Source organism: Haemorhous mexicanus, chromosome 3 (genome assembly GCF_027477595.1).
Source record: "Haemorhous mexicanus isolate bHaeMex1 chromosome 3, bHaeMex1.pri, whole genome shotgun sequence".
Classification (NCBI taxonomy): Eukaryota; Metazoa; Chordata; class Aves; order Passeriformes; family Fringillidae; genus Haemorhous; species Haemorhous mexicanus.
Genome location: NC_082343.1, coordinates 42,824,595 through 42,945,281, shown reverse-complemented (window position 1 = coordinate 42,945,281; position 120,687 = coordinate 42,824,595). Strand labels below are relative to the sequence as shown.

The following is a 120,687-nucleotide window of genomic DNA, read 5'->3' as shown; positions in this document are numbered from 1 at the left end:
ACGGCTTGGTACGCCCAAAGCATTATAAAGCGCTTTTCGTCACGAAATTAGAGGAGGCGTCCTTCAGCTGCCCTGAGACTGGGTGTAAGATGTTTGCTGGAGGATAGGTGTGCCTCCGTGCGTCAGTGACAGTTTATTTGGCTGTCGGCATAAACCTGACCTAAGATCACAGAACAGAAAAGCAGTATGACAGAGAGAAAATAAACCCAACACCGTTTTTGAATACACATTGATTTCAACAATTACCTTGACTTGGCTGAGCTGCTTAAAATCATAAGCAAGGGTGAAAGTTTAAAAGTGAAACAAAAATCTACATGGAGTGCCTTGTGTACTGCGAGATTCAAGAGAGCCTGTGTATGTACCCCAAGGGCCCTGTGCTAACTGAGCTAATGGTCTATCTTCAAAGCCCTCTAATTTCATAAACCCGTGTAACTTGTCATAGCATTACTAGCTCAAACAAACTGGCTGCATAAGACTGCCAAATGCAGATTCTGATAAATTTTAGCTTTTTTGAAATCAGTTTTGTTTGTATTATGACTTTTATTCTGTTTAAAACATTAAAATATTATAGTTGCTAGACCTCATTTTTAAAGATCTTCTTATGATTGAGTATTGAGACCACTACAAATATACTGTTGGACACAAAAGCATGATATGATATGATATGATGATATGATATGATATGATATGATATGATATGGAACTGTTATTTCCAGCAGTCTTTCATTTTCCACATAGATGTCAATTTCACTGGAGGTGCTGGCGTGAGTCCAGAGAAGGGCAGTGGAGCTGATGAAGGGTCTGGAATACTTTTCCTATAAAGAGCAGGGAGAGCTGGTGTTGTTTATCCTGGAGAAGAAGAGGCTCAGGGGAGACCTTATCACTCTCTACAACCAGGTGGAGGGAGGCTGTAGCCAGGCTGGGGTCTTTTCTCCAAGCCAAGAAATGGCCAGACTAGAGGTAGTGGCCTCAAGGTTTGCCATGAGAGGTATAGGTTGTACACCAGGAAAAATTCTTCACAGAAAGGGTGATTAGACACAGGAATGGGCTGCCCAGGGAGGTGCTGGAGTCACTGTCCCTTGTATGTGTATATATATAGTATATACTGTATCATGAAAGACTGGATATGGCACTTACTGCCATGGTCTAGTTGACATGGTGCTGTTCGGTCATAGATTGGACTCAGTAATTTCAGAAGTCTTTTCCAAGATAATTGGTTCTGTGATTCTGTATTTGAGAAAAGTGGGTACCCAAGGTGTGGGAATATGTGGAGCCAAGGTCTTTTAGCATTGTGTTGCATAGTAGAAACAGGAGTTTCTATGCAATAATATATTAATAAAAATAAAAAATAATAGTCAGAGGTGTTTCATGGGGGTGTGGTGAGGTATAAAATTCTTTCTGCACATTTACATGTCAGTAATGATCAGTCAAGAAATCAGTCAAAGATCTCTGGCATTTCTTTGGATTGCTGCTAGTTGTTATGGATAGTAGATTGCTGACAGTATCATAGCTACAAACATTGAAAGGTGAAAAAAAAGTCAGGAAAAATTGTAAAAAACAGTACTTAACTGCCTAGAAGCAGTTACAGAGACACAACTTGTTTCAGAACAAGTTCTTTAAGATTCCCAGGCGTTGTTTGCATGTCAGAACAACACCATTTTTGCTGTATTTTCTTTCCCAATGACTAAACTGTCACAACACATTCATCACTGTATTGCTCATGAAAATTGTCACCAGCTTATTAAGAATGAAATTTTCTCTAATATTCCCAGCCACGAGTCACAGTTCAGAAAAACAGTGTCATGTGCAGTGCACTGAGTTGCCTCTGTGCAGCTGGTTCTCAATATAGTGGCTTTATCCAAATTCACATGCACACACTAAAGGGAATTAGGGCTGGTACTTTCTCAGGCAAAACTAGCAAGCACGGGGGACTAAGTTGTCAGTGATAATATATATCAGATGCTTATATAGGGCAAAAATGCTTGTAGTGCTAATTACAGACAGACACAATTAAGACATCCCTATAGAAAGTATCTGTTTTAAAAGAACCTGAGGTTGATATTGACTGATCTGCATCAAAATGGTTTAAGTTGTTGCAGATCAAAAACTTGGTTATAAAATCATAACTCAGATTGAAAGGGACTTCTGGACTCCTCTCATCCACCTTCCTGTTCAAAACAGTTCTAATTAAATTGGGTTCCTCAGGGTAATGTCCATTTGACTTCTGGACAACACCAGATATAGAGATCCACAACCTCTCCTCAGAAACTTGTTCTGATATTCAACCACTGGCATGATATTTTAAAAAATTAAATACTGATTTGGTACGACTCTAATTAGGTTTCCCCAGGATCCAGTTTATCACTGAGTGTCTCTGAGAAAAGTCTGTCTTTCCTGTATCCTCCAATTATGTAGTTGTAGGCAACCATCAAGTCTCAGCTGTCTCTTCTCCAGGCTGAAGAGACCCAGCTCTCTCACCTTCTCTGTGTACATCATTTTCTCCAGCTCCCTGACCATCTTTCTTGCTCTATACTAGAACTGCTTCAGTATGTCAGGATCTTTCTTGTACCAAAATCCCCAAAACTGGACACAGCACTGCAGGCATGGCCTTACAGGTGCCAAATAGAGGGGAAGGATCACTCCCACAACTTGCTGGTTACTCACTAACACAGCCCAGGATGCAGTTAGCTGCCTCTGCTGCAAGGGCACCATGGTGGCTCATACTCATCTTGTCCAGCAGGATGTCTGGATCCTTTCCTGGGGAGCCTCTTCATCCTTCAGCATTTCATCTTGCATGGAGTTACTCTGTGCCAGACATGGGATTCCACTTACTCTTGTTGGACTCCAAGAAATTCTCATCAGCCTGTTTCTGACTGCTCCCTCCAATTTGGCATCATGCATAAACTTGGGGAAAATAGAAGGTTTGTTTTGCTTGGTGCCTCACCACCTGCATTGTAAAAAAATATCCCCCCTCTGTCCAGTCCAAATCAACCCCCTCTTAGTTTAATATTTTTGCCCCTTATCCTGACACTACAGATCTTGGTAAAAAGTTTCTTTCTATCTTATATGCTCACTTTATATATTCACAGGGTACTGTAAGGTGCCCCTAGAGCCTTCTCTTTTCCACTCTGAAAAAGTTCCACCTGAATATGAGGAAGAACGTGCAGGTGACCATCCACTGGAAAAGATTGCCCAGAGAGGTTGTGGAATCTCTCTCAAGATATGAATGTGGGGATATTCAAGAATTGTCTGGATGCAGTCCTGTGCCATGTCCTTTAGAATGACTCTGCTTGAGCAGGGAAATTGACCCAGATGATGCACCGTGGTCTCTTCCATTCTGACTCTGTGATTCCGTGAAGAACGCAAATCTCTCTTCCTGTCTTTACAGGAGATGTTCACCTCTTCCTTAAGGTCCCGCTCCAATGTCTGTGTCGCCCAGGGATCCCCAGCGCTGGGCGCGGTGCTCCAGCTGGCATCCCACGAGGGGGACACTTCTGGACCTTCTGGCCATGCTGCTTTCTGTGCAGCCCACGACATCGCTGTGGAGAGCCAGGAAGCAGCCCCGGGTGGCCGTGGTGAGGGGACAGCGGCTGCCGCCGCCGGCCCGCCGCGCTCTGCGGGCGACCGAGGGCTGTCCCGCCCGGCCTCCCGTCAGCGGCGGCGCTGCCCTGGTTACGGGCCGGGCCGGGCCGGGTGCGCCGGGGTCGGGGCCGGGGCCGGGGTCGGGGCCGGGGCCGGGGCCGGGGCCGGGGCCGGGGCCGGGGCCGGGGCTCTCCGCCTGCCAGCGGGAGTGAGCCCCGACGGGGCCGTGAGCCGTGGGCCCCCGCGGGCAGACGCAGCCGGCGGGGGAAGGAGGCCCCGGCGGTCCGGCTCTGCCGCGGGGCCGTTCACAGCCGCAGGATGGAGCGCTCCGGGGCCGGCTGCTCCTCTGGAGGAAGCCGCCATCCTGCCGTTGTCTGCGAGAAACATTTGTTTAAAGGCAAACTGCCGGAGCCGCTCTTTCAGCTGGCGTGCAGACACCATCACTGCGCTTTCCCTGTGAGTCGCAATGGGTTGTGCGTCTGGAACACAGCCACTGCTCAGGTAAAGCTAGAACCCTTGGTAGGCTGCTACTTTAAGCTAATTTATAAATAAAATATCTGAGGGTAATGTAGAAGTGTCAGGTTTCACTTCAATGCTGGAAGGGTACTAGCATTTTTATGAACTTTTTTACTGTGATAAGAATAAAATAAGCTGTTGTGGTGGGTTGGCCCTGGCTGGCAGCTAAACCATTACCCAGTCTCCCGCTGACTCCTTCCCAGCAGGGTAGGGGAGAGCATAGGATGGGAAAAAGTGAGAAGTCACAGGTAGATTCAAAGGTAGTTTAATGAGTGAAGGGAAGAGAGAGAAAAAAGCTGTACCAAGGCACCCCGTACAACCAGACTAATCCCAGTAGAGGCTTTGAGCAATCTTAGAGTCAATGTCCCAGGCCCTCAACACCTTCTTGCATGCAATAGCCCAGTTCTATTGCTGAGCACATCATCATATAGTGGGGAATATCCCCTTGCCAGTTCAGCAAACGGAAATATTTGTTCCAGCTATGTCCCCTCCCAACCTCTTAAGCATCTTCAGCTCGTTATTGGGATGGGGAAACTGAGAAAAAGTGGGAAAAAAGAGAAGGCCTCAATGCTGTGCAAATAGCATTTGGCAACAGCCAAAACATTGCTGTGTTATCATCACTGTTTTTGTCACAAAATTCAAAGCATTTTGCCATGCAAGCTGCTATGAAAAAAGTTAACTCCACCACAGCCAAACCAATACAGTTGCATTGTAATTTAGGTGATTTTGAAGCTGTAAATAAAAATTAATAATTGTCCCATTTGTAATTTTATATGATTCATAATCTTTGTTTGAAGTTATTAATTTAACTCTTCTTTATCTACATTTGTCAGCCATTATATTTGTCAGGGCATCATTACTCAATTTCTGCACTGTCGTTTGGAAGCAAAATCAATCCACTTCTTGTCTGCTCTGCCTCTCATGAACGTGTGATAGTGTGGAATCTTGATGAATGTACGCAGAAAGTGCAAGAAGGTAGAGTATTGCTTATATAATATATATGTGTCATCTGTATGAACAAAGAAGTGATGCAAAGGCAGCCATTCACCACCAATCACTCAGACCAGTGTCCAGCCACTTTCTGAGCAGCAGCAACCTTGGAAGGCCACCCAACACCTCCTTTTCTCCCACTGCTCCTTCTATAACAAGACTGTTTTATTTCTGAGAAGCACTCCTCAGACACTCAGATTCAGCAGCAGGAACAGCCATAATAATGCTGTGCTTCTCTCTTGCTCTTCTTCGGCAATGCCGAGTTGAACCAGGCCGGCAGCACGGCCCGTCCTGTCATTGTCACAGCCACCGGCGCCGGGAGGCGGCGGCCCCGCGGCGATGCTGAGCTGCGTCCGGAGCTGGCCGAGGTGCTGTGCTGTTCGCCTCGGAGCGAACAGAGAAGCGCTGCAGAGGCAGTGACGCTCTGCCACTGTGGAATAAAATGGACAGAAGAAAAATTAATCATCGCAGTACTGCATAATTAAACATGCAATGCCAAAGTACTTCCTTTTCTGGAATACTTGTGGAACTAGTGTTTTGTATCCGTTTTTGTGTGTGTGCGTGAGAGAGACCAATGCAAGTATCTGATTTGGGAGAAGAGTGCATGAGTGAAAGAGCATTGTGGTGACATAGCGCACAGAAAATAGGAATTTTAGTGTCCTGACCACCATCTTGGTTTGGAGCCTCAACCAATGGCATTGAATTCTAGGGACCAGTGCTAACCTCTCTGAAAGCTTAAATTCATTGTAAAGTAGAAGAATAATGAAAGAAAGAAAAAAACAAAGCAAGATCCCCAGAGTCATGATTCACTGGATTCCCAGTGGCAGTCTGTCCCCTTTTGGTGACAATATTTAAAGTTGCATGGCATTGTCCCACACTATAGAAAGTTTCCTCCTTGTTATCTATATTTAGAGGTTTGCCGATGACTTAATGTGAGGGACTTCTCTTGTACTCTGCTCCAGTTTGAATTTGCAAATCTGTATAATATGAAAATTAATGTTGTGAAGAAAACAACAATATCAGTGCTTTTTATAAATAAAGGTCAGTATTAAATTTTAATCCATGTAAGAGTAACATAGACAATGAAAGGATACTTCAGGAACTGGGAATAAAATGGGACTATGAATTTGGAGGAAATTGGAAGATAGGATAGAAAGTAGCAGAGAGATAAAGAATGTGTGTAATTTTGATACAAAGGCATTCAGCATCCAGATTGTCTGCTGCTTGATTTTTTCATTTTCTCTCCATCTACAGGCTCTTCAGCTGTAGAGACTTTGTCTCCACAGTCTGTCCTCTGCACATTCTTGGCACGTTTTCTCATATTATTTCTTATAAACTGTGTCAAAGTAGTTAAGGAATTCTTCATGTGACCTTGACCTGTTAATCAATTGTAAAAAGACTCCACAGCATCTAATATGAAAGCCTGAAAGGACACCTGTAGTTGTGCTTGTATTCTAGGTAATTTGTTCCCTATGAAATCCTATAATTTAATGATATATCCAAAGTATCCTCACATCATTAAAGGCAGCACTATAAAATAGGGATCAGCAGAAACCAATCTGCTTGAACCAGTGAGATGACCATAATGAAATCATGAAGACAGGATAGAAACATGACCTGTTTTCAGATCCAGTCTTATCTGACTCTGTAATGATATTTAGTGGTGTACTTTCTCTTTCAGCCTCTTCCCACAGAAAAATTAAAAGCAGAAAAGAAAAATCCTCTTTACTTTTTGGCTGAGTGACTGGCACATTCTCCCAGAAGAAGTATTTTTCAAAGCAGTGTTTTGCTGGGCTTCAGTTAGGATTTCTTACCTCCAAAATGGACATGGCACTAGTGGGTTCCATAGGCACATCACCCTACTCCAAAAATCCTTTCCTTTGCAATCTTCAATGGAAGCAAGAAAGCATGATTTGATGGGAATTATTAATACCATAAGGAGTGACAGACATGTCTAGGCAACAGGGCAGATGGAGGAATTCTGATGGTCCATAGTTCTCTGCTTTTTTCCCCAATACCCTGGTGTATGTAAACAGTGTGTTTTTCTGTACATATCCCTGACAGAAACTGGAACAGCTCTGTGGTTAGTAACTGCTATGCAAAGTTTCTAAGAATCTCACTGCACCAGATTTTTATATTTCATTGAGTCTCATTAACAATACAATTGCTGCAGGGTTTACACCTCGAGGAATTGTTATAGGAACTCTTTTGGGAATGGTGCTTCATATAAGATTTAGTCCAGATGATCAACAAGTGGCAGTATGTGCTGGAAATCAGATCTACATGTTAAGTGCAAAGGTGAGATAGCATTCTTTGGAGCCGTGGTACTGGTGTTTCTTTTACTTATTCACTTTCAAATAAAATCATGATACAAAAATGTTAGTAAAATTAAGCAAAAACAATAATTTTGTGGCATAAAAAAGGTAGGAACTGGTACTTGATAATGCATCATATGTCAGATAGAAGGCTATGTTTAAAGAGTTGAAATGAAACAGTATCTCAATAATTTAAAAGTAGAAAATATTCTTAGGTCATCTGAAAGACTGTTCCAGTATCATTCAGTCTGAAGAAGCAAAAGTAATGTATAGTGGCTTTGCCAGCAGGATGGTATACAGAGCTTCAGTTTCAGTAAGAGAAATCTTACTGAGTTATATTTTAAAAACAAATTTGACAATATTTAGCAAGATTGATTAATTATTAAAACACCTAATTGTCAATTTTATGTTGAAGTCCATTCTGTTTTTATTTTTGACTTGATTAATCACAGAATGAAGCTGTACTAGCTGAATTGGATGGACATTTGGCTCCGGTGACTGCCGCTGAGTTTTGCACATGGGAAAAAAGTATGCTCATATCAGTGTCAGAAGACAGAACCTTTAAGGCAAGGAAACTGTAGAAATGAACTTTAAAAAGAATAATTTAGTGAATATGGGAAGTATTCTTATTTATTCCCCTTTAAATATGTTCTGAAGATTAAGTAAAAAATATCTTTGACTTTATGGAGATAAGGACATTGTTCTTCGAATTGCTTGGGAAATTATAACAAAAATTAATTACTTTTTTTTAAAAGAACAATGCAGCTTTTGTATATTCAAAACTTTCCACACTGAAGTATTAACTTCAGTGATTATTATCATCTGGCAAATAGAAGTAAAATATTGTGACCAACTTGGCTGTAACTGAAGTGTTTCAAGTATGTTGAGCTGAAGGAAAACATTTCCCTATGATTCTGCTGATATAAATTTGAATTTTCCTTTTTGGGATTATTGGACTGGGTTACTGTGTGCAATGCACCCCTCCCCTCTTTTGTTTTCTTTTTTGTGTATACCTTTTCATAAATTTAGCTAACATCACTGAGAGATCAACCTAAGAAAAATTGATACTTTGTGTACCCATATCATGTGAGTTTGCCCTTTTTCACCAGACATGATTACCAGTTGGACAAAACCCTTCATAAATGGAAACAGACAGGTGCTGAAAAAAATTCTTTTCTAAGAACATCACTTTCAATGCTTGCATTTCTCTGTTTTCACTATGTGATGGTTGTTAAAAGTTGTGTTTTCAGTAGATACCTATCTTTATTATTTTTAATTTTTTTAATCCAAAGGTGTGGGACTATTCTACCAGCCAGTTAATATATCAGTCAGGAATAATAACAGGTAATTTTTCTATTTTTAAATGTATTTTTCCATAGAAAAAGCCTCCTCTATAAATAATAATTTATGAATATTATAGAAGTTTGGGGCTGATTTAGTGAAAACAATTCTTGTAGACAAGGTAGCAGTAAACATACTATCCTTTAAAGCCAACAGTAAATAGTTTTTCCTTTAAAGTCTGCTTCCCAGTGGATAGTTTTAGTGTGCTTTCATAAACAAGTCTCTAAACCATGCCACAGCAGCTTGGGTGACAGGGTGCATGAAACCACTGCAATAGCAGCATTGATGATGGGCAGTCCAGAGACCTGGAAACAGAAAGCACTCAGCAGCACAAAGGCTGAGGCACACAAAGCTCTGTGCAACCATGACAACTGCAGTAAGGGCTTTTTCCACCTGTCTTTATAAAGAAGATTCAGTTTTGAATTGTGTATTTCAATTAAATATCTGATTTATGCCTACTCTAGAAATGCTTATATCATTCTTTTTTGAGCAGCATTTCCTTTGCTAAGTCTGCTAATTGATGAAGAAAACAAACAGATTATCACAGGATGTGCTGAGGGACAGGTAAGAATTGTTCATTAAACTCAGTCTCTTTGTCAAGAATCAGCTAGTATTGATGCTTCTGTCTATATGAAAGGTTCACAAGCTGCCTAAGTTTTTTGAATTGTTAAAAGACTTATTTTAGTAAGCATAATTCAGTGCTTTTAGTGTAAACCATAAATGGAGAATAAGGCCTCTATTACAACTGAAAGGCCTCTATTATTCCTGAAAACCAGAAAAACTTTTAAGAGCACAATAAATGATTATGTAAGAAGAGCACTCTGAAAGGCTATAAATATATCTGTTTTGAAAGAAAAAAGGTGAAAAATAAGGTTCTCCTATTTTGGCCAAAAAAAGAAATGCACAGCAATTAAATGAAAGAGGCTATGATTTCAGCATGTGAGAATTCTAATAAAAATGTGGTAAATATGAATATCCATTTCATCACTTCTTTAATGGTAAGAATATATTTACGTGATAATTCCCAGATGTTTTTCTTCAGTCTTACTGTTCAGTAATCCTGAAGAAAATTAAAGCTTTAAATGTAGTGGTGTCTAAAATGAGAAAGGTATAAATGAAATTAATGACCCCTATGACCCAGTGAGCAATTACAAGCATGTTAGCTGTGATTTTTAATTGTGGGAAGTAGTCTATAAGGAGCTTTTTTCAAAACACATAAACATGTGGGAATAAGTTGCCCAGCTCAAACTGATCATTGCTGCTTTTGCTAATTTTGAATATATTATCTTTGATTATCTTTAACAGTCTTAGGGATACATTTAATTGGAGTTCTTGTCCAAGGTGAGATGCCATGCACAAAAGTTCACTAATTACGTCTATGGTTTTAAATATTGGATCTTTAGTTTGTATTCATGTAAGCTTTATCTTTAGTGTCAAAAGGTTATTGCAATTGCTTTTTCTTTTTCTTGCAGCTTTGGAGCTTCAGTTTAATCAGTGATCATAATTACCGTTGTGTAGCACATATCGACCTAAAGAAAGAGCAAGAGAAATTCTGTAATAAAGTGTGGAAATCTGGCAAAGAGATAGGTAACACAATGCTCCTAGAATGCTCTTTATGGTATAGTCTAGTTACTGGCTGCTGAGTGTGTTCTTTTTTTACCATGATAATTTATTGTAAGTGGTAGACTTATGAGTCTTAGACTGTGATATGGAATTCTTACTGAAGCTGATATGTATTTGGGTATTGGTGTACCTAGAAGGAATAATGCATGTATGTTTGTAATAAATTCCTGACCAGTGCATTTGTTCATGAAACATTGCATCATGTGCACTATTAAGTATTTCTTTTGATTAATTCATTGTCCTCAGTGAGAACAGAATCAGTGCCTAAAAATTAATCCCTTGTCAAAACAGAGTACTATTTCTCAGTTGCCTTTGAAGTTCCTATGATTCTCTTTTTTTGCTTTTTTTTTTTTTTTTTTTTAAATCTATATCAGTGCCTTCATAATATTATATTTGTCTGGCTGTGATATTTCTAGTGTTGTAACATGGAGTACATAGAAGTCTTTGAAGACTGCCCTGGTAACCCCAGCAGGGTGATTCCCTGGTATCAGACTGGTTTGATCATTCCCTTGCTGTGCCTAGGGATGGCCATGAGTAGGTGACAGCCTTGGTACAATGGGAGGTCACCGTCTCCCTGATGAGGTGCAGACTCCTTTCCCCTCAGCACTGCTGTGGCTTTCCTAGGGAAAGGGAAACCTGGTTTTCCTTACTTGGTCTTCTTCTGGATCAATGACTGTTGAATTCTTATGTCCTTAGTGGTCCAGCTTCCTGAAGTCCTAATAATCCTGAAGTCCTACCCTAATGAGAAAGACTGCTACATTTCTTGTTATTATTTTAAATCTATGGATCTAACTTTCATGTTTGAAAGAGAGTGATGCAATATCTGTATCTAATGCTGAATTTGATGCTGGTAGTTTCTGAGTGTGAATTACACGTGCAGAATGGATTGAAGACTCCTTGGGAACAGGGAACTGAGGTGGATTTTTATCTTGCTTTTGGATTATGTTGTAACTTTAGTCTAAAGACAATTTTTAGGCTAAGTGGAAATGTACTCAGCATATTTAAGGATTGTTGGAATTTGATTTTCTGTGTCATTTCTTGAGATGAAAACACCTAAAATCTGCAAACTCATTTTCAGTTCATTAGTAGGATCTTTGGATTTTGTCTCTAGGTATGTGAAAAAACCTCACTATAATAATTGTGAGGAAAACTGGCTCTTAGGAAATATCCATCTTTTGAAATAGAAGTTTCTTGAGTGTGGTCTTAGTTTTTCACGACTACTACAAATTCTTTCTTGAATCCTGTCTGTTTCCCTTATTTCATAGTATTTTGATAGCTGGTATTGTTGACTTTCTTAGGTGAAGGGCAAAATAATTCCAAGCTTTGCAAAACAGACAACATGAGACCAGAAGGATCAGTGGAAACATCATTGCCTATCCTCTTAATTGAGCATTGTGACTTTTTTGTGTGTTTCCATAATGAAGAAAACATGTAAGTCCTTTAAAATATCACCTAGTATTTGAGTCAAATTTATTTCTCGGAGTTCCTATTGGTTCTTGGATTTTTTTCATGGCAGATTTGTATTTTTTGAAAGATGCAGTAGGAAAATCAAATAACAGTTTTAGTGATCTGCAAGTTTTAGTGTCCTACTCTTAGGATGATAATGTGCACAAGCTGATACAAAGTTAAAACTGGGTTTTATTCTGAAAAATAATTTTATAAAAATGTCATTGAGAATATCCATGTAACATCTATTGATACCAGCTGATCAGGGAAGATGAGCTAAAAAGTAATTAATAAATCAAAATTTTTTTCAGTTTGCTTTCCTAAAGAAATATCTGATGCAGCCACTGTGTGACTGTGTCAGTTTGTCTTCCAAGTTTAAATAATATTTGAACTACATAACCTGCTCCACTCAAACTTCTGCCAGATGTTTCAGAACATGATGTTTTTACTCTTTCCCATGGAATTGGTTAGCCAGGTAGAATAAATTCTTACATTGCATTTCTTTTCTGAAGAGAAGTTTAACCATATTATCAGGCACCTGGAGATCTGTTCAGGACACTACCACAAGATCTGTCTCAAAACACCACCTGTTCGTGTTGTAATTTATGATTGTCACCTGTATAAATTTCTCAGCCACACCATGTTTTAGAAAACTCTTGTACTAACCTTTGCTCTGTGGTTGATTATTCGTATGGAACTGATTAATCTCTGGTTAGATATATAAATAACTTTTGATGAACAAAGAAGAAAAGTATCCAGCAGTACTGGACAATTTTGGTTGTCTTTATGTTAATTTAAGTAATTATTGACAGTTATTTTCATGATCTCTGCATATTTAGAAGTACCACCATTGAGAGAAGGGCAGTAGTGATTTTGAAGATGCACATCTCAGCCATATTTTAATGCAGTGACAGCACTTGAAGATCAGATGATGAATTATTACAGTCTGTCTTATTGCTTGTATAATGCCACTCTCAAAGCATCAACGCTTTGCCTTCATCGCAGTTGTAAGTTTGATTTGAACAGCAGCACGTCTTTAAAGATGACAAGGTTTCTGGCAATAAAGAATCCACCATGTCCCTAGTGAAGGAACTGACTCGTTCAATTTTGCTTCTAATCTGAATTGCTCTCTTTTCATATACAGGATTTTAGTATGTTTTTCACTCTGATAATCCAGTACCCGCCACTCTCATGTTCTCTCCTTGGACAGCAAATTACAGCTCATGAACAAGTTACCTCTGCTCTTCTGGATAAAATAGATTGTACCTTGTAGAAGTCTGTTTTGTGTAACATTTTTAACATTTGCCTTTGGAAATTTCTGAAACTCAGTCTCATTTATTTTTCAATCCCCTTTGGGGACATGGTTGCCTGAAATGGATCCACAGTAATAGATTATTTGAAATAATTTTCTGAATTGAGAAAACATCACTTTCCCATTCCAACCTGTTACTGCTACACAACGTACATCTTAGGTCTATTTGTTCTTTCAGATATCACATTGCAGTTGAAGGTTTTGTTCTGCTTATAAAAACCATGGCCATTAAATTCTTACTAATAATTAAATTCCATTATATTTTGGGTTGAGAGGTTTGTGTTTATAAAAATTCTTTTCTATTTATTTTTTAAAAAGAGTGTGTTGGTTTTAGAAGGTGCTTCAGATTTGTCTGAACAATTGAGCAATCCCTCATATACTGCTTTTCCTGCCTGCAATGAAAAGCAACAATGAAACATTTTTGGAACACTGATGTCCAAAATTAGGCATCTCCCACTTTCCTAAGCTTTTTGACACTGAACAATCTCATTGCAATGGATTTTATTATTTTAAAGTTGGAGTTAGTTAAGCTTCCTGGATATATCACTTTGTAGTGTTCATAATAACTTGATAGTGACACTTTGCAAATTAAATCAGTCTGTTACTGCTGTAATGAAAGTAGTGCAAACCACAAATAAAATTATTCATATCATGTAAAAGTATCACAAACCAGAAATGAAACTGTCTATTCCAGCCTGCTTCTTAACAGATTTGACTGTCTACATTTGGGGCTTTATTTCTTTAATTTTTTTTTTTTTTTTTGGAATAAAGTTACAGCTTCATATTTTTCCATATCCTTACTTCAACCTTTGTGGTCTGATTTTAAATCAAACTAATAAGTCTACTGACTCCTATTTGAAAAAATTATTAAAATGTTGATGCCAATTTTTGTTTACTGTGACATCAAAAAATTTTTGGGTTTTTTTTGAGAATGACAACTGTTATTTTGTTAGGATTTTATCTTACGCTTGATAATATATTTCTTCTGTGAGGCTGTTAACTGAAATTAACAAATCTGTTGGTTTACTCTGTGGTGCTTGCAGAAGCTGGATTTCATTACCCAGCTGCAATAGTGCTGCCACTTAGCACAGGCTGAGACAGACATTACAGACTTGCCTGAGTTTTTTTCCCTTCCGTTTGTGCTGCCTTTTCTCTTTTACTTTAATTATGTAAAAACATACAGTGAATTTCCCTGTGTTTTGGGTGTTCATATAAGAGTGGTTAAAGTTAACTATGAGTGGATTTGTCTCTTGGTTTGAATTTTCTTTTTGTGTATGCAATGCTTTTACAGCATCTCCCAACTCTCACAAACCACAGTAACTTTTTGAAGAAAAGTATTTCCTGTGCAGTTTTGGATGTGCCGAGAAGCACTGACATGAATCAAGGATTGTGTTCTGCTCAAGGATTGTGAAAACTGCTCTCCAGTTTTCAAAACTTCACCAATTTCGCTTGAAACTTTGAGATACAAATTTGGGGAAAAAAAGCTTTAAATTTAGTATGTTTTTTCTATGTGTGCATTATTATTGTTGCACTGGGACTGGGCAATGAGAATTAAAAAACCTGATTTTGTTTGTTTTATGGTAGTAAGAAAAGCTTCTTTATCCTACTCATAGATATTTTTCTCCTTGTTTTAATAGATATTCTTCCCAGAATACTAGCTACTTTTGGATTGGAACCACTACTGGCTTGTTAATAATTAATTTGGCAAACTTTGAGTTAGAAGCTCTTTTATCTTACAGAGGTATGTTTAAAAGATACATGATTACATGGTAATGTGATTGCTTTTGTTACCTGACATAAATAATGTAAGAATTAGGTTGTGAAATAGCAGAATACAATAGAAACCAAATGTTTTTAAAAAAATGTTTTTTTCCTAATAGTTTTTGTATGTTTTCCTGGCCCTGGTGACTTTTCTCAGAAGACACGTTGTTGCTAGATCTGTGTAGTCTCTAGCTGTGAATTTTTATTCAATTTTGCAGTTCTTAAGTGTTAAATACAAGTAATTCTACTCCATTATAATTTGAGGGTAAAATAGAAGTATATACTCTAAAGACAATGGATTTGGGTCATGTCAAATTAGTATGAGTGATTTTTTTGTCTGTGTCTTAGAGATAGGGTTTTTTCTTGTGAAATGCAGGTATTATTTTATAGCACTTTTGATCTTCTTGGTAAAGATTACAGTGACCTCAGCATTTGGATTGCCAGATCATGTGCATTAACAAGGAAGGCAGCTAATGGAAAGGTGAGTATACAGTAAACATTGCTTTAATAAATATTAACAGTTACAGTTATTTTCAATAAATAGTTACACATTTTTCTAACAGATTAGTGCACAGATTTGTGTTATTTAATATGATTTACACAGTAATTTCTTTGAAGATGGTTGATTCTTCATTATGGAATCTGCTATTTTGAAGCTATCACGGGTTATATACAGTCTAAAGTGATTAATAAGGACCAGATGAATTGTTACAGTGTTCAGGGTGTACCTTGAATGTCAAGAATCACCACTGAAGAAGCAGAGGAAATCTTTTAAGGGAAAAAAACATATAAACATTGTTATACCTTGTTTCTCAAAAAAAAAGTTAGGATGTGCTACTTCTGAATCCTTCTAAAGGGTCTGTCAAAATTATTTGGGTTGAGAGAAAATTTCTGTTGAAAGTCACTAAAAGTGATTTTAAGAAAACTGAAGTAATTCTTATCTGTATGCTCCACTTTTGATATTGCAGTTTTCCTACAGATGTAAGCTCAGTCTAGGCTACATATTTAACATAGAAGGCTTCTGCTTTAGAGAAGGATTTTGTTTAAATTCAGCTCTTAGCATGTTCTTATCATGTTGAAGCCAATCTTTCTTCCATGTGTACTTCTTCTCACAACTCTTACTGCAGAATTGTCTCCAGTGTAGGTGGTGTTGGAATTTCCATCACTGTTACATATGTAAGTTTGTTAAAACACATTTAAGCAACATAGGCATATTTTTGAAGGATAGCTTTAAACACTCTAGCACCTAATGCTCTTCATGACTAAACCCATGGATATTTTTGATTAATTTTTATAAATTTAAGAAATTGATTTTATTTTTCATTATAAATGTATTATGTTTTGAACTTAAATTATTAAGTAAATGGAGTGTTAATTTACGGTGATTGCTGCAGGTTTTATGCTTGATTGCCTCGATGTTTGAAGATATGATTGCTGTGTTGGAAGTTAACCTTGCTGCATTGGTGAGAACTCAGCAGAGTGATTTTCTCCCATGTGGAAATGAGAAAAATCTATCAGTTATTGCCAGGTACAGAATTATTAAATGTTTTCTCTCCATGTTGGATGATGGATTTGTTTATCTGGCACTATAGTGTGTCATATGGTTTTCTGCACTACTGCTTGTTGACATGGTTTGATTTTACTTCTTTTCTTATCATGCTTTAGTTGTATTGAGAGGGAGAAATCACAGAATCACAGAATGGTTGAGTTTGGAAGGCACCTCTTCAGGTCTTCTTGTCCAACCACCCCACTCAAGCAGAGCCAGTTGCAGTCATTTGCCCATCACAATGTCCAAACAACTTTAGAATATGTCAATGGGGGGAGTTGCCACAACTTTTCTTGGCAGCCTGTGCCAGTGCTCAGTCACCTTCACAGTAAATAAGTGTTTCCTACTGTTCAGAGAGAACCTCCCGTGTTTCATTTTTTTGTGTATTGCCTCTTGTCCTGCTGCTGGGTTTGAGGCACAGAGCCTGGATCTAGAGTCTGTTTTACAGCCTGTACTGCATGGGCTTGTTCCTCCTCTGCTGCAGGACTTTGCCTTTCACATTGTTGAGCTCCACAAGGTTGCTGTCAGCCCATTTATACAGACAATAAATGTCTCCCTGGATGATAACACAACCTTCTCTTTAAGACACTCCTCTCAGCTTTGAGTCATCAGCAAACATGGTGAGAGTCACTCTGCTCTCTTACCCAGATTATTAATGCAGATGCTGAATGGAACTACTATACCCATGGAATCATATGGAATAGAGTTATAGCTTCTTATTTACTCCACTAGTTCCTGCTTTCCAGCTAGACTTTGATCATCACAGTCTGGGCCTGGTTGTTCATCTGGTTTTCAATCCAGCTCAATGTGTTCTCCTCCAGACCACAGTTCATCAGCTTCTCTGTGAGGTTCTTATGGGAGACAATGTGGAAAGTCTTACTGAAATCAAAGTAGGCAATATCCTCATATGCTCTCCCCTCACCTGCCAAGCCACTCATTTTATCACAGAAGTTTATCAAACTGATCAAGCATGACTTCCCCTTTGTTAATCCCTGCTGGTTATTACTTTCTTGTCCTTTATGTCCCTAGAAATAATTTATGAGAAAATGCTAACATTTTGAAGATGAAAAAACCCCTGAAATATACACTGAAATGCAAATTTCAGTGCTTAAAATAAAATCTTCAGTCAATATTCACAAAACTGGAATCCAGCATGTTAAAAGCAATGGTCTGTGAGTTGAGTCAGGGCCAAGGCTTGTCTGTGCTGCTGGGTATCTGAGATGTTAGCTGATCCACTATGCCAAACTTGTTTTTGTTAAAATCTCATTGCTATTGCACATGTACACACACACATGTAGACAAATAACTAAAAAGGAGTTTTGGCACCTTTTTCTAATCTGACATTTTTGTTCATTGCATTGATCAATTGTTTTTTTTTTAAAGGGGTACTTTATTGGCAAATTCTCCATTGTGTAAAGGTTTAAAGAAGAGCATGAAAGAACCTTCCAGTAAAACACTTGGTAAGTATAAACCAATTCTGAAATTAATTAATAAAGTTATATTTTTAATAACAGTAGCTGACTTCCAGCTGGCCTAATACAATCAGTAAGTTAATTTTTATTTTAAATATATGTTGCATTATATTTTTACTTTAGTAGGAAGAATTTTAGACTTCTGTTAAAATTTCAAATCGGACACATGCAATTGTAGTTAAAGTTATAGTTCTAAGTATTTTTCTTTTTTCAAAAACCATAGTCTGAGAATATTCTGTGAATTTTAAAAGTGTTAGAGTGTCAAAGGTTTACATTTTTGTAAGTAATTCTTTTTCCATAGCATGCAGTAACTTTCTTTATAATTTGTCATTTCTTACTTAACTTTGGTTATGAAATATACCAAACAGATGTTTTGCTATATTTTGTTATTCTAAAAAATCTTCTGCCAATACTGGATGTTTAGGAAGTTAATTTTTGTCTCAGTATTCTGCTGCTTAAAAAAAGGGATCTGATGTCCAGTTTCCATTGATGAACCTGTAACTTTTTTTGGTGAACCACAATAAAGTTCAAAAACTATTAAAATAAGTGTTTTCATCCTTACCATTTGCATGTATTGTGCCTGTTAGAATGTCAGAGGTTCTATCTCTAAGGTTTTATGGTATTTTCAGAATGCATCTGCAGAGTTTTATCTAGAATTCCAGGCTGCCTTGGACAGCCAGCATTGTCAGTTGTGCTGCCTTTGTTGACATCTCATGATCAGATAGAAAAGTGCTGTAATAAAATCCTTTGGTCTGTTAACGTGTGTGGTACTGGGAGCTTCTAAGGAAGGGCCTTTTTTGTCTCTCATTGCTGCTTTAAGAGAAAGGATAGTTAGTGGCATTTGATGGGACTTCTACCCTCAGCATGGGTAAATGTTTCCCAATGCATTTGGTTTTTTTCCTTGGAATATCAACAAAATTTCCCCCATTACAACATTTATTTGTTTAGTTTGTTTCTGCTGATATGAAATACTCAGTTTGGAGGTGAGGGGTGCCCATTGGGCTTCCTAGTACAGCACTGGGCATGCAGGCATTACCCATCACCTGAGCTGTGTAGGAACACAAATACTTATAGGTACCCACCAGTCAGCTGGTTAATGATCTTTAGATCCATTCCTTATTCCAAATATAGGCTGTGAATGCATTACAGCTAATGCATACAAAGTCTGAGCAGAGGCAGTTAGAAAACACATTTTCTAACTGAAATGAATGGTGAAAAAAGTGATTCAGAACAGTATTCTTGCAACTTCAAAGTTTAAAGAAGTTCCTACTTATTTATGTAATTGGAGTTAAGATGTTATACAATATAACAGTTCATATATCTTTCCTTTTCTCAGTAATCATTATTTTAGGGTGATTGGTCATTTATGTGTTTTGTAACATAAGGAAACATCAAGTATTTATATTGTGCAAAACTATCTACTTTCACTGTAAAAATATGTTAAAATTTTTTTAAGGTAAATTAAATTATTTTCCTACAGGAGTGAAGAACACAGTGAAGGATAAACCATTGGTTTTCCATAGTAAAATTAAGTCATCAGGATATACAGCAGCACCACGGTCAGTATAAATATTACTACTTTCCCTGTCTTATTGGTGTGTGATACTTTTTCACATAACTATGTAGTCTCATGATTGTGAAATTAATCACCTGTGAAAAATACTTATGATGATATCTAACAAAAGAATTTTAAAAACATATTGTAAACCAAAATGTTCACAGCTTCTGGTCATTGTCCAACTTCCTTTTGAAATCCATATTTGGCATCCTGATTCTTTCATCTGACTAGACTCTTGCTTTTTCAACTTGCAGAAAGTATTGTCTGAGAACTTTATTTGTATGAATTTTGACCTTCAAAATGTGCTATTCAACAAATAACTCACAGAAATCAATGTTCAAACTCAGACATTAGAATATTTGACATTTATATTGTCATCAAAGTCTACATTCTCTTATCTATTAACGTTACCCACAGACATAAATAGTAAGAAGGCAATAGGATTGCTTTTGTTTGAAAAAAGCTGTTTCTGCCATGCAAGGTTTAATATTTCATATAAGAGTGTATGTTTTGTCTCTCGTAGAATGGCCATGTTTGCTCCAAATACTAACCTGAAAAAAAAAGAGGCATCAAAGTGGAAGACCAGTTGTAAATGGTAGGTCATCTAATATCTCTGTTAAAGGAGGAACAAATTAAAACAAATTAAACAAAAATTTAAAATGCTTCTGTCATTGGAATGACAGAATGCCTCTGTCATTTTAAGTGAGGGTTGCCACTAGAACTAAGGCTTGGTAATTTTGATATAAAATTTATCACTTCAGCAAGTGATTTGGTTTATCAGACTGTGAATTAGACTTGAGTGCTTAATATAAAAGAAAATATGCATGTCTGTTTTCTTGGATTTGTGTTGGTAGGAAGAACAGGTGCTAAATATGGTTGGAAGCTAAGTCCCAACATGTTCTTAAGCTGCAGTTCTAGTTCAAAAAATAACTGAATGTGGCACCGGGAGAAGTGATTTCAGATCATGTCCCTCATTCACCCCTAAAATCTTGTTACCTAAAGTTGATTCAAACTTACTCCAATGGATTTAAACAGAGTATGTGTAATAGTACAAACTGACCAGTAGAATTTTTATCACTGGTCACAAAGAGCAAATGTTTTTCTAAAGCTGGCATTTTCATGTTAATTGGGGAATGAAATGTTAAATGAGCATATTGCACACATTTTTTTTTCTTTACTATTATATAGTCTTTCCTTTATGTAATATAAACCTGAAAGTAAAGAGTGATTGATGCCATAATTTTTCTCATTTAAAAAGAGCTGCTAAAGTGTTAAGAAACCCACTTAATAGCTCAAGACTAAGTTTTTGTAAACCTTGCACACATAGGAAGTCTTTACGTGAATACTTCAGATAATTTCAACTTTGGTTTAGCACTATTTTACAAAGGTTAAGCTACTTAATATTTAAAGTTTTGTGTGGGTTTTTATTTAAATTGCTTTTTTTTAAGTTAATATTGCATTTTGCCACTAGGTTTTTGTAAACAAGGTAGAGTTTACATTCTTTAAATACTTTTGTGACTTAAGAAATTATTTTTTTGCCAGACAATGCTAATTCTTGATCTTGTGGATTCACAACTCTTACTGGTAGGAGTAGCTTAAACATAACAATTTAAAATTAATTTGGCTCTCACATTGGCTTTGACATATTTTTTCCAGCAAATATTTATATAAAGATGTTTATAATAATTTCAAAGGCACATTTATTTCGTAACTGAAATGAAGATGTAATTGTTTCTTTCTTTCTTTCCTTTTTTGAAGTAAAAATAAAGAGTATCCATTGGAAAGTTATCCTCCAATCAAATATGAGAAAGAGATATCTGTTACTTGTAAACCAACCCCAATTTTTTGTGTTCAATATTCTGGTAAGTACAGGCTTTGTAAAAAGTGCAGTCGTGTCAGTGTGCAGAATGAAATCCAAAATTTGTGAGGCATAGTTTCTAAAGACAGGGGATTTAGTGTGGATAAATTCACAGAAAACTTTCTGGCAACACCACATACTGTTTGATCATAATTTTTTATCTTGCAAAACCATGCAAACCATTACAACATATGCAACAGGATTCTATTTCTGATTTTATGTCTTGTTTTCTTTTGAATTTATTCTTTGATTTTCCCACTACTACTTGAAAATTAAGAGTTCTTTCACTAAGGAATTTATTTTCTATCACATTTACTTAGTTTCATTAGGGTGTATTAGATACTGAAGTTCTGTTTCAAAATACTCATATTTCTTATATAAATATTGTTCAATTACTGTAAATTGAAATATTAAAAAAGGAATTCTCCTGTGTGATACAAAGAGAGGAATTTTTCCTAACTGCTTTGGATAAATGACTCTTGCAATATGTTTAGTCAATTCCAATGTAAATATGATTAAGCAGAAAACACTTCCTAGATTAGCAATCAAGCATTCTACCACATATATAATTAAGTCAATGTACACCCTGCAAGGCAAAATATTTTCAAAATATTTAAAAACTTAAATCTATGTAAGTGTTTTGAGGACAACAACTTTCATCCTCAGGAAATAAAAGCAATTAGATGCAATCAGTAACTTTGCTAAAATACATTCCAGCCATCTCTGTTCCCAAGAGTGTTTTGCTAGTACGTTGTAAGTATAAATCTTCTTTTAGTTTGAGGAAGAAACATCTTTCTCTCTTTTTCTCTTTGTCTCTTCCACACCCATGCATGCACACACAGGCTTAAGTAACCCCAGTTTAGCAAAAATTTCAGATTTTTTTTTCTGAGTTAAAAAATTTTGTTATTTAGAGAATATGTCAGGACAAGAAATGAATTTGCCAACAAAATTCTACCAAATTCTGCAACGCTAATTTGTGATGTTCATAAAAAGTAGTGTTAAACATATGAAATGAATATCTGGGTTTTGTTTTGTTGTAGTGACATACATGATTTTTATGATTAAAAGAGGCAGCATATTAGCTGCTTTTTACTTTCAGATGTAAATCATTAAATGCTCTTCTTTGTAGGGGATGGAGAGCTGCTGGCTTGTGGCCAGGCTGACAAAACTGTGCTGATATTCAATTCCAATCTCACTGATGTGCATAATGTTTTTTCAGGTAAATTTATGAATTATATTATAAAAGATGTGAGTTGAGTTGATGGTTGAGTGTAATCTAAAATGGCATGGATTCCACTCACATCACCCTGATAGCAAGAGAGAGGAAATACTGATGGTTCAAGATGAAAAATTTGTTTCTCTGATTGCTTAATTTTGTCCTAGAATTAAAGTGACTACCAGATGTTCCCATTTCTCAATTTTTTGTGGGGTAAGAAGCAATCTATGATGATATGTACTGAAATCTTCATAATGATGTATAATATGTATTACAATAATTAAAGAGAAAAAATAAAGGCAATATTTTGCAATAATAATGTGTGTGTATATTGTAGCAGTATGTTCTGGTATCTTATTAGCTAAAAATTGACTGTGATGACTTGGCAAAAGATGTATTTGCTTTGCAACTCCAGACTTCTGGAGAATAACCATTTAAACAAAGAGGGGCTATTCCTAAGAAGAAATCCAAAACTACAGAAGTGTATGCATGTGTAAACATGTATGCTTTTAAATGAGTCTTCAACACCAGATTATGTCTAAATTTCTACAGGAACAATCTCTTAAATTTTTAATAATTGTTAATAGTATGACTTTAAATCGGTCCTGTGACATGAATTTTCTCTGAAAGCTCATAATGGAAAATAAATGTTTTTTACTATTTCACCTAAACAAGTATTAAAACCAGATTTCTTAAAGATAATTTAGAGAATTATTTCTCAGTAAATAACTCTGAAAACTGATTTGTGGGAACAGTTTTCTTTTTGAGTAAGTTTCTTTATATTTAGTGTAAGAAGTGACATTAAGGAGGCAACATTACTGGCATTATCCTTCTTGTGTGAGGAAATTAATGAAAATATGCCTTGTGGACAGAGTCTTTTTTTCTACAATTGCAAGTTCTTAAGTTTTTCACTGACTTACTTCATTGATGCCTTTAATCATTTATGTCTTTTTTTTTTTTTTTAATAATGCACAAGTCTGAAAAGCACTGTAAACCACATTCTAACATGTATGCAGTTCTTTCCAAAAGCAACATAAATGTTGAACGCCAGGTAAAGTAATGCATGGGATTAGGAACCACAAACCATTGTTTGTTTCATTCATGTTGTTTTTTTGGGTTGCTCAGATTACTGTGCAGTCACCTGTTTACTTTCTACTTTTGATGTTCTTGATTTAGTACTGTCATAATATATGTGATAACCATGATGCATTATTCTTACTTAGAGCTGCAATCAATGGCAATGTAAAATTTTCTTTTTATCAAGAATGAAAATTGTATCTATTCTACTAAAAAAATTCAGTTTCGAGGCAGTATTAACATCTGAATATTGCTGCCTATCAAAAGTCATGGCAAGGTAGCATCAGAGGAATGGTATAACAGCAGTTTTGCTGTTAGCCTAATTTATTCAGTCTTGTTCCCTGAAGGGTTCAGTTACAGTTTTAAGTAGTTCTGCATTCTTCTTCAGTGGTGTCTCTTCAGGTGTCTGTGTCCTGTAGTGAAGTGCAGGTAATGTTGAACAGCTGTAAAGAGTTACAACCAACATGGCATTTCTGAAGAAGTCATTTTAAAAAACCAGCTGCTATTCTTCTCAATGTGCTCCAGGGCTGGGGAACCCTGAGTAATGCCTGTTTTGAATTTTACTGGGCTCTTTCAAGCCAGCTGGCATCTTCTTCACTGTGCTTTGGGACTGTGGGGCCTGGAGAGCAGAGATGCTTAAGCTTTTTTTGCGTGGCTCTTCCAATTTTCCAAACCTCACATTTTCCTAAAGTTTCTCAGGTTCCTTACTACTTTGGAAAACTGTTTCATATATTCTGTTGTGGTTTTCTCTTTTTTTTTTTTTTTGGTTGTTTGTTTGTTTGATTGGTTTTGTGTGTTTTTTTTTTCTTTAATGCAGATTATTCAAGACTTCCAAATATTTTTAGAAAATCAAAGCCTTTTAATAAATCTTTCTGTCATGAACAAAATAAGAATAATACTTACATCTGTATTTGTGCAGTACCTGTGCAGTTTTCAGGTGAAAACTCTACAGCTGTTTGGTAACTGGGAATTAAAATATGTCATTTATTAGACTTTCTGTAGACATATGTATACAAAATGAAATATCTCAATTGCTGTGATATATTTAATAGCCTTCCTGTAATTTAAAGGAAAATATATTTTTTTAATATAAAATTTACGTTGAGTAAAGATAAAATGTGCACAAGAGGGCAGCATAAGAACTTGGAATGTTTTAAGGCTAGATGAAATTCATCAGACTTCATCTGACAAATTGCAATAACATGCATCAAAGTCTGTAAAACTTGATTGGCATGTTCTGTTTTGATCTTTTTTATCAGCTTCAACATAAGGTTGGATCAAATTAATAATTTTAGCTTTTGACTATTGTTTCTGGCTTTTAAAATTCTTTCTTTGTAAGTTTACGATCTTGTTTTTAACAAGCCATTGAAGTGGCATACTCATTTTATTTATATGCCAAAAATAGCTAGCTCAGTAATAAAAGGTTAATAAAAAACCCCAAACTATTTCAACTGTTTTTTATGTCTTAAGGGGTTTTCAGACCAGGTTTAATATAAAATTTCATTATAATACAATACTCAGATTTTTTTCCAATACTGAATCTTTGCTTAAATTTAATTTCAAGGATATTTCTTGAAAGTGCTCTCCCAATAACTTTGAAATATTAGAGTTGGAATTATGTTTGTCTGTTGATTAATGAGAGATATTTTCCTTTGTTTTTTGGTGGAAGAAAATTTCAATGGCTGGTTTACTGTTACCAGTTTTAACCCAACCATTTGAAAACTGTACTTAGAATGTATTTTTTTGTTGTGTATAATTATATTAAAACAATACAAGTAAATCTAGAGAAATTTATTAATGCAAGACATTGTTATTTTATTAGGTCATGATGGTGCAGTTAACTCTGTTGGCTGGAGTCATGACAGGAAGTGGTTAGTTTCTGCATCAGAAGACAGAACTTTAAGGGTCTGGTCAGTCTGCAATAAGGAACCTGCCCTAATTCTGGTAACTGGAAACTTCCATTCATTTGGACACAGAGAACACTGTTTTGCACTTTCATCTATTTCTGTTTTAAAAGCTTTGTAGAAAGAACCAATTTCTAGAGCTACTGAGTGGTGACTCCCACTCCCATATAATGATCTGGATGATCTCCATTGACTCCAAATTAGGTTTTTCTCATGATAATTTAGGAAAAGAAAAAAATCAACCTTGTTAAAAAAAAAAAACAAACCTAGTGGACATGTCTGGAAGTTTGGGTTTTATTGTCTGATCTGTATGTAATATTTTCTTTGGCTCAGCTTTGCTTGACTTTAGTCCATTCCCCAATTCAAAAAGAAGTTCAGAGTATGAAGCTAGATTGTATTAGATTCAATTGACTACAGATATACTTACTGCCAGCTAATTTAAGCAGAATGAAATCTTTTTTTTTGAGAGTAAGAGACGTCAAAAATAGGAAGGGCCGCTATGTAGAGTTTAACCTCCTGGCCTATGATCAGGATGACAGGGAGGTTCTGCCTTAACACAAGGAATCTCAGACAAAAAATATTTATGTTTGAATCCATTCTTATTCCTTTATGTTTTAGGGTAAAGAGAAGTTCCATAAGACTGTATGCTTTGCACAGTTTTATTTTATAGATACATTTATATTGCTGTGTTGTGGAGCTGAATTTCATCTCTTAAGTTTCCATCTAGACACGACCAAGGATGACCTAAAACGGTGAGTTCATTAACAGACCAGTGAAAGTTCTTGTGAAGTTTGATCTGCAATTTTGTGTGATGTGAGGTGAGCTGAGGGGGAAAAATATTACAGAAAATAAAAAGCTGAACAAATAGTAAAAGCTACTTCCAAAATATCTTTGTTTTGAAGAAAGAACAAAAAGAATTAGGGCTACAACACTGAAGTCTTGATATTGTGAGTGGTATGTTCTGTCTGTTGATGATATTAGACAGTATTGGACTGCATCCTTAGATGGGAAAAGCTGGTCTATTTTCTTCCTCTATTTCCTTTGTAGTTTTGCTGCTGCACAGAAAAATATACTAAGCACAAGCTTAAATATGTTTAGGAATAGGAGTTCTTTCCTGGATTGAGGCATGAACCTGGTATGTGGAACTTCACTGAAATGTTAAATGGTCAGACAGAATTATGTCATAGTTTTCTTCCATAATCTGCTTACCTAGTTTGTTTTACTTGTTAATTCTTAGTTTATGGGGATATTAATAAACCAGTAAAAAGGTAACCCAATTTGCTAAAACATAAACTTCAATTTCTAAGAGATAAGAATGAATGTACAGTGTCCAGCTCAGTGTGTCCACAATACCTGCCTGAATTTTAAATGAGTTGCACTTTGAATTGAAGATATATAGGACAAGCACCAAATGCATTGTGTCAAAAAAATTTCTTAAACATGATAAAATTCCTTTTTTTTTTAAATAATGGGTACTCTTCTATATCCCCCTCCCTCTGTTACTTTGGTTCAGTTTTCTCATAACTTGTATTTGATGAATTTCAGTTTACTGTTAGTTGATTTGCTTTCTATGTGAAATTCTACCCATTCCATGCCCTGTGAGGTATTTGTCTGTGTAGCAGTCTGCAGTGTAGAAGCAAGGTACTTCAGCCAATTCAAACAATTGTTCTTGCATTTGGGAAAAACTTAACTGTTTTAATCAGCTTCTTTCAGCAGGGTAAATTGGACCAGAGGAAACTTCATACTGCCTTCATAGATTGTACCTATTTTATCAGTCAGCTTATTTAAAGTTAGCTTGGGTACATTTACTTAAAAATAGAGATAAATCATTTGCTCTTGATGTCTAGGGCAGTTTATTTTTTGGTTTATTTGAATAAAGTACTTGTGGAAACTACAAAAGATTCTTGGATTAAATTGCAATTCGCTGTACATTATCTTCTACTTCACCATCACTACTAAAGTGGTTCTGATGTCCATCTGAAAAGATCAGCAGATCATTGTTAGAAAATAACAATGAAAGGCAAAAACCAAGTCACTAAGCATTTTTCTTTTGAACAGATCTGGCTGACAACCATATTGCTTTTGTCAAATGATCTCAGTTTTGCAAACTTTTAGCATTGTTGGAAAGAAACAGTAATGATTCCTACAGCACGTCATGCATGGACTTTTGCACTTTCATTAGATAGATGTGCTAAAATGCAAGTATAATATTAACAGTTACACAGGAATTACTTTTACACTGTGCAGACAGTGTCCAGCAATGGCTAAAACCCTGGTGTGTTATCAATACTGTTTTGATCTCAAGTCTAAAGCACCATACAAGCCATATGAAGAAAATTAACTCTGCCCCAACCAGACCCAGTACAGTTGTTATTGACTCTGTATTCCTTAGGTGACTTCTATGAAAATCACACACTTCTTGCCCCACATATCCATATCCATGGAGTTTTGTTTTCTGTTTACTATAAGAATAGATCCATGTTGCCTATGTGGACATATTTCAGTAAACAGAAAGTTCTAATTATATTGAATAACTACACAGTTTTGTGTTGTCTAATAAAAAAGTCTGAAGCCATTTTTGAAGTTTTAGCATGTTTGCCACCTCTGCATGAAGCTGGCAGGTAACCCACAGGACCCTAAAAAGTTTTGTGTTTGTTGGGAAGCAAAATCTCTTCGGTACTGTGTGATCAGTCCCTTATTTTCCTCCTGTCTAAATGGAAATTATTCTTTCCTCACAATTTTCATTCTTTCCTCACTATTTTTTCCTCATTTTCTTCCTGATTGCCCTATCATCAGCTCATTAAATGCTACACTGAAACCAGTGGCCTGTCTGCTTTCTGAACATAGATACTTGACAGACTTTAATCTCTTCAACATTTTCAGTATGCATACAGGATTATTTTAGTGTTTCATGTTGATGGAAAATCACTCTTCTGTATATGAATATCATGGGTTGTTTTTCATCCAAATGAGTTTGGCTACCAAGTTTTTAACAGAGTTCAACAATAAGGCAAAAGATCTGTCACTTTAATTTTTAATAATGAAAGAAAGCATTTTGATTTGTTGTTCCAGTGGGAGTTTACAAACCATAACTAATTTCATTAACACAAGTGTTGATTTGATATTCTTTGCAGATACAAACAGAGGAGTGTTTGCAAATTGGTACAGAAATTTCCCATGACTTCGGCAATGGAGATTACCAGCCTTTCAGCAGTAAATGAATTCTATTCTTGTATCCTTTGTATTTCTTATTTTCTTTGTAGTTCTTTGGACTTAATGACATGAACATCTGCTAAAGTAAGTAGCATTTGATGATTTACTACTCCTTTTCTATTGGAGTAAAAAACTTGTAATTTTTTGTGATGTTGAACTTCATCTTTAGACATAAATTTTTAGTGCTGTAAGATATTTGGTGTTGCTCATAGAGCAATAAATACAATAGAGTTTATACATATGTTTATTTATCTGTATTTTTATCTGTCTATATGCTTTTGTTCCTTTAGATAAGTTTAACTTTAACACAGAGAACTGTACAGATATTGTACTTACAGCTGGCAGCAACCGAGCATTGGAAGTTTTTGACCTCAATGCAGGCTGCAGCGCAGCAGTGATACAGGAAGCTCATGTTAGATCAGTCCATCAGATCTGCCAAAATAAGGTATATACTTCATTGAATTTTATTTGTAGTAGCACTACAGCATCATCAACAAAGAAATCAGAGGCTAAAAGTAGAGTTTATAGTAATCGGTAAGTTTTTATATGTTGGGGAGGATGGGCAAGAAAATGAGGTGTGATAGGTCCATACAGATTTCATTTGTTCTCTAGTGTAAAGGAGGGAGCAGTGAGACTGATTGAATGCTCTTGCTATTAGAGAAGTGTTTATTATCTTTTGCCTTACTTGTGCTAGACTGTAATACTGTAGTTCAACAGGAATTTTTCCTTATGTAAGTGTTCTCTTCTGAAGCTCAGTCTGACACTGTGATTTATTCCGAAAATTTGGAAACAGCAATCAAAAAAAAAAAAAGTTTTTCAGTACTGCAATAGAATAGATGACTTAAAACCCCTCATCCTTGCTCTTCATTTTTTTCCTTGAAGACTGATTTGAGTGTTTGTAGTTTTTATGGTAGCATATGTTCTGGAATGCCTGCTGTGTTAGATCTGGTTGAATGTGGCGCTTCATTCCCAGTTGGAAAGTCCTTGCTTCTGTGGGTTTAAAACAGTCCTTGTTATTACTGTTGTAGAACTCTTTGTGGGTTTTCCTTATAGATGTGATCTGGTAAAACACTTAAAATTGTGCTAACTATTTCAGTACTGTTTGTAATACATCTAGGCTTAAAGTTCTGGCTTTTCTTTTTGCTGGGTCAGCTTAGTGCCTTCAGGTTATTTAATCAAGAAAACTCAAAAGCTATGGGCAAGTACTCACTTGGGAAAAAACCCTAGATGTATGTGGTATGTAGTAAAGAAAACTGACCATTTTGGGGGACAATTGTACATCAAGGTTCTCTATTTTTTTTTCAGTTATATAAGACTAGTACTTTAGATAAGTCAATAGGAAAATTACACATCAACTATTTTATTGCATTGGATAGTTTAAAGTTATTAGAGCAAATTAGACTTACAAAAATGTGCAGAATGCTGTGTGCAAACTGCATCCTTTAAGTATGGAACACACTGGAATCTAAGATTCTCTAGTGATGAGACATGGTTCAATGGAAACAAACCTGTGGAGGGGAACAGTTCATGCTGAAGATCCAGTGCCTACACCCCAAAATTTAGGAAGGCTTTCCTTTGGACTATTCCTTGTCTCATTGTGTGGACTAAATACTCATTTGTGATTGCAGTATATATATTCTTGAAGTGCATTTTCTAGTTCAGATTCATGCAAATCAGTTCTCATGTTCCAAGACTGTTTTGTGATTCCACTTGGATAATCGTTAAGTGGGCATAATCGTAAAATTTACTCTTTAAATGAATAAAAAAGAAAATATATTTTGAAGGTTGTGGGAGTTGATAGGGAAAGTATGTTCCAATTAAATGTTGGAGAAACGTGTTGGCAAATTATAAAACACATGGGATATCCTGGAAACCTAGATGATCAGCATGACGTTCTCTTATTTTTGATTCTAGACAAAAACAGCTGAAGCAAGTATATGTAATTTGCTGTGTAATGACTTTGATTTTAAATTTTTCTTTTGATCTGTTCTAGAGGTTGTTTGCAATTGCCAGAGTGTGTGAAATTCATCTCAGACTTCAGTGTTTTGATTAAGCTTGTTATAACAGTCCATTGCTTTTTGTGCTGAATTTTAAGAGACATAGTAAAATAAATTGATTGACATATGAAAATCATCTTCCTGTCTTAGAGTTTAGGAACATCTTAGATATCAAAATAGATGGCAATTTGAGATCAGATCACAAACATTCAGACCTTTACTGTTAATAATGCATTTGTAATGGTGCAAAACAGATTCTTTGAACAGAAAACTGTCATTGTGACCCACAAATATTTGGATGGTATTATGTTCTGCTAGCACAGTTATAGAGTACACTCATTTTCACAGAAACAGCAAAATTTTTAATTTTCTGTTCAGACCCTTTTGTTTCAAAATTCATTGGTCCATTAGTTAGGAAGTCTACTTGATGTGAATGAAGACTGAGAAATGTAATGGATAACTCTGAAGTTTCAGTCAGTTAACTTTTTCCTAACCATAGTTAAAATGTTGGCAAAAGTATAAGATCCCCCGAAGGTACTGAGTGCTTTCCGATGTGTCTATTGATCAATGCCTTTAGCATAAGCCAGTTTCACTCCTTGGATGACATCAATGGTGCTCACAAGGAATTAGTGAGGGAAAGTGAGGTTCTGTAGAACCATATCCTCCTTGAGGCCAAATCTTTTGTGAAGGTTGCAATGTAGTTAATCTTGAGAGAAGCTGAGAAGGGGTTACAGTGGTGGATGAGGAGGCTGATGGGGCAGAAGAAAGGGATTTGTCCATCAGAATGAAAGCATAGTTTCAAGAGTGTGTGGGATTTTGCTGCTTTTTGCGTCAGATTCTCAAAAATAATAGATTATCATAAATTGATGGGCTATAAAGACACAAAGTGATAAATAAAATTCAGCTTGCATATTATCCCAACTAGTATATATTTTCTTTTCTTTTATATCAATATTCAGTAGCAAATGTAGTTTGAAGATACAAGTGTATGTATTAATAAAGTATATTGCTGACAAATTTCAGGGCAGAGAAGGAACAAATGGATTGCACTTCTTACATTTAGTTTTTTCCTGTATTCTGTCTATTCTATAGTAAAGGAGTAATGCACAAAGTAAATGTGTATGTGTCTGTAGAACTTTTTGTTTTGGACTCTTGTGACCAGTGCCTGCTGAATCAAGGGTTGTTGAGCGAATATTTCAAAAGCACAAAAAAGGGTGCTCAGTAACTTTTAATGAATACTGTCATTTGGACTACTACTGTCTTTGTCTTTTGCATTACTCTTCTTTTATAGTTATACAGAACTAATGTGAGAATGTGTAGACTTTGTTGGGAAATGTGTTGCAGTACATTTTAATTCATCTCTTAGAGCAAGCTATGCACCAGCTCTCATAATGAATAGGAGATTCCTGGCAGTCAAATACTGATTGCAGGAAATTACCTTGAGGTTTCTGTGATGTATTCAGCCAAATCAAGAAAGTGAATGGTGAAGAAAGAAAAGAAAGTGTTTTAACTGTTTCAATTTGGTTCCCTGGAGAAAGAAGTTTTTAGCCAGCAAAAAGGCTGGGATTTGCCAGTGTGGATGTTAAAATATCAGAGGTTTAAAACTGGATTTAATTATTTAAAAGTCTGAAGCCAAAATTAGTCCTGTGATGAATGAATGCAATTGCTACTGAAGTAAATGGAAATTGGACACTTAGCCCAGGGCTAACAATGTCTTATAATTAATTGTTGAAGTAACCTTTGCTCCCTCCCTTTCACTGCCCTTGTTTTCTTCCCTAAATATCCTGTAATGTCTTGTGCAATCACAGAAAGATCTTCTGCTTCACATGATGGATCCCATACCCTGATTTTAGTAATCCCCATCAGTCTGTGAGATGCCCCAGATAATCTGTCTCACTGACTGTCCTGGTGGGTGTCACCCCTGGACCAAAGGGCTCATGGCTGTCCTGGGACAGCACTAGGAGGAGCCAAGGCCATGCTCCATTTCTCTGACTGGGTTATTGGACTTCCTCTATATGCTCTTTGCCTGCTCTTCCTCTTTGCTCCTTTGCATGTGTGCAGACAAGCTTTGTTCACATAATCTAACAAATATTTACTGTTTATTTCTTAGATGGACGAAATTTTTCACTGAGAAGGTGGGTGGGTGCTGGACTGGATTCCCCAGGGAAGTGGTCCCCACACCAAGCTTGTCAGAGTTCAAGGAGCATCTGCACAATGGTCTTAATCATGTGGCATAATTCTGCAAGGAGCAGGGGGTTGGACTCAATGATTCCTATGGATCTCTTCCATCTCAAGATATTCTATGATTCTATAAATAATTAATGCCACCTGAAACTGATTTATTGTTTTACAGGGATCATCCTTCAGCACTCAGCAGCCTGAAGCTTACAACCTTTTCCTGACCACAGCTGCAGGTGACGGCATCAAACTGTGGGATTTAAGAACACTGAGGTAAGAATGAATTAGGTACCTTGGAATAAAAAGCAATGCTTTATCTTTATTCAGAATTCATACTTGCTCTCATATACCAGTAGAAATTTCGATATGGAATCTGAACTACAGGTTAATTGAAGTTTACTAGTTTTTAGAGATCAAACAAAGTGCTCATTCCTCAATTATAGTTAGTTATGTAGAAGCCATTAAATATTTATGATTTATCACCTATGTTTACCCACATTTGTAGATTGAATCATATATATATATATATATATATATATATATATATATATATATATATATATATATAATGGTGCCATGAACTGAATGCTAATGGTATTTCCAAAACAGCGTGCCATTACTGCTAAAAGAAGTAAAATCTATGATCTGTCTTTTAAAATGTAAGCCAATTGCAACAATATTTTTAAAAACCAGGTATGTAGTGCCGTAATTTTGCATGATACATTACCATAAACTCAGAATTAAATGCTGCACTGTTTCTAAACACCTTTCAATTTTGGGAAGGCCTTGGGACAAATGAATAGAACATCAAGGAGGGAACATTGCTTAGGAAAAGTAATACCGGGGCAAGCTCTGTTGTGGAGGCCAAAAGAATTATGTTTAAAAGAAAACAGGATTGGGGAAGAGGATGTTTAAGCTTCAAAGAATAATTTTCTATTTGCTTTCTGTGTATGTAAACATATCTATGGAAAGATGTCATATAATTTTTCTATTTGGGCAATGCTTAATGAGCCTTTCATTTATTTCCATCTTTCTGTGGTAAGACTACATAAATCTATAGGGGGCATATGTGTTCTTTTCAAAATCATTGCTGTTTTACTTTCACTCAATGCCAGAAAGTAATGAAACTAGAGACTGCTGGGGTTGGAATATGTTACCTTTTTATGTTTTTCTAATAAGCTGCTCAGTGTTGCTGAAGAGTAATGAAAAAGTAGAAAGCTTTTCACAGATCACTTATCTGTCTCTTTGTTTCTAAATACTAATATAAGTAAAGTCAGTGAATGGTAAAATAGTTAAAGTGTAAAATCTGGGCAATCAATTAAATGAATATGTCTTGAGTAGAAGGAGCAAATTTATGTATGTTCTTGCTGTATATTTAATTTGGCTAGGTCAGTGTATTCTAGTGTCCACTGTGTTCTATTAGCCAAGCTTCAAAAATGTATTCAAGTCCTTAATGACAGATATTTTAAGGGTGCTTGTGAGGTACTATGCATATGTGTGTGTTTTTTACACATTACACAGTGATCAGTAGTATTAATGCTCGTGGAGAAGAAATAGAAAAAAAATAAATAATTGTTTTTCACTTGTTAGCAATTTTTAAGGAAAAAAAAAAAACAAACCACATTTTTTAAAATTAAATTTTCTGCCATTGCTCAGACCAGAGACTGAGTCGTCTATATTTTAAAATCGGTTCCTGAGTTCTCAAAAGGAGTAAAACTGTTCAGTTTTTCCTATGTGTTCACCAGGTGTTTTTCACATAAATAAATTTTAAATGTCTAGGTTTGGAAAGGTCTGTTTGAACTTGGAACAAGTCTCTGCTGAAGTGTTAGGTCTACTATAGTTACACAGACTGAACACTTTTGCTTTTTTTTTTTGTTCATAGGTTTTGTCCAATCAAATCCAGTCCATCCCTTGCACTGTTGAGTACTTACAGGAGAGATTAGTTCCTACACAACCTTATGGTGGGCCAGTACCTTTAATCTCTTAAAGTTGTTGATTTGTAAAGTTGGTGCATCAACAACTCTTTCCAGTCTCTCTGGAATGACCTGCCTTTGTTTTTCCTTTGGGTTTGCCAGAATAGGGTTTGTTTAGTGAAATCTTTGTCCAGTGTTCTTGCAATATAGCAAAGGTAAGTCCACCTTCTCATTTATATTGTTTGCAGTTGTTGTGGACAGTAACACTAAGTCCAAGATCTCCACTTTATTGTTTGCTGATTTTGTTCTAAATATTTTCCCTAGATGTCCACAGTGAAAATTGTTTTGCTTTTCTTTAATCTGTTTGTTGCCCTTGAGAATCTGTCCATTGTTACTTTATTTAAAAATTCTGTAAAGTACAACATTTTGATTAAATAAGGGGGAAAAATCCCTTTAGCACAGTGTTCTTCAAAGCTGCTGTTGAAAGCATGGGAAATAATTTGCAGAATAACTGCACAATTCCCTTGGACTCTTAGGTGTTTTTTATTCAGTTTCTTTGATGGTGGTTCCTTTTCATATGATATGCATTCCTTTTCTCACAATTGGCTGAGGAATCATAGGAGGATGCTCCAGTTCTTTTTTGATCTGCAGAGATTAAACCTTCAAACAGGTTAGCCTGGCCTATAGCTTTATAAGTTTTGAATATATTGGTATTTTTGCTTTGAGTTCAACAAGAATTTTGCTACCCAGCCTCTGTTATCAAACTACAATTTTTCCAGTTAAAATTCACTTAACTTTTCTTATGTTCTTGAATTTGGTGAAATTATTTTGCAACTTCAATTTTCATCATCTTTTCTGGATAAAGCTGTGAATTTGTCTGTCTCTTTCACTATTGATGATCTGGAGGCATTCCAAGATTCCTTCAGAGAGTGCCAGAACGTCTCATGGGTTCCTCTGAAGGTGGTACAAGAAAAGACATTTTAACTTTCTGATGTTGTCAGCCAACCTCACACAGCCAGGTCATCTTGCCAATAAATGAGGGAATCTTGGACACTGCTAGTGGCTTTTGGATTTACTCAGACTCCTGCTCCATTTGCTTTGAAATGCATGGATTTGTAAAGTTTCATCTGAAGATTTTGAATATTTTTTATAATTCTCCTGCATTCTCCTAATTTATAACTAAAGCTAAGAAAAGCTCCAGATGATCTACAAAACAGATTTAGGAATAAAGAAGCAAGGAAAATAGTTTTTCTTGGAGGAAGAAAACTATTGCTACTCTTCTTCCAGGTTAGGATAATGAACTATGAGACCATATGAATACATGGTTTAGAGTAAGATAATGACCTTTGACCAACTTCCAAGATATTTTGAAGAGCAATTTAAGTCTATATTGTCTAAAAGAATGACTTATTGGAAAACAAGTAAAACTACTTTCTCTTGTGTCCAAGTTGAAAGCAGTAAACACAAGAGTTAGGCTGAGATGCTGTGGAAATCTGAATGAGATGGACATTATAGGCACCAGGTTCAGGATTCCCAAAAAAGGCTCAGAAAAGCATTTAATGATCAGGAGGTACAAAAAATTAATACATTCTTACATTTTTGAAGGAGTTGATGAGTTCTTTGTGATGAAACCTTGTAGACTCATTAATCTGTAAGACAAGAAACTTTACCATCCTTTCTTATACTGCTCTGTGTATTGAATGTATTTTGGAGACATTGCTACTCTTACTGAAGTCAGGAATCTAGCATTGATTTATACTCAGCCACACCTATTGTTTCCACCAATTAAATGTAATATCTCAGAAAAGTCTGGATTGGGATGACACAAGTTGCTGAGTCCTTTAAGCCACAGACACCAGATACATCAGAAAATTCCAATACACTAAACCTCCTTGTCTACCAGTCCCGTCTGTGTTTAGTGGCTATGCTCATGAACATATAGGGCAGTGAGATGTACTTAGACATCCTAGTGCTGTAAAACCAATGCATAGAAAGAATGTAGGATCTTAGGAATTAATGAAAATTCAATTCCCTTACACAGTAAACTCATAACAACAGGAAGTATCAGACTAGACTAAATACCAGCTGCTTTAATATGTTCATATATCATTTAAATTTTATATGACAGTTTTTAATTCTTCTTTACTAGTCTGAATCCTTTCAATTTCTCACTTCCTGCCACTTGTAGAGTAGATAATTCTGTGCTTGAAATGTCCAGAAGAAAGGAAATTTCTTTCATTCGTTCTGTTAGGAGAAAACTATGAATTCATAGAGTTGCACCCTTCACTTCGTTAAATGCATTTAGAATATTGAATAAACACTTAGTAGCACTAGCTCACATTCACTAGCAAAGTTATGTGAATACAGATAGATATCTTTATGACTGGATGATAATGAGAAAAATGGTGTGTCCAGTTTTTCTGCAGCTTCTCTTGCATGGGTCATTCCAAGGAATCCTCATCCTCAAGAGAGGTTTTAGAATGTGAAGTAGTGTAAAATTTTCTTCCCTGAGGCAGATTTCAGATCACCTATAAAGCTTTTAGGCACTGATGTGGACCTTCCCTGCTTATCAGTAAACTATGGCTAAAGCCATAATGCAATGAAGCTTCATTCTTCTTTGTGTCAATAATTGTGTGACCTGGCTTGACATCAGATTTTCAAATGCATATTTAATCAAGTTACCAGCTGCACTGTGAGGACCCTCACTGCCTTAATTGCCCTGACCAGCCTTGGAATCCCACCCATGAACTCTGCTCCTTGATTCGGACTGTAGAAGTCTGTAGAAATGATCTGGCAGAAGCCATATGAAGTTCAGTAAGGGGAAGTGCAAAGTCCTCTTGACACCAAATACAACCCCGAGGCACCAATATATGCTGAGGGGGGCAACTAGGTGGAAAACAGATTTGCAGAAAAGGAGACCATGGTGAACATGAATGAGCCAGAAATGTGCCTTGAGGCAAAAAAGGCTTATCCTGTATCAGGAAGAGTGTTGCCAGCAGGTTGTGGGAGGTGATACCTTTCCTCTGTTTAGCATTGGTGAAGCCTCACTGGTTCTGTGTGAGCAGTGAGGTTGGATAAGATGACCTCCAAAGTTGTTTAACAATCTCAACCATAATGTCACTTTGTAATTCTATGAAAATAGCATATTTTCTTTACTTTCCACAGAAAAGGTAGGGTATGGGAAATTTGCTGGGGGAGCTGATGTGATATTGAATAAGAGAGCAAGATGTACAATAACAGCTGAAATTGAAAATTAATTTAGAAGGCAGGACAGGGACAGTTGTGCTATGCTGTCAGATGTGCTATGCTTATTACCTACCCAGAAATGTAGGGAGCAAGGAAAAGTTAATACAGCCCAGTTTGGAAGTCTGGGATGCTGCTATGGTAGTGTGAGGAGGTAGATGTAGTAGGTGCTAGATTACTGTTGTAGGTAATAAGAATAGCAGGGACAAGGTATTAGGAAGAGCTCCCAACACCCAGTCCACTAACACCTGTGGTGGCAGGAGCTGCCTGACTCACACTCTGATCAGCTGAGAAATGGAAGTTGAGCTGTTGAACTATGCTGTTTGCTGCTGAAACAGCCATTTTTCATCTCCTGAAAAAAAACCAAAAAAGGCAGCGGGTGCTTATTGGACTACAGTAAGGACTTGAGGAATACTGAACTACTTGCGCATACCGAATTGCTTCAGCAGAATACTCAGCTGCACGATAATGCTTTGATGTATGATCCCAGAGAAAATCAGTTTCACCTTCCTTCAGCCTCTGAAAGAATCTACCAGTTGTATGAAGATAGTATTAGACATTAAGGCAAAATCTCCAAATAGTGTTATGATGCTGTGCCACTAGATCATAACCTCTTCTGGCAACACATTTTAGCAGAATTCTCACAGCCACATTAATCTCATACTTTTTCTCACATTTGCACTTTGAGACCTTAGAGTCCGACATGCAATTTGAATTTTGAGATACTTTTCAGTTTGCATCTTCACTGTGAACTAGCTGCTTGACATAATCCTAAACAAGATACAAATATATACATACTCAGAATTTGGTTACTTCTTGGTTTCTTCTGAACATGAGGATCCCATGATTTGTCTTTTTTTTTTCCCTTGTAGCTTTTGAGTCTAGTTATCCAGATTCTGAGGGATAAAAGAGTTTTTGGAGTTCCTCCAAGATTGAGACTGGAGATACATGAAAGTATAGAGGATGGGGAACACAGGAATGTGGTCCCTGCTGCGTGCTATGTTGAAAACTTTGGGAGCTCCTATCTGAAGGGTTTGGTGTTTCAATGAAATGAAACCCACGTGTTCAATACATCTAAGGTAGCTGCTACTCCTACTGTCAAGTTATACTCACATTTTGCAGACCCTCAGTTGATTTGCTGGTACTGAAGAGTCTGTGAACAAATACTGGAGCACTGGCACAAAGTGATGATACAAATTAAAGTGGTTTAAAAAAACCCCAAACCACAAACTTTTTTTTGCAGATTTGGGTTTTTTTTAATGCATCAAGTAGAATGAAATAGACTTCTTTGTGAGAGTATTCTCTTATTTATAAAGAAACACACATTCCAGTATCTTTCTCTTCCAAAGACAGAAAAAAAAATGTACTTTTTTTCCTAATACTATTCAATTTTTTTTGCAACATAAAAAGATACATATTTTGGAATGTAGACTAAAAGATGTACAATGAAGAACATAGGGAAAACTTGGCTGTTTGCTGTCCCATGCAATTACCAGATGTTTGTCATGGTAACCCCTGAAAAGCTCTGACCAGAAAAGCACTCTTTGGAGGCTGGAGAGCATGCCAGCTGGCCACGTAAAGCCTGCAATATCCAAAACAATTTGGATTGCCACCTGTTGCTACTTTAAAAAAATAGAATTAAAAAAAATGCCTGAAAGAAGACAATCCCTAAAATTTTAAAATCATTCTTATAGTATCTATCTAATAATGATATGTTTTTTTGTCCACTTTTTTTCCCATTGCTGTGATACCTGTAGATTTCTGGAATTAATAGATTGAGTAATAAAATTTCTACTTAATTCTGTGGAAAGTTTAATTGCAATAATTTTTTTTAAAATGTGTGTAGGATTTTAAGAGGTTGGGGAAGTAGCTGAACTTGTAATGGAACATATATCCTGATATAATGGAAAAGTTGAGCAAGAAAACAATTAAGAAAATAGAATCCAGGATAATGATTATTACTGTGGCTGCACTAGCACAAGGAAAAGGGCACCATCCTATGACTGAGACATTGCTTTATACTGCTGTGGTATAGCAGAGAAAAGATCAGTGAAAACCTTGGAATCCTGTTACTTCTTTAATGTATTGATTTATAGGTGAGATATTCGAGTTATTGGTCACAGAGATGTCTCTTTTGAAAGGATGTTTTTTGCAGTGTTTTATTAGGAGTCTCTTCTGTGAAGACCCCATTGAGGAAATTATCTTTTACAGGCCCTGACAATGAGGTCTTAAACATTTAGAAGTAGTCCTGATGACCAGTGTACTACTTAAGGAAGAATGGTGAACCTGGAGACACCTTTGGAAGGGACAATGGATAGGAATTTTGTTTATTTTTCTCATTGTCATGGTTTGAGCCTGACAAACCACAACACTCATGAAGAAATTTCTTTCACACGATGCTGTTTTATCTCACAAGTATAAGGTTAAAGAGAATTTTTTTCCTCAAATTCTCTATGAAAAGGCACTCAGAAAAAAACCTATCTCCCTGAAGTTTGAAAACAGTGCAACTGGGACTCGAGGCCAAGTTGTAGGAGAAGTTTACACAATGAATAATGTTGTGTGAATGCCTAACTTAGAAGGGAAATGCTGAGGAGACTGAGGTAGCTAGTATTCTCCTTTGCTGTAAAAAGGAAGCTTGAACAGAGGCAGGTTATTCAATAGACCACAAGTGGCCATTGGTTACTGAAAGTCTCTGAATATTCTTGTGAAAAAAGGAAGTTGAAAAATGTTCTTACATCTTAGTCACAGTAATTGGCTATCTTCATAAGTTGCTTCTCTTGGACCATAGTGTTCTTTTCAGTTGGGTTATTTTAGCAGTTTCAGGATAGAATTTTTCTGAGATTAAGTGTCTGGTTACTGTATGCTCAAAAGGTCTGTTAATATCAGTTGTTTTGCTATACAGAATACAGTAAAGTTCAGAGTTAGGCTCTATAAAATGATGTATTTTCATGCATTCAAACGTGTCTCTTTTATGCTTAAAGAAGTGATTAGCAATTAGATCAGTCACAAAGTAGTGTTTTTGTTTAAGTATGTCTGTTTCACCTGAGTAAATGAAACCAGCTTGGCATTTAGTACATTCTTACACATACATGTGTGTCTACAACAGAACAATGTGGTATAAAAATTTAGAGATTTCTGCACATAGGTTCCATCAACTAAATTTACTTAGCTTCTGTGGTTTCACTGGCCAGGAAAACATGTATATCACAGGAGCTGGCAGGAGATTTTACTATTTCAAATTTGTTCCTGGACCTAGCCTACATTAAAAAAAAAGAGTATGTGACATCTGCATTATGGTGAAGTATGTGAATTTGTTTTGTAAGAAGGGTAGGTTGACAGTATTCATAATACAGACAAAACAAGAATATAGGTTATTATAAGTCTGTTCTAAAATAAATCCTCAAAGGTATAAAAGTAAACTTCTGAAATGAGGTATGCATATGTAAATCACAGATCTGAATGGTGTTGAAACTTGTTTTAATTTTTTTTAATATTAAGGAAAACACTAAATAATATTTTTGAACAGTTTTGTGCTGACTGCAAAGCTATCATGGTTCTTTACAACCATGTGGTGTTTTTAGGTGGATATTATTCTTCAATTCATGAAAAGCATTATTATTTGCAAATGGCACAAGTGTTCTCAGCTATTTAAAACTTACTCTACAATGCTTCTTGCAATATTCACATGAAAAGTAAGAAATTAATTCCTTGCATTAATTTTAAATCCATTCCTACAGATAGGTAAGACGTTATCTACAGTTATAGAACAGAGAGAGAGAGAGAGCTAGAGAGAGAGAGAGCTTTTTCACTTTGGAATAATTGGATATTGTCTTTCTTGACTTACCATATACAATAAATTAATGTATGGAATAAATAGAAATGTAAATAGGCAACAAAGGTGAAATATTCAGATTTGGGTGTGAGAAAAGCAAGAAATAATTATTTATGTTATGATTCCACATACGGCAACTTCATTTGATATAAATAACTTGAGGGAGATTTATAAATCTTCATGGAGCAGACTTTCATAACACCTTCCCCTCAGCTAACCGATAGGCATCACAGCTCCTCCTTTCAAATTAGTAATGTTGTTTCTAAATCTGTAAACAAAAAAAGGCCAAAGCATAGGTTTGGTCATTGTCCTGGGGCAGTTTTGTCTGTTCATTTGATTTTTAGTCATTAATGTTCTTTCTTCAGTGTCTTCCAGTGTTGACAAAATCCTATTGCCGATCGCTATTTGGGGATTTGCTGTAGTTAATTTGTAGGCTAAGAAAAACATGATACCAGGAGGATTTCATGAAAATGGCAGTACAAGAGGTAATTTTTAGGTGGTGTTAATAACACTGAAACTTCTCTGTAGGTGTGAACGTCGTTTTGAAGGGCACAGTAGCCGCTGCTATCCATGTGGAATTGCAGTGTCTCCCTGTGGACGCTTTATAGCCAGTGGGTCAGATGACAAATACGTAAGTAGTTTTTGCTTCTTTTTCCTCATAAACTACAGGAACAACTCATATTGTATCTATGAGTCTTTTCAGAGGATTCTAGGATTCATCTCAATGTGCATGACTGGAATTTATGTTACTTCTATATAGTTCATTTACATGTAGCAGTTGCTTATGATTCATGATTATTTTGTCTGAAAAATCCCAGAACAGCTAAATCTTAGCACTCAAAGTAGTTGTTAAAAGATTGTTTCTATAAGTTTCCATAATATTTGACTCTGAATTGTCATGTGCCATCAAAGATGAGGTGAATGGTGTTCCCTGTAGCACAGCTTTATGTGTTGTGTATATATCTGACCAGTAGGGACTCTGTAGCAAATAGAAATTAATTTACTAAAGCTCCCAAATACAGGGTGATGAATCTTTTAGTATGGCTAGAAAGCCATGAACCAATGAACCAATCAGCTGAATAAAAACTGAGAAGTCATTCAACTGGAATTAGTACTTTCCGGACCCTTTGTGTGTGTGTTTTCTCCCCAGACAGGTTCTCTTCTGAATCAATGTCAATAAATTTAATTATTTAGAGATGAATCTTAAGTAAACGTGTATCGATACCTTTTTGAGTTTTAACTAATTTTAATTCAGTAATGCCTGCAATGTTAGCAGAATGTTTGTCTTGCTGTTTGTGAAGAGATGGAAGATTGCTAACTTGTACTATAGGCCTTTGAAACTGGACTGAGGTTGGGTTCATTGCAAACACATCCTTTCAAAACAGCTGGGTAGGAATGCTGTTGAAATTTATTTTAGGTATTTCTAGGTTAATCATCAGAACATGACACAGAGTTTCTGGTCAACTTCAAATTCAGAAGAGGAATTTACTCTTCTGGCTAGTTTTGAAATACTGGCTAAAATAATATGTGAAGGTTAGAGATTTTATTGGCAGATTGCTGGATGTTTGGCAATAGGTGTTGTGTTCTTGACATTTTCATGATAAAACATATTTTTCAAGTTTCTGGTAAAAGGCATTTCAAAATGTAGCTTGCAATACAAAAGAAGGACTTTTTGCTTTGCCTGTGAAGAAATACATCTAATATTCATCTCAGATCATGATATATATTATATATTTTATTTGAGGCTACTAATTTAAGTTGCTTTTGAATTGTATAAAAATAGGTGCAGTCACAAAACCTTTTTGTCTTCTCTTTTGCACTAAAGTATTTGTTTGGAATTAGTGCTGATTCAAGAAAAGAAAGACAATTTGATTTTGTCCTAACTCCAAATTCTTGGCACGTGGTGGGTCATCAAAGGAAGCTGAATAGCTGGCATGCATCCTGCTCCAGTTGGCATGTGGTCCCTGTTGGGCACAGTGCCAGTCAATACTTTTTAGTGTGGCTCCTGGGTTGGAGTTTTGCATAATTTGCATCCTATGTTTGTAGAGAACTTTCATTGTTCTTATTGTCCCCTCAGGAAAACTGAGTCAAGTTCTGGACTCTTGCTTATACTGTACTGTTAGGACAAAAATGCAGTTTTGGGGCATTTTTTAGGAAGCTTCCTTTTGAAGTGTTGAGGCTGGATATATTTTTGTGCTTTCTTTTGAAACAGTAAATTGAGTGCTGCACTGAATAGTACATTCATATTTTTCAACTAATAGCATCCTGACAGATGGCTTAATGTGCGACTGGGACAGTTTTAATAGTGTCAAGGAGTCACATATTTCTGAAGGTTATATGAATGAATGTCTACTAGAATAAGCTGCATAAAAAATCAGTAGTGTGGATACAAAGTGTTATCTTCAAAAAGAGCATTCTGGAAATAGGTTATGTACCTTTCCATTGAGAAGCAACTGCATCTTCAGTCATCTTGGAGTTTACTTTATCAAGTGCAATTCTTGCACCCTGTGGTTAACAAATGTGATTGATTTTAAAGCCAAAAGAGGCATAATTGGAATACAATTGAGAGACATTGACCCTAAACTGCTTTTTGTATTTCACAACATCTGAAGTATTTGACAAAGAGGAATATTTTGTCTACAATGATTAATAGCAAAATCTTGTTCCTACAGGACATAGAAACAGCGACCTAAAATACGTTATTGTAAAAAAAGAGATGAAAATTCTGTCTGCCTTTTTTTCTACTTTGAGGGTGTATGACCTGTTTTATATAAGAGCTTGGTGTAGCTTCTGTGTGGCTGAAGTAGCCACATGGTTTTATTTGAATTGCTCTGGTGCATGTTAGTGTGAGATTTGAAGATACTGTAAATTGGGCTTGCGAGTGTATCCCTAACTGATTACTCCAACTTCCTTAAGAGAACCTTTACTGACACCTGTGTAGGTCCTGACAGTCTGATAAGCAGGTGACCAGAATCCTTGTTTTGGACTGTGATTGCGCTGTCTGTAATTAGTTGTGACTAGAAAATATAAAAGGTTAACACTTTTAATGTCAAATCTTCTCTACATCCTAAATAGCTTAAGGTTACAAGTGAATTTAATTGACTTTTGCTTAACTGAATAGGCATAATATTGTAATTTCTAACCATTTTACAAGTGGACAGTCTCAGGGTTCTGACTATCAATATTATCAAGGAAGTTGGACCTTAATATACCTTAATTGGATTTAGATTTCCATTTTGCATGACTGTATACAAAACTGTTTACCTAAGAATTTGTTGACTAAAGCAATCTTAGTGTAAAAAGACAAGAAATATCTGGACAGTGTGAAATGTTACTTTTTATAATAAAAAGAACTCATTTTCTTTCTGTGCTATGTAGTTCTAGTTAGCTGTTTTACTTTATGTCTAATTAGCCACTTAATTTTTGTCTTTGAAGAACTTAGGGCTCTCTGAATAAATTCCAAGTTTCCAGAAATGAAGTAGGGAATGAAGAAATAAATATTTGTCTCTTTAATTGCTTTCAGACTCATTCTTGCTAGCTCTCTTTGAACTGTAGACTCTATGAGGCACATTTTGACCCTAATGCTGCAATTGGATTTTCTAATATAAAACTCTCTGTCCATGCCAAATCTCAAAGCCTGTGTTCATAGCTCAGACAGACTGACCCATATCACAAACCCAGAAGTTTTTTAGCAAAGCAGGTTGCTGCATGAATTACAAAAAATACATGGCAATGTATGACATTCTCTTCCCTTCTTTTTATACACTTTTCAACAAAGCCTAGGATTTTGCTTACAACACTGTCGTTGAAACACATTCTAAATCCAAGATTAAATTTATGCCTTCCAACTGTGAAGGCACCAAAGCTTGAAGCAGTAGCCCATAGGGCACCATCATTGAATGGAGTAGCAGGAGACAGGCTAAAGCAATTTGGTTCTTATACATAACATTAATTTAATAACCACTTGTGAGTCCCTGAATATTAATCTTCATGCAAAATTGGTTTTAGAGTAAGTTCTCATTATGCAAGTGATGCTGGAAAGTGATGCTGGTCTGGGGGCAAATCCAAAGAGTTTTGCAAACCTGTGAGTGGTGGCTGGATGCAAACCCAGACATGATATTCTTTGCAGACTGAGTTATTTTCAGATACAGGATTCTGCATCAGGCATAACACAAACTGTAGAATTTGTTTATAGTTGACACCTTAAGTAGCTACAGAGATTGATATTCCAAATAAAAAAGCAGTGCTGCTGAACAATATACTATAATGCTTTACTACCAGAAAATACATTTGGGAGTTGGGCTGCCAGCACTCTTTTGTTCTGTACGTCTACTCCTCTTGCACCGCACTACTTCCTAATGTAATCATTGCCAAGAAGATTGTATTTCTCAACCCCCATAAATATATTATTAGCCACCTTAGTCTTTCTCTGGCTCAGTTCTGACTTATAAAATCAAGATTAGCAATGGTGTCTTTCTTCTCTCCTCTTGTCTTTTAAGAGTTTAGATGAGGCCTGTCTCAGTTTGTTACTGTTGTGATCAGCTGCTTTGATCTTATTTATATAAAATACTTCCATCCTTATGTATCTGTGGTGTGATAAGCTTTTAAATTGCATCTGATTAGCTTAAAAATAACGTAAAATAATCTAGATAACAAAGAAGAAACACCTCAAGAAACCCCAAATGTGAATGATAAAATTGTGTGGTCGATTTTCTCCCTTTAATAACCCATTTCATTAGAAATTTTTAGGTACTAATAATGTTAGGTAAAGGACTACAAATGAGGAAGTTGGCAAAGATATTCTGATGTAGTTGTATGTAAATGGATGAGATAGGACTAGTTAATAATCTAGAATGCTTTGTTCCATATCTCTTGGGAGTGTATCTTGGAGGCATCACTAAGGTTTAAATTAGGTATATTTGATATATGATAAAGTATTCTTTATTACTTTATTTGGAGAAAAGAGGATATTTTCTTTATCGGAAAATTATGTATGCTATTGGTATTGTATTGTATTTGTTGACTTGGTATACACTTCATAGCAGAGGGCTTGCAGAACAGAATGTATTGTATGAAGCAGTGGTAGCAACTATCTGAAGTATTTTGGTTTTCAGTGTGACTGGTATTCCAATTATATATTACTCAAGTTTTATCTTTTGTGTCCATACTGTTTAACTAAGATAGGCTTTAACAGGAAACATCTGGAGAAAGCAGCATTAGTAGTGTTTACTGTGGAGAAGGCAGGACTGACATTGCTTGGCAGAACAAAATCCATAGCAGAGAATGAATGACAGGCTGAAACAGCCTCTCTGCCAGCTGCTGATGGAGAAAATCTGCCCCTTCCAAAGAGGCGCACAGTTTTGTTTTAGTCTTGAACCTGAGGTGTTTTGGATTCCTTGGTAACATGGTTGGCTGTTAGGCCCATTATCCTAGAAGTGAACAGATAAATATTGCTTTCTTGACATTACAGTCATGACTTTGGATATGCTGTTTTGGTGTCTCTTTGGGTGTATCTTTGAAGATGACTGAAAATCTTGGCCTTTGTAGGTTATTTTATGAAGCATGGAGTTATGTGAGTATGAGCACATTAATTGTTCTTGTGTGCTTTATGGACATTTCAGGCTATTGCTTATCTAGGCCAGTATACCTCAGACCTGACCACCACAAAACCAGATGAAGAGCTGAGAGACGGGGAGGATGATTTTCTGATGGCTATAGATGTATTGTTATTTAACTACTACTGAACAACTTCTTTTTTTTTTTTAACTGAATTTTATGAGTCTGTAATTTGTTACTGTGTTAACATTGAATTTTGCTAATGCTTTTGAGAGATAGGAGGAAGTGTGAGAAATTAGCCTTTTTGCTAAAGAAAACGAATTTTATAAAAGATAATACCCCATGTTCAACTGTAGACAAAACAGGAAGCTGAAGTAGATATGAGTACCCAATGTTCATTTTGGAATGCATACAGCGTGAGGTGCTAAAAGTGGCTATATATAGTTTTATATCCTCAGGGCTTGTGTTTTCTATATGTGTACCTCTTGTTCTCAATTCTTGACAGTAGTTGAATTTTTTGGTATCATTGGTACATCTGGTACGAGAATCTGGTTGAAGATCCTGTGCAGCATCTATCAAACAGTCAACACCAACACACAAATAGGAAATGCAATTCCTGCAACTCCTCTGTACTGTTAATACAGAGGAGAATCCTAGCACAGAAAAGTCAGAAAAGAGCCAGAGTGGGTGTGATACAGCTATGCTGCTTCATAGTGAGATGTAAATTCTTAGAATAAAATCTTCAACTTGTAATTCTGTACTCTGACAACACTATGTGTGTTATAAAAGTAAAGGCAAACTAAATTCCATGCTGCATGGTCCTACATAAATTTCATATTAAAACAAATAAAGACAATCATTTACGTAAGGCCTTAAAATTAGCAAATTAAATAGGAACTGAATTGGCAAAATATTAGAATTTGGAAGCTTCATAGAAGGGTGGCTTAGAGAGGGAAGTCAGATATGGTTTGTGTATTTTTTTTAGCGAGGAAAATTCAAATGTGTTAGCTACAACTGGCAGAAGATTGATACATTTGAAAAATATTCCCTGCATTTTGTAAGATGACTGATATGTGTAATATTAACTATTTTAATATTAAAGAACATTAATAATGTTCACTGTCACTCATTTTTTAGTTATGTCAAAGGAAATCATATGGAAACTGGGATCTTGCAGTAGTGGGAAGTTTCATGTGACTACCAGAAAGACAGCCTCCATAAGAGTCATTAAAAGGGAAAGGGACTCTGAGAGGGTGTACTGTACTCAGCATTTTGGTGCCAGGCTTGATTAGACTTTCCATGCTACCATGTGGTAAGTGTATAAGATATCTTGGAACTGAAGAGCATTAATCAATGCTTAGGATACTTGTGAAATCTATTTTATTATGTGTGGATTTGGCACCAATCCTTATAGTTAAGGTAGTCTAACACTTTCCACTATAATTCTGTTTTCAGTTGCTTATAAGTAAGAACATTTTGGGCTGAAAATTTCCATGCTTGGTGTCTGCTTCAGGTTAATTGTTATTTTTCTTTAGTGTAAGTAGTTCAAGAGCTTTTTTAGCTTGAAATTGAGGAAAAATACATGGTTCAGTGGAACATGTGCCCCAGTATAAATAGGGAGTGATTGAGTGCAAGTCAAACACTTCTATCATGTACTGTGGGATTATGCATCAAGTTTGATGGCACTGATGGAAGCAAATGGCCAATAATGCACTATTAATAAGGCAGATATCTTTTACAAAAACATGATAGATGATCAAGGGACTGTATGCCTCTGTCAAGGGATTTTAACATTTCTGTCTTCTGTAGCTCATATGAAATATTAGGAAAAATAGTCACAGGAAAGTGATGAAATTGGCCAATCCATGCAAAACATGTGAGGAAAACATCTCTGTTTGTGTAAGGTCAAATTAGGTATCTTAGATATCAATGTGTTTCTGTTTGTTTGTTAGTTGTGTTCTTTTCCTGTGATCTGTTTGTAAAATACATGCTTCAGCTTAAAGCCACAGCAGCAGCAAAGGGTTTTTCTTGAAACTGGTGTTGCTCTTCTGATCCCTGTACAAAAGCTGATAAGCAGGAGATTTCTTCTGTTATTAGTCAAGTGCTTATGATTTGCTTCCCCCTCTTTCCTATCCCAGGACGCTGTAGGAGTGTAAGTAGTTTGACACAAATGTTTATGGCCATGGGTTGGACTAGGGGGCAATGGGAACAGATGGGAACAAGTTTCCTTTGAAGTTAGAATGTGAGAAAACAGAGGAAAGAATTTACAGTGAAACTCTGCAGATAAAGCATCAATTTATCTAGCACACTCTGTCTACCAATGCAGTAGAATTAAGTAATTTTCCATTTGGATACAAATTCCTCCACTCAAGAAAGGGCCTTTGCCCTTCTTTTCTGTCTCTTGGTACAAGTGTAGGGAAGAAAGCAGAAGCTTGTGTATACTTGTAAGGCGCTAAATACACTGTCACACTCTGGGTTACTGAAAAATGACTACTCCAAATGTTCTTCAAATGTCTAGTGAAAGGAAATACAAGTAAGTATGTGGTTATGGGTCCAGGAAACTTCTTTGGAAGCTGTTGGTACAGGTAAATTATTTTTACTTTTGGCTGACCCTCAGCAAGAATTGGAAAGGAAATACCAATATCTACTGAATCAGTATTTTTATTAGACAAAATTCATCTTAATATAAAAAAAGGGGATTGACTTTGGCTAAAGTCTAAAACATTATATGCACATGTGCATTTTGGGTATTGCTGAGTGCTTCCTAGACTGATTTGTTTTCTTTTTCATTCCATTTGGTTTGCTGAAAATCTGTTCTTCCTCTGTCATTGATTTCATATTTTCAAGCTTTTTTTATTCTTCCGTGGCTAGTGTTAATGGTATCATTTATTATTCAGTAACTGTTATTTCCTCTTTTTCTGTAGACAAGACTATGCTAAAATAATCTAGTAAGTATAGAATAGAAAAACCATTTGGATTACATCAGAAAATACAGCAAAACTAAAATGATGGCAGACTGTAGCAGAAGAATGTTTATACTGGAGTTATTTCTCTTATTATGAGTGTTAGTTCTGTTAAAATACAGTTCTCTTTGGGGTTTATATTTTATTTTGAAACTTCTGAAGTTAAAAATAAATGTGCTTTCAATCTTTAACCAAGTTAACTTTTATTCTCAGAATTTAGACTGTCACTGGCTAGTTTAAATATCTATGGCTAGAGCTACTTAAACAGAAGCTGGTTTTATTCATTTTTATACGATGATTTTCTTTAAATCAGATTTTATTGTCTTGCATATCAAAAGTACTCAGAAAATTACCATTACTTTTCCTTTCAGTTATTGGAAGAGATGATATCTGCCACAATGTAATAAACTATTTTTGCATGTAGCTAGAGACTCTACCCCTTTTTCTGTTGAACCATAACACCTAAATATTTAAGATTTATGGGGCTAGGAATACGGTATTGGAAAGACGTTCAGCAGTAGATCCATTAGGATGGGTTTGTAAGAGTGACATGCAATGGGCAGGTCGTGTTCCCTGCCGTGTTCTGTGTGTTTTGCCTAGCAGCTGTTCAATATGAGCATAGAGTCTTTGTGGTAAAGGTCAGAGGAAAGGGCTTTCCCATATCTGGTCTTTCCCAATGCTTCAGTAGTTAGCTACAGGTGGGTTTCTACCAGTAGCTGCTTGTCGTGACTTTTCTCTGATCCAGTGAATCTGGCTATACAATGAGGCAGTTTGGAAAAGTGCTGCATCCCAGCCTAATCTCTAGCTCAGGGCTAAGAATTATCTCTTGAAAGGTAGAAGGCAAGGGTTTGGATGCTTTTTAGGCTGAGAAGTGTGACTACAGCACCAAATACACTCTCACTAGATTATAATTAAGCTCCACGACTGCTTCACAGCATTTTTGAAAGAAAGGAATGAGCCAAATGGTTGATTTAGAAACTGTGTGGAAGAGAATAAATTACCAGAATACCTAGTTTTAACAAACTTTGGAGTTTTGTTCAAAAAATAATGAAATATTATCACATCTATTTTACAGAGTGGAACAGGGACATAAAGATTAAGCCAAAAATGAACATGGTCCTTCCCAAATTAAACTGAGGACCTGGAATGGAAAACTAATTTTTACTGGATAATTCTGGCAAAGTTCTGTAAACCACTAGATTATGATGGAAAAATTTCAACTTCACTAACTGTGCCTCTCTGTGATATGTTCTCTTGGTTAAAAGATGGAGCATGTTTCTTTCTGAATCAGAGCATTTTGTGCTCTTGATTCTTGCTGTCATTGACTTTGCCTCTTCTCTGTTCCTCCTTCCATAAAAAGGAACTGAAGTCTAAAGAGGTGACCTGGAACAAAGGCTAGACAGAGTTAAAGGAATAAAGTAGGTATTTATTAAAAGGCCTTCCAAGGATACACCCTGGGCAGTACAAGACCTAACAGATATTTAAATCATCAATATCTTAGATCTGATTTCTATAATTTGAGATAATTTAGCAAATGCTTAAATTAAGTAAAAAAAAAAGTATTTAGAAAGAATAATGCACTCTTTCCCCAATAAATAACAAAACATTAGTTGTACTTAATACTGAAAATACCAACTCATTGTTTTTTAGGCTTACATATATGAAATGCGTTCAAGCACTTTTTTACAAAAACTTGGGAGACACACAGAATCTGTAATCAACGTCAGTTTTAATCCCTCATCTCCACAGGTAAGCCATTGCTTTTTTTCCTCTTTGTAATGAAAGCATGTAAAATGACTCAAAGGCCTGAAAGATTTAAAAAGCAACATTATTTCAAGTCTGCTGTGTCAGAATAACTATTGAAATAACTTTATCACAATATTTTGAAAAATTATTACTGTTGTGCTTTGAGCCTTTTAGATATCTATAGGTGAAAAGTACTTCAAAGAAGTTAGGCATTATGCAGTAACAAATTTTATTTGTTTAGTGATCATTGTACTACGTTGCATTACATTTCAGTGTAATGGTTTAATTGCAGTGTAGCAATATATATAAAGAGGTTTGTTTTCTAAGTTTTATTTTGACACCCAAGCTTCCCTGCAGCTAGTTTATCATGTGAATTCATTGTATGCTGTTTTTAAAGAAGGTAAATCCTATGGATTTACCCTCTTTGTTTTAATATATTGAATTTGCATTGAAGTCTTATGCTTTCTACTTTTTTGTTCCTTACTTTAAAGACACAACAATGGTCACCATATATATTTATGTAAGAGTGGACAGTAGCTTCTGTTTACTTCACTGCCTCCTCACCTCTGACTGTACTTGTTGCAATTAAAGATACTTATGGAGTAAATATAATTCCTTTACTTGTAGGAGTATTGTAACATTTATATATCTCCTTCCATTTGTAAATATAGATGCTAACACTTCTGTGATTTTAGAATTTCTGGAAGTTTTATTCCTTATATATGTATTGTTTGAACTGAGAAATTGTTGATTGCTGTCTTAGGGTGAACATTACGTATTTCTGATCTTTGGATTCAGCAATGTTATATTCAACCAAATGGTATGGTTTATTAAACTTTACACCCAAATTAAGAGTAGTGCAAGGTTTAGCACTGAACACATTTCTGCAAAAAAGGTATACTATAAGAATAGAGCTGACTGTAGTCTTGCAGAATTCTGATCTATGGTCCAGCTGCTGGAATGCATTTTGGTAGAAAAATGTCTGATTAGAGTTCAATTTTTAAAAGTCCAGAGGCTCAATTGCAGTAGTAGTGTGAATCAAGCCTTGGAAATAATTAAGTACAGGAAAATAATTTGTTAATCAAGGGGACAGAATCCACAAAGGGTGTAAAATAAGCTTTGGCTGTGGCTCCAAGCCAGACTGGTATGAGAGTGTGCCTTGGGGCACAAACCCTTTAATACTGAATTTTCTCAAACATTACACAGTCAATTAAGTACTATAGTTAGAGCCAAATCTGAAGTTCAAGAGCCACAAACCCTTTTCTTGAAGAGCTCTTTCCTGAGAAACCAGGCCTGTGGTCTTGAACCAGTTGATGGCTTTCCCCATAGATATTCTTGTGGGGAAAGATTTTGAAGATAGTTTTATCAGAAACACTTTACTAAACAGCAAGGAATGTGTTAAACTGCTACAAATTTAAAGAAGAAATGTAAATTTGATTAACCAAATAATTCTGCATGATATGCACTCCAAAATGCTTTCTAAGTAATTATTTTTGGGGGAGTTACAGAAACAAAAACCAAACCAAAAAACCCGAAAATCTACCTGAGCTCTCCAACATAGAGTTTAGCATAAAATTACATTCCAAGGCTCTAGGAATGCAATGATAAGCAAAGCAATGATAAGCCTGTAGAGTAGAAAAGAAGAAAACCATAAATTAATCAGAAAAGAATAATCCCATACCTTGAAAGAAAGACTTTGTTTTAGGCAGTCAGAGTTTCCAATACTGGAAGATTTTTGTACACATTTCTACTACTGGTTAGGGATTTAAAACTGACTCTATTGTTGTTTCATCCGATGTTTGAATTAATGCAATTAAGATTTATATTGGATTCTGAACAGCCATTGCATAAAGCCCCATTGCATTCAAAGGGAATGAAATGGCAGGAGAAAGCAAAATGGGTGAAAAAAGAAAGTGGCTAATGAGTGAAATTCAGACATTATCACTAAATCTTTTGCTGTGGAAACATCCTGCCAAAAGCGTGGTGTTCTGTCAGTGCTCCAGTCCAGTTGTTGCTTGCCCAGCACCTGTCCATGAGGTAGCTTATTCCAACCATTCTTATAACTCTCACTTGCATAAGTGTTCTTCCAGAAAAGATGGAAAAACCCTGGATGGATATGATATTATTATAGGGAGCATTGTTGCTTTCATCATATGGTACTCTGAAATAATTATAAAAATGATTGCTATGAAAGCTGGAGAATGGGAATAAGCTAGAAAATTTGCATTTATCTTAATTTTCAAGATGATTTCTCAGTTTTGGCTCCTTATTGTCAATTCCTGGTTTTCACTCATTGTTCAAAACTTAAGTAGGGAAGAATATTTATCTTACCAAAACCATTAATAGCATTTCAATCTATTTTAGAGAGTATACATTAAGAGTTATTGTAGTGTTTAACTATAATAAGTGTAGTTATTAACTATAACACACTTAGTCAGTCTAAATGAAAAAAGGCGTGAGTCTTATCTTCCAAATATGGAAACAATAAGTAAGCTCTGTGATTCTGAAGCAGGATAAAAGCAAATGGGGACACTATTCTCATCTGCTCTTTTTGTGAAGTTGAATATTGGTATATGCTGTGATGGAAGTTATTTTTACATGACTGAACTAAGACTTTGAGGTCAGTGTGCATTGCTAGCACCATATTGATAAACTTGGAGGTAGTTTCATGCCTTTGATGAGCTGAGTCCACACAGTTTGTCAACTGGCCTCGCTGAGAACCTTCTGAAACAGAGTATAATTAAAATTGAGTGTCAAATCAGAGATGACCAAGAAAGAGAGAGACTATTTAATGTTCTTCCTATTTAAAGAGAAGCCAGCATGTTCTTATGAGTCTTGATACCAATTCTCAAATTCTCTGCTCATTTCACAAACCTGTTCTCTTTTGTTAAATATTCCTTATACAGTTTAGGACTAATGCAGTCTTTGTAGGAAGATTGTCTTTGTCAAAGACTGTACTGCAGTTTATGTCTGCAGTCATGAAAAGATATTTCCTTTACCAACATTCAGCCAAAGGAGACAGTTGCATTAAAAAAAGAAAAAAAAAATAGACCCTCCTGCTGACCTTTTCTGAGGATGAATGTCTTTCTGTCCTTGTCTTCTTGAACTGTTAGCCAAATCTGTGTACTCACATTTGGTTAATTTCAGTGAAGTGAATGAAGATAGGGAGTGCAAATTTCCTAAATTTACTGAACATACCGGTTTAATTTTCTGTTCACATTACTGAAGTATCAGTCTGATTAAATTTGATCAATATTTTATTTTTATTCACCATCATTTTCAATATCCCTCTCTTTTTCATCCTCAAATGTACAGATTTATTGTGATGGTATTATTAAAAAAAGGAAGGGATAGCAGTTAAGGCAATTTGTCCTAATCTTTCATAGGTTGTTACAGATCAACTTGTAAATGGTACCAAGATACTCATGTAAAGCAGTTCAAAGCAGCTGCAAGTGCCCTTTCTTATTCTGTAAGACTCTAAGGCTTTTGAGACGTAGAAATTGGGGTAAAAAGATCTTTTCAAAAGGTAACAGTATATATATAACAAAAATATATATAGCAATAACCTGGAGTATTGTTGAGCAAACAAATCATTGTGACATGAATTAAACTTTGGGGTTTTTTTATGTAAGATGATGCTTTAAAAAAAATTATTAACTGTCATTGACTGATACAACTTGTTGTATACAAGCCTACCATATGTGAAAAATCTTGAGATAGTCTTCAGGTTTGGAGAAATGCATAACCATTCCATTTTCAAACTTTCAGCAGTTAAATGGATTTAGAAATTGAGTCAAAGCAGGTAAGTGCCAGTCTAAGTACCTTGGGGGAAAAGAGGATCTTCAGCTCTACCCAGCTTTGGAAAATTCTCAGTGGTTTGGTTTCCTACAGTGTCTTGTTTGGCTGCTACCTTTAACCCAGTGGTTATATTTGCAGATCATGGCCCTTGCCATCCTAAATCTCCTTTGACAGAAAAGAGCGCAGAGCTTTGGGCTGTTCCATTTTCCTCCTACAAGGGTTGTTGAGCCTGAGGATAACTAGGCTACTACTGTTACACAGCGAATAGTCTAACTGAATTTATTCCAATCCCTGAGAATTCAAAATTGATTTATCACTGAACATGTATGTCACTATTAATAGCAGAAAGATAATTTCTTTTGAAGTTTCTAACAAACTCCAATAATGTTGTGTATCAATATATTAAAATATAAGTTTATGTTGTTTAGTGCAAAAAATTGTTTATACCAAAAAATTTTTGCAAATAAATATGAAAAACATATGAAGAAGCATGGCAGATTTTTAAAGAGAACGAAAGAGCCTTCTATAAGCTAGAAAGGATAATATAATTCAGTTCAATCATTGAATACTCCATGCATTTTATGTGTGTTGCCAGTAAAAAACAGCTGTACACCACATGATTTTAGATAAATATGCTAGCAGGGGCAAGCATCTCAATTCATAGCATATTTGTCATAAAATATTTATGGTACTTCTTACACGGGTAGATACTTTATTGAATGGCACTGCTAGGCTGAAAGGGCTGGTAGGGAACAATTGGTTATTCTGCTGTTCAGTGTGAGTTCTGTTTACCAAGTATCTAGACAGGCTTCCCTGTGGACTGGAAAGAGAGAGGATTGGCTGGGAGGGGAAAGGAAAGGCACTAATTGTAGTCATGAGGATAATTTGGAGAACAGACAGCTTCTTGGAAACTGTCAGATAGAGAGTGAAGAGAGAATGGTGGAGACTAAGAACTGGAGGAGAAGAACATATGTATGGAGTGAAGTGATGATGTTGGAGAGATGAAGAGAGTGCCTAGAGAGAGGGAACGAAAGCCCTAAGTAAGAGATGAAAGCTGCAAGGTTAAGAATTATAGTTTCTGAACTTCTTGTTAAGCTTTGTTTCAGAAAGAGATAGGAAAAGTGAGATGCGTGTGACCTGGTTTTCAGAGCTGCTGAGAACTGGAGGTTGCTCTTAACATTTCTGAGAATTGGTGTGTTCAGTGTCTCAGAAAAAACCCCATCTTTTCAAAGGAAATAAAGGGAAGCTTCCAGATGAGATAAACCTCACTTGCTCCCTTTACACACTACACAACTGTCTTATAAGAGCAATTAATACAATACTGAAAGGTGATGAGCAAGTGAGCATCTGCTTTTCACACTCCATGAAAGGGCATGTTAAAAAGTATTCTGTGAAGTATACTTTGACTACAGTCTCCTCCTCTGTCTGGAGGAACTGAAGCAGGGAAGATTTGCCAGACAGGAAGAACTAAAGGACTAATGGTTAGGAGTTTGTTCAGCTACATTTTTCATAAAGAAATAGAATTTGCAATTTAATTATCTTATGGAAGCTGTGATTTTAGGAAGCTGTCAAGGTATCTTCTTTCTCTTTCTTGAAAAGTGATGTATTTAACTCACTAAACAGATAGTATTCTTTGAATGCAGTTGAACAATTGTTGATACTAGAAACCATTTTGTGGGAAGTTCCAGTTCTAAAGTTTCTGGGCTTTTCATGTAGAACAGGTACAAAGCTTCTTCCTCCATTTCAATTAAAATTCAGGCATTTGCATTCCAGGAAGATTCTCCCTTCTTACCTAGTCTTTGAGAAATTTAAAGCCAAATTAATTGGCAGTCATGATACAAATGTATAGTGGATGTATAACAACTAAGAGTGCAGCCATTAAAATATATTTAGATGAAGTACAACCAAAATGAAGTGTGGAATAAGCTGCATTCTTAATGAGCGTTTGGAAAAGGAAGAGCTAAGTCTTAGCTAACAGATTAAATATGAAAAGAAAAACAGACTCAACTTCTGTCTTAAATTAAAATAGCAACATAAAATGATTCCAGCTGACTGATGATATAGCCACACCAAATATCTTGGCCCAGCTCCTGGCTGTATCTGAACTGTGTTCAGCATAAAGGGAGAAAGGCGCGAAGCAGAAATTCTTTAAAGCTGCCTTTTGTGCCTCTCTTCTTCCAGTCCACTTCATAAAGTACAGCAGTCTCAGAAGTGCTTGATTCTGCATTCCTTAACAAGTTTTCCCTGTGAGCTGATCTGGCAACTGGGGGGACTTTTGCTTTGCCTTCTTGCTTTCAGGGCTGTGCTGTGTGGTGGGGTAGGCAGGGAAAATACATGTTGGTAATGGGATCCTGTGCCCTTTTCTCTTATCTCATAGAAATATTCAACATCTGCAATCACCACTAGTTTCTCTGCTTCTGAAGAGTGGTGTTTGAAATATTTAAAAATTATGCTAATACATGCATTAAAATGCTAATTTTGTCACCTCAAGGGACTGGTTAATTGATGCTTTTTCATAAATCTTTCACAATGTTTCTGTCTGGAATATTGTACATGCTGAGACACCGTGACATGTTTTTTTTTCAGAATTGTAGTTGTATTCTCTCCACCTAGTTATTTGCTCATGTAAGAAGATCCCTTGAAAGAAATCAATAACTTCCCTGCTGATATATCATGCCATGCTATGTCATGCCATGCCATACGAGAAACAAACACAAATCTGGGACTTATTCCAACAGTTAATGCCTTCATTTCTGCTCCTCTGCTAACATCTGGGGCAAATCACATTGACTCTGCCACTACCTTTTTCTTCTGTGACCTGGTAAGGAATGACCAAAACTGTTCATTGCTGAGAGAAGCTAGATCTGGAGAAAGAAAAGTGACAATTATGAAGACTCTTTTAAAATGTCAACGTAATATGTGTGTGATTCTTTAACCTGAATCATAGAATGTCCTGGGGTAGAAGGTACATTAAATACAACTTATTCCCAATCACTCTGCCATGGACAGGGTTGCCAACAATAAGACCAGGTTGCTGAGGGCCCCATTCAACTTGGTCTTTAACCCTTCCAGGGATGGGGCATCCACAACTTTCCTGGCCAACCTGTGCCATTGCTTCACTACTCTCTGAGTAAAGTATTTCTTCTAAGCATCTAACCTAAATCTCTCTTTTAATTTAAAACCATCTCACCATGTCCTATCACTATCTAAATGTATAAAGGGTCACTCTCCTTTTCTATAAAACACTTTAAGTGCAGAAAGACCACAATAAGATCTTCCTGGAGCCGCCTTTCCCCAGGATGAACAATCCTAGCTCTCTCAGCCTGTCTTAGAGGTGCTCCAGTCCTCTAATCATTTTGTGGACATACTCCAACAGGTCCACATCTTTCTTGTGCTGAGGACCCAAGAGCTCGATGCATTATCTCAGGTTAGGCTTCCTTGAAAGCAGAGTGAAGGTGGAGAATCACATTCCTTGACCTGCTGGCATCCAGCCAATTCCTTATCCAACCTTCAAATCCACCTTCAAATCCATGTCTCTCTAGTTGAGAGATAAGGATGCCATCAGTGTCAAAGGATGTCAAAGGCTTTGACACAAGCCCAGGTAGATGACAACAGTCAGTTTTCCCTTGTGGACCATTGCAGTCACTCCATCATAACAGGTCTTCAAACCCTCTGAGGAGCACCTAAGGACTTTGAGCTTGTTTAGTTTCGAGAAAAGAGGCTAAGCAGTGACCTCGTTGCTCTCAACAGCTTCATGAGGAGGCAACATGAAGGTGCTGATCTCTTTTCCCTAGTGTCCAGTGACAGGATGTGTAGGAACGGCTCAAGGATACATCCATTAGAGGAGGTTTAGAGTTGATGTGATGAAACATTTCTTTACAGAGAGAGTGGTAAAACACAGGAACAATTGTCAACACGTCAATGCACACAGGTCAACACACCATGCTTGAATATCATGCTCTAATTTTTGGTCAGCCCTGAAGTGATCAGGGAATTGGATTAGATGATCCTTGTGAGTCTCTTTCATTTTAATTGTGTTCTGTTCTATTTAATTCTAATTCTAATTCTAATTCTAATTCTAATTCTAATAATTCTAATTCTAATTATTCTAATTCAATTTCTAATTCAAATTTAAATTTGAATTTTATTGTTTCTATCTCCTCCTTTCCCTAGCAGTACATGCTGAGGAAATCTCTCATATTTCTTGCTAGCCCTGCAGTAGTAGAAGGGACTGGATAGCTAATCATGTTCCAGCCTAGGCGTTGGCTGTGTCCCTTTGTGGGAAGAAGGCATGAACCTTCTGATGGGAATGAGAGCTATGGATCATTGTATGATGATTTGAAGGACTGAACAAATTTGCAAAAAGCATGTGGGAAGTGTGTTTTTTTAAAGTTTGTGTTCATCAAGTTCAGCTGGGTTTCCATGGGCTGCATCTCTGACACTTGCAAGGCTCAAAGACAAAGTGCTCAGTCTGACGCAGGGTGTAGTCCTGAACAAAATGGTTACAAATGTTTTTGATGTGAGCAATACCAATACCTGTTCATTTCCCTGTGGATTTTTTTTTCCTTGTAACCAGTTTTAGAAATGCCTGACCTGTTTTCTGTGGGAAAAAAAACTAAAACAAGAGAGCTTGAGAACAACAGTGCTCATTAGAGCAGAGGTCCATTGGCCCAATGCTCTTCTTCAAAGTGATCAGCCATCACTGTCTAAAGGAAAGCTCATGAGTGGTGCAGGGCTGCTCCTGCCAGGATCCAGAGAGTGTAGGCCTCCTTTGGCTGGGACTGGCATTCTCTGGAGTCTCTAACCACACGATGCCCTGCCAAGGACCCAGGGGATGTGTCTCAGCTCATCCTGGGCCCTGCAGTCCTGCCTGAGCAATGCCATGGGTGTGTCCACTCGTGGCCTCGTTTGCTTGGTGGGTCTGGGACCCACCCTGCAGATAGCTGCTCTATGGACGCCTCAAACTGGGTCAGAGCTTCTTAGGCATAACTCCAGGCATAACATAACATAATTATTCAATTTTATTCTGTTTCCTGTACTCACCATGAGCTGAATAAAGATGAGACTATCATTTGCCTGAAATGCCTGGGGTTTTCAGCTCCAAAACCACTTTCAAGGACACATCACAAAGATTACAAGTATAAACAAGATTTTTATTTATTTTCTTTTGTCTTTCTGAATCTGTTTCAGAGCCAATACTCACAAGAATTAAAACTGTCTCACAATATTCAGATTATTCAAGTTTTCTTACAGCTAATGCAAACATGTCAAATCCCATCATTTAGCAGTCTTTTCTGAATCCCAATAATGTGTTAAAATCTATTTATTCATTATTATGGATTACTGAGTAAAACTTTATATAAGATAAAAATTATTTTACAAGCCAGTTTTTCTCTTTGCATGACTCTATAGACTTTGCTCTCATGAGGTTTCTTATCTTGTGTATTTCTAATGAAGGAATTATTTTTGTATCAAAAAAGCTTAAAGATAGGACTATCTTTTTATCTAGAATTTTTGGGACAAAGTGAAGCCTTTTGCTTACTAACAAGTTGAAAATCAAGCATCCATTTAGAAAATTACTTAACTTGCTCAAGGGAAATACAATTGCTCTGATTCAGAGACTTTGAGAAATGATAAGGATAGCTAAATCCTAAAGAAATATCTGGAATTGTGCTCTACCCAGATTTGTCTGAATAGGTGTATATATTCGTCATCTATGTGTACCATATCCATTATACCTAGACACATGAAAAATGCACTTAAAATTAATGAAATTATACCTAGACACATGAAAAATGCACTTAAAATTAATGAAAGAAGCACTTTTCTGATAAAATTTGAAATCTGTGAAATTCTACATTGAATTAATAGTGCCAGGAAAATTGTTTTTAAAAAAGCTGGCTGTTTTACTTCTACAGACATTTGACCCTGATTAAAGAAAACAGTTTTTTTAATACATTTATAATACATGGATTTCTTTACTTTCAAATTTAGCAATTTAATTAAATATTAAATTTTGAAACAAGTGGAAAATAAAATTACTTTGTTGTGAAAGTTTTACTAACACAGGTCTTAAAAACTGGCTAGTGAAATATGAATCTTATTTCTCACTGTTATGCCAAGATAAATTCTGGCAAAGACTTTTTATTAGTGTATCCAAAAGCTGACAGAGTACTCATAGTTTTAAATCTCTAATTATAAATGTGTATATTCGCAGAAATAGATTTTTTTCCCCTTGTTTATAGTAAAGACAGAATCAACTATGGTCTCACAGTATATATTCAAAACTCATGGCCATAAATTCAACAGTATTTGTTAGGACTAGACCTTGCATTTTAATTAGGGGATAGGAAGTTTCCTGAGTTGTAACACAAGTTTGTCAAGTATGGCTTTCTCAGACATAAACTCTGTGGATCATCTAAAGATTTAAGGAACTTCCCTCTTCTTTATCTTCCATTGTGTAGTTCTGTTTTCACTCATCTTTAAGTGTTTTGTCTGTTTTTGTTTTGGGTTTTTTTTCATTTTAAGCATTTAAAAAAAAAATGGGGGGCCTTTCAGAATGTTGAAATTTGCTGGAGATATTTTAGTGTTCAGAAACTTCATAGATAAGGTGAAAATTAGTAGATCTACTATCAATATGAAAATGTTCCTCATCGATAAAAATGTTGAAAGAAAAAATATTGATATGCTGATACCATATTTCCGAGGATAAGCAATGGACTCCAGGGACAATTATTCCTTAATATCTATGGCAGTTCAAAAGTTTTGAAGGCCAGCCTTTCCACACCATTTTTTCCCCTAGTTCTGTACAGTCTGGCCTACTGAAAGCAGTGAAAAATTATGTATCATATTAAACCTTTTGTTTTAGGCAAGGGATTCATTGTACAGATGCTGATCCTGTGTAGGCAGTTTGAGTCCTTCATTAACTCTGTCTCAGCAGTGGGCCTGCAAAGAAACCAGATGGTCTTCACTGGTTTAAAATATATCACACTGAAATGTGACACATGCCATTGCAAGATGAGATGTTGCTTTTTCCAATTAAAATTCTAGGTTTGAGATAGCATGATGAGTGTAGGATAGGAGCCTTTGTAGAGCAGAGTAATTGAAATGTAATTACACATTTTGACTTTGGACAGAACACTGAGGATGAGAAGTCTCTAGTAGTTAAAAGCGACATCTGATTCCAGTTATCAGATTTTAGCTGACCTTTCTGTATTAAAGAATTTTTCAAATAAGTGTATGATGCCAAATATAATAAATAGTATGATAATAAAAAAAAATGAAACAGAAATTGTAGAGCTATTATTCTAAGAAAAGGCATAGAGCAAGATTACAATTTATACAAAGAGTATGTCAGAAATGCTACCCTTTCAAGGGTACATATTTCTTAGAATTAGAAATTCCTTAGGAGTTAGAATTAGAATTAGAGTTAGAATTCCTTAGGAGTAATACACAGAACCATCAGGCAGATCTTGAGGACTTCCAAGAAGATGTACTGTAAACTAAAATTCACACTATACATGGCAGCATTTTATTGTATCTGGAGCATGTTACATTTTCTCCTGTGATTCTAACTAGAAGTTGAATTCCTTCCATTCTATCTTCATGACTGTTTTAATATGAAGTTTGATACAAAATTGAGAATTTTTTTTGTTTTGTTTGAGAAGCAGTCCAAAAGTCTATAGGAATACATCAGTTATAACAATATATTCCTATAAATGCCTGTCATGCCAAAAAATTATACAAATTATACAAGTTACAAACAAAGTATTGAAAAATCATTTTTTCATAGGGTGGTTTTGGAGAAATACCTTTAGTACTCATCATAAGGATTAAAACGTACCTAGTGAGGGACACCCAAGCTGTAGTTCATTACAGAATTCATAAGGATTTCTGAAATCCCTTATTTGTTTTGCAGAATACTGGTTTTTTAGCATGAAATAAGAACATGGGCTATCTTTTATTTTGCTTGTAATCTAAATGTGATCTAAAAGTTTTGATTAGGTTCCAGCTAGAGGCATCTCCTCTGAAATGTAGGTTTTTCCATCAATAATTTATGTAAGCAGCTATGATACTTACTGAAAGAAGTGTTTTTTACTTCAAGTACCTTCTCTTTCCAAACTTCAGACTTAGCTACATTTGAAGGTTGGAACAAATTCTGTCCGTGAATGACTCAACTTCAAAATGTTTTGTTTGCACTGCAGAATATGATACACTCTCCACTGGGAAGCTGCTAGCCTGGCATGTTTAGCTAGTTTTCCTGCTGACTTACCAAGTGTTATGCAAGCATTGCTATCCCATGACTTGAACAGCTCCCGTTACTTTTACTTTAAATATGGACACAGAGTTTTAAAACATCCTATAAATAATAAGGTCCTTCATGGAAGTTAAGTGCAATATTTCAAGACACAGAGGTAAATATGATTCCACTTTTTCTTCAAGTGTGAGTTATATACCTTTATTATATTTAAACAGCATATAATTTTCTCTTGAAAATATTTAAATATGCAATATGTCATGTAAGATCATGGTTTGTCTTTTGAATTTGCTGTCTGACAAATATTTTCCAGAAAAAGGTGGATTACCCAGGAATAAAATGAGCTTGCTTTCTGTAGACATATAGATATAGGGTAGAATAATTAATGAACAAAATACATTTTGAGTACCAGGCTGTATTATCCAGGCACATATAGACATTATAAATCTCTCAGCCACAGAGTATGAGTACCATCCAGAGGAAAATAAAACCTTTATGGAAAGGAAGCAATGCTGGATTAATAAAACCCCTTGTTGTCTAAATCAGGTTGCGTATTATGGAAATGTGATGTGTATTCGAATGGCTAAAATCTTACACATATGTTATTTTAAAAGGAAAAATAATTAATAAACTTGAAGGAAAATATCCTTAGTATGTAACCACTGTATTAAAATTGACTGGTGTGATGGAGTTTTGTGCAGTGAAATGAGTCATATTATCTTCTGTTTCCATGTCAAGAGAGGTAATACAATTAGCTAGAGCTAGCATTTTTGGCCTCTCTTTAAGAAAGAAATGCAAAAAAAAAAGAATGTGATGAAGTCTGAAGGAGAAAATACTGATCTCCAGGAGCAAGTTAAAGAAAACTAATGTTAATATATTTGTTAAAATACATAGTTAAGACTTATGCTAGAAGAGGAAGAGGTTTTTTTGTTATCTTATAATGCTATGTGGGAAACTTTAAAGAAGACAGAGATTTTTATTTATTTAAATGAAAAATTTTGTAAACAAACTATATTATATCAGATCTGAAGTCCCTTTGATTGACATCAGTACAGCTGGCCAGCCTGCCTTAGTGCTTACAGTTGAAGTGAAAAACTGTCATAGTTTTAAAGGTCCCACTTCTGTAAACCCTTCCTGTTCCATTGAGTTATTTTGGGAGTTTTAACATGCAATGGTTTCAAAGAAGTTGTGCCAATAAGTAGAGTATAAAAAACAGTACTGAAAATCACTTAATTTAATTTAGTAGGGAATTATATATTAGATGGAAAAGTGCCTTTCAACTTAGCCATGTATGCCTTTATTTCTGACATGATTTGATTTGTTAAATGCTTTCTATTTTGTGCCCGATGGACACAAAGTAGGGCCTTCATGGTTCAGAAGGAGAACAAATGAGACAGTCCATCAGTTATAGTCAAGATGTAGAATGAATGGCTTCCTAAGAGCTGAATTTAAGTTACAGGTCATTAGTGGATGATATTCAAACCATGTCCAATGTGCATCCTTTCATTTTCTTTTCCACCGTGCTTCTAGATTTAAGAATTGGAAAGATCTGAAAGTAAAAATAAATTCTGCTACAGTTAAAACTAAGAGAACAGCAAAGTGACTGAGAGTTATACAGTACTTGGTGGGAACAATATTCTGTTGCAGTGTAGTTGGACCATACAGCAATGCTCATGACAGATGCTCCAAAGACAATGGTGGCTCTTTATTAATAGAGATATTGGAGTCTGGAAATGTGAGTAGATTGCAAAAACATGCAGCCCATATTAATGAATCAGAAGTTTTTGTACTTTTCCAGACTTTCATACATAAAGAGTGTAAGGTATCTGCAATGGATGTTGGCTTATGGACTAAATAGCAGGATATAAAAACACTCAAGTGATTTAGGCTTCTAGGTTACAGATCCTTTCTGAAGATGGAATTGGAAGCTGCTCTTAAGTCAGTTATTTAGTTACCATTTGTTAGAATGAACTTTTATTCAGTTTGAGCTTTTAGTCCTTCAAGTCAACTTATGGAGACTCTCACTGTTGTTGAATGGCTTGAGTCGCATTCCTCAAGCAAACCACCAATGGGTGGTCATAATACATTGGCAGTCTGGGAGAGTCCGTCAATAACAAATAGCTCCTAAATACGACGTATCACGGGTGGGCCAAGAGTTTCCTGCGAGGGTCAGTTTCTGGAAGACACCATGGCTTGAATGAGTGTACTGCTCATGTGTGAGCTCATGCTCAGGTGTGTTCTTAACTCTGCTAAGCATGGCTAGCCTTGTGACAGCCACTCATTTGGGAAGGAGACATTATAACAAAAGAAGATACCGCATACGTAATAACTCCACATGAAACAGACTCACGGGTCACAGTCTCACTTTTAGGCATACTTTCAAAAACTGGATTTTTATATTTTAGTGAAGAAAGTCAGAGTTTACAACTTGGTTTATAATTATGGAGGCAGGTGTGGCTCCTGGATTATGATAAAGTAGTGAAAGATCCGAATATTTGATTTCACATCTTGCAATATCTGTAGAAATAGATAAACTCTTTACATTAATTGGTATAGTTGCATTCTACTGAAAGAAATTGGTTTTGCTTCACAATACTGTATACAGTTGCACCCTTGTGCTTCTCTATCGCCAAACCACAGAATTTTTCCAGACTTTGAAGTTGAAAGAAATTTGTGTGCCAAAAGGCTGCATGGAACTGTTGATTTGAATTATGTTTTTCTAGTATAGAAGTGCATCACCTTGGTTACCTTCTCATTAGAGGAGAGTTTCTTTTTGTTAACTCTTTCTTAAGAAGGACACTTCCAGTAGTGCAGCTCCTTTGTTTAAAAATCTCTTCCATTGCTTGTGATTTCAATGCCTTCCATGTATTCCGCATGTGCCAATGCACTGATCAGTTCTTAGTGGTTTATGTTAATATATTTATGTCAGAGATGGCAAATTGAAATCTAGCCATGATAAACGAGCAAAGTAGCCCTCTTTTTTCTTTTCATTAGTCTGGGTGCTATATGTTTATTCTTCATTAAATGCAGTCTATGTCTTTCTTTTTATAAAATGTCAATCCAGAAACAGGAAAAAAAAAAAAAAGTTTTAAGTGGAAACAAATGAAGAAAAAACAGAAAAACATGTTGCTATAAACAGCTATTAGGGCTGAATCATACTAGAGTTTTGTGGATGTTTTCATTTTAGAGTGTCATTTGTTTACTAATTTCTGACTTTTTTCTTTTTGGGCAAATTATTAACACATGTTTTCTCAGCTCTCAAGAAAAGTGTTTTCATATTTTTAAAGTAATAAGTGAGCAAAAATACATTATTTGCACTTTTTGTGTGCTTGCTCTTGTCTGTCTTGAAAAGTCTTTCAGTAACATGAAATATCTGCTACAATCATAGCAAGGATCTAGTGTTTTCATGAAGTATCTTTTATTAGTTTATGAGAAGACACTGTTGAAGTTCTCTACTGCATTATGCTCTATATTTTCAGTAAACCTGACAAGAGTCTACACTGCTCAATTTTTTTGTGGGGAAAAAAAGGGAATCACAAAGAAAGAAATAAGGAAGTACATTGCATTATTATTGATTAATTTTGACACACAAAGTGGCCTTAAGGGCAGTTAGAAGTGAGCTATTGGTAATTTTTATAGTTAGTTATGCAAGAATATATACTAGCCTATTTAGTTATTGAAATCTGTAGGATGCTTCCATTTTTTCTTATACCCCTACTTCCCTATCAATATGAGAATAGAGACAGACCAGTTAAGTCTTTCTTTTAGCTGCAATTAGGGTTCTTTTTTCTTTTTTTTTGCTGTCATTTGCTGTTCAGAAAACTGTAGTTGATGAGGCTACAAATCTGAAAGGTTGTTTCTAGGTCAACATTGATCATTGAATTTTCAAGCTAAAATTTGAAAGCATATTTGATTTTATTGCAAGTTTGCTTGATAAAGAATTCAGAAAAATCAGCTCTTGGTTTCATTAATTTCCAAAATTCATAATGTGAATCTGAAACCAACTATTACCTTGTGGGAGGTTGATTTCTTGGATGGTGTATAAGTGCTGATGAAAGAGTAAATCATCCCTTTTTGATTTTGAATCCACATCACTCATGAGCAAGTAAGACTTTCTATATGCACACACACTTGTAGAGATCATCAGAAAATCTATAATTTGCCATCTTATTCTGAAGAAAGCTTCAGGTCTAACTAGTATTCAGTACCTTGAACCATTTGGGTCTATTATAGTCTGCTTATAATTGTGATGCTATAAACATCGTCACTTGTCATTGAAGACATTTTTTCCTCATACTATTAAAGAAATGCAGATATTTTAAATTAGTTAATTAAATTTTCTAGCAAAATAAAACCCTTTTTTACTGATGCGTAATGGCAAAGAATTCTTTTGTGGAATTCAAGTAAATGAAAGCAAATTAATGATCTTTTTTGTGCTTTCACATGTTTAAATATTTCTAAATGAGAGTCAAATTAGGCAGCAGTCTTTTCCTCTCAGTACAGCTGAAAAAATATTTTTTGCACAGCTAGATCTGATAACATGTGTGGATAATTAAATCTTGTGGGGCTGTTGACAACCCTCTTTAATATCCATGTGTCCTTATCCAAGCTGTCCCACTGCAATTTCAAGGAGTTTCTTATTAGTAAGTGTCTCAGCTGGACAGTATGTAATACTACTTTGCATTGGAAATTCAGCAATGATGAAATGTCATTTTTGGCTTACCTTTGTAAGTCAATACAAATGCTCCCAGTTTGAAAAGAAAGTATATATTGACCTAGTTAACAATACAGCTCCTGGTTATAACTGTCCATATTGAAAATCACTTGCCAGTGATACAAAGCTGCAATATTGTAACTCTTTCATGGATTGTTGATGACATCTGCCAGCTCAGTAGTAGGTTTTCAAAATATTTCATGCAAAAGAAAATTTCAGAAAGTGAAATATTTGCAGAATAACTCATGTGTCCCTGTCTCATATTAATGGACTGTGGATTCTAAGAATGAATAATGAGTGGTAGCCCGATGTTATCAGCACTGTCTAATTTTGTTCCTTGCCTTATGTCAAGTAACAGAACAAGATCAATCATAAAAGTATTTGCAGCAAAACGGAACTTCCATCTTTGCTGGTTGGTTTTTTAATGATTTTCTATGCAGAAATTATGATAATGGAAAACATTTGAGTTGCCAGCTTTCTTAAGAAATTGATCTTTGTCAAGTATTGCATGCTCATCAGAATTATTGACAGGACACTGATGTTGCCAGGAGCACAGCCACCATCTAGGCTTCTGCATATCTTTGGATCTGTAAGGAAACTGTGCATGGAAAGTGTTGGAAACTGCATGGTGCAGAGTCAGAAGTGGAACAGGATGGAAGTGGGAAGGAAGGATGACAGTGAATTAAATGTAGGTAAGAAAGATGTAGCAAGGGGAAAAAAAGCCCACATGAACCCACAGGGAAAATAAAGCGGACAGAAATATCTATTTTCACAGAACTCTAGACATTTTTTAAGGATGTATTTCTTTTGGACAAGCACTAGGAAATTTTCTAAACCTCCAGCAGATGAGCCAGAGAGTTTGCAACAAGGTAAGAATATATACATTTTTTAAAAAAAATAATTCATGAACATTCTTTGTGCGTCTGCTTGTCACAGCACTGAGATTGCTTACCCTCACTTGTTACAGACGGTCTCCTGCTGTGGAGTAATTCTATGGTCAATGTGTGGGCAACTGAGAGTATTGGAATTTCACATCTGTCCCGCACTCAGCATGCCCAAAGCTAAGCCTTCACATTCCAAAGAACCTTAATCTGTGTTTGGCATTAATAATTGTTATTGAATGCCCATTCTGGGCTATTTTTTGAAGGTATGCAAATAATATTATTATTGCTGATGCAATATGGTCCTTTTTTTTTAACTGAGAGGTTATATAAAGACTATGGATTGTATCTAACTATACATGAAATGTTTTGAAAATAGTAAATATTTTCAATTTTAATAATTGTATTATTATGAAAGAATAATATTAGTCTCTTTAAATTTTTAAATCACAGTTATTTTCCTCCACTTGCCTCCAATTCATTCTTCTTTATGTTGCTCAGAGTAAATATGTAAGAATTTCTCTTTCTGTAAGTCTGTATGGAGGCTTTGGTCATTCCGTGAAAAAAACTTTATCAAACATGGACATTTTCTCCTAATAACCTTCAAGATTTAATACTTTCAAAGACTAACAGTATACCTTACATTCTCCTACTTTATACTGCCCTGACAGGTAACCCCAAAGACTATTACATTTGTAAACTCTTTGGAAGAAATTTTCTTTTGCACTCAAGCATCATCTTTTTGGTTTTCCCATGATACCTGTTAGTTGAGTTTTGAATTTCAGATATCTATCTATGCAAGTAAAAACACATTATGTAGTACTAATTAACACTTTGCAGCATTCCACAGCTGTTTGATTGTTTTGAATGTAATGGCAGGCTAAGGAATTATTTGTTGCATTTATATCTGACACAGATGACTTGTGCTCCTGTAAGCAAGGTGCTCAAAGCTTGATGCAGGAACAAACTTTGAAAATTTGGTAGTGAAAATTCTTAGCTTGCAGTGAAAAAAAGGAAAGGAAGGTGGTACATTGTCAGTTTTGTTTTGAATCAAGCAGTGACAATGGTGAAAAAAAGGAAGGATTCAAGCAATTAACCAGATGAGGTAAAATGACATGGTTGCAATGAGTCCTAGACCTAGATAAATGCTTTAGCTGTTTAAAATAACGTGGAAGACCATATCCTTGAGATCCTAAGCAGAAAAAAAATTGTAGGACTAGCACATACCTAGAGGTGATGATGTAAAAAGGCATTTAAGTTGCAGATAATCTCCAGGTTTCCTGTCCCAGTGACAAGTTACTGTCTACAATGATGGAGAAGGTTTGAGCAAAAATTGCAGTGAAAGAGAAATAAGGATCCTTGTTCTAATCTTGTTGGAGTTGAAATACTGATGTATCATTAGACTGGCAAGGAAATTGGTCTGGAAGAGAGGTTTAACTCTGAGTTCTGCTTAGAGAAACAGTGGCTTGACATTATTTAAAGTTAATATGTAAATAGGGGAAAAAGAAACATAAGAAGACCCCTGTGAAATGTGGTTGGGGAACTTATTGGGAGATAAGAATGCTCTTCTGAGGGACTGATAAAAGATAATCAGGACAGAGAAGAAACATGGAATCCAAGAGAGACTGAGCTGTATTGAAGGCAGCTTGATAGATGGAAGCAAGTACAGATGACACATTTACTGTCAGTTATGTCTAGGAATAGATCATTGGAAAAAATATCAGGAATTGTTTCAGTGAAATTCAAGGGCAAAAGGTATGTTAGACAAGAGGACTGCAAAAAAGCCCTCACCAAACCTGACTCTAAACAGTTCATGCTTTGTTATTGAGTAAATGAGAGATGATCTGTAACTCGAGAAACAAATGTGGACACCGGGAGGACTTTCAGGGACACAGAAACTAAGGAGTGGTTACATTGGAAGGAGGAAGAGTCAGATGACATTGATATGTTAATAAGTAATGGAGAGAATAAAGGAAGTAAGTTAATGTGTGAGACTGGGCCTCTGAGGCAAGGGAAGGAGCGCAGAAGAGGAATATCTCAACTGACAAGGAAGGACTGAAGCAGAGGAAAAGAAAACTAAGAGGAAAGTAGAAGATACCATGGAGAAATAGGGATGATTAGGAAAGAAACTGTGGTGATTAAAACCATGAAATTTCATACTAGAAAAGAAACATTATTTAACCAAGGTAGTAACCTCACCAAAAGCAAAGAAAGAAGATTTATTCTTTCTCAGATTCTTTATTGAAGTGCTTGCTGACCATTCCTATAGATAAGCCTTTTCAATTCACCTTCTCAGCTGAAGCAGCACAGTTAGCCAGGTCACTCCTTCATCTACATACATAATAAACAAACCTAAACTGTCATTGGGGCAAGGGTACTTCAATTGCAATTCTTTTTAGCCCATATTTTATCTTCTGTAGAACTTGTCTCTGAGGTCTGTACTCATAAATGTGTAAAAGATAATCTTTCATGAAAAATGCAGAGAGAACTTTACCATTTTTTTTATTTAATCTTGGGTAGTACATATCTTGCAAAGTGCTGTGAAACATGCTTTTGGGGATGAGAACAGAGGAGAGTTGTCTTCTTTAAGAGTCTTGAATGCTTTCCTCTCAATTTTAACATACATCTGTCTGAGTCTCTCAAAAAGAATTCTTTATCAGCTGTGTAGGGCAATATGATATTCCTTATGGACTAAATTTTATAGGCATGATGGCAGCCCAAGGATATGCTGTTTCAAAGTGACCCATCAGTCTTGCAACTACTTAAAGTTCTGACTTTTTCAAATGAAATAAGAACCAAGGCAAAGGATTTGCTTTATGTATACAATTCTTACTAGTTTGAACTTATGCCATTGGTGTTTAGATTTTTACATGCCAAAATAGTTATACTTTATGTTCTCCCATATGGAATAGTAGATTTTCAGAAGGCTATTTGCACCATCCTACCCTGCGTTTATATATGGAACATATTATTAATCTGGTTGCTTATGTTTATTCAAAAGGTACCTTTGGAAGGTGACACATTAGCACTGGCATGCCTGTCGAACCTTGACAGTTTCATGGTCTTGACTTTGTACTGCACTTGAAAAAAAGAAGAGGAGACTATTTTTTTCCATTTTGAAAAATCTTTTTTTCCTGATGGAAATACATCTAGTAGGTAAAAATATAATAAGATTTCTCTCTGTTTTTGGTGGGTCTATGATGTAAAGAAGAAATCTTACTCGGGCAAAACTACAGAGAAAAAAATACCAAGATCTCAAATTTTTATGTTGGACAGGGACTTGAGTAAAAATTAATCTTCAAAAGAAGTAATAGAAATTTATCCCACCAATCAACTGAACCATCATGTAAAATAGTTTTATACAATTAAACTCACAAAACATAACAAAAAAGAAGTTGAAGTGGAATAGAATCCAGAAGGAAAGAAAAAACCAAGAAAAATTGTGTATTCACAGACAATTCAAGTGCAAAGCTTTAAAGTTGCAGGAAAGGGTAGAATGAACATTTACTTTTATAAGATGAAAAATTCTTAACACAAGAAAGGGTAATGAAAAAATATTAAAAAAATCAGTAAATATGAGGTGAATAAAAAGAGATATGCCTTGTATTTGTAAGACAATGACAGTAAAAACATAATACATTTCAAAAGAATAATAAATAATGTTTGATTAAAAATTGAATATTAACATGGTAACAATAATGATATAAAAAAAGGTAATAGAAAAATTAATTAAACAGAAAAAAATGTACCCAGATAGTTGTGTGGGAGAAAATTTCTCTTATGCATCAGTGGATTCTCCTGTTGTTTTTTACATGTAAGATACAAAGAATTTTCTTGATCACTGCACATAAGGATGGACTAATAGTGATTGTATGGTCACACATACTTTTGTGAGTGGATGCAGTTTTCCAGGCTTATGGAAATATATTTTTAAATCCCATTGTTCTGGGAATGAAATCGTTTTAGTAAGTATTTTATTTTTAAAAGATATAGCATATTATTAATTTATGCCAGAACCATTTTAAAATACTTGTTAAAATTTAGAGAAAAACTGGAAAATAGCTCAATTAATTAGAATTTTAGTCCTTTATGATATAAAATATAGTCACAGGACTGAAAATGCTAGGTTTGAAAATTTTTCATGAAATGTTTGTAACAGATCCTGAGTGCTATTTTATTTGGCTATGGAGTCTGCTTTTCAGGCCAAGAACTTGGGGTTTGATTGGCCTAACTAGGATATTATATAGTATGGTGAAAAATCTTGCTATTTGGAGACAGGATCTACTTGTAAATACAGAAATTTGTTTAAAGGTTATTCATTGTAGTTGTACTTAATTTGACAGTGATTTTAAAATACAGGCAAGTGTGGTTTTGTGTTTTTTGTGCTCAAAGTGCAGGATTGAAACAATGGACCTTGCTCTGACTGACATTAGTGGGAACAGCCATCTGTTTTATTTGGAGCAGTGTCGTGTCTGGACGCTGTTGTGAAATGATAACAAATAGTAGCAAAGCCTACTGGAGTAATACCTAAAGCCACAGTCAAGATGTTATATAACATAATAAATGGGTAACACCAATACACTAACAGCTTCTTGTGGAAAGGTGCATATATAATAGGGTTTTTCTCAGAACCTATTCAAGCAAATTTTAACATCTTGAAAGTCTGAAGAAAGATTTTTGTAGTTATTTTCTGTACAAATATTTCACATAGGTGAGTGGAACTGATTTTCGTAAGTTGTCATGCACATTTTTGTATCTGCTAATTAACTTGACAGGTTTAGATGTATAAGGATAAAATTAAAAACTGACCTGCAAACTTTGGCACCAATTAAGACCCCAGGCTTTTATAATCTCTGAAATAGCACAGGGTATGTCCCTAATTTTCCATTGTTTACTTTTTGAAACTCTTAGAGAATGTACCACATCTCTTCTTAACTCTCCAGCAGAGGCAAATTTCTTTTGATGTAGTATTTTATTTATATTCTGCATGTTAATCTTCCACATTAGTTTCTGGGTCTTGATTATGTTGCCTGTCTTGACATTTCACTGTTGATCTCCTGTTGTCTCTTAAATGAATGGACTGAGCTTCATCTGTACTTCTGGTTTGGGAGCCTACTTCCACTCTTTAAAGAAGGAACACACACAGCTCAGCATTTGGGTATTCATACTCTGAATTAGGCAGAAGTATCAGGAAAAAATGACATTCTCTCTACTGCTTGTCTCTTTAGGAGCTCATGTATGTTCATTTTTTGGATTCTTATTTAGTTACTGAGAAAAATGTGGGTGGTTTTAGTAGAAAGTTTGGTTTTAGATTTCAAGGATTAGTTGGTCCAGGCATTCTCACCTTCTGCATGGCTGCTCAGGAAGTTCTTAGTAACTTGGATCAAACCCCAGTGCTTCTGTATATTATGTGTCAACCATTCAGAGGAGTATGAAGGAAAGAAAAAGTACAGAGCTCTGCTTCCCCTGAAACATCTGATGCCAGGAGCTTCTGCTGCTAGCCATGGCTTCAACCATAATCAACCTTTTTACATTTTTCCTCTATTGTTATCTCTTCTGCTAACAGGTCCACTTATAGGAAGATGCCACTTTTCCTTCTCCAGAACCAGTTTAGGATTCCTTTTTGGTTCTATCTTTTGTCTTTGTCTGAAGCTCTAATATAGTCCTTTTGTTTCTGCTTTGTCAAGATTTTTTCCTTCAGTAAATATAGAGGAAAGCAAGGCATTATTTTTTGAAGAAAATTACCTCATTGGCGTGGTAGAGATGTCATGATTTCAGGGCTGCTTATCTGTTTCATGGATTGGAATGAATCTTTGACGCAAACTTCGTAAATCTGCTCAAAGAAATATTGTATGACTCTTAGGGTTCAAGCAAGTTTACTTGGCACATAATTAATAACGTGAAGGAAACTGAAAATACATAATAAAGAGGACTGGCATTCCAATGCTGAATGTAAACAGATGCAATTTCAATCCCAGAAGACCCATTTGTTCCCCATTTGACATGAAGAATTCTGTAAACTGTGTGAAGATGCACTTGGCATCAGTGTCTGCTCAGTGCTCTTGTGGAAGATTATAGATTTTTTTCATATAGTGACATCTGTAACTTTGAGCAATTGCTGCTTTCTCCCTCTAGAGACTGTATCACAGCAAGGGGTATCAACTTGCTGTGAACCTTTTATATCTGTAGTATCTTCTTTTAATAAATATGACCTTTTGGTAATCACTGTCTTTCCTGGAAAAATACATAGACTCAGGTTTTTTAAAAAGATCTGCTGCATATTATTTGCTTTTCCTGATATGATTACTCTTGAGTCTCTCACTATATTCCTCTCCAAAGTAATGCCAGCTTTGTGCATATCTGCTGTGAAGGTGCTGGAGAGAATTTTCAGCAGCAAGAGATCAGCTCAATCCAAAGGGACTCCCAAGTAAATTCTGGAAGTGTGTCTAAGCTAGTGATGTGTGTATATACAGTCTGAAGATAGATAGGTGCTTTTATAGAAAATTATGCAACTGTTGAAGTGAATATGTTGTTCTAATATCTCTGAATTTGTCTAATTGTATAGGCTAGGAATGATAAAGCCTGAGGCCATCCAGAGGATGAGTATGCAGTGATAATCTCCTGGTTGAAAAGATTATTAATTCAAAAACCAGAGGGATGGTGGGAGAGAAATTCTTAGGAAATTGTTATCTGTATTTACAGCTGCATTCCTATTCTTTGGCCCTTGTTGAAAGAGAAAAGTTGGGTTTGTAACCAAGAAGGTGGGGCCCTCTCTTCATCTTTTCTTTTAGATTGAAATAGTTGGACAGGGAAACCTCATGGATATCTGTAGTCTTCAATGCTTGATGGCACACGTGTGCTCAGGCTGAATGTCTGTGCAGACTGCTCCACTTTAAAATTACTGATATATGACTTCCCTTTAGCCTCAGTACTAGAGTAGGGAGAGATGCCACAACCCCATCCCTCCTGACTCAGGAGTTTGGGGTAAAGGAATGTTGGAAGATTTTCCTTGATCAAGGAAGATTGGTTTAGAGAACTCCTAGGCAAATTTAACATCCTCAAGTCCATGGGCCCTGGCAGGATGCATCCACAAGTGCTGAGAGACCTGGCGAACGCCATAGCAAGGCTACTCACAAACATTTTTTAGAGGTCATGGAGATCAGGAAAGGAGCTTGAGGAGTGGAAGAAAGCATCACCCAAGTCTTCAAAAATGGGGAGAAGGAGAGCCCAGGGAAGTACCAGCCAGCCAACCACAATCCCTGAAAAGGTGATGAAACGTCTCATTCTGGAGGCCATCTCTGCCCACATGGATGACAAAAAGGTGATCAGGACCAGTCAGCATGGATTTGTTAAAGGTAGATCATGCTTGACCTACATGTGATTCTGTGATTAAACACCAACCTGGATGTATGAGTGGACAGCAGCGGTAGATATTGTCTACCTTGACTTCAGCAAGGCTTTTGACGCTGTGTCTAATAACGTTCTTGTAAGCAAACTCAGAAATTGTGGCCTGGATGAGTGGATGGTGAGGTGGATTGAGAACTGGCTGAATGGCAGTTCCCAGAGTGACATAATCGCCAGCACAGGCTGTAGCTGAAGGCCTGTCACTATTGGTGTCTCCCAAGATTCAATACTGGGTCCACTCTTGGATTAATGACTTGGATGGAGGAGCAGATGCCTCCTCAGTAAGTTCACTGATGACACAAAGTTGGGAGGAGTGACCAATACCCCAGAGGGCTGTGCAGACCTTCAGAAGGACCTCAACAGTTTGGAGAGATGGGCAGAAAGGAACCTTCAGATTTTAAACAAGGGCAAATGCAGGGTCCTGGTCCTGCACCTCAAGAGGCGTAAGCACTTGCACCAGCACAGGCTGGGGCCAGCCCGCTGGGAGGCAGCTCTGTAGAGAAGGACCTGGGCTTCTGGTGCAATCAGCCTGTCCATGAGCCAGCAGTGCCCTTGTGGCCAAGAAGCCCAGTGCTACCCTAGGATGCATTAGGAAGAGCATTGCCACCAGGTCGATCCTGCCCCCTCTACTCAGCCCTGGTGGGGCACATCTGGAGTGCTGTGTCCTGTTCTGGGCTCCTCAGGACAGGAGAGACATGGAGCTCCTGGAGCAGATGTACCAGAGTACTACAGAGATGGTTAAGGGATTGGAGCATCCACTTATGAGGAAAGGCTGAGGGACCTGGGCCTGTCCAGCCTCGAGAAGAGAGGACTCAGAGGGGACCCCATTAGCATCTATAAGTATCTGAAGGGAGGGTGGCAAGAGGATGGAATCAGGCTCTGCTTGCTGGTGCCAACCAACAGATCAAGAGGCAATGGTCAGAAACTGAATGCACAGGAAATTCCACCTGGACATGACAAAGAACTTAATTACTGTGCAGATGACCCAGCACTGAACAGATTGTCCAGAGAAGTTGTGTAGCCTCCCTTACTGGAGATGTCCAAGAACCATCTGGACACAATCCTGTGCCACGTGCTCTAGGATGACCCTGCTTGAGCAGGGAGGTTGGACCAGATGTCCCATTGTGGTCATTTCCTGCCTGACCCATTCTGTGATTGTGTGGCTCTGTAATATTTATGTAGGTGTGCACAAAGGATCCAGCCTTGCTTTAGTCACACTAGGCTTAAACTCATCAGCATTCTAACATTCTCATCAGAATTCTAACAAGCTGGCTTGTGGTTTGGGACAGTTAAACTTTTATTCCAGCACTGTAAATGAGTTAATGCCTCTTGTCAACCTTACTAACTCCCTGGAAAGTCACACCAGACTAACCTGGCTACATTGCTTCTGAGCTCACATAAGTAAGACTGCTGCTCTATGCTAAACTCTATGAACCTGCCTTGTTTCTCTGTTGACTGAGGGATAACCCTAAATTTCATGCCTTCAAGTTCTTCATTTTTGTTTCTATGATGATATAAATAGCAGACTTCTCCTTAGAAGACTTACAGTTGTTTTAAAAATTTGGTTAAATTTAATGTATGCAGTCTAATCACCCCCTGGGTTACTAATGCAAATGTTTTTATATGTATATTTGAGGCAGAGAATGCTAAATGAGCTTGTTACTTGACTTGCTACATTTACAGTTTTCATTTGGCTGTGTAAATCATGCACTTAGGAAAAGCACATTTTAAGACAGCCATTAATCTAGTTTCTCTACGGTTTTTCCTTTGTGAACTAAGAAGTTCCAGGAAACTAATTCTGGTTAGTCTTCTGCTAGTGTTCTGAGTATTTTCTGGGTGTATATTGTTTTAGAAATTGATTTTGTTCCAAATTGCAATGTGGTGTTGGTACACATTTATGAGTTCAAGAAAAAAATACTTTTAGAAATATCTTACCTGCATAACACATGTAAATTCTCTGTCTTTCTCTCTTGTGATATCCTGAGTGCTTTACCGGGTCTTTTATTCTCTTTGAGAAGTTCCATTTAGCAAGAGTCATCTACATTTATATGTCCACAGCTGAGCCCAATTTTGCCATTAAAACTTTGCATCTTGGCCCACTTCTTGTAATTACTAATGTCAACAATTATAATCTCAAAATATTAAGACTATTTGAAAAATTTTAAAATATCCATCTGCTGAATGGCTAAAGTGAAATGAATTATGGCCTTCTCCTCAAGATGATTTTACGTACTGTGGTGATCATGAATGGAAAATTCATGTCATGCAGCTGATCCTGCTGTAGAGACTTGTAGATGCTTTTTTAGCTGCCTGCACTGTTACAAATCATCTTCCACTTTTTGACAAGAGAGCTTTCCCATTTTAAGGCAGGAAAGCACTCAGGTTTAGGACTTAGCCATGCTTTTTAGTGTGTTTGATTCCAAGTGACAATACACTTTTTGACAAGAGAGCTTTCCCATTTTAAGGCAGGAAAGCACTCAGGTTTAGGACTTAGCCATGCTTTTTAGTGTGTTTGATTCCAAGTGACAATACACTTTTTGACAAGAGAGCTTTCCCATTTTAAGGCAGGAAAGCACTCAGGTTTAGGACTTAGCCATGCTTTTTAGTGTGTTTGATTCCAAGTGACAATAGCCCGTGACTCTCAGAATAGAGCCTGTGGGGGCTATAAGGGCACACTGACACTGCTGCTAATGGGTCATCTGGTCTCCTTCATGTACAGACAGTTGTAATGTGTCACTAAGCAGTGGGAAGGTACTTTCTTCTGGTGGTGACATCTCATTATGTTTTATGGGGTTTGGCTGCCAGCAACTGTAGTTCATTATACGTGGAAAACACATTTGGCTTCTCCTCTTCTTCAAAGTTCATCTTAAGAATTACTTTCAGTAGTTGTTTCCAGAAGTATTTTTGACTAAGTGGAATCTGTTTTATTCTTTGGTAAAGGGATAATATAATACTAGTGCAATGATCTTTTGTGAAATTACATTTCTATTACTGTGCTTAGGAAGGTAGAATTCTGCAGTTCATGTATAAGAATTGAATTTTAATCTCAGGTTAAACTTTGTTTCATACATATATTTATGGAAGATGTAAATACAAATTTCATTGTTTTCTACCATTGTAGGCAATATGAATAGACATCACATCTGGAATTATTTTTATTCAGTCATTGTATTTTTGCTTTAATAAGTTTCAGGATACATGTCCTAAATGTCATTAGTAAATATTAGGAGGCTTTAGAGAATTTAACTTACATAAAAAGATCATACTTTATTTTTTAGGATAGGGCAGAACTGAATGTTTTTAGCATTTCCATTAATTTAATGATCTTTAAAAATTTACATTGATGGTATTTTAAAAAAATGTATTTAGATAAACTCACTACATCTCAGTGGTAAATTTTTCAGTATAAGCATATAAGAAGATTTGTAACTAATAATTTATTTTCTTTATTTAAATTGTTAATTGAGAAGTAAACTAAAAATGAGCAAAATTTAGGATGCCCCCAGCCACTGTGGTAATTGCTTAATGTTTTAATGATTTGTCTGATTTTCTACCCCTTTCTTTTAGCAACCAATCTGATACATTTTATTTCAAAATATTTTAAACTATGGTGCCAATTTAAACTGTATATGTAAGTACACTGAAGAAATACATCCACCTGCAGTTGCTTTAAACTGGGTCTAGATCTGCCAGGCACAAATGACTTCATTATGCTGCTTTGGGCCTCTGTGATCAGTACTTAACACCTAATTTAAAAAAAAAAAAAAAAAAAAAAAAAAAAAAAAAAAAAAAAAAAGTTGTTCTTTCTCAAAGCTTACACTATTCAGGATGAATAATGTGAATTTCCTTTTACTCTTGCATTTTGTTTTGAAAATGTTGAATGCAAGAAGTAATAGAAATACTTTCATACAAAAGGCTTACTCCTTTTATAATAGTCTGTCTTTTGTGATACATCATTTCATAATGAAGTGACTATTTTAAATATGGAAATTCCATGAGAATATCTGGGGTTTGGTAAAAAAACCCACAGTATACTCTGAGTAAACAGGTTCAGTCATTTGAGTGTGGAATAATAAAAGAAGAAATGTGAGGCTGTTAAATTCTGATGCAAACTTCAGTTTTAGAAAGAAAAATTGATTCCTCTGGTGTTTCAAGGCTAATTAGGGGTGTAAAACTACTTCTTTGAAGAGGAATTCCTGATTATGCTTGTATGGCTAGGTTTGCGTGAAAGAATTATGGATTTTAGTGTATTTTCCTGTGAGCTAATGTCCAGATTTTGAAGTGGAATTTGAAATTTTACACCTGAGTGGGATGCTAGTAAAAACTCTTTTTCATGTTTTCCTCAGTTTATTTAGTTACTGAGTGAAGAGACAGGATTGTAATGTCAATGATGTCATGCAAACATTAGTAGCCTCAGAGATTATGGCAGGCTTTTGAAGAATGTCTGAGATTGCATTTAAGTTGTTTCAAACCCATCAGTAAAACAAATGATCTGGAAAATGTTCCTGATCATTTGTCCAGCCATATGATTTCCAAGTGTATTTTGCAGACTTCCAAAAGTTGCTATTGTAAAGATAGAGTACCAGTGTTTTCTACATTAAAAATGTATTAAAAGCACCAGTAATTATGCATATTGTTAATTTAGTTGGATTTTTCTTTAATCTATGCAATTTTGGCTAGTCCTGCCACTTTCTTTCTCATGTAATGATTGAACCAAATAACTGCACAGTGCTCTTTGTTGTTTTTCATCATGCAGTATCTTCAGATCCCTGCTTCACCAATCTAATAACACAAAAATCACAGAATGGTTGAGATTGGAAGAGGCTGCTGTTGGTCCTCCAGTCCAACCCCTCTGCTCAAGCTGAGCCATCTGCAGCAGGTTGTTCAGACCCATGTCCAGTCAGCTTTTGTATATCTTCCAGAATGGAGGCTCCACAATCTCTCTGGGCAAATGGAGAGCAATCTGACTGCAAGATGGCCTTCAATAAGCTGTAATTATGACAAGCCTTTTATTACAATGACCCACATTAAAAGTGGATATGCGACTGAAAAAATCAGCAGCCAGATTAGCAACTTCTTGATTGTGCAAAGTTGTGTCTGCTCCACAGAACCTGAGATAGAGAAATATGGAGAAAGGAGAATTGCCTGAAATCCTGAAATAATGTGGAATTCTCAGTAGAATTCTCTAGTTCATGCATGAAACTTTCAAAAAGTATTCCTAGAGAAACAGCAATGATGGAAAAACTTAAAGTCTCTTTCCTAACTTCCTGCCTAGTAATCAATGAGTTAGGACCTGGAACAAACTTCTAGTTGGAAGTTTTGGGATAGAAAGACTTTTAATTGCAGAATGGATTTTGATTATATATGAAACAGATAAACATTTCTTGATCTAGAATACTCTTTCCATTCCATGTCCTATGCTTACTTCATGGTGAAATGTCAGTGCAGGTTATTATTTAGTTCATCTGGAAATGAATGATGCTGCCAACTCCTGCACATGACTGTGGCCACATGCCATAACCTATCCTGGAGGGCTCCTTCCTAGTGTCAGCTCCTCTTGTAAAGCATCAATTCTTTGGTAGTACCCAAAACCATGCACCTCCTGGTCTAAAAGTGTTAGCTGTTTGAAGTGTATAGGCATACACAGACACAGACACACTCATAAATATGTATATATATGAAGTGAATATTAAATAAAACATTCCGAAGCTAAAAGGAAAAAAAATCCCGTATGAATTGCAGTAATCAGGCAATAGATACAGCAATGCAGGCCATAAAAACCATTTTCAGGAACATATTCTAGACCATGAATCCTAAGCGAAGTGAGCCTCCCACTGCCTCATCCTGGGTAGAGATCCAAATGTCTGGGAAAGGATGGAAATTAAGATATTTCTTTGATTTAATTGTTCCTTTGTTGTCTCTGTTGGCAAACATCTTCCTACTCTGTGTGCTGGTCTGGATTCCTTTTTGGGGTGCTTACTTTTCTTATGCTGTTTTATGGACAGCTGAGGTGACCATCTAAAGAATGAATTCCATGGTGGAATTTTTTGGTAGAAGGACCATTTGCAGCTGAGATTTAACTGACTATGATACAAATCAAAGCAATGAAAAAGAGGAGTTACAACATGGAAACTGGTAGAATTATCCAGTTTAAATCTGGTTAGGAATGAGAATCTGCTCCTTAGTCTTTCTTTATTCTTACAATTGAAAATATTCTTGTGGCATTCCTATTTCACATCTCTATCTCCGCAGGATTTTAAAGCTCCGTGAGTCTCTTTTTATGGCTACAAAACAGATGAAGCATTCAAGATGAATACCTAAAGCAGAAGTCATAATCTTTGTTGGTGGTATAAACCACAAAACTCTAGAAATAATTTCCAGCTCTTTGTACTTGCTGGTGACTTTCCTTTCAATTCCAATGGGAGCATGTCTTCATCCAGGAACACTGAAACAGTTCAGCTTTTTTATCAGAAAACAAAGAAGTGCCGACTGAGTATGAACTCTCAAAGGAAATAAATTCCAGATATGAGTGCTTACAGGCTGTTTAGATACTGTAAATTTATAACAAATTGTAAAATTTTAGGTCGGGTTAGTCTAACAATGAATAGGTTTATTTCTTCTACAGTTTTATGTATATGAATCAGTGAAGTAAGACATTTTAAGCTTCCTCAGTGTAATATCCTGAGGCAAGCCAGCTGTATTTTAAATGGTGTTGTGTGTTTTTATATGTAAATTGATGTGTATTTATAAAGACATAGTAGTATTAACATAGCACTCTTGTTTAAATGCATATTTCTGAACCTTTTTGGGTTCAGTAAGAAAGGCTCTGAGGTACTTTTTATCTGAAGCACAACCAGTTCTTTAACTGAAACTCAACCAATACATAGCCAACTTTTAAAGCTTGAAGAAAGCAACAATAAATTCTATGTATGTGTATGGATTTGAACTCATAAATTACCAATGCCCATATAGACATGCATTGGTAATTTATGGCATGATTTTACCTAAAAGCAAAGGAAATGTTCATGGTATGTTTTTAATTTCTTATTGATGTTGATGTAAAGAAAAGAAAATTGGAAGCCAAAGAAGAATTAGCAGTGGTAATGAGACATAGGAATAGAATTTTTTTATCTGAAATAAGATTGAAATAGCTTCAGGTGATTAGCATGATACGTCTAATTAAGGTAAATTAGAAACCCATTTCTTGGAATACAGGCATAATTGGCACATGAAGTCATACTATTTGTTGCCAAGTTTTTCACTAAGTACATTGAATGAGGGATGGCAACATATGAATGTCAGACATCAATCAATTTTTGTAGTTTATTCAATATACATCTGTGGTGCTGAATCACTGTGTGGGACACTGTAATAAGTTTTGGACATTGCATTTCAAGAAATGCTCTACTGGCCTCAAGAAATGGTATCTGTTATTCACTCCAGTAGGCTTGATGCAAGCACAATTTAGCCTTTGCCAAGGAAAGCCAAACTTCTACGTATAAGGCAGCCAAGTACCATATATGTCAATTTGAGGAATAATACGTGAAGAATAGTATGTCACAAATTGCATCATGGATGAGCAAAACCTCAAAATCACTCATCAGTTCTTACGTGATGAGTGAAACAATTTTGATTATTCTTATGTTGTCTGCAGCAACTGTCTCAGGCATTGGTAGTAATGTGCTACTTTGTCTGTGGCCTTCAGAAGCCCTTGCTCTAGACTAAGTTTTTCCCTTGTCCATGAATTAGCTGTGTTCTGTGTGGATTCCCAGAGCAGGAAGTATTGCTGTGCTACAGTCAGACACATTGACATTTTACTTCTGATGTAAGAACAAGTGTGGATTATTGTGTAATTTGGGACCGGACACAAGATGGGTTCTCCCAAGGTGTGCGTCCTCAGGGTGTGGGGACTGTGTAGAATTCTGGAATAAAATATTGAAGACTGCAGAAACTAGGAATGTCCTTGCTGTAAGATTTTGGTGTCTGAGATATGTTTCCTTTGTGTTCTGGACCCACATCAGCTCTGTTTTTCAAACAAGTCAAAATACCTCGAAACTCCTAATTTGATAGTAAATTTGTGAATTAATTTAGTAGAAGTATAATTAAGTAATCTGAAGTAAGTGTCAGATTTCTTTGCATCTGGTAAGAGAAGTCAGAACTGATGAAGTGGCTTAAATATGGGTACTGTAAACTAAAGATCTTAATTACAGTCCTGGCCCCCAAGAAATCAATTGGAGTTTTGCCAAGGGAAAAAATCCCTACTTTAGATATGGGGGCCTGTTTATTAATTTAAATAAAGCTGAATGCATTTATGAATGAAAAAGACAGAAGTTGCCTGAACCTCAGATGGGAGCAGGAATTAGACATAAATGGCTCAGTCTTGTTTTGAAGTTTCTTCTCCTTTTTTGTCTTGAATACTTTTATCAATATTGATGTGGCTTTTTCCTCTTCTCTGTTCCTCAGCCTAGGAAAAGATTTAAAAAGTTATTCCATCTTACTGGGTTTTGATCTTTCCAGTTACAGTTCTTCCTCATGAACTTTTATGTCTGTAGTTTCTTAGTTTTAGACCTGAGAAATGCAGTAAGACATTTACTGCCTTTTAAACAAATGTTCAGCAGGCAACTCAGTTTATCTACCTGAAAGAAAAAGTAATTTACTGGTAATTTTTTCCCTAGTTATTTAGGTTGAGAAAAAAACCCAATATGATAACATGGAGGAAATCTAAAGTGCTTAGGGATTAATAGAAGAAAAAAGCAAGCAAAAAAACATCAGCAACAAAAACCCCCAAAAAAACAACAAAAAAAAACCAAAACAAAAAACCCCCAAAACTAAACCAAAACAAGACCCAGAAAACCCAAAAAACACCCTTCACAACCAAACTCGGTATTTCCAGATTTGTGAACATTATTTGAAATGGATCTTACATAACTGTAGTGAAGAGTCCAAGAACAAGTTCATCAAGTAATTTTAACACATCAAAAGAATTATTGGGAGTTACTAGTTTTACTTGCCCATAAAAATGTCATGTTAAATGAAATAGATGAGAATTCTGCTTTAATAAGCGCATAAATAATATTTATTAAAGGCTGACAGCAAAGAAATGCAGGTGCTGAAGTAGGCAATACTTTTAAAAGTATTATGCATTAGAGAAACTTCCCAGGAGGTTCCAGGAACATGTGTCCAGGAGAGATGAACTTAATCTGAGTCTTTAGGGAAGACAAAAGGTTTTAAAACTAGAATAATAAGATGGGAAAACAGTGTGGACAGCACCTAGTGAAGGTGGCCCTGGATGACCTGTCAGGCTTATCACAAACTTGGCGGCAGAAGGGTGATCAGGGGAGGCGCTGCAGTACATGCCTACAAAGTGTACAGGCAACACAGACTGCCCCTTGCTGGCAGTGGAGTTATGCTTTACCATAAAGACAGCGTAGAAGAGAGACAAATTAATAAACCTCAACAATAATGGGTCCTGAAGAGGCTGAAATTCCAGTCCTGTATGGGAAGAATAGAATATTTTTATACCTAGTTATCCTTAAATGCATCTGTTCATTTGTTTGTGTGACTAGTGACAATACTGGATATGGTGGATCATTTACATTTTCATAATTCTTTTGATGGGGTTCTGCACATATAGGTTGTCTGGAAAAATGTTTTAATTCCTTATCTTCCCTACAGCCCCAGCTTACTAACTTTGAGACATTGTTTTCCTCTTAGAACAAAAATCTGTCGAATAATTTGTCTTTCCATAAAACTCTCCTTCCTATCAATTCTAGAAAAAACTTTCCCTCTTTAAGGCAAAAAGCCTACCTAGAGCATCTCTATATAAACATCATCAGTGGGTCCTTTATCAGCTGTTTAATGTCTTATTCATGGTGGCCTCAGATACTGAGTCCCTCTGGATAGGCAAGCCACCTCTGATATGCAAAGCACATCAAATACAGGAACTAGAGACACTAAAATTGATCAACCCTATCCATGCACTGAGCATAATGGGAGGGAAAATGTGAGCATGTCATCTACAGGTACAGTAAAAACTGAAGTTCTCAGCTTGAGTGACACTACCTGCACTTACCCCTGTATTGTTATGTGTGTGTGATACATCTCAAGGAATTATGGTTAAAAGCTCTCAACCTGTTTTTTCTATTTTCTCCTCAATTCTCATTTCTGCAGTAGGAGAGCTATCTTATGAAAAAAAGTTTCTGTCTTCTGTCTGCAAAAACATGATTTGGATCTAACTGATTGAATGCTTAAGAGTGCAGCTGTCAAATTAAACATTCATCTTTCAAGAAAACAAATCTTTCGAAAGTGCTACTTACATGTCTTCTTGGCTTAAACTACAAAATCAGAGTTGGTAAAGCCTTCATGCACTATAGATCATCAGGAGTAAGGTGATGAATTCTGCATTGCTGTAGACTCCACTTTCTGAACAGGAAAAATATAGTGAAATCCAATTCCATAATACCTCCTTTTCCTGTTGCTCTTGCTTGTTGTGAAACAAATGCCAAATTCAAGAGCATTGGTTCTACTTGTGGCCTCTTATTTTCACAGAATAGTTTGAATAATGAAAGCTGAAAATACTAACTTCCTAAAAACTATATTCCCATCTGTTCTGCTTAGATACTGGACTTTTGGCCAGATGATACTTTTTGCTGTGCAGCTCATAGATTTCTTAAAAATTTGTGTTTCTACTTGCATATTATGCATACTTATACTAACTGAAGGAAAACAAAAGGATGTTATGTACCTGTGATGTGAAACCAGCTGAAATTGCTTTGATTCTTATTATTTCCTGAAGTATGGAATGTCTTGAAGCCTTCACTGTATACATACACATATATACATATGTGTGTTGTGTGAAATATTAAAACAAAATATTAGTTTCATTAATTTCTACACAAATTCAACTGTTTGTGTTTGTGGCTTAAGAAAATCCAAATATCTAATTTGCAGCATGGTCTTTGGGTTTTTTTTTTGGTGTGGTATCACTACAGAAACAAATTTCCCTCCAACCAAAGGTAATTGTGTTAATATGAAAGGTAATGCAGTAGACAATGTCTTGAAAATCATACTGTTAACTCACAGCTTTCTAACACTGCATGTCACTGGTTGAGCTTAAATATCCGATAACTTTTATATGTTGTACAGACCATGAAGTAGAAGAGAGCTGTGTTCAAACACTTGCTTTCCTCCCCATTCTGGTGACAAATGTCATAGGTAATTTTAAAAGCTTGATTTTTTTTGTTAAAAGCTCAAAATGCACAGAACTTCAATCTTGTCCTCTGTCCTTCTTGAAGGTCTTTTCTTCCCTCATATATATCTTTTAAAATAGAAAATAGTCTACACTTTCATAATATTCCATCATGTTCTAGTGTTTGTCCCATAGGAAGCCTTTACATAGGTGTCAAATTATTCACAGGACTGATGCCAAGATTTGAATACATAATAAAAAGACATAATTGTTTTGGGAGTTTGGTTTGGTTTCATTTTTTTTTGTTCCTTTTTAATGATGGGTAGTATATTGACTTAACTACTATAGAGATTTCAAGTATAATGTAAAACACAGTTTTGGAGCAGCATGTTTGGGAGCTGAGGGGTTTGAATGAAGTAACATGCTTGCATTATTTGGAAATGTAATATTGGCATGAGTTAAACTTTTAAAAGAAATCTTATTGAGATTTTTATGGATTCTAAATACAGTTGAGTACACTATTAATCAATTTTAATAGCTCATAAGTGTGATAAGTCAGGAATTTCAAGACTCCTACAGGCTAGATTTTTAGTAACTTATTATCAGTGTTAGTACAAATTGCAATTAGCTTTCTCCTGCTATTATATTGCTATTACACTATTAACTAAAATTTCTACATTGCTTGAACACAAATATGGCAGTGTTCAAGAAGCATTTGGACAATGCTCTTGGACACATAGTTTGACTCTTGGGGATAGTGCAGGACCAGGAGCTGAACTCAATTACCCATGTGAGACCCTTCCATCTCAGCATATTCTGTGATTCTATGAAGTATGCCACTTACATAAGTGAATATGCTTTTTCAGCAGTCAGGCATAGGGATTTTTTCTAATATCTGAAGGCTAAACTGGACGCCCTGTGAGTGTGTATTAGCAATTCAGTTTGAATCAGAGATGTGCTTTTGAATCTCCCAGTTGTCCCTACTTATCCCACTTCTCATTGCTGTATCCTTAGTGAGGATGCATTTTGGGCCTGTCTCTGACATCAAACTAGAAAATGAACTCAGTGTGCTAACAGACTTTCATTCTATTGAACCAGAGCAGAGCTAGTTTAAATTAACTCATATAATGTCTAAATATATAACCCAATAAAAAACTCATTCTAAGGACAAAAAACATCAACAACACTGAATGAATTCAGGATGCTAATGACTAATTGACCCCATCAAACCCTCTATTTTTTATGAAATCTTTCTTTAATGGTTAGGCTTTTTTTTTGTTTTATGAGTGTTAACTGTCTAATAATTGGTTTTTGTTAGGCTTTTGAAACATTGGTTGAGCTAAATAAAGACTACTGGCTCTGTATATAGGTATATTCCTTTTGTTTGTGGCAAGATATTGAGTCTAACACTTCTCAGGAGAATGGTGCAGTCAAAGACCAACTTCATTTTATCAACAGCCAAGGAAAACAGGTGGAAAAAGTGAGAGAAAGGGGAGAGGAAGGAGTAGGCCTTGAGAGACAGCAGTTTAGAGCATAAGACCAACAAGGAGAGATCTTAAAGCTGGGAGGTGGGCATTTTTAGTTCAGCCAACAATTCAGTGATGGGTTTGGTGCTACCAAAAGTATGGAGGTGGCTAATTGGAGTAAAAAGATAATTTTTTATGGTAAATGAAAACAGAAGGTCCCTGGAAGCAGAATGTAATAGCAGTGTAGAGAGTACATTTAGCAGGTGGAAGCCAAGCTGTGTTTCAGTACTGTCAGAGGATATCACAGAAGGATTGACCACACATTGCAGTTTTTGAGGTTCAGGTTGGACATTAGGGAAAAAAAATTGAAAGACAGCTAAGAAGGCACTGAAACACTGGAACGAGTTGTGAAATTTCATTGAATTTTTTCAAGATTTAGCCAGACAAAGCCATAGCTAAGCTCATCTAATGTTTTGAGTAGTTGCACCTAGAGCAGGAAGATAGAAAAGATGGCCTCCGTAGGTCTTGTAAAATTTCATTTCATTTAAAATTATTTTATTTAAATTAAAAGCTAAACAGGGTTACTGTATTATCTCCTCTTATAGAATAGAATTATGTCTGATTTTTTCAGGTTATGTTAGTTTTATTTTGATAACATTAAATAATAATAAAACCATTTTATTTTTTTTTTTCATGCACACAAAAAATGGCTACAAAAATTTAGAAAGGACACATTACTTAGGTATTTTACATTTATATCATCTTTCCAGTATGTCCTGGTTTTGGCAGAGACAGAGTTAATTTTCTTCCCAGTAGGTGATGTGTTTTGGATTTAGTATGAGAATAATGTTGATAACACACTGATCTTTTAGTTGTTGCCACGTAGTGCTTACACCAAGTCAAGGATTTTTCAGCCTCTCCTGCACTGCCAGCAAGAAGGCTGGAAGGGCAGAAGAAATTGTGAGGGACACAGCCAGGACAGATGACTCAAAGTGGCCAAAGGGATATTCTATACCATATGATGTCATGCTCAGTGTATATAAACTGAGGGGAAGGCTGGCTTAGTGCATCTGCTTGCGAAGTATCTAGCCATTGGTCAGTGAGTGGTGAGTGTTGTGATCACTTGTTTTGTACATTATAATTCTTTCATCGCTATTGTTATCATTAACATCATTGTAATTTTCTTCCTTATCTGTCCCATTAAACTGTCTTTATTTCAACCCATTAACTTTCTCACTTTTATTCTTCTGATTCTCTGCCCCAGCCCCCTTGAGGTGGAGTGACTAAGCAAGTGTCTTTGTGGTGCTTAGTTGCTGTCTGGGGTTAAAAAACCCCACAATAGTAAGTTGCAGGGGTAGATACAGATGTATTAGAAGTCTTTGGAAGTATGTTATTATCTTAGATAGCTGTAAGAAATAGAGTTCGAGAAATTAGATTGGATGGTTCTGGATATTCTATAGTTTCAGGTTACTTAAGTGAGAGTTAGAAAAATTAAAATAAGGGAATATAAGTCATTGTCTTGGGATATAACACTTATGAGAGATTAGAAAAATTGATCGTTGGAGATATTGAAGGAGGGAATGCAAATCCAATAAGATAATTTATTGACCACAGAGTTCCTTTATCCAGAGGAATAAAACAAATGAGTCAATGTATCAATGAAAGAACAGATCAAGAAAAATGAGGATGCAAAAAGTTAACCAAATGAACTGGTCAGAGATGAGTGGCCTGTTTGGTTCCAGCCCTTCAGATTTTTTATCACTAGTGAGAAATAACTGCAAATACTAATATGCAAGGCCTGAACACCTTGAATTTTTAATGACTAATAAGTGGTGTCATTTGTTGATTGTCCCTTTCTTTCTTAGATACAGAAGGTTTTCAAGTGCTTGTTTGTAGGTGTAAGTGCAGAAAATAGTATTGCCTCTTATTTTATAATTAAGATCTCAGCCTGGTGAAAGAAAGCTAATGCATCTGAAGGCTCTTTATGCATATCTTCAAGACTTGCCTCTTCATAAAATTTTTCAACATAACTTTCTTACAAAGGAAATTCTTACTCTACACTTAACACCAGTAAAAATCAGAAAACGGTATTTGTGGTATGCCTGATTTAATTCACAGTATTTTCCATCTTCATTTATTCCAGCTCGTTTTCTTATTTCTTCCATATTCTCTTCTTGAGTCATACACAGTGAAGTCTGTTTGACTTTCTATGTGGTTTTAACATATGCTTCAGTTTTACAGACTGTTGATGTGTTAGCGGATGTTGACACAAATTTGAAAATAGTTGGAAAAGAAAAATCTAAGTGAAATGGAATTTTCAGATTAGCTTGGTTGAGAAGAGTCTATGGTGTTTTTATTTTTTTTAATGAATCCTGGACCTCTTAACAAAGAAGTAATTTAAATATCATCTTAATGATCTTCATTTGGTTTGTTGCTCTAAAGCAAACTGCTTACTGGAATGATCTTCATTAAAGCCACACGTTCTTTTCTTTTGAACTGCAGCTCACCACAGCCACCTTGGATGGCAAGCTCCGATTGTTCCTACCCTGATCCTCGCCAGCCTGTGGAGCTTTGGCTGTGGTACTCTGAGAATAATGACTTGCTGAGAGAAAGGAGACTGCTAACTGGCAAGAAGCAAGTGGCATAATATTCGCTTTTAAACTACAGTTTTCTTCTGATATTACTTTCAGGAAGTTCCTCAAGCTGTTCTCAAAGTTTTTTTGCTGTACAGTCGGTTACCTTTATTGCAAGAATAAGGGTGAAGGATCACGAAAAGAAGGAGACTACTCATTCTGACTTCATTCCAGCAAATCACCACAGACGTGGCTTTCAAAGGTCTTCTTGGGTTCTTATAGTTAGGTGCATTCTGCAGTGCTTTCCTAGACAGGGACCACTTTAGTCTAGACTGAAAATTCAAGTAAAATAACAAGTGTTCCATTTTTAAAGCTAGATCTGTTTGTGACAGATTTTTAAAATAACCTGACAGAAAGAAGGATTGTATGCCTTTCTGAAATGCCATGAGAGTCCTTCTGTTATACTTCTTTGGGGTTACTGGAATCAGCATGGTTGTTGTTTGATGTTAGAATTTTGCTGGTTTACTATTTATACCATATTCTGGAAATTTCTTAGAGAATATGTGACAAATGTCTTCTCTTTAAAAGAAACAATATCTGTCTTTTAAATAACTGTTAAATATTTTCAAAAATGTTAAAATAATATGAAAATAAAATTATCAGAAAAAAATGTTCATTTTTTGTATTCTTCCTAGGCTACTTGTCTTGCTCTTAGAAAACAGTTTTTAGATAACCTTTTTTTTTTCCTTTGGGTTGGCCAGTCTCACTCTTCATTGACTTTAGCTAAGAGTAGAGAGCATGTATGTGACTGGTGAAAGGAGATGGAGTTTTTATTTTCCTTGCAAAATTGTGCTGCCTTTTAAAATTTAAATTTCCCAGAATAGAATTTATTAATCAGATTACTTAAAAAAAAAAAAAAAAAGAAGAAAATTTGGAGTTATTACCCTACCTCCACTTTAACACCAATCACCAATCACCAATCAGTACTGTAAAGAATGTTTTATTTAATAGCTGTCTTTAATTTATGCATATAATATTAAGTATAAGTAGATCAAGTTATTTCTAAAATCTGTTTAGTTTCCATAAAGCATTATTTTGTAAAGTATTTAATAATTTTTTGCTGAGCAAAACCATACAGTGGTAGGATACACTGTATCATATCCAGGTATTTGCCTGTTCTCTAGAACTCAGCGGTCTCATCAATGACTATAGGAGTGTAGTGCACCCAGATCATACTCAGAAGAACTCTGAATATCAGAATCAGGTTTTGTATGATCAAAGAAAACGTGAAATAACCCACTTCAATACTTTTGAATACTTTTTTTGTTCAAAATCAGATTAAGCAAGAAATCATCCTCTATGTTGCGGCTAAATGTTGGTATGCTGCACTTACAAATGATCAGCAAGATTTTAATTTTAATTTCCACCAGAGGAATCCTCAGGATGGTCTTTTTCAAATTTAATTTAGCTAATTTTCTCATCTGCATGCTGTGGATTCCACATCAAGAGTCACTATCAAATACAGAAGATAGCCCATAGCTGTATTTGCAAGTTAAGTGTTTCTGAACCATGGGTCGCTACTTAGTAGTGACGGACTCTTCAGCAAGGTTGAAATGTCTCCTAAAGAAGTGTGACTTGTAATTATGACTAATTTTTTTAAAAGCACCACATTTTTTTGACAGAAGAATGATTCTTATGTTTAAGGTAGAGGACACAGAAAAACTATTAATCCTTGCTGCAAGCATGTAGGCACTCACAATCCCCACTGGACTGAAATAAAAGGGAAATACTTCCATTTTCTAGATCTCTTACCTTCCAGAACTAACTGCTGTTATTACCCAGTCAGACAGTGTGTATCCTGAAAACCCCTCTTGGTCTTTGGGCTAGTTTGATCTCTGGAGGAGGAACTCTTCTTCCAAACATATGGTATTACCTCTCTTTCCTTATAGTGAGACTCAGCTGTATGCTGCTTTCTGGTTACTTTTATCAATCAAGGACTTTTTTTTGGATATAAAACTCTTCGGGGCATTTTGGCTGTGACCACAGCATCATCAATCCATACTGAATAGAGACATTCATCTGTTCAGGCCTTACAGATGTGCAGCTCTTCCACAGCCCAGGAATTTGTTAACCCCTTTTTCCCTCAGGGGAGACAGAGAATCTGTCCTACCACACAGGCACTAGAACTTTTCAAATGGAAATTCACTGTCATTTTTTTTTTCCATCTTAAGAAAGAAAAAAAATCCCCCCTGGACTCCTCATAAATACTTGAATGCTTGTGGTTTTGAGAATGGAAAACTTTAGCTGACACACTTCAAATCTGGCAAAGTTAAGTGCTTGAAAGAAGATTTTCTAATGGCAAATAGGAGGAAAAACTGTTGTGGATGGTGTTACCATTTTATAATATTATATTTAGAATTTTCATAATCACTAGAATTTTCATAATCATAATCCTGAGATATCTTTGATAGAAGAACACAGGAGGCTGTATTCAACTACTAAAGAGCTAAAGTCATGAGGATGTATCCAGAGAAGCACCATCTATATCCTTGTTTTTTTTACAGGCACACCTGACAGTTTACATGTTCCTTTTCTGTTCTAAAGACAAAGCTATTTGAAATTAGAAAGTCCCGAGAGCAGATAGGAAAGATTCCTGGTTAGCTAAGGTGCATAGCATGTTCCAGCTAAAAACATTGACACAAAAAACTGCAAGTGTAAATAATTAATATGTAATTTTAAGGAATTTTGACTATGCTTTCAGACTGCTTTTAGGGGAAAAAAGTGATTATAATATAACTCCCAAACAGCTTAAGAAAATTGAAAGTCTTGCTTTGAAGGAATATGTAGCAATATGTGAAGAAAACAGCTGGCAGAAGAATAGTCTAGTTTCATTAAATGTCTTCTCTGCAATCTGTCCTTGAATGTCCTATATGCTCGGGAAAGGAGTGGTGTTTTTGTGACTTTCTGTGTGCTGTTATGTGGGGGACTTTCCCAACTGAACATCTACCAAATGCCACAGATTTCTTAAAATGCACAGCAGTTTTTTTTTTCCTGGTGGTGTAAAGGTCAGAAAGAACAGCAGGGTGGCCAGCACTGTTCTAAAGCAGATGTTGTAAAAAACTGTTTGGGATTAAGAAGTTTGCAAAACATCAGGTACTACCCAGTATTCTGTATAACTTAAATATAAAAGCAAGCTTGGGTTGCACTGTCAAGAGGAGGGGAAGAGCAAGCCCATGAACTTTGTTTTCTTTTGGACTTTTCTATTTCACTAATTCACCATGAAAGAAGTGCTTTTTTGGATGTATTATCCAAGATTATATTGCTTTCCATTATGCATGATGTTTGCATTTAGATACAAAGTTATATAACCCTGGAATATCTGGAGGTAGTCAGCAGCACTTATTCTATTCTTTCTTCCATTATTTTTTCAGTTGATCATAGCCAATTATTTTTCAGATCTGTTTTGCGGCTTTTATTTTCCCTTTTAAAAATTAATAGATCTATTTGTCTCATGTTATTTTATTGCAGAAAGAGAAAATATCAATAAAAATCCATAAAACTGTTTTAAAAGAATTTGGCACATGCCTAATAAATAAAAATGAAGTGGTAGGTAGTTTCTGTTAAAATCTAATTTAGGATGCCTTGCTTCAATGCATGAGTGACAGTCCAAAAGCATAGAGCAACAGAAATGAAAGACTAAAATAAGATTTTCCCTTAAATCCCTGCAGGTTTGAAAGTGAAATTTCCTTTAAGGACAATGTAAGTTGTTCTGGGAGATACTGCTTTTTATCTTATTGTCTACATTGAACTTTTACACACCAGCATTCCCATGATCACTTAAGCCAAATTCTGCTCTTCAGAATCCTGCACTTTGTTAAAGCCAGAGTAATTATTTTTTTGTGAAAAAGGTGTGGCTAGGAGTGGGCTCTGTCTCAGGCATTTTAATAACTTTGAAGGGGGAACAGTATGCTTGTGTTAATTACAAATTTTTGATGACAAAATGGTATCGAGTCTAAAAGCTGAATACACCTGTGAAGACCTACAGAAGTCACTGATGTCCTGTGTTAGCTGGTTTATGTTAAATCTTTGTTTGATGTGAATATAGTGTCTTTAACTAAAAATCCACCTTCATTCAAAAATAATGTTAAACTGAATGTCTTTAATGTATATATTTTCATGAAAACTAGATGTTGTTAAAGGAAAATACTGAACCAAACAGAGTAAATGATGTGGCATAAATTAGATTTATAGCTATGATGAATTTGAATTAGCAAAGCAATATACATTCCATTCCCAGATTAAGACCTTCCAGATTAGTTTTATGTTGTGTCTGAAATGGAATGAACCACAATGAAACATTTCCTCTGTCTTAGGTAATGTAAACAAATGAACTCACACATTCCCTTCTGTCCAAACAAGAGAGAGTTTTTGACTTCTTTGGTTTAGTTTTGCTGGATGAAAATACATTCCAAAGTACAAAGGTGTTGTAAAATAATGTGATAATTAGTTTGTTTCTGTCATCCAGCCACAGAAGGCACCCTGGGAAGTCATCTCCAAAGACCAACCCAATGGCCCAAAGCATTTACTTCTAAATCATTCACAAAAGATGTTTGTCTAAACTGCTCCTCAAAACCTCTGGTGACAGAGATTCCACAGACTCCCCAGGGGAGAAATCCCCTTGGTGCAATTTAAATCCCTTTTTCTCTGTCTTAATCCATTAAGTAGAGAGGATAATTCATTACCTTCTTGTTTTAGCAACTCTCTTCATACGTGACAGTTGTTATCATGACTGGCCTCAGACTTCTCTTTTCTTATTTAGACAAAGCCAGGTCATTCAATCTGTCTTCAAAGATCGTGTTTTCTAGACCTCTGTTAATTTTTGCTGTTTTTTGAACATCCTATAGTCCCATGTCCCTCTTTCTGGCAGTGCAGTGCTCTCAAAAGTTTACACCAGTTTATGCTGAGCCAGTGCAGTGTAAAGTGAAGGCATGGCTTGGTGCCTCTTAAATATGGCACTCATAATTTGGCATTCCACTGTGCTATTGAGTTTGTCCACAGATATGTGGCATTACTGACTCATGTCCATCCCCTGGGTTTGCTGGATCCTTCATTTCAGCTAAATTTTCCAACTGGCCACCATCACATTGCATTCTGATCCTGTCCTCCAAACTGCCTCCAGCCTTTCAGTTTTTATATTATTATTTTCTGCTAATCAGATCAGTAATGATTCCAGAGGATAGAGAAAGTGGATTGCCTGCTGATTTGGCTCCTAGGTTATGTATTCACTGCCAGAGAAGGTATTCTTTTTATTTCACTCTCTCTACATGGCTCATGCTCATGAGAGAAGATATTTAGTGAATAATTACCTGAAATTACTGTCCCCAAAGTGAAGGCAGGGCACTTCAGCTCTTCTTGATTTTGCTGAGGACAACAACATGTGTCATTGTTGCTTTATTATTTCATGGTGCAAATTTCCTCTTCCTTCACTCATCTGGACTTTGTGTAGAGGCATTAGCCCTGTGCTGTAAAAAACAATCCTGCACACATTTATGGGCTGACACTTTGGTTTTATCTGAAGGCATGGGCTTTGAAACACTGTTGGTCTCACTCTCCTTTTAGGTTCAAGGAGTTTCATACAAATCATAGAATGGTTAGTATTGAAGAGAACCTTTAAAGGGCACTTTGACCAGCCCTCCAACCATGACCAAGAAGATCTTCAACTGTATCAGGTTTCTCAGAGCCCCACACAGCCTCATCTTGGGTGTTTCCAGGTTTGGGGCATTTATCACCTCTCAGGACAACCAGTTACAGCATTCCTACTGTGAGAAAGGCAACATAGCTGGAAAAGGACCAGCTACATTGGCCAAAATGACTTCATGATTGTTTTACTCTGAATCTCTCCAGACATTTTCAAAGAGTGGTTCCTCATTAGCACTGATAGAATTAAGGTGAATTAAATCTCTGACTTTACTTCCCTCCAAAGTCATTGTTGTGAGGCAGCAATAACTGTTTCTGCTTGGCTGTGTTGATTCAGCCTCAGCAAATTATGATCTTTTATGAGGAATAGCAAAAAACCCCCAAACTATTACTATTCTCATCTTCAAGACAACATTTTCTGATGTTTTATGCAGCTTCCATGTAAGGCTACGTTGTGCCACTGCAGGAGCCTACTGGACCTACTGGAGGTTCCTGGCTCCTGTTTCTCTCATTAGCTGTGTCAAGGATAGGGAGCTTAGATATTATTGCATAATATCTCTCTGAGCAGTTGAATTAGGAGAATAAAAGAATTATACAGTTTTCTTGAAGCCAGAGGAGAAATGAGAGCTATGTGAGGTAAGCAACTTCTCAATGGTTTCAGGCTCTTCATGTGGCATTTAATAGGAATAAAAGCAAAGGATAAAAGTTAACCTGATTTTTCTGCACCTTCAGGAGTTCAAAGGTCTGAATCTCATTAGGCTTAAAGTCCTAATCCAGCATTTTTTGAGTCTCTACATGAAAGCAGACTTCTAGTCATCTACCAGCATCACCCAGCATCTTTCTGTTTAGGACAATTACCGGGAGCAAGCTTAGGCACAGATCTTCCTGATGAATTCTGTTGTTTCAAGCCTCAGGGACACAGTAAATAAGAAAAGACAGCAAGACCATAAATACAGGCTCAAATTAAGGGTTCACTGGAAGTGAAGTTTGAGTACTTCCCATTTGTCTGTGGGGTCTGTAAGGGCAAACTTATCCTAGAGCCATCTTGTACTGTGAGCTGTGAAAAGTAACCAAGGAGTAGTGTAGTTGTGGTTCTGCTTCCATGCTGTTGCTCAGGGAACTGCCAAAACGCCTGGATGAACTGCTTTTTACTTTCCCAGGGCAACACCTGCCCCTAAATTTACCATTTAAGCTCTCATTTAGGCCGAGAGAGATGTCTGTGTGCAGTTTACTCTCCCACAGCACCCAGAAGTGTCTCGTTTTACCCGCTTGCAGACAGGGCTCACAGGCAGCTGCCAATCCCTGGTAGGAGGCATTGCCTCACGTCTGTGCACGCTGACTAACCAATCCCAAAGCCGGGCCTCGGGGGAGGATGCTGGTTTCAGGTAGTAACAATCCCCCAGAAAAGGACACCAGAGGCTGAAATTGTTCCTGGCCCAATGCCACGCACTCGGCTAGGGTTGCACCAGGGGCGAACTTGACCTAATGAATATAAAACACACTCTCCACAATCATAGAGAAAAAGACATCTTGAGGAAAGGAAATAATAGCTGAAAAAAATGAATGAAAGGCCTTCCACCCTGCGTGATCCTGGGCTGTGAAAAACACAGTTGCAAGGAGATTTTCTTCCCCTTCTCTAGTTGAAACCATTGTGATCAGTGGTCTGACACAGTGGAACATTTAATTTTACCCATTATTCTATTTTTGCTCCCACCCATAAGTCATAACAGTGACTATATTCAAGTGAAGCATGATGTGTAGCTATGGTATTCAGTAAATGAAAATTACCTTTTTAGTTCACACATCCAAAGGCTTTTTCATTCACTGCATTTTTTGTTTGATTGTTTGCTTTTTAATCTCGGGATGGTAAACTGCACTGAAAGGAAACACAATTGTGTAATAAGACACTGGTAAAAAAAGTAATTTCATGTTTCATTCAAGAGACAAGTGCTTTTATTATTCTTCTATAGAAATATTTATGTATTTGTACTTTCCAGATTGCCAGTTGATAACTTAATACAAATAATTTTTATCGTCTTCACTTTTAAGCACCTATTAAAATGGTTTACATGCTAAGAAAAGGCAGAATAATCTAACATCCAGTGATTATAATAAAAACTGTAAGGATGATGTGAAAGAAACATAGTTTGGGTGGAGGAGACTGGAGATTTAAGACATTTTTCTTCCAAGTGGGGACATCCACTAAGGATAATGAAGTTGCACACCCATTATATATGTCATAATATACACACACCATCATCATCCTTCACAGTCTTTTGGCAGGCAGACTGGAAAAACATTTTAAACTTAATAAATGACAACGGTAGCTAGCACCTAGTAATAGCCCTATGAATTTCATATTTATTGTGTAGGTAATACATTACTTAAGAAGACACATATAAAATATAATTAGGAAGGGAAATAACTTTCTCCCAAAGGGAAACCTGTAAGAAGGGTGAGGTTTCCTCCTGTAGTGCTTTTTCCAAATTCCTTTTTCCAGTAGGTTGAAAATTATGTGAAAGATACGAGAGCTTCTATTCCCAACTTTCTAAAAGATTCCCTACGTACATAAACTGCCTGTATCTTCTCTAAATGGAGCGGAAGAAAAGATATTTAGAAGATAAAGCCATCTAAGTGATTAATTTTATCAAGGCCAAATGCTATCAAGGCCAAATGTGATAGCAACAGCTATTGCCAAAACAGAAAGGATTTTTTGCTGATAATACTGAATCCAGGCTCATAGGACCCTGGCATCAGGTAACACACTGAAGAGTTCTCCCCATGAAACTGACCTTCGGTGTAATAGGAAACAGCTATTTCTATAAAAATTATAAACAAAATGAAATTATTTGTTAAAGACGTTTCCTCCCTATCTTAACTCCTTCACTGATATGCAGTTGGAAAAACTTCCTAATATAAAATTTTGGATTCAAATGCAATGTTAGAAAAAGACATTCTGAGCTTTCCTGGTTCTCTTGACCCTTAATAAGCTAGATGCTTGTCTGCCTCTGCTTTTGCAATTTGCCATTCACAGCAAAAAAAAAAAAAACTCTTCTAGAGTCCTTTGCTTTGAGTAAAAAAAGACTCAAATGAAATGCCTGAGGCTTCAAAACTTATCCTTGGAATTTTTTCCTTAAGGAAAAGAGCAGAAATTCAAAGCTCCAGTCACATTTATCTCCTGTTTGCCTTGCCCTTCCTTTGTGTGCACGTTTCAGAGGGAGAGCAAATATGTCTCTGGCTTCCATCTGAAACTGAATTAACAAATAGCTCCATCTGTGATGATGACAAAATGAGAATCTCTTCTCAGGAAAAGTTGTATTGTTAAAAGGGCTTTGTTCTAAATGGGGACAAAATGTCAAAGGGCAGACTTTGGGGTTTATTTCCAAACATGAGGGGATTTCCAGGAAATTCTGCTTCATGAAAGAAACAAATGAAGTTCTGCTTCCTTGCTCCTCCTGTCTGTTTTGTAGGCAGACAGGCTGCTTGCCTCCATATCCTTGCTGTTCATAATAGGAGGGATCATAGGAAGATGGTTAGATGACCAGACAGATACCTGGGAAGGGGATCCCCACAGTCCCAGGTGAGCCCTAGGAGACAGTGAATAGCTACTCTTATTCCCCAGCAGTGCAAGGAACAGCAGAGCCTGGAAGTCTGAAAATCAAAACTACTGCATGGGGAAGGAGCTCACCATGGAGTCTGGTTGGCCCTGGGGCTGGCCCTTGTGGTCAGGGAGAAAAGCTTGGAGACCTGGTGAGGCTGCTTACTCACCTTGGAGTAGCCTCTGCCACCTGCAAAATCCAAAGGCCTTCAGATCCCTGGCATCTACTTGGAGAGCCTGAGCAAAAAGAGAAAGGTGAAGACTTCAAATACATCCATCCTTTGCCAGGACATGTAGAGAGAAACCAGGAGTCCAAAGTATAGCTGGGCTGAAATGACAAAACAGCAGCCAGTCCTCTTCCTTTCTCATGGGAAATTGTCTCCATGAAAAATTTCCACAGGAGCCTGTTCACCCTCCTGTATCAGCAAACTCTAGAAATGTACAGGATTTGAAGGGGCTAAGAACAAGAGTGCTCATTTGCTCTGACAGGATGTGCTTACAAATCCTGCCTAGAAAAATGTCTTGCTACTCCACTTTTTCAAAGAATAAAAATCTGCTGGCCCTTATGCAGTTTAAGAAAAAAAAGTTAATTGCTTTTCTATCTACTAGAGTTCTCTTGGATGGTCTGAAATCCTGGATTTCTAGGCTGGGAATAGACTACACTCATCAGCTCATTCTCACTTCCAATGTGTATTTGCAGAAGAATAAGAGATTTTGGTTTTTATATTTTTGTCCCATAAATCATTTTCTGTTAAACCATTTATCATTTTGATGAAGGTTTCAGTAAGAAGATGCGGTTATGACTAGACTGACTGGCAAAATCCCAGTGAAAGTAGCAAATTCAGGATGCATCCTATTGCACAGCAACTGCATGGGATCTCCAGGCTATGAGAATTATAATTTCTCAGTTAAACCCCCTGCACAGCTGCTAGACCTGGCAGATCACTTTGTATTCCAGTGGCTTAAATTCAATAGCAGAACCACAGCTTCAAATTGTATTGACTTGGTTTCACTGAATGAAGCAGGAAGTGGGAGAGGCTTTCCCTGAACCCAACTGCAGTTTTAAAGTCAATTGCCTGCAATTCAAAACCTGTCTCTTATGTTATTCTGGAATCCTCTCCCTGTTTTCTCCCCAGAGATCAGAGACCACAGGGGATTCACAGGGCTTGCCCAGCCCATTGCCGTGCTCCATGCAACAGAGAGCCAAAGTCTTTGGAACAAGCCAGCCACAGCACTGACACATTGCCCTGCTGGCCTGCAGGGTCTCTGCCTGCAATGTTAGTTGGGATAAGGCTGTGACAGATTTGTAGGATATCCCAAGTCCTGATAAGTCACGTGAGATTTGCCCTAAAGTACAGGCAAAACACATTGGATCGGTCTTGCAGTCTGGAAATTCTTGTCTTGTTCCTTGCTGGAGCAGTGGGGCTCTGCTTGGGAGAATATCTTGTTTCTCAAGACTCTGTCCTCAAAGGCTGATGAGAAGACACTCTCCTAAATTTTTTCGCCATTACGTTCTTTGTGAAGATTTAAATATGAAATGCCAAAAAAACATAATGCATGCAAAAAAAAAAAAGAATGTAACTTCCAGTTCCAAATGTGGAGGGTGATAATGAAGTTCATGTAGCATATGGGAAACAGTACTGCTCTGTTTAGCCACTTGGCTTGGAATGTAGACTCCATGGTGCTTGCTATGCAAACAATGCTCAGTTGATCTATCAAAACAAAATCATGGCCATATATAATACGAACGATTAAATGCTCATTCTGCAGGATCACATAACACATGGCTTTGTGCTAGAACGTACACAGTCCCAAAGGACATCATGTGAATGTACGAGATTATTGACTCACCATGCCCCGGTTGCGTTCTCTGGCAACATCTCTTCAAGAACAGAGACACATGCATAAATATGAGGACTCTAATGGGATTTTTTTTCCCCTTCATCTGAAGGCATTATTGCCAGCTGTGTTTAGGATTTTTATTAGCAAAATTACACATATTGGTAACTTTGAACTCTGGGTTGCATTGATGATCTAAGAAGCCAAAATAGAAGGATGAAATAATGACATATTGCAGCAATGTTGAAAATGAAATTTTTTTCATCCTGTTTTGCATGATTCTTTTCTTCTGATATTTAATTCCTTCATAAGATAATAAATAAAAGATGGGGCAATGATAGCTTGCCTTGATTTGTACAAATCCTCAGAAATACTGTTGGTGTCAGACAAAGACTGTTTGAACTTCCATCCTCTTACTGTTTTGGCTTCTTCTCAAGGACTTTTTTATTTCACTTTTCTTGGACTCTCCTCTCTTCTTGCTACCTTTGTTGTGTGTCGTGACGTCTTTTTTATAATTCCTGTTGGACCTGCTTGGCAACCTGGAAACCTTTGATTTGCTGAGCTACGAAGGCTGCTGATGGTCCCCACAGTTCTCCTTCCGTGCTTCCTCTTCCTTCGCAGCTCTTTAGGGGCCTGGCCCCTGGTGCAGATGTGTGGGCTCTGCTGTTTTCCACCAGAGTGGAGGGGCACAGATGGAGGAGTGATATGGTTGGTACAGGAGTCCAGGCAGGTCCTCTGAGCCCCTGGGGGCAGAGAAGGAGCAATGTCTCTCCTGGATGGGAGCGATGGCAGCCAGGGTCTGACAAACAGGCTATTAGAGCACAGAGGTACTGAAATCTCCTGCCAAGAGGGAGCAGTGTGCCAAGCTCCTCCTTAGGGCAGAAATCACTGCCTGGATGGCTGTACCAGAGTCCTGGCTGCAGGACACTGTACCCAATACCTGGAGTCACCTTTCTCCTTCCCACTGCAGATTGCCATCTCTCCAGGCATGTTTAACACCTGAAGCACAATGTGAAAACTGTGCTGCATTTTTTCAGCACAGTTGGATTTGCAAGATTTGCACAATAATTTGTACGCAAGTCTTGTCTCTGTTTTGTTAATTGTTCATTCTCTTTCTATCTAAACATAGGAATTGTAATAGAGTATTTTTTTTTATTTTTTGCACTACTTGTGTGTGTAAATAAACAGTATATTTGAATATGTGAATGGTACAGATACTTATATATTGAGCCACCTGCAGCTGTTACACACAACCTAGTCCTTAGATTGGTTGAAAAATTAAATTTCATTATATTTAACTCTTTTAGCAGATAATTGTTCTGTCTTAGAGGTCTTCCTGTCTGATTTACATATGGATTTTAGCAGGAATCAATAAGTATTATGCTTCCATGTTAGTCTGTTGCTAAGTGTACAGGAAGAAACATCAGTGTTAAAAATCCCAGAGTTTATAAAAACAATATTTTAGCTCAACAGTTATGCTCAACAGTTTCTGATTAAGGCCTTATTTTTTTCAAATCTTGTTCTTAAGCTCTAAGTATGTTAATCTGATGCTTTAAGTTGCCTGCCTTCAGAATGCTCTGGAGAATGAATGAAATGCTTTACTTTCCCTCACTGTAGCAGTCAACTTCCTCCACAGAGGTGTAAGTGGAGGTGCAGAGCTGTTTCATTTACATAATGCACCTGTAGTAGGGGCTGGGGGAGAATCTTGGATTCATTATTCTCCCTCCAGCCGACTCCTGGGTCAGAGCTGCCTCACTTCAGAGCTATCTCAGCTGCAGGGCTGTGAGCTGGCCATGTCACTGGGAAAACAACCAGGACGGTTTGTCCAGGAATTAAAAATCCCATGCTCCACAGCTGTTGATATTTTGCTTCCTGAGCCAGGTTTAGGCAACGTATCAGTAGTTCATAAATGAAATCTTTTATCTTTCCTGCCTCTGTTCAGCTAAAGCTGTAAACAGGACACGTTGTGTAATTTTTCTAAGCTGAGCTTGGCTGAGCGTGGCTGCAGCTGTTAATCAAACTGAGTAAATGCAAACATTTGATCGTCTAGAAAGTACGGAAAGGTATGCTTTGTTCTCAGCTGAAATCAATCATGCTGACCCACCAGAGCATTGCAATATGTCTTCTGGGCTATCATCTGAATGAAGAGCTATCAGATAGACAGAAATCCAGCTCAGAGTTTTGGCTGTGACACTAAAAGCAAGGCTGCAGGTGAAGCAGCAGATCAATTTGCCCAGAACTTTCCAGCTCACCGGGTAAAATCTCATTTCAGGGTAAAATGTTCTGCTGCTAAGACAGAAAGCTGCGTATGAAGTGAAGACATCTAACTGGCAGGCTGCAGTGATGTGCTGGCCAGGTCAGAGATTTATACTAGCCTGCACCCTGATTAGGTCACTGGCAACCTGTGGAAACAAAGCAGGTTGTACTACAAAGTAAAGGAGCTGCTTTCCAGGTCCTGAGGAGAGGGCTTATGTTTGCCAGAACATTCAGAAGTACCATAAACAGCCAAATGGGGACTGACACGAGTTCTTTATCTGAGACGTTTTATCTTGTCTGCCAAGTCCTTAGCTCCTGAAACAAAGAAACTCTGTCTTTGCTCATGCAGAGCATCTACAGCCAAAAGCTAGAGGTGACTGACTTTGCTCTGTCAAGCTGCTCTCTGTGCCTACCAGATCCTTCCCAGAGCCACGCTCCTGGCACAGGCTCAGAGCCAGGAAGAAGGGCACTGAGAGAAGGGAAGGGGCCACTGACAAGCAGTGGGACCAGAGGTGATGGAGGGGGTGAAGGTGTCATCCCCACTAGTCTCCAAGGGCTGCTTTCTTAGAAGAAAGGCCAATGCTGCTTGGGATATGCAAGAACAGGAGTGGGAATTGAGAAGAGAAATCCAAGGGGACCCAAAGAGGGGCAAAAGGGCCAAGGGAGACAGAGAAATGTTGGTTTTTTTCAAAGCATAGGACAGGCAGCTGTAGGTGGAGGAGGGTTAGTGAGGCCATATGACTTCCAAGAGAGCGAAATGAGATCTGTGAAGGCATGCTTTGGGCTTGTTTGGCCACTGTATTAAATTAGGCAGACCTGCACTGACTGGCTACTTAATCCAGAGGTTGAATTTTGCAGGTCATTGGTAACACCCAAGTTTCCTGAAGGGATATGCATTTGCATTAAGGACAACTTGTTTTGGGGCTAAAAGAAGATGGCATCAGTTTTCTTCATAGCTGGGTGGGACCATTGCTGAGCCAAATGGAGACACTCCAGGCAAAGGGCAGCAGGGATCCAGTCAGTACAAGACAGGTCCTTTACAGTGGTAATCACCACCCTCACCATTTGGCTTTGCAAATGCTGTTTTGAATTACAGCAGTTTACAGTGTGAATAATTTCCCCCCATCTTTTATCACTTTTTCATCATGATTATTATTTTGTCTCTGTTGGTTTCCTCCCTGCATTTTTCCAAGTGCTTCCAGACAAGCTGGCTGCCCAGCACCCTCCGCTCACATATTGTTGTATTCCCTTGGAGCAGCTGGCTGTTTCCTTACAGGGACACAGTTGGTGCTGGTTAGTGGATTTCTCTGTAACAGACATCTGAGAGGATTCCCTCCTCTTGGGAAATTTTCTTTCCATTCTGAAACATCTTTGCTCTTTCTCCCCATGTAGACAGTTGGAAATGCATGTTTGCTTTCAGGAGGAGGTTGGGTTTTATTGTTTTGCTTTAGTGACTGAAGGCACATGCAGATCTCACATGCCAAGTCCTTAACCTTTTAAGTTAACAAAATATTACTGATAAAAATGATGATTTTAAGCGGTCTGAGTTGTGAACCAAGGTCTATTTAATGCTCTTGGATGAGCCATACTATATAACCAACAATTTAGGCTTAAAATTAGGCTTAAAAGCCAGACTGGTGTTGCTTAAAATCTTATGTTGCATTCAAAAAGAATAAAGGAAAACATAAATAAAATAGGTAGACTGGGATTCTGATCCTCAGAGCCGTTCTTTTCTATCAATATTAGACTAAGAATTTCAGAGCTTGAAAGAAATCCTCCTTTCTATAAAGCCCTCAACAAAAATAGGTCAGCCAGGGAAATACAAGAGCTGCAGTGGGTGAACAGCTCGTGTTGGACATGTGTCTCATCTGGACCATGACAAAGACTTGCATTAACAGTTATGTACAAAGAGCTTCGATGTTAACAGAGCGAGAAGTAAAAATGAAACTTTTCCATCCTGAAGCCCTTCACTTTGAACCCTAAACACCATGAAAACTATGGAACATTCTCCTGTACACAGCTCCCCTAGGGGATGAGCTCAATGTTGCTGAGCAGGAGGGTACCATTAGAAATGAGGCGTAGTCCCTGAAGAGATTTGTGTTGACTACATGGCTTACTTGCCCTGTCAGAAAAGAAAGGATGTCTCTGGTTTAAACCCATGGTAGCAAACTTACAGAATCAATTAAAGATGAAAAATATGATCAAAGGGAATTGTAAGAGGAGAAAATAGAAAGAATTCAGGATATTTCCATTGCATTCTTATACCACCAGACACAGCTGACTTCTGTCCTGAAATTCTAAAGCTGAGAATGTCTTTGTCCTTCTGATACTAATTTTAAATAAATCTTTGAAAACTGAGAACATTTCAGAAAACTGAAGTGTGCTAATGTTCTGCCAATATTTCAGAAAAGTGCTACACTGTGTTCAGACAAACAAAATACTTGATCTAAATTAGGTCTTGGATTAAATAGTGAAATTGATACAGGTATCAAATGATGGTTAAAAATAAAAAGCTATAAATTCTGATAGCATGATTCTGAATGCATGGAATGTTAATATTATCAGAAGTTACATACATCTTTGATACAGTTGCTAATGACCAAAGCAAAAGATTTGCATGATGGAGTGTATTTAGATTTTGTAAAGTAATTTGCTGAGTCTGGCAAGGTATTTGAAGTTGGCAGTGCAAGAAGGAATGTGTTTTAAATAGATTCAGGACTGTGTGTGAGATGAATCTCATAAAACTCATTGAAAAATTAATCACCCCTGGAGAATTATTATCAAATTAATTATTTAAGAAGGTACTCTGTGTTGAGGCATTGTTTGGCTGGCAATCTTCAGTGTATCCATAACATGGAGGAGAAAATATAAAATGGGTAAAATCTGCCAGTGGATCAAAACTGGTGGTCTTGTGCGAAAATGAGAACATGGCAGTTGCAGAACACACAGCAGGCTTACAGCTAATGATTAACTTGCAACGTGAAACAGGAACACAGCTGGGGAGACCTAGAAGTGTAGCACAGGGATTTTACTTTGAACTTGTCAGATACTGAAGATTCAATGCTGCTGTCAACCAGAAAATATGAAAAAAATTAGAGAGCACAGGTAAAAAAGAGTACCAGAAACAATTGAAGAGATAGAGAAATTATTTATATGGCATCATTTAAACTACTTCAGCTGTTTAGATTATCTAAAAGATGGGTCTTGGTTTCATAATTTGAATACCTTCTTGTCTGGGGCAAAGCAAATATTGCATTTGTATTTAATCCATCCAAGAAAAGATAACAGGAATCTGTAGTCATATGTTTTTGTCAGTGCTCAAGGAAAACTACCAAGGGAAGGGGTGAGTTCTTCATCTCATGCAGTCACAGTGTGCCTTTGAGAATGAATGAAGTGACAAGAATGGGGAAAAAGGAGCTTCTCCAGAACACAGTCATGGGGCCTGAATGCCTTTAAATCCAAACAAACCCAGTGTTGACAGGAAAGGTGCTTGGCCATATTGCTTCACTCAGATCCTTTCTAGGAGGCAGTTAGTGAACCCTGGAAAAACCTTAAACAATGATCTCAAAGTTGTCTCTAATTTTTCTGTAAATTATAGTAACAGTGGTAGATTAGTAACAAAGTTTCAAGCAAGAAACCTTATATCTGTTCCCCCATCCTTGGCTCTCTAGCTGCTGGTTTTCATTAACAAAATGCTTATATTTGAGAAGACAAGGATCTGGGTGCTGGTGACATCCATCATCGACACTTAACTCCATGTCTGCAGAACAATCCAGCACAGTGGATAAGAGAGACAATGGAACTGTGAGCCATCTGCATCTACTCTAATCTTTTTGTCATCTGGAAGAAGTTACAAGGCCAAGAGCATCTTCTGCAACTCTTCACGAGACCAGAGAAAGCTCTAGATGGTCCTTCCTTCCTCCCTATCAACACTGCCATCTTGACTGGTGTGTCTAAAAATGTTGATTTAGGTGCAGAGGTGATTATTTCTTAAAGTGACAGAGTTGTGGGAATCAGTTAGGAGCTCAGAAACATAACGAAATTTTGCTTGAATTGAGTGCTAGCTAGTGTTTCAAACTCAGGAGGTGCCCTTGGGATGGGTATTTTGCATTTGGCAGTCAATTGCCTCATAACTCCCCTCAATTTATTCTTAAAAATAAATCAAGCAGCAGAGTATTTATTGAGTGTCGGGTAACTGATGAATAAATGATATTATTTTCTTTTAAACAGAGAGGCAGTTGACAAAGTTGTGTCTGACAGCCAATTTAGACTTATGGGGAAATTGTAGGTCTGGGGTTTTCACCTGGACAAGCAATGTTAATTGGATTTGGGAGATGAATGCTAATAGGAGCCCATTCTCATCACTAAGGTTGTGGTCACATGGAGGGGTGATTTCATAAGAGAGGGATTCAGAACCCAGAGGAAGCTGGAAAAAATGTGTGTTTGGAATGGCCAATGTTTCAAGCCCTTCAGAGGAGGTTGTGCAGAGATTTGAAGGTGAGTGTGCTGAGGGCCTGGGAGGCTGGAGACCTGCTGTGAAGCCCTGGGTCTGGGGTAGTTTTGTCTTGATGCAAAGCATCTTTGAATATTCAAGTGTGTGTTTTGGAGTTGCTGTGCAACATATCCCTCTGGTGTTGAGGAAATGCAAACTTAAATTTGGTGTTGCAATCCATGATGTCATGGGAACATTATATGGTGAGATGCATATCTGCTTTGTGGTCCTCTTTTGAGCAGAGCCATCATAGGAGGATGGTAAGTTTTTGAATAGTCCTCATGCTGGGATTTAGCTGGGTTACTCTGTTCGTGGAGTCTGCTCCTTTTTCTTTTCTAGCACCCGTGACTCACTAATGCCATCTGCTTTATTCTTTTATTTAGGGTGCATGAAAAGTAAATTTCACTTTTACAGCTTTCTTGACAATAGAAAAGGATCAGAGTTTTAAAAGCCACTTTAAGCATATTTTCTTGAAGTGCTGTTATTTAAAATAGAATCTTAGTGTTAGCTGCCACTTTTCCCCCAGTTATAACAATTTACAGGCTCTTCACGTGCAGCTTGCCTATAGAGGCATTTTTGGTCAGAACTGGGAGTAAACACTGAGAACCAGACTGTCTTTGCCACCTCCTGATGGCAGGGTTATTTTAAGAAACTGTTAAATACCAGGTACATGCGGCTGGTTTTAGTTTTTTCTGTGAAAAATGAAGCTTGTCCTTGAGGAATTTGTTCTGTTACTCAGAATTATGTTAGTGAAGACATGATTCACCGTTTTTCTGGCTGAGAATCTAGTCACTCTCCACAAAATGACCTCTGAGATGTCTATCAATAACCTCAGATCTCAGCAGGGCTTCTCTTCTGTCCTGTGGATGACATAGCACAGAGAGAACGTGAGCGGTCTGCCAGAGCCCGTGCGCCAGCATCAGGGAATGCTGCACATGGCTGCGCTTTTCCATGCAATAAATAAATACACTTACTGTGAAGCACAGATTATTTTATTGCCAATAAGATGCACAGACCTTTTTAAGGCAGTGTGCTGTACCTACAATTCCCAGGGTGATTCCTGGTGAAGAGAACAGGTGAAGACTAACCCTCTGTCCTGCACTCTGTGCCAAAAGCCAACAGTAAACAATTACTGCACCTACTCTGCAGCATATTTTGGTGCCAATGCTGAACTCTGTTCTCCATCTCCACCTGAATTTCTGCTCTCTTTTCAATGTGGTGAGACAGTTGTCAGGAGCACTGTGTTAGTTAATATCAGTTATAGACAGGATGAAAAATGAGTGAGAATTGCACTATCAAAGGGGAGCAAAGTCCATGCAGCAGAGCAGGAGTTAATTTCTGCCCAGAGCAAAGGTACTGAAATTGAAGTACACAAATTCATTTACTTTTTATAATTTCATAACAAAAACTGAAGCCAGCGGTAATGCCATTTTGCCACAGATTCTCACTGAACTATGGCTCATTAGTTACTTTATGTTGCTTGGCAAGGTCTGTTTACCCATACAGAAATTCAGCTGATACAAGGAGTCCCTTCTCTCCTCACAGACATCCCAGTATTCCTGCCTATCTGACCATGCCCTGTGGGCTGGCCATCTGTGTGCTGTATACAGAGCTGAGCACATTTGCTTATTTGAGGAGGATTCCAGCTACACTGGAATCATATGAGCTATTTCAGGCCAGGCCTGAAAATATTTCACCATGATTCACATTACCTTTTCTATGTTTTTATGAGACCAGAGATCATGGAACTCAGGTCCAGGATTGTTTGAAATGTCACATTTGAAGAGTATGGTTGCAATCTCTTTTTGTCCAAGCCGTGGCTCTTTCAAACCCCCTACTTTTTGACACAGACTAAAATGACCTTCCCAAAACTTCTTCCTACATGCATCATTCCCAAGGTCCTTTGCTGATGCCATGTGCATATTGCACCCTTGTGCTGGACAGCAGGAGATGGAAGACAGTGGGAGAGCACTTGATCATCAGTATGGAGCCTTGGAATACTTCCTGGATGCTCTGAAGAGCCAGCAGAAGACCACGGGGTGGCTGACAATCAGATTGGGGTTGCTCATGAGCAGATTGGTATTTCCACTCTGACAGGAACCAAGGGTGCCCTGGGATGAGGACTGCACCCCTCTGTTTGCTCTGCTGTGTGATGACCTCCTGAGGTCCCAGTGACCCTTCCTTAGCTGATTTAAAGTTAATTCAGCACTGATAATATTTACATATTGTGTGTTACATGTTTGTTCACTTTTTTCATGCCATCAAGTCTTTATTAACGCTGCTGATAGGGTCTAGCCATGGTATTTCACATTCTGTGTATCTACAGTGAAATGGTGCATTTATGATAACAATATAAGCAGCCAGATAAATACAAATACCCAAGCAGAGGTTTTCCAGTCTTTTATGGCTTTCAGTAAACTTTGGATTTGGTTTAAGGAGACTTACTTATGATCCCCAAATGGTTTTCCACTATTATTGCCTTTAGACTTGATAATTTTCCCTTTATTATGAGAACAAACCATTGAGACAAAAGCAATCCCAAGATTTGATCTCACCCAAGCCAGCAGTTGGTATTATTTCCAGTGTACAGTTCAAAGTACACAAATCACCAGTTTAACACTATAGCTTAAAACTCCATTCCAGGCACACTAAATATTATGTTCACTTCACTCAAGATATATTTCCTCAGCAGCACGGGAATATAGTCTTGACTTGGTCTCCTATTTCCATGAAATTCTTCGTTTAAGTCATTCCACAGTGAATTTTGTAGGCAAGGAGCCAAGTAAGTAAGTGAATGAATTGCTAGCAAACTTTTGACTGCACTGAATGGTAAATGATCTCAACTTTTTCCCCATTTTTAGATCTCTACATGATTTTTGTGCAAAATGGAAGGATTGTTTAGAATGTCTCATCTTCACCTGTGTTCTCTGTACAGACACATACACACACAGCCATTTCCAGGATTTCAAGTCGATGTTTCAGCCAATGAAACTTCAGGGAGGCACAGCTTTTCATGTTAGGAAAAAACACTTTGATGTGCCATTGGACTAATATTTAAAACGTGCAAATTCTAATCACAAACGGAGAGGGCTTTTTTCCACCTGAAACATTGAGGATCCCCAACTGGCTTCCTCAGATTTCAAGGATGCTGAAAATGCAGCTGTAGTTAAGACACACTAGACTCTCCTCAGCAAAAAGTCTTGCTCTCTTGGCACCAGAACACCCATCTCCCTCTCACCTTGCAGGCATTTGAAACACTATAGATTTGCCTTCTCACCTCGACTAAAATAACAAATTGGAAACCAAGCTGGAACAATAAATCTTTCCCCTTTTCCCCACAGAAAGTCTCTGCACACACAGGAATGAAGCAAAGGCATGAAGTAAAAGAAAGCAATTGGGAAATTAATTAATTGGCATCCTGAGGTAAATAACAAAGCTTTAAGAGAAACCCAATCAGCCCATTTAACAGGAATGAATAACATGACCAAACTCAACTAAAACCCCAACAATAACAGCAGCATCTTTCACAGATTCTAGTCAAGCTAAGTTCAAGCCAGCAAAATACTTTCCAGTTTATAAAAGTTTTAAAAACTGCCAGGGGACATGTCCTGGCCTTCACAGCAATGGAGCAAGAATGAGCTCCAGCAAATCACATGGAAAAAGCATAAGGGGAGCAGATTTTCCAGGCGTTAATTCAGTGCAAAAGGGGGTCTCCCTTCCAATGTTACTGAGCACTCGTGGTTAGTGGTCTCCTTCCTCACATCACTGAGCCCTCTTGGATGGATGGCAGGGGGTCTCTTTCCAAATACCCCTAAGTCCAAAGACAAGGAAAGCTCTCTCTTTTCTAGTATCAATCAATTATTAGAAAGTGGATATATAGAGGGTCACAGGTTTTGCTGGAGAAGGTTTATTATTTTTCTGGAGGAGAAGGCAGGAATAGCTATAAGGACTTTGGCACGTGGTCCTTATGGAAAAAAATATGATAGATTTTAATGGAGTGATAGTCTTCCTACAGAATTCAAAAGTCAATTTGTATAATTGTATAGGAGGGATGTTGGATAATATTTCTATTGCACTTTTTGGGCTTCACTCATTACATTCCAAAGGATTTTTCCATAAGTGAATTAAGCTGAATATAGTGTACTGGATGCCTCTACATTTCACCTACTGAAATACGTCTGAGTGAGCTTTACAAATACAGAGAGTCTTTAAAAGTCTGCAGGTATACAATGCGCATTCACTTTTACATGTTTCCATGATGTTGGCGTGTCAGTTCTTGTACAGGTTTCTTGTAGTGTATTTTCATGATCTTTTAATTTGGAATAGCCAAACAAATCAGCAAATCAAATAATAATAATAATAATAATAATAATAATAATAATAATAATAAATCCTATGCTTTTTCTGTTTGGTTTTTTTTCTGTTAGAGAGGGGTGGTTAGTGGTTTTGGCTCTCCTATGCGGACAACACAAACAACATAATCAGTTTGTGTAGATTGCAACGAGATTGCTTTGTATAAGACATGCTAGTTAAGCTTACAGAAAAACCTCTACAAACACTCATATTAGTCTGTCATATTAGTTCTCTTAGACTTCATGTTCACTCTGCACCAAGCCTTCTGCTATTTCCCTCCACCCTGCTCAAAGGAAGTGTGCAGGGCATCCAGGCTGGGACTAGAGAATATTTAACAGTTCTGTGCCCTGAAGCAGATGTTGAGCACCCGGTTATATTGATGGCTCTCAAAATCATCTTGTGAGTTTTTTGGACAGAGATAGATGGCTGAAACCAGTGAAATTAATTATTCTGGGAAGGTGTCTAGCAGTCTCCACTGCCCGTGGGAGTTGTATTGATAACTAAATAACTTAGCTTGGATGCCCATGGTTTTGAGGTGAGCCCAACCCTAAGCAGACACAAATGCACTGGACATGGTCACCAGTTCTAGAGGGTTCCTCAGGAGGAATTCTCTCTGGAAAATCTAAGGAAGCATTTATTCTCATACATATTGTGCTTTTAAAGCTGAGAACTCCTTAACACAGTCGGATGTGCCTCATAGTGAGAAATAACCAACATGTCTAGTTCAAACTTTCCTAGTTGACGTAACAAAGTAAATAACCAAGTTAACATTTTTATTGTCTCCCATTGTTCCTGTATTTCCTCCTTGACCTTTCAGCTACTCAGAAATTTTTAGCAAATCCTTCTGTTTACCACTGTGTTATAGATAACACTTTTTTAACTGTAGGCTTTCAGCTGTGCAGCTCTAGTCCAACAACCAGCTGCTGAGCACTACTGTGGTCAAGTGAGTTTATTTTCCAGGCCATGAACAAGCTAGAATACACTTCACAGTACAGCACCTGTGGATGTTTACATCCTAACCCTTCCTGGGTCACAGAGCTCTTCCTATATTTGTTTGCTTTGGTTTTGTAAGAGCTGGAAGAACAAAAGGCAAAATTTAAGTTTCCTGCATCCTTAAATCTCCCATTTGCAAAACATAATGAAATAATGTGAAAAGAGATTTTTTTTTCTGAAATATTTCTGAAATATCCAAGCTTTGGCTTATTTTTCTAGATACCCCAGTCTTCCTGACAAATCATATGCATCAGGAATGTCCAGCTGCATCTTCTGCAAGGAGAATTTGGGGGGAGGGGGTTTGGGTATGTTTGTGCTGTTCCTTGAAGAGTGAGACACTATGGCTATTGCTGTTGGCTGATCCTCCACAGCACACAACCACAGGTTATGGGATGAAAGGCATCCTGGACATCTAAAATCAGAAGGACTTCATAATATTATCAGGACACAAATCAGATTCAGCTGAAGAAATTCAGGAAGAAACCATGGGTTGGTTTTAGTTCAATGTGGGCTGCAACTTTTGTTTGTTCATCTTTGGTAAAAGTAAAAATAGCAGTTTGTGTTTTCCAGGAAAATAGCAAAGCTGGAAGTTCCTGTCCCTTGAAACTCTCCTGCCTTGGGCAATGTGAGTGTAACTGGTACAGAGGCTCTCTGCAGGGAATGTGCCAAAGGCTGCTCAGAGACCAGCGTGAGGTTCTTTCTGTGCTACAGATTGCTGAGTAGGTTAGGGCAGTCTCAGGAGGGGTATACATTGTTCACATTTTCCTTCTTAGTTAATCTGGGATGAACATTTCAAATCTATATTTGGAGGCTGTTCTGCAACTAAAGAAAGCATTTGAAGACCTAGAAGTTGCACAGAAGTTTAGTGCCTTCTGTCAAACGTAGTATTGTAGTGCTTCCTTTGGCTAATTGATCAAATGCTCCACACTAAAAATATTGACATTTTTTACTCTTTATCATTTTACATTTCCGAAATGAGCACAGTACAGATTTCTTTCATACTGCCTAATTCCATTCTAATATCTTTGAATCCAGAGTTTGCTGAAAAATTAATTAAAATAATTTCTTTTTTATGAGTAGAAGAAATATTTTCTAAAACAAAAAGTGGAAAAGCACTTGTAAAGCCTTCAAGAGAGTTTGTACAAAATAATCAGGTTTCATGTGCATATTGTCGGAGGGAAATTTCCTATTGTTTCCAACATAAAACCTCATTTTTACTGCTCAGCTTGCACATACCACCACTGTAGTGGAGTTCATTTAATGTGACCATACAATGGTCAGTGCTGGAGGGGCAAAATTCCATGACTGGGAGGTACAAAATTGAATGCTCAGCTTTATTTGAACCATCCAGTTTCTGGAGTTTTCAGGAACGGGTCGGAAATCTTGTGAGAAGACTATTTCAGGAGTGATTTATGATTTATGAGTGATTCATTTTCCCAGTCAAGATGGGGAAAACCCATTTGAAGGTTAGTCAGAACCCCAGGTGAGTGGATCTTGACCAACCCCAAATAATGAACTATGTGGTACATGGTTTCTCCTTTGCAATAACCACAAGTCCCATGTTGTATCTGGTTTTATTCATGCAGGAAAAAGATATTGCCTGCCAAGTAGAAGAGGTCCTGAGAGACTGCTTCTGCAGTTCTGAAAACACATCAGGTGCCAGAGCTGACCTCTGCTTGCATTGCATGCAAGTGTGCAATGAGGATTTCTACTTTTTTTTTTTCTTCTGCGGAGATAACCAGAAAAGTAGAAACTGATCATTCAGCTTGCAAGCCTGTCTGTGGAACTCTTGCTAGAAAACAATAGTTCTTTCTAGCCCAGATTTTGTGGGCTTAGGGTTTGTTGCTGTAAAAACTGTGGGCTTGTGCCATCTCTATTCTCTCTTCAGAAAAGGGATGCCTGACAGATCTGAGGCTCTGTAGAAGCTGTGATAAAAATAAATCCACTGGGTCTGGGGTGGTTGCTTTTCTTCCACCAGGAGATGCTCTGTGGAAGTGGAAATAGAGCTGAACTCCTCGAATTAGGAGTTGCATCTGAACTGGGAATTACTTATGCAGGGCAGATGGATGTGTCTGTCTTTATGGTGTGTACCCTGACCCTGCAGATTTTAGGTTTCACCACATGAAGTGAAAAACTATGTTGTGATGAGGTAAATGCAGCTGCTGCAGCTCAAGGAGAGCTGAAACAAAGCAGTGTAGAGAAATCTTTAGGACACTGAACAGTGCTGTTACTTTGGACAGCCCACATTGTTTGCTGTGCAGAGACACAGTGAGCAACCTCCACTCTCAGCAGTGGCTTAAGAAACTCTCCCACTGAATCACAAGAGGCACAAACACCTCAGCCATGCAATGCCTGCAATGCTGGTGTGCAACAGAGTCAATTGTCCTCAAAATTCCAGCCTCACATCCTCAAAGTGGGAGGTGTCATCTGCTTTGGAATGGGGAACATAGACAGGCATGTCACCCCCTACCTTACCTTGGCACTGGGACTGAAAACAAAAGGACTTGCATTCCCAGGGCTGGACTGAGTGTTCAATCTTGCCCTGGCTGACTTTGCAACAGGAGGTTTGGGAAACATATATTTTATTTTCTGCAGAAGGACCACTGTCCAGGTGTGAGTCCTAGCACGTGAGAGGGTGGAGACAACAGGCAAGCCTTGCCATGAGCCTTGTGGGAGGCACAGGACAGCCAGACACTCTGTGCTGCTGCTGACAGCCTTGGCACTAAACGAGGCTGGCTCTGCTCTTCTGAGAGGAGCTGACAATGAAGCATTTTGCTGGCATCACACAGTGTAAACACGTTACATGCTATTTTATTTTCTTCCAGAGTAGAAACAGAGAAAGCAGCTATATTGACTTCTTTGCGGCCTCTTCCAAATTTAAGGCACATCAGACAGAGTTAAAACTAAGTTGGGTCAAAGGCTGAGACCAGTTAATGAAGTTTCAGTAGAAAAGGTTTTTGATCAGGAAAGACTGTCTTTCACAAAAATTGCTATGATATCTTTTTAGTCACTCTAACTTTGTACTGTAAATTTCCAATAAAAACAATGCTGATCATAACGCAAGTAAATCATGTGCATGTGCATTTTGTAGCATAAAGTAATTTACAGCCTATGAACTGTTGTCATATCTATTTAAAAACATGTGCAGAGGATGTTCTCAACTGCTTCTTTCTGTTCATCTGTCAGCCTTTAGTTCTTTACCTGTAGAAGTACCCAAACACTGTGTTCTCATGCTCACAGGTTTCAAGCATACACTTGCAGGCCTAAATTTTGAACTGCAGGCAGATTGCAACATGAAGGTTTTGAATTGGCTTTTTTTGTTTGTTTGTTTTGTTTTCTTTGTTTTGTTTTTTAAATAAAACCTCCACAAACAGGTGTTATAGATAATCCATATAATGTAGGCATTTAATAAATAATGCTGTTTCTCTCAGTGAGATCTAGAAGTTGGAAGGAAAGAGATGTTCACATGATCTCTGTGATCAAATAATTTTCAGCGGGATTTTGGTGAAGGCACATTGAGCCATGAGCTGCAGTTTGGTTGCAAGGTGCCCTCTTGTCCCAGCAACCATAAGGGTCTGACATGTGCAAAGCCTAACTTCAAGGATGACAGTGCTACAGTACCCAGCTTTGCCTTTCCTGGTACACTCTGAGAACCCAAATCAGTCATGTAAAAGATGTGGACAGGATGTATTTGTAAATTTAACACTCTTTTGAAGAGGAGGTTTTTTAAATTTTGTTTTGTTTTGGTTTTGTGCTCGTTTGGGGGTTTTGTTGTTGTTTTTAAATATTCTGCAGAAAAAAAAATAAAATATAAAAATATATTTTGTGTTTCCTTCTGTCTCTGAGGCCTCTAATTTATACCTACCAAATCTCTGGATCGATGCAAGGAGTGATTCAGGCAAAAAAAAAAGTCATATAAATAGAAACAGAAGACAATGAACTTGACAGGAAAGACAGCAGTGAGAATTATGGGATGTTGGTGCTCTCCCTGTGAACCTGATCCAATTCCTGTTGTTTTGTACCATTTAAGAACACGTACGGGAATTGTTTATGATCGATGGAATGAAGAAGAAGGGAAGACAGGAGCCATCTCCTTTGGCTGGCCTTTCCCAGGGAGCCTGATACACTCATGACTCAGTGAAACAAACACGTGGAAATCCTCAGGCCAGTCCTCTGGAGGTTGTGTAACCCACAAGACATTCCACATTTACTTGCTTTATTTGCTTATATTTCAGTAATATCAGAATGATTTTCTGCTATATTTTGGCATTTCTTTGAACCTATTAGTTTCTCTTGCTTACATATATATACATATATATATATATATATATATATATATATATATATAAAGATTAGAATTACTTGAGCTGAAGAAATTCCTCTGAGTCACTACCTGGCATTCCACAAGGCTTGAAGGAGAGATCAAGGTTCCAAGTCTATAAAGGCCAGTGTGGAAAGCAAACGAGAAAGAAGGCACGGAAGGCAGCTTTTGTTGTGTAGGTTTGGGGGCATATTTTTTATTTCAGGACATGAAGGAAGAAATCACTGTCTGTGATGGGGAAAACAGACTGTAGACACTGTAGAAATCCTGCTAGAGCTCAACATCCAATAGCTCTCTTGCTGTACTTGGCCGTGCTGTGCCCTTGCCTTTGGGGTGAATAAAACAAATCCTGCCTCAGAGGAAGAGGGAACAGAGTGTCAGGCCATGCACACTGATGCTAAAAGGTAGAAATGAGTTTCCTTTGCTCCTCCTTATGTCTGTAATGTTTTGCAGCTTGCTAGAGAGATCCTAGTCCTCAAAATGAGGTGTGGCCAGAAAAGGAGACATTACTTGTTGATGTCCAACAGTTTTATTTTCATTTTTCATTCATGCTTAACTGCAGACACAGATCTGCAATTGTCCCCAACAAGTAAATGAGAGAATAGTCTTTTAAGGAGGGTGATTAGGCTTATAGCAGGAATAGGAGGCTCCATTCTTTTTCCCTTCTTTTGCTTCTGAGACATATCAGCCTGGGTAGGA

At 36.9% G+C, this 120,687-nt stretch overlaps 1 protein-coding gene across 1 annotated transcript; it reads left to right on the top strand.

Annotated features, from left to right (window-relative positions):
- Nucleotides 1-3,773: 3,773 nt before the first annotated feature.
- On the top strand, nt 3,774-93,094 carry WDR27 (WD repeat domain 27). Its single transcript, XM_059841531.1, has 24 exons — nt 3,774-4,083; nt 4,932-5,073; nt 7,262-7,386; nt 7,856-7,969; nt 8,696-8,747; nt 9,238-9,308; nt 10,217-10,331; nt 11,666-11,798; nt 14,763-14,866; nt 15,300-15,367; nt 16,281-16,414; nt 17,816-17,892; nt 19,385-19,463; nt 19,986-20,057; nt 21,221-21,324; nt 22,450-22,539; nt 25,436-25,557; nt 26,136-26,269; nt 28,652-28,749; nt 29,054-29,175; nt 33,081-33,178; nt 42,422-42,524; nt 52,063-52,161; nt 92,369-93,094. Exons 1-24 carry the CDS (start codon nt 3,901-3,903, stop codon nt 92,414-92,416), a joined length of 2,487 nt encoding a protein of 828 aa, XP_059697514.1. The 5' UTR covers nt 3,774-3,900; the 3' UTR covers nt 92,417-93,094.
- Nucleotides 93,095-120,687: the final 27,593 nt, after the last annotated feature.

Excerpts from the sequence above, each read along its gene's own strand:
- WDR27 (XM_059841531.1), top strand. The coding sequence starts at position 3,901 with ATGGAGCGCTCCGGGGCCGGCTGCTCCTCTGGAGGAAGCCGCCATCCT. Across the intron at positions 5,074-7,261 it reads TACGCAGAAAGTGCAAGAAG|GGTTTACACCTCGAGGAATT; the intron begins GTAGAGTATTGC and ends CAATTGCTGCAG. Across the intron at positions 28,750-29,053 it reads AGTAAATGAATTCTATTCTT|ATATTGTACTTACAGCTGGC; the intron begins GTATCCTTTGTA and ends AGAACTGTACAG.